The sequence below is a fragment of the Miscanthus floridulus genome, chromosome 16, assembly GCF_019320115.1.
Source record: "Miscanthus floridulus cultivar M001 chromosome 16, ASM1932011v1, whole genome shotgun sequence".
Lineage (NCBI taxonomy): Eukaryota > Viridiplantae > Streptophyta > Magnoliopsida > Poales > Poaceae > Miscanthus > Miscanthus floridulus.
The window spans coordinates 109,600,798-109,711,720 of record NC_089595.1 but is presented as its reverse complement, the minus strand read 5'-3'; the positions used below and the strand labels follow the sequence as shown (position 1 = coordinate 109,711,720).

The window sequence follows — 110,923 nt, the reverse complement described above, 5'->3', positions numbered from 1 at the left end:
TCCTCCTCCCGAATAGTAGTGCCGAAGTCACATCTCATATACTCAGTTTTAGTTCTACTGAGTCTAAAACCTTTGGACTCCAAAGTCTCCGCCATAACTCTAGTTTCTGATTCACTCATGTTCGGCTTTCATCAACTAGCACTACATCGTCCGCGAAAAGCATACACCAAGGGATGCCCTATGAATTATTTTTAGGTTAACTATAATGGTATATTTGAAGATATTTTCTTTCATATTTGGCTACTTAAATAAGATGCTCATGTATTAGTCAAACAAGCTAGACAATTTGCTCCCCAATCATGTGCTTTTGTATTATGAAAGAAAAGTAGTCATTCTGGTATGTGTATCATGAATTCATGATTGGAGCAGTCAAAAAAATTAAGTTAATTTTATGCCTTGGCTTAATGTTGTGCTCCCGTTACAACGCACAGGCATACATATACATATCACCGGCATATGGCCAATGAGCGTGTGCGTGTCGTACCCTATAATAGCTGACTCAAACTGAGACGGCAACGCCTCTAGCTAGTCAGTCTACACCCCACCATGCACGCTCTCTCTTGCTATATAATCCTTGGTAAATGAAATACCAGCCTTCAAAACACACACATCAATCTCCTCGCTACACACGTCTTGACGAGACAACATGGGCAACAGCCTGCCGCTGCCATGCGTGTGCCACTGCTGCTGCCACGATGAGGTCAACAAGGTTGAAGGCACCGCCGTGGCCGGCGCCAAGAAGAGGAGGAAGCAGCAGCAGAGGCCTGACCACAGCAGGAATGTCTAGGCGGCACGGCCGAGGCACGTGGTGGTGCCGGTCGTGGACGCGCCGGAGGATGGCGACAGCAGCCAGGAGCAGGAGGCCTGGCCCGAGTGCCGCGTGGAGCCGGCCGGCCACGGCGAGGACGGCGCGGTCTGGGTGAGGATGATCGTGATGAAGAGGAAGGACATCGCGCAGCTGGTGGCGAGGCTGGAGCAGCACGGCACCGAGGAGAGGAACGCCGCTGCCGGGATGGATGAGGTCGTCAGTGTTGGAGGTAACAGAGAAATAATCAGCCGGGGCAACTCTCCTAGGCGACTGCATTACAATATATAGAGGATAAGTACTGCATTGATTACATATAGCTCACTAGAGCTTTAACTAGACAGAATAGCTGCCTGGGTACCCGCACAACTCTTGGGCTACCCAAGGACTTAATGACATAGATTGACTAAAAACTTAAATACACTAAATATGCCTGGGAAGCAGGGCTTACAGCTACAGTTCTCCCCCTAAGACCTGCTTCAACCCTTCTTGATCTGCTTGATGCCAATTCTGCTTCTCATATCTTCAAGCTTGGCCTTGCCCAAAGCCTTAGTGAGAATGTCTGCCAATTGATCAGCTGTAGGGATGTACTCAGTCCTGATGCTGCCTTCTTCAATACAATCCCTGATAAAATGTTGCTTAACTTTGATATGTTTGCTCCTATCATGGAAGACAGGGTTCTTAGCAAGTGCAATTGCAGACTTGTTGTCAACCCTCAGTTCCACAGTCTCCACCTTTCTTCCCAACAAATCAGCCAACAATCTTGACAGCCACAGGGCTTGTGTTGCTGCTGAAGTCATAGCCACATATTCAGCCTCATAACTAGACAAAGCCACCACCCTCTGCTTGATAGATTGCCAGCTGACCAAGCTGTTGCCAAAGAAGAACAGACAACCTGTTGTGCTTTTGCTGGAGTCAATATCACCGGCTAGGTCTGAATCATAGTAGCCCACAAACCTAGCAGAATTTGGGGCTCTTTTTAACTGCAGACCATAGTCCAATGTTCCAGCCAAGTACCTCAGCACCCTCTTGACTGCTTGCTGGTGCTCAGTGGTCGGTTTCTCCAAGAATCTGCTCACATAGCCCACTGAGAAAGCCAAATCAGGCCTGGTATGAACCAGGTATCTCAAGCTTCCAACCAGCCTCCTATACCGAGTTGGATCCACCTCCTTGGCAGTGCTATGCTTGCTGAGCTTTAGGCGCTCTTCCATTGGTGTAGCTGCTGGATTGCAATCAGACATGCCTCCCAGTTCTAGGATTTTCTTGGCATAGTGAGTCTACCTCATGGTGGTCCCATTCTTGCCTTGCTGCACTTCAATGCCAAGGTAGAAACTGAGCAAACCCAAGTCACTCATCTCAAAGGTGGATTTCATCCTTTCCTTGAAAGCCTTTACTTCATCTTTGACTGCTCCAGTGATGATCAGATCATCAACATAGACCCCAACCAGCAACACTGAGCCCTCTGAACCTTTCCTATAAATTGCTGCTTCATGTTTGCTCTGTTTGAACCCCATTTCCTTCAGAGTAGAGTCCAACTTAGCGTTCCACGCCCTGGGTGCCTGCTTCAGCCCATACAAAGCTTTGTGCAGGCGATATACCTTGCTTTCTTCCCCAGGAATAGCAAACCCAGGTGGCTGCTGGACATATACTTCTTCCTTGAGCTCTCCATTTAGAAAAGCTGACTTGACATCCATATGATGAACAGTCCATCCTTCCTGGGCAGCTAGAGCAAGCAGCAGTCTCACTGATTCTATGCGCGCAACAGGAGCGAACACATCCTCATAATCAACACCCTCTTGCTGCACAAACCCACGAGCAACAAGCCGAGCCTTGTGCTTGATCACATCTCCTTTCTCATCTTTCTTCAGCTTGTAGACCCATTTTAGAGAAATTGGCCGATGGCCAGCTCGGGGAGACACAAGCTCCCAGGTGCCATTGCGCTCAACAGCGCGCAGCTCCTCTTTCATTGCTGCCTGCCATGCAGGATCATCTTTTGCCTCTGCATAAGAAATGGGTTCCCCAGAGTGGGTGAGGTGGAGCTCTACGAACAAGCGCTGCGCCGGCGATGGAACTTCCTGTTCCCCGCCCAATATGCCATCTATGGTACGATAGCATAGCTGCTCGTCATTGTGATAAGTGTCCAGCCGTTCCTCATCATCTTCCAAGGGAGTCACGTGCTCCACTTGTGGGCTGGCTAGAGCTGGTGGTGGTGAAGGCGTTCTGGATGTCTTAGACACCTCTTCTCCTGCATCAAGCACCGATTCTGCTGCTGGGAAAGCTTTAGGTGAGGCAGAATGGGGCTGAGGAGATGAGTGTGACTGCACTGAACCTCTAGCTCCAGGGACTTCTTCCTCCCAAGGAAATTCCACCACAAAATCACTACCAGCTGCCCCAGATGTACCTGCTGCTGGTGATGTCCAATCCCAACCTCTTCCTTCATCAAAAACCACATCTCGGCTAACACGTACACGCTGAGATGCTGGATCAAAAACTGGATAGGCTTTGGCTCCTTCAGCATAGCCAATAAATACTCCAGCTTCACCACGATCATCAAGTTTCCTGAGCTGAGACAAACGGCAAGTATATGCCACACAACCAAACACCTTCAGATGGCCAACAGTGGGTGCTCGGCCATGCCATGCTTCATAGGGAGTGACATCACCTAGAGCCTTGGTTGGTGACCGATTCAGAATATGCACAGCAGTCATCACTGCCTCGCCCCAAAACTTGGCTGGCATCTGGCGCTGCTTGAGTAAGGCACGTGCCATGGCCACCACGGTTTGATTTCTATGCTCCACCACGCCATTCTGCTGTGGTGAATGAGGAGCACTGTAATGCCTTTTGACTCCTTCATTGGCCCAATAAGCAGCAAATTCTGCAACAGTAAACTCTCCTCCATTATCTGTGCGCAGAACTTTCAGTTTACACCCACTCTCCACCTCTGCAGCAGCCTTCACCTTCTTAATAGCATCTGCTGCAGCATCCTTAGATGACAGCAGCACTGCCCACATGAATCGTGTGGCATCATCTACAAGCAGCAGAATATAGCGATTACCTACCGAAGTTGTTGGTGTAACTGGCCCATAGAGATCACCATGCACCAATTCAAGGTGATCCTGAGCACGATATGTTGCTGCAGCAGGAAATGATCGCCTCCTCTGTTTGGTGGTGACACAAGTGTCACACACTTGCTCACCATGATCGATCTTTGGCATCCCTCTTGCCATTTCCTCCTTGCCAAGCCTCCGCAGGGCCTCAAAATTCAGATGCCCAAAACGCTCATGCCATTGCCACGCCTCCTCATCCCTACGCGCAGCAAGACACACTGGCTGTGCTGTCTTCATATGCAGTACATACAGCCGGTTCGCGCCACGCCTCACCTTGGCCAGTAGGCGACCGCTGCTGTGTTCCCAAATCCGCAGTACTCCATCATCAATCACCACCTTTGAGCCATTCTCATCAAGTTGACCGAGGCTCATGATCGAGTTCAAGTCTTTGCTTCAAAAACAATTGAGCCAACGCCCTTGATTTCCACCTTGGACGCGTCCCCGAACCGAACCGTGCCTCGAACGTCCATGTTCAGGTCTGAAAACAGGTCACGCTGCCCAGTCATGTGGTGTGTTGCGCCTGAATCAAGGTACCAGCTACCAGCCATCTCTTCATCATCTGCTCCCAGATAAGCACGCGCACGTGGCTCAAAGAACTCAACGCGCTGCGCTATATAGTTGAGCTCCGGCGTGCTCTGTTCCATCTCAATGAAGCCGTGAGACAGAAACAGAGCTGCATCTTCCTCACACTCAGCAAACTGGGCACGCCCTTCATGTCCTCCTTGCTGCCCAGCTTGGTTACCGCCGCCACGGCCTCCTCCACGGTTTCCGCCGCCGCGTCCACCATGATTTCCTCCCCTGCCGCCGCGCTCTGTTCCATCACGGTGCGGCTAGGGACATTCACACGCCCAATGCCCTTCCTGATGGCAGTTGAGGCACGTGTTGGGGCCAACACGGCCGACGCCATTGCCTTTTCCACATCTGCCGCCACGGCCAGCACCTCTGCCCCGTCTGCGTCCACCTCCACGGCTGCGTCCTCCGCCACCGCTGCGCTGGTTCTTGAAACCAGAACCGCCAGCTTCTTCTGCGCCTTTCTTCTCCTTCCTCAAACATGCATGCCACTGCTCCTCAGTGTACAGCAGCTTGCCATTGATGGACACTGGCTCTGTCACAGCTTGCGCTTCACGGTCATCCACCGCCTTGAGCCTTCCTGTCACCTCTTCAAGCGTGAGCGCCTCGAAGTCGAGGAACTGCTCAATGGCGACGACGATCTACGCATACTTGGTCGGCACCGTGCATAGAAACTTTTCCACGACACGCGCCTCATCGATGTCCCTGTCTCCATTAAGCACCAGCTGCTGGTGCAGAGTTGACAGCCGTAGGGCAAAATCCTCCACTGGCTCACCAGGCTTGACGTCAATGTTCTCCCACTCCCGACGCAGTCGCTGCAACATCGCTCGGCGGACCCTGTCCACACCAATATGAGTCGCAGCGATGGCATCCCATGCCTCTTTTGCCGCCGCCTTGTCGAGGAGCGGGAGCCCCAACTCCTTGGGCACAGCAGCGATGATCACCTCCAGAGCTCGCCTGTCGTCGCGAAACTGCACTGGGCCTCCTTCGACAGCTTCCCAGAGGTCGTGCGCCTGCATCCTGAGCTTCATCGTCTGGCTCCACTCATAATAATTGGTCTTGTCCAGCATTGGCCATGATGTGCCGCTGCCGGAATCGCGGTAGACCACCCTGCCTTGCGGCGACTCATAGCGACCGCCGCCACGACGCCTTCGGTCACGCAGTGGTGACTGCGAACGGCACCTGTCCCGCGGCGGAGTCCGCGGCCGCCGGTTCCTTCGGTCCTCCTCTTCTTCTTCCTCCTCCTCCTCCTCCTCCTCATCTCCCTTCTCTGCTGCTATCTCCGCCCGCAGCTCCTACGCTGTCCTGGCCGCTGCCTCCGTGGCTGCTGCAGCTTGCTGTGCCACCTTGACAGCCAGCGCCACCGCCTCCTCTGCTGCCTTCAGGCGCGCAGCCCTGCCAGAGGGGTCGCCTAGCTCGCCCTCAGTGGCTCCCTTGGTCTTCCTAGCCTGACGCTCAGAGGAGGTTGACGTCATGGAGAAGATGAGAAGGTGAGAAGGTGTCTAACCTAGTCTCTGATACCAATTGTTGGAGGTAACAGAGAAATAATCAGCCAGGGCAACTCTCCCAGATGACTGCATTGCAATATATAGAGGATAAGTACTGCATTGATTACATACAGCTCACTAGAGCTTTAACTAGACAGAATAGCTGCCTGGGTACCCGCACAACTCTTGGGCTACCCAAGGACTTAATGACATAGATTAACTAAAAACTTAAATACACTAAATGTGCCTGGGAAGCAGGGCTTACAGCTACAGTCAGCACTGAACTCACCGGAGTTCTGCATGCTGCTCTCTCTCCTGCTGTGCCACCACCTCCGTTCCGTCTGCGTGGTTTGTTTTGCGCTAGTTTTACTTATTAGCTGACTAGCTGTACATTTTGGAACGAACAAGGTATTTTAGTTTCTTTTTATTTACTTTCTTTGATTTGATTATCTCCTTTTTTATCTTGGGATTGGGAAGGTGATGGTCGCCCTGCCACGGAGCAGGCATGCGATTATATTGATAGAAGGGTGTAAAGTTTTTGTATCACATCGGGTGTTGTATGGGGTATTCAGATATTAATAAAAAAATAAATTACAGAATCCGTGAGTAATCCGCGAGATGATTTTATTAAGCCTAATTAATCCATCATTAGCATATATGTACTGTAGCACCACATTGTTAAATCATGGACTAATTAAGTTTAAAAGATTCATCTCGCAAATTAGTCGCAAACTGTGCAATTTGTTGTTTTTTAGTCTATATTTAATATTCTATGCATATGTCCAAACATTCAATAGGATATGGAGTAAACTTTAGGAGGGAAAACTAAACAAGGCCTGACTCGGTACGTAAATCTGCTGTTTGGAACATGCGTGCACGTACACTGAATCACTGATGTATATATCAAATCAAAAGCTGTAAAACTCTGCTGTGACATTACATTTAGCCTTTATTTGGATTTATTATCTGCTAATAGTTAGTTCTCTAATAACTCATATATGATATTAGCTAGCTAACTCATGGTAGAGGTTGGAACTTAGTTCCATTATAAAAAAGCTAGCTAACTCATATATAATACTATTAGCTACTCCTATTAGCTAGGTGATTAAATGCAAAGTGTTGTAACACGGTCTCCGAGAGTGGCGGAGACCTACGTGGCCAGCAGTTCACAGAGACGTCTCCAACCACCTACCTAAGCAAAGGTCCAGCTATCACGCCTCCAGACCCAGAAAGATGATGGTTTCTCAGACTGCTTGCAGGACACTGCCGGTGACCCTGGCACAACCTCCGCCCTGTTAGCTCGTAGGCGTCTCCAGGCGGAGGGGGCGGAGGTCGCCCTGCTGCAAGGCTAATCAAGTGTTGTGGGGGTATTAACCCCTATACCCTTACGGCTAAGCTTGGGCTGGCCCGGATCAATGGGTTCAGTCCACCCGAAAAACGACGTGCGGCTCGGTCCACCTGATCGGAGTCCCGCACAAGGAATCAAGACGGATTTGGCGACCAAGCAGGATCCTGGTCAGTTAGAATAGGAATCCTTGTCCGGCCACATATGGCAATTGTAACTGACTAGGATTAGTTTCCAGATCTGTAACCCTGCCCCCGGACTATATAAGGCGAGCAGGGGACCCCTCTAAAAAACATCTCTCATTGACATACAGCAATACAAATCAGACGCAGGACGTAGGTATTACGCCTTTTTGGCGGCCGAACCTGGATAAAACCTCGTGTCTGTCTTGCGTCACCGTCTTGTTTGGGGCTTGCGCATCTGTCTACCGATAATCTACTACCTTGGGCATACCCCTAGGTAGACTGCCGACCATATTTCGTCGACAGTGGCGCGCCAGGTAGGGGGTATGCGTACTGCTCTCCAAGCAAACAAGATGGTCATCATCTTCGGCTCCATGGCTACGCCCAACGGCCTCACGTTCACCGTCGGCCAGATCACTTGGACTACCGGCCCTGGCGTCTCCATCGCCATGACCGCGGAGGAGGCGTGGATTCAACCCGCGTCGACGACTACTTCACCTGCATCGGCTACGGCTCCGACCACGGTGAACACGGCTCCGACCACGGTGAACACGGCTCCGACCACGACGAACACGGCTCCGACCACGATGGATCTGGCTCCGACCACGGTACATCTGGCTCCGACCACGCCCACAGCCACGCCGACAACCCGTCATCCGCTTCCCCGCTATAGAGGAAAGCAGATCGACGACACCAACCTGCACGACTCCATCGATCGGGTCGGCATCAAACTCGCTGAAACCCTAGCTCTGGTAAGTACGATTCAAAGCCAACCTAATGAGCAGGTAACAGCTCCCCACAACAGATCTATCCGACCGGCTCGGGCCAGTCGTCCTGCACGGCTTGGAACAGATCTTGTGGTCGTATCTACTCCTGAGGGGCGCTCCGCTCGTCGCCAGCCAGCCTTCGCGACGGGTCTCTGACTCTGTGAGTACGAAGTCCCGATGGAGAACCACCAGGTCCAGCCCTACGGCCTGCGAAACGCTGCCTCCAGCTACGCGTACAACCTACGACGCCGCTCGGACCTATGTTCTATCCACCGATCTCGGCCAAAGCCATGCAACATCGTAAACATGGTCCGGATTGAAGATTATCAAGAAGGATCCGTCCACATAGTCCGAGAGGGTGACTCTAGCTCCTCATCCGGCGTCTCATCCGGCATCGCATCCAACGCATCTGTCCACACCGAGCTTCAGCGTCACGAAGATGAAGGCGTCAAATACGATCTGGATCTACCAGACCACGCCCCGGGTTTCCCCCAATTTCCGTCTTTCCCGCCAAGACGAGGGGATTTGATCCATGTTGTTAGCAACGACGAGCCGCCAGCAATTGGTGAAACAGAACAAGAAAAGACTGCACGCGAAGCACGCAATATTGACCGGTTTAATCGCCGGCAAATCGAAGCTGAAGCAGACCAGGAGGCACGACGCATAAGACTCCGACCTCGTGACCTCAACAATGCTTTCGACAGGGTGGGGGACAAACAGGTCTTCAAGACCCCAAGCGCCAACGTGGCCGTCGCCATGGCGACAATGCAGCGGTTGCCCAACACTCCCGAGACCCAAGCAGTCCGTGATGACATACAAGCTTATCTGACAGCTGCTATGGCTCAAACCACGGAGATGAATCAAGCCCGGGCCCCATCCGTTTCTGTTGAATCAAGCCACAGCCGCCAATACTCGAGTCACTCACAGCCACTCAACCAACGTGGCTCGTGCAATAACGACCCATCAGACAACCGTCAAGGCGGAAACGGTGGTCATGATGGTGGTCAGGACGACAACCGCCGTCGGGAGGATAACCGCCACGACGTTCGAGACGACAACCGCCGAGATAACCGCGACAATCGCCGTGATAACCACGGTCGCAGGGCTAATCCAGATGGCAATCGAGATCGCCGCGATGGCAATAACGATCTCCGCCATTACCTCGGCGGACGTGATCTGCGTGCTCGCATCAACCAGAGAGCCGACGATCATGCATCCCATGAAAGCTATCGCCGTATGGAGTATGACACCGCCCACAGTCCGCCGGGTCTGAAGCAGTTCACTCCACACCTACGCCAAGTCATATGGCCTAAGAATTTCAAGCTCGAGAAGCTTCAGAAGTACGACGGCAAGGAAAACCCCGAATTATGGGTCACGCTCTATGAAACTGCGTGCCGCTCAGCCATGGCCGACGAGCACGTCATGTCTAACTACTTCCCAGTCGCTGTTGGTCATGCAGGTCACCAATGGCTGGTTAGCTTGCCAGCGAACTATTTTGACTCTTGGCAGGAGCTCAGGCAGGCCTTCATCGACAATTTCATCGCTACTTGTGAACAACCCGGCAACAAGTACGATCTGCAGCGGATCCGAGATCGGAAGGATGAACCACTGCGCGAGTACGTTCGGCGTTTCTCGGAGATGCGCATCAAGGTCCCATCAATCTCCGACAACGAAGCAATCGAGGCTTTCATCACCGGCCTCCGCTTCCACGATGCCCTAAGAGACAAGCTCCTCCGGAAGAGACCCGAATCAGTCACAGCGCTTTTGGCCACCGCCAAGAAATACGCGGACGCTGACGACGCTAAAAAGATAATCGTTGAAGAAGCAGCAAGGGTTCCACGCTCCGACCACCCTCCACGCCGCGACGATTACCGCAGCAATCGTGGTTGGAACGACAATTTTGACCATCGCAACCAGCGCAATGACTCCCGCGACCACCGTGATCAACGTAATCAGCGGCGCAACCGCCGTGACGATTATAGAAGCAAGCGTGCTCGGGAAGACGATGGCGAGGTCAATACCGTGAAAAAGGGCAGCGGATGTCGAAACTACGAGGACGACTACGCCAAAGCATTGAAAGGACCCTGCCAGCTCCATCCCAAGTCGAACCACACCATGGAGAATTGCCACGTCCTCAAGACTATCTACACGCGTCAACAGGCTCTGGATACGTCCGACAAGCTTAACGACGCGGGGGAACAGCGCAACGAGGACAACGATGACGACGATGCAGATCCTCGTCATAAATACGTCAAGCCGACTGATCGCGTGCACACCATCATCGGCGGCAAGGTGTCCATTGAGACCAAACGAGAACGCAAGCTGCTCGCCCGCGCTTGCTTGAACGTGGCAAAGACCGACAACCTTCTCACCGATCCGCGGCTTCCTCCGTGGTCTCACCGTAAAATCTGCTTCAGCAGGAAGGACCAATGAGCCGCCATACCCGAGCCAGGGCGTTTTCCCCTGGTCCTCGATCCTTGTATCAACAAGGTTCAATTCGACAGGGTACTGATCGACGGCGGCAGCTCCATTGACATACTGTTCAAGAACAGCCTGCCCGCTCTGAAAATAGCCCAGGCGGACCTGAAGCCGTACGAGGCACAGTTCTGGGGTGTTCTCCCCGGACAGAGCTCCACACCTCTCGGGCAGATCACGCTACCTGTGCAGTTTGGGACTCCGGACCACTTCCGCACCGACTACGTCAACTTCGTGGTCGCTGATTTCGATGGCACCTACCATGCTATTCTTGGTCGACCGTCGCTCACCAAGTTCATGGCCATACCTCATTACAGGTATCTGGTGCTCAAGATGCCCACTGAGAAAGGAGTTTTAACCCTCAGGGGCAACGTATACGCAGCTTATACCTGCGAGGACGATAGCTTCAAAATAGCAGAGGCCCACGACCTCTCTATTCGCATGGCCGAGACCATGCTCGACGCTAAGAAGACCCCGGCCGACCACTTGGAGATCCCAGAGCTCAAGGCTCCGTGCAACAACATCAGATCCAAGGAGCACAAGATGATCCAGCTGGTCGAAGGCGATCCCAGCAAAACGGCCCTCATCGGGGCCGACCTGGATCCCAAATAGGAAGACACGCTCGTCAGGTTCTTGAGGGGCAACGTGGATGTGTTTGCATGGAAACCTTCCGACATGCCCGGTGTACCTCGGGACTTGATTGAGCACTCCTTAAATGTCAACAGCAAAGCCAAACCAATCAAGCAGAAGCTACGACGGTTCGCTCGCGACAAAAAGGAGGCGATTAGGGTAGAAGTTACACGGCTTTTGGCAGCCGGATTTATCAAAGAAGTGTATCATCCGGAATGGTTAGCCAACCCGGTTCTCGTACGCAAAAAGAATAATGAATGGAGAATGTGCGTTGATTACACTGATCTCAACAAACACTGCCCTAAGGACCCCTTTGGCTTACCTCGCATAGACGAGGTCGTAGATTCAACCGCCGGTTGCGAGCTGCTTTCCTTTCTCGATTGCTACTCTGGTTATCACCAGATCGCTCTCAAAAAGGACGACCAGATCAAGACATCTTTCATCACGCCTTTTGGCGCCTATTGCTACACGACTATGTCGTTCGGGCTCAAAAACGCCGGTGCTACCTACCAACGCGCTATACAGGCCTGCCTCAACGACGAGATAAAAGACGGCCTCGTTGAGGCTTACGTTGACGATGTAGTTGTCAAAACCAAGGAAGCACATACCCTTGTTGACAATCTGGAACGCACCTTCGCAGCCCTTAATACGTTCCAATGGAAATTAAACCCAAAGAAGTGCATCTTTGGTGTCCCTTCTGGCATACTGCTCGGCAACGTCGTTAGTTACGACGGCATACGCCCTAACCCGGAGAAAGTCAAAGCTATCTTAGACATGAAGCCCCCAAAAAAGGTGAAGGATGTCCAGAAGCTCACCGGATGCATGGTTGCTCTAAGCCGTTTCATATCAAGATTAGGAGAAAAAGGACTACCGTTCTTCAAACTGCTCAAATCGTCCGAGAAGTTTGAGTGGTCGGAGGAGGCAGACGCTACCTTCACGCAGTTGAAACAATACCTCACTTCACCTCCGGTACTTACTGCTCCCAGAGAAGACAAAACTCTCCTACTTTACATTGCGGCAACCGATCGGGTGGTTTCCACTACAATAGTGGTCGAGCGCGACGAGCCGGGCCACGCCTACAAGGTACAGCGGCCAATTTATTTCATTAGTGAGGTACTCAACGAATCCAAGACCAGGTACCCGCAGATTCAGAAACTGCTCTACGCCATACTGATAACATCCCGAAAGTTGAGACATTACTTCGATGGATATCGTGTGGTGGTCATGACCGAGTATCCTTTGGGGGACATCATTCGCAATAAGGATGCGAACGGGCGCATCGTCAAATGGGCAATGGAGCTATGCCCCTTTTCCTTGGAATTTGCAAGCCGTACTACAATCAAGTCTCAGGCACTCATCGATTTCATCGTCGAGTGGACAGACTTAAGCACGCCTGCCTCTCTGGGATCCGACGAATATTGGACGATGTACTTCGACGGTTCTCTCAACATTGACGGTGCGGGAGCAGGAGTTCTTTTCATGTCACCATCCAAGGAGCAGCTCCAGTACGTCCTTAGGATTTATTTCCCAGCATCTAATAATGCCGCCGAGTATGAAGCATGCCTGCATGGTCTACGCATTGCGATCGAGCTTGGAGTTAAACGTCTCTATGTCTACGGAGATTCAGCTCTAGTCATCAACCAACTCAACAAGGACTGGGACACGACCAGTGAAAAGATGGACGCATATTGCAAATCGATAAGAAAGCTGGAAGGCAGGTTCTATGGCATCGAGTACATACACGTGGTCCGGGACAAGAACCAAGCAGCAGATGCGCTGTCAAAGTTAGGATCATCCCGAGCCAAAATCCCACATGGCATATTCGTCCAAGACCTGCTCACGCCTTCCATTGAAGACGAAGATTCAACGACCAGCAAAGTTTCAGACCAGCAATTAGTGGCTACGGTTCCGGCGCCAAGCACAATCGAGCCGCTTCCGACCACTCATGAGCCGGACTGGAGAACGCCTTTCATCAAGTACTTGACAGATGGTAGCGGTTATATCGATCGAACAGAAAATGAGCGCCTGATGCGTCGTAGTAAGCAGTATTTGCTCGTCGACGGCAAGTTATAGCGCAAAAACGCTAAGGAGGAAATCTTGATGAAATGTATAACCCAGGAGGAAGGCGAGCACCTCCTAGACCGAATCCACTCTGGCTCCTGCTGCAACCACGCAGCCTCGAGAACACTGGTCGGTAAGGCTTTTCGAGCAGGGTTCTATTGGCCGTCAGCAGTGGCTGACGCAGAGAAGCTAGTCCGCCGCTGTGAGGGTTGTCAGTTCTTCTCCAAGAGAATCCATGTACCAGCACTTGAGATCCAGACGATTCCAGCCTCTTGGCCCTTCGCATGTTGGGGACTAGACATGATCGGGCCTTTCAAACCAGCTCCTGGGAAATTTATGTGCGTCTTCGTGCTAATTGATAAGTTTTCTAAGTGGATAGAATACATGCCTCTGGTACAGGCATCATCAGAGAAAGCTGTCACATTCCTCGACCAGGTCATCCACCATTTCGGCGTGTCCAACAGTATCATTACTGATCTGGGTACTCAGTTCACCGGGAACGCTTTTTGGGACTTCTGCGATGAAAGGAGCATAGTTGTAAAATACGTCTCGATGGCGCATCCTAGAGCTAATGGACAAGTCGAGTGGGCAAATGGCATGATCTTGGATGCATTGAAGAAGAGGATGTACAGAGAAAATGATAAAGCTCCTGGAAGATGGCTCAAGGAGTTACCAGCCGTTGTCTGGGGCCTCCGAACTCAGCCCAGTCGTAACACCGGCGTCTCACCATACTTTATGGTTTACGGCGCTGAGGCAGTCCTTCCACCAGATATAGCTTTCAGATCAGCACGGGTAGAGAACTTCGACGAAGGCAAGGTCGACGAAGTACGGGAGCTAGAAGTCAATAGTGCAGAAGAGAAAAGGCTTGATTCCTACGTACACACGGCCAAATACCTTGCTGTTTTGCGCAGGTACTACAACAAGAACGTTAAAGAGCGTTTCTTCGTGGTCGGGGACTTAGTCCTGAAGTGGAAGACGAACCAGGCTGGTGTCCACAAACTCGCAACCCCATGGGAGGGGCCCTACATGATCAAGGAAGTCACACGTCCAACGTCTTACAGGTTAGCTCATCTAGACGGCACGGACGTACCGAACTCATGGCGCATCGACAAGCTTAGACGATTCTATGCTTAACTACTGAGATATGTACTCTACTTACATTTTCGATTTATTTTAATAAAGCAATTATGATTTCTCCGACCACTCTAATGTGTCACTACGAATTTTATGGATATTCTGACTTAGCCAGTACAAGCCGACCACCACTCCTTCTATGGTTTTCGGAGCAGGTCCTGTCTCCGGTTCCTCCCAACACGTGCACGGGATCCGCTCTCTACGTTGCGGGTGATTGGCAGGTCCCCCTGGTTTGACTTGTCCGTGTCCACGTGTGCACAGGTCATGTGACCTCACACTCCGACCACATGCCAACCAGGGCCGCACAAACCCCTCGGGATGATGTGTCGAGCAAAACGGTACAACTAAACCGAACGTTAACACGTTCCCACTTAGTTACACCAACAAAAAATTTCAAGCTTAAACGCGTTTTGCATAAAGCAAACAAGCTTGTAATGATATACAGTTACGTTATTACAAGCTTGCCTGAAGAGGCTCAAGTTTACAATAACACAACTATGTCCTCCTTCTATAGCTCTAAGCCTATTACATTGGCTGGTCGGCGAGCAGGGCATTTACTGCTCGTCGCCTCTGATACCCTACTCGAGTCTTGAGGACTCTTGAGCTAATCAAGCTGAAGGAGATGGCCCCACCGGTGCCTGGCTGGTCGAGACCACAGGCTTCGTCGGTTGGCTTGCAGCCGACGGCATTTCCAGCTGACTTGTCGATGGCATACCCTGCACAGGTGTTGTCCCACCTCCGCACAGGTTAATATCGCCAATTATCTTTGACGACAAGTCCAGCTGGGCCGTCCGAAGCTCTTCGGCCTTGTCTGGGTCTATCTCCTTCGGGTACCCAGCCTCCAAGCGTTTGAGATCGATCAGGGGGTAGTGAGCACGCACCATGCTTAACACATGGGCACCCGTGTACTCACCCGCCTCCTTCACGAAGTCTTGGAACCATCCCCATGCTTGCTTGCATCTCTCGACCAGTCCGAGCTGAGGCGTCCTTAGCTCTTCCTCTGTGAGCGCCGGGTCGATAAGGTCAAGGACGGGCACAATGCCAGTTGCCATTTCTTGGCACCGCTTGCTCCACGTGTCCCGCTCCTCGGTGGCCTTAAGGCATTGTGCTTTCCAGTCGTCACGCTCCTTGATCACGGCCTCAAGGTGCCTCTTGGCATTGACTTTCAAAACTGAAAACAGTACAAGACATCAAACGTTATGATACGACAAGGCAATGTGGGCAATTGTATGAGAAAGGTGGTCTGGAGTGCTTACTTTTCAGGTCGTCCTTCATCCTGTTAGTGTGGTCTTGGAGTTCCGACTGGCGGCGTGCCAGTTTCTCGTTGTCCTCCTTCAGGCGACCACATTCTGCAAGCGCACGGCTGTTCTCTCCCTGGAGGCGGGTCACTTCAGCTTCTAAATCTGCATTACAGCTATTACTGTCAAAAACAAAACAACACAAGTCCCGCACTTGTTATGATACGGTGAACACTTACCTATTTTCTCCTGTTCTTTGCTTTGGAGCTGGCCGACCAGGTTTTGGTTCTGTGCCTCTTGGTCTGTCCTCTCCTGGTCAGCGGCTTCAAGTTGGCGCCATAGGCGCTCCACTTCAGCCGTCAGCTCCTTGTTGGTCATCACGATTCCTTCTATCTGGTCGAAGCACCTTTTGCGGTATCTTGCAGTTTTCATCAAGTCCTGCACACAGACAAGCTACGTCAGACAGTTCGACTACACAACAGGGTCAAGGACTAAAACCAAATATACCTGGACTTCAGTCACCAGACGCTTGGCCGCCCGTTCGACTCTTAAGGTCTCTTCGACCTCTGGGATTTCCTCGTGCATGACCCATTCGTCGTTCCGATAGCGCGATACATATACATGTTGTCGCCTATCTTGGGGACGGCCCAGGACTTCTTCTACTTCGTCCTCTTCAGCCTCCTGTTCGGGAGGCGGCACTGGTCCGGCGTTTGCAGACTCCACGACCACCACAGCTTTCCCACGAGCCGTCGCGTCGGTAACCATGTTCCGGGCAACTTCTGGCTGCTGCCCCTCGGCTAGATCCAGCTCCCTTGGCGCCGTGGTAACCGCCTCGTCAGGGTTCGTGCTTGGAGCACTTGTATTCTGCTCGGGGACCGGCGTCTGGTCGTCCGCCTGCTGAGACCCAGGCAGAGTCCCTGCCATGGGCTCCTCCACGGCTGATTGCTGAGCAGTTGGTCCTGCCGTTGTTGGTGAGGACGTTCCGCACCCAGCTAGCTGGTCGGGGTTTTCGGTGGACTGAGATCTAATGAATTCAGAGACAAATTTAGACGACAATAGCATCCAGTACAAAATGCAAAGCTTACATCAAAAATATGGATACTTACAGTTTCGATTTGCGGAAGGATGTGGCGAAGGAACGTCTCCTCGACCGTCCCTACTCAGCTTGCTCGGCAGTTCCCACCGGGATTTGATCAACCTCCGGTACGGGCGTCGAAGTATGATGCGGCATGTTCCCTTCGTCGGTCCTCTGTGCAGCAGTGGTCGGTGCTGTGACCACTGCTGGTCCAGAGGAGCCACCCTGCTCTGTCGGTCCCCCCTGCCTTCTCCTCTTTCGGGGGACGAGCCGGAAGATGTCAGCATCCTCTGCTTCGTCGTCTGACAGGGGGAAGATGGCTTAACGCCGTTTGCTGGCAGCCGGACGCTTGCCAGCGGCTCTGGTCGAGGCGTCCTCTACGGTCTCGAGTACCGCCCAGTGAACGTCGTCGGTCCTGGTGCTGGTCTGGGCGGCTGGGCCGGTAGCTTGTGGCCATTCTACACTAGGGGGAGGCGACACGAACACTCCTGCCCGGTCATGGCCATTATACTGTGACACAAAATGAAGGAAAAGACAGTTATTTTCTTGATACAACATGACTCTACAGTTAAAAGGAAGCGTCATTTACCTTTGGGGGAGGTCGAGCCAGCTTGAAGGCGTGCTCGATGGCGTTCAGTGCAACATAATTCGGATCGGCCGGATTGAACAGCTCTCCAATCCTGGCCTTGATCTCCGTCTTGTCGAGCGGCTCTTTCCTGGTCCTTGTCGGATCCGCGCCACCTTGGTATTCGAAGCCGGGATGAATCCTTTTCTGGCATGGCTGAATTCGTCGGCTAATGAAGTTGCCGACCACGCTCGGGCCATCAAGCCTTCCCCACGGGATCATCCCGAGCAGTTTGGCTATCTGTTCCAAGTTCTCGGGCTTCTCCGACCAGCTGTTCTTCTTCTCTGGAATTAGCCCCACGTCGCACAAAGTGATGGTGTTCGGCTCTTCACGGATGTAGAACCATTTCTTGTACCACTCGTCCAATGAGGTGTTCCAGGGACAGTGCAGGTATTGAGCCTTCATGCCGTCACGCAAGTTCAGATAGACGCCTCCGGCGATCTTCGAGCCACCACTTCCCTTTTTCCGAAGGCAAAACAGGTGGCGAAAGAGGTCGAAATGGGGCTGGAAGCCACCATACGCCTCGCAGAGATGGATGAAGGTAGAGACGAGAAGAATCGAGTTGGGATGCAGATTGCAAATCCCAATCTCGTAGTACAAGCAGAGACCCTGAAGGAAAGGGTGCACTGGAATCCCAAAACCCCGTTTGAAGAAATCTTCAAAAACAACAATTTCACCTGGTTGTGGATCGGGGAAGCTTTCTCCTTCGGGTGCACGCCATCCCGCAAATGCCTTGTTGTGGAGCACTCCCATGGCGATGAGGTCCTCGATGGTCTGCTCGTTGCTCCGCGACTTCCACCATTCCTTCGCCATGACCCCGCCTTTCTTCTGGGCGTCTCTCTTCGCCATTAGTTCGTCCTTACTAAGTGGGTGGATGCGGGAGACCGAGGGGATTAGTGATGATTTTTGGGGGAATAGGGTTTGGCAGGAGGAAGAAGAAGGTTGCGGCGGCGGATGACAATGGGGAATGGTGTGGGTAACTTACCAGACCTACATTATATAAAGCAAAAGGGCACCGTCGTTTCGTTCGCCCGAGAATATTGGGAGTCGTGCGCACACGCCGCAGATGGTTGTTCACACAACCTCGAAATCTACGCCAATAAACGCGCTCCTTCGTTAACAGTATACGCGCCTCTTCGTTGATGGTGTAAGAGGGCCCACACCGACGAACCTCAATACAGGTGTCAACCGACTGTTTGCCAAAAAAAAAAAAGAAGACAGAATGACGTACTATACCTATTTACTTTTTCGACCAGACGTGTCAGACTGGTCAGACTGGACTTGGCAAAGAGTAGAGAAAAATAAATACACCAAATAATAGTACAAGCAGCGCACGCGATCGTGGATTTGCCCTGACCACTACTGTGCTCGGGGACTGCCCTGACCACTACTGTGCTCGGGGACTGCCCAGACCACTACCGTGCTCGGGCACTGTCCGGATCACTTTTGTGCTCGGGGACTGCTCCGACCACGGTTGTGCTCGGGGACTGCTCCGACTATTACCGTATTCAGGAGCTGCTATGACAACCGCTGTGCTCGGGGACTCTCCCGACCACTTCTTGGAGTTTTGCTCTCCTCGGCTACATGTGATTTGTACTCACATACAGTTGAGAGACATTTATTTGGACTTTGCTACAAGGCTCATACTTCGCCTTCCAGCAAGCTTGGCGACTACGTCGGTACGATGCACCTGCCGGTGTGTCTTGTTTGGCATGTACGGCAATTGGATTCTTAACTTCAGCGGAGTTTCTTTTTTTAGACCCTGGCACCACGTGCCTGTGTCACCTACTACCAGGCTCGGGGACTAAGTGGGCACACTTCATCTTGCGGTGAATGTGTTTGTTTAAATCGACCCCTGTGCTTTGAATGATTAAAAGGATCATTAATATGCTCGGGGACTGCCCCGACCACTGCTTGAATAATGGTTCTCCTTGGCTACATGTGATTTGTACTCACATACAGTTAAGAGACATTTCTTTAGATCTTGCTACAAGGCTCATACTTTGCCTTCTAGCAAGCTCGGGGACTACGTCGGTACGATGCACCTGCCGGTGCATCATGTTTGCCTGTACGGCAATTCGGTTTTCAACTAAACTATGAATTCTTTTTAGACCCTGGCACCACGTGCCTACGTCACCTCCTACCAGGCTCGGGGACTAAGTGGGCACACTTCACCTTGCGGTGAATGTGTTTGTTTTTCGACCCCTACGCTTCTGATGTTAAAGAATGCTATGCTTCAAGACCACTTACATTTCTTTTTAGAAATACAAGTGGGCACACTTCTCAGGACAGAAATCTTTTCTTTTTTTATAAGAGCACCATACATTCTTCGGACAACCTACTTCTCCGGTGATGACGGTGGTCGGAGGCGTCAAGGTTCCAAGCCTCGCTTGTCGGAGAAGGTGAAAATGGCGTGTCGCAGCATAATACATGATGCTCGGGGACTAGCTGTGGGGGTATTAACCCCTATACCCTTACGGCTAAGCTTGGGCTGGCCCGGATCAATGGGTTCAGTCCACCCGAAAAACGACGTGCGGCTCGGTCCACCTGATCGGAGTCCCGCACAAGGAATCAAGACGGATTTGGCGACCAAGTAGGATCCTGGTCGGTTAGAATAGGAATCCTTGTCCGGCCACATATGGCAATTGTAACTGACTAGGATTAGTTTCCAGATCTGTAACCCTGCCCCCCGGACTATATAAGGCGGGTAGGGGACCCCTCTAAAAGACATCTCTCATTGACATACAGCAATACAAATCAGACGCAGGACGTAGGTATTACGCCTTTTTGGCGGCCGAACCTGGATAAAACCTCGTGTCTGTCTTGCGTCACCGTCTTGTTTGGGGCTTGCGCATCTGTCTGCCGATAATCTACTACCTTAGGCATACCCCTAGGTAGACTGCCGACCATATTTCATCGACAAGTGCCAACGTTACCTACGTGTGTGTGCAGGTAACCAGAGGAAGGCTCTTGTGGACGGTGCGGGCGCGCCGATTCGACCTCCGCTCGTAGGGGCAAAGACCTAAGCAGGAGGAGCGTCCCAGGGGCGAAGACAGATGGCGGAGGCCCAAAGGCCCTTCGCCGGATCCTGAGGCCTGATGGGGCGAAGGCCCAAAGGCCCATCGCCGAATCCTGAGACCTGATGGGCCAGCTGATCGTGCAGACCCAGTACCTGAGGGCGGCATGACAAGATTACCCCCGAGAGGAAAGGCGAGTAGTGGAATATTCTGAGAATGTACTGTAGCAGTTGAATGGTACTATTGTAAACTCTGTAAAAGTGGTAGTTGAGCCCTATTAATAGGGAACACTTGTAACAGTACGAGAGGTGGGGGAATGTATTAATGAAACCACTGCATTGCGTGTCACTCCCTTGCACGCCCACTCACCGTGCCAACCCATCCAAAGCCTCCGCCCGATTACCGCATTCATCGGGGCAGAGGCCCCTACCAATTTCCCACTATCTGAGGCCGCTAGTCTCAACATTGGCGCCACACTGTGGTTTGGCCAAGGCAAACCAACAATGGCAGGGAAAAGAAAAACCACAACCAGAGCAGCAATAACCACGGGTCAGAGAGGAAGGCCTAGGCGCACCACCCGTAGCACCTACGCAACCTCACCAGTGGAGGATGACACCAGAGCAGATGCCCAGGGTCAACCACCGGAACCCCAAGATCCAGAGATTCAAGATCCGGAGGCCCAACCAAACTCAGCCACAACACTCGAGCAAGAACTGCAACAGCTGCAAGCACAGTTACAAAGAGTGCAACAAGAGAGGGACAAAATGGTGGCAGCATTCGCAGCTAATCAGCAAGCTACTCAAGCGTCAGCACAAGCAGCAGAAATAAGACAGTAGTTGGTAGTCCTACATGCTGAGATGCTAAGTATGCAGCATGCAGTACCAGCGTCAACCTCCGCAATCCCAGCCTCCGCAGCAACACCAACTACAACCAGACCACAAGGGCCTCTGCTAGTGATCAGCCCAACCATGATGCCATCTCAAGTGATGCGGAGGCCTATCGATCCCAAGTCCCCACTCTCTGAAGGCATACAAAAGTCGCCATGGCCAACGGCGTACAAGCCAATCACACTACCAAAGTTCAACAGAAAGACAGACCCCCATCAGTTTATTATGAGTTACGAGGCAGCAGTAGCCTCCGCCGATGGAGACGACGTCGTCTTGGCAAAGTCATTTGTCATTGCAGCCGAAGGCGACGCGTTGGCTTGGTATTCAATGCTCAAACCAAGCACAGTCTATTCTTGGGAGAACCTCTGGGACAAGATATTGACAAACTTCAAGGGGCTAGCAGCACAGTCACTGACTTCCACAGATCTGTTCCAATGTAAGCAAATGCAGGGAGAGACGCTACATGACTACTTCTAGAAATTCATGCAACTAAAGGTGAAGGCACCAGACATCCTAGACGAGATTGCCATAGAAGCAGCGATCAAAGGCCTCCGAATTGGGCCATTCGTAGCACACCTAGCAAGAAAGAAACCAACTTCCATACAGCAGTTGTATGACGAGTTCGAGAAATACTGTAGATTAGACAATGACCTCCGGAAAAGGCTGGAGGAGTAGGGTCAAAACAGACAGCAAAATAGCAGCAAAAACTCCCAGAAAACCTATACGAACTAGAATGCATCAAATCAGAAACCAGGCCAGGGGCAAGTGCTTAGCATCGAGGGTCACCCTCACCCCGAGCAAGGGCAACTAGCAGTGCCATCATGACCAGAGACCCAAACCAGGAACCAAGGTCGGCAAGGTTACCAAGGCAAAAATTGGAACAAAAACCACAACCAGAAACAACGCAGGCCATATTGCATTTTTCACGGTGAAAACGCAGGGCACAGCACCAAAGATTGTCTATAGACAAAAGAGACACAGGAAAGGATGAAGAATAAGAAGATTGCCTAACCTCCAACACAACAGAGCGCAAGAGAGGTCAACACCACCTACACAACAAGCCACCAGCAGTACTGCCCAATGTACCTAGCGCTAAACGCAACCCAAATACATCCCTTCACACTGGTCTCTGCCTATTACCCAAACTTCCTACTAGCATGGCGGTCAGAGCCTTCGCAGCAGCCTCCGGCAGGTAACTACAGGTCAGAGGCAAGCCTGACCTACATAAACCCAAAATCTCCCCACATAACCTACCTCGAAACAAACCCACCGCCACAAAACCAAAGAAGGTTCGAGCCTCCGCCGCAACAGCAGCACATGCAGCAACTGCCTCCGCCGCCACCTCACAACCAACCACCAACACCAAAAAATGAGCCAAACCTAGAAAACCAAGTCAACCCCCATGGACCGCTACCCACAATAGGCATGATACTACCAATCGTCGGAGGATCATCAATGGAGTTTCAAATGAAAAAGCAGAAAAAGGATCACCTCCGCCTAGTAAACAACGTAGCAGTCCAAGGCCCAGCAAAATACACAGATTGGTCCAAAGTCCCAATCACCTTCATAGAAGAAGATCTCCAGCTAGAAAGCTACCCTCACATAGACGCAATGGTAATCAAGACCAACATAGCAGCATGGAAGATAAGCAGAGTACTGATTGACACTGGCGGTTCAGCAGATATCATCTTCGCAAATACCTTCGACCAAATGAAGCTCAGTAGACATCAACTACAGCCCTCCGAATCCCCTTTGATAGGATTCGGAGGCAAGCAGATACAAGCATTAGGAAAAATCTCACTCCCAGTGTCGTTTGGAACCCAAGCAAATGCTAGAACCGAGTACATAACCTTTGACGTCGTCGATCTGTATTACCCATACAATGCAATCTTGGGCAGAGGATTCATGACCAAATTCAATGCAGCCCTACATATGGCCTACCTGTGCATGAAAATACCAGCACTCCATGGTATTATCACAGTCCGAGGCAACCAAAAAGAAGCAAGAAACATAGAAAAAGCAATCTGCAGAGCCCAAAGAAACATCAATGCAGTCGAGTCGGCAGACATAGAACTAGAGCCTCCAAATATGCCTAGAGGAAAAACAGATATGGCAGGTCAAGAAGAGACAAAGGTGACCCCTCTAGAAAAGGAGTTACTAGACAGAAAAGTAACAATCAGCTCAGAGTTGAGCAAAGCAGAGGAGGAAGAGCTCATGGAAACTCTAGTAAAAAATAAAGACATCTTTGCCTGGTCAGCCTCCGACCTATAGGGAGTCAGCAGGGACATCATATAGCATGAACTGGATATCAATGAAAACATGAGGCCAAGAAAGCAGAAATAGAGAAAAATGTCGGAGGACAGGATCCTGGCAACAAAGGCGGAGGTGCAAAGGTTGCTAGATGCAAAAGTCATCAGGGAAGTCAAGTATTCAGAATGGCTTGCAAACGTAGTACTAGTACCAAAGAAGAATGGCAAAATGAGAATGTGCATAGATTTCATAGATCTGAATAAAGCTTGCAAAAAAGACCCTTTCCCATTGCCAAGAATAGATGCCTCCATCGATAAGGCAGCTAGATGCCAGAGGTTTTCTCTCCTCGACTGTTTCTCTGGGTATCACCAAATCTGGATGAAAAAAAAGACGAAGACAAGACAAGTTTCACCACTCCATTCGGGACATATTGCTACACTAGAATGCCGGAGGGCCTAAAAAATGCTAGAGCAACCTTTGCCAGAATGACAAAGGAAGTTTTGGGCTCACAACTAGATAGAAACATCATAGCCTACATCGATGACATAGTGGTCATGAGCAAGAACAAGGACGATCACGTCTCCGACTTATAGGAGACCTTCGCCAACCTTAGGACAGCTGGCCTCTGCCTCAACCCAGAAAAATGCATATTTGGAGTTACAAAAGGGAAGATGCTCGGATACATCATAAGCAGCGAAGGCATCAAAGTGAACCCAGACAAAACCAGAGCAATAATGATAATGGTAGAACCCAAAAACAAGAAAGAAGTGCAAAAGCTGACGGGAAGAATAGCAGCGCCCAACAGATTCATCTCAAAATCAGTAGAATGCAACCTCCCTTTCTTCCAAGCCCTGAGGGGTGGAGATAACTTTGAGTGGGGGTCCAAGCAGTCGGAGGCATTTCATAACTTGAAAGAGTATCTGGCAAACTCACTGGTGGTCTCCGTCCCAGAATCAGACAGCCACCTATTGCTATATGTCGTGGCCTCCGACCATGCAGTCAGTGCAGTCTTAGTTCATGAGCTGGAAAAAGAATCAGGCAAAACTCAAAAGCCAGTTTATTTTATCTTAGAAGCACTATTCAGAGCCAAGCTAAACTACACTGAGGTAGAAAAAGTTGCCTATGCAGTGCTGATGGCATCAAGAAAACTAAAGCATTATTTTCAAGCCCACGAAATCTTAGTTCCAACATCGCTGCCACTGCAAGACTTGCTCAGAAACAAAGAAGCCTCCGGCAGAATAGGCAAATGGGCTATAGAGCTATCACAGTTTGGTATCTCGTATGTCCCCAGAACAGCAATCAAATCACAAGCACTAGCCGATTTTATAGCAGATTGGACACCTCCAATAGAGCCCAAGGTACAACCAACCACTCAAGGCTGGATAGCATTCACAGATAGAGCCTAGGGCCAAGCTAGAGCAGGAGCCTCCGCCGTCCTAACAGCACCCTCCAGCGTCAAACTAAAATACGCAGCAAGGCTAGAGTTCAAATCAACAAACAACATAGCAGAATATGAAGGCCTGATCCTAGCGCCCAGTAAAGCAAAGGCCCTAGGGGCAAAAACATTGACAGTCAAAATAGATTCTTAAGTGGTCACTGGCCAAGTAGAGAAAGAATACACAACAAGAGAGACAGAACTCATCAAATACCTATCCGTTGTCAGAAATTTGGAACGGAGATTCGAGGGCTTCACCCTGAAGCACATCCCAAGACCAGAAAATGCAGAGACACATGAATTGGCAAAGGCTGTGGCAAACAACCTGCCACTGCCACCAAACACTTTTTACCAGATCTTGAAGACTCCAGCAACTGCGGAGACATCTAAGGCACCTAAGCCCATACTACACCTGCAAAATGAAGATTGGAGAAAGGCGATAATAGAATTTCTAGAAGGCAAAACCATCAAAGAAGATGAAGCAAAAGCAGCAAGAATACAGGCTAGGGCAAGAAATTACACAATCATAGATGGTGTACTATATAAGAAAGGAGTAGTCCAGCCTCTCCTCAAATGCATATCATAGAGCGAAGGCATAGAGTTGCTTCAAGAAATACACTCAGGAATTTGCAGGTCGCACATTAGCTCTAGAGCATTATCAGCAAAGGCAATAAGGCAAGACTTTTATTGGCCAACACACATACAAGACGCAGAGCAGACAGTCAGAACATGCAAAGCATACCAAACATTCTCTCTAGGGCAGTCAAAACCATCGTCGGAGACCTAGCTTATACCTCTGACATGGCTGCTACAAAGATGGGGTATGGACCTGGTCAGCCCATTACCACCATCCTAAGGAGGAAACATATTCGCAGTAGTGGTAGTAGAATATTTTACAAGATGGATAGAAGCAAAGCCACTGGCGAAGATAACCTCAGAAACTGTTAGAAAATTCTTCTGGCAAAACATCATTTGCAGATTCGGTGTACCTAGGATTTTGCAGTAGACAATGGAAAATAATTCGATTCAGAGAACTTCAAAGAATTCTGCAAAAGCATTGGAACAAAACTAGCCTTCGCCTCAGTATACCACCTAGAGTCCAATGGTGCTGTGGAAAGAGCAAATAGAATAGTGTTTTCAGTAATATCAAAAACATTGCTGGGCCTACGCAAAGGAAAATAGGTAGATGAATTACCCAGAGTGATTTAGTCACACAATACATCTATCTCAAGAACAACAGGATTCACACCATTCAAACTGCTTTATGGAGAAGAGGCCATGATGCCAGAAGAAATCAAGCATGAAAGCCTTCGCACAACAAGACAGCTAATGTTGCAAGATGAAGAATATGCAAAAGAAATAATAGAAGCCATAAGACTAGAAGCAGTCAAAAACATTGCAAAATATCAGTCCCAAACCAAGAAGTGGAGAGACTCTCAGGTGGTAAGGAAAGACATAAAACACGGAGACCTCGTACTCAGAAGAAAACCCAACGCACAACTTGTTGGCAAACTACAACCGAAATGGGAAGGCCCATACACAGCAACGGTAGCAGGCCACCCTGGCTCTTTCCACTTGACCGACAGCGAAGGTGTCACGACAACCCACACCTAGAATATTGACAGCCTCCGCAGATACTACATCTAGGCAATGTACCAAAGGGCAACCTCCGCAAATAATAAGCGGAGGCCCCTCCATTCATTTACCTTTTAGTTTTTTTTCTTCAACCCAAAAAATGAAAAAGAGCCTGTACTCTTTTCCTCACAGGGGAACTCCAAGCAGAGGTGAGGTTTTTAATGAGGCAGGCTCAATGTAAAAATCCTCTACAAGTATAAAGAGGTAATCCCCCAAAAGAACACTTGAAAAGTCCAAAACCGAAAGCGGCCAGCTCTGGCGCTGCAATATTCGGTGAACAAAAATAAGCATAGGTCCTTTCAAAGCGCCGGCCACAGGCATTGGCAATTTGAAACGACCTCTATGGCCAAATAGGCCTTTGACCTTAACAAAGACCTGTCCAGATTCAGGCATCAAGGCAAAAACAACCTTGGCCAAATAGGCCTCCGACCTTGACAAAGACCTATCCAGATTCAGGCATGAAGGCAAAAACAACCTTGGCCAAATAGGCCTCCAACCTTGATAAAGACCTGTCCAAATTCAGGCATCAAGGCAAAAACAACCTTGGCCAAATAGGCCTTCGACCTTGACAAAGACCTGTCCTGATTCAGGCATCAAGGCAAAAATAACCTTGACCAAACAGGCCTACGACCCTTGACGAAGACCTGACCAGATTCAGGCATCAAGGCAAAAAACAACCTCGGCCAAAATAGGCCTCCGACATTAACAAAAAACCAACACAAGCATCAGGGGCAACACCATTATGGCGCTAGAACCAGGAAGAAGGTCTCCGCCATCGAAAACAGCAAAACGAGGAAAAGGTCTGACAAAACCCTGTCACTCAGGCACTAGGTCTATTTACTTCAAAAGATCTCAAAAGACACGAATAATTCAAGCAAGATATAGGCCATTAAAGCCAAGATACGTTCCAACAAACAACGTACCAAAAATTTAATAACCAAAAGCCACCACCCCGCTATAAAACGGGTTCCCCCCATGCCCTTAAAACCTCAGTCAGCACAAGGCTCAAGGGGGGAAGAAGGCAGAGCACAAGCACAAGCCACAGCAACGGCCATGGAGGCAGGGGTCTCCTTAGATATCTAAGTCGGCCATAGATATTGTATGAAAACTCGTAAAGTTGGAGGCACCAGTAGATGGTTGGAGACAGTGAGAAAAGAGATAGGAACTATGGCACGGTGATGAACAGCGTAGGCCTACGAAAGAAGGGGGATATCGCATGAAATCTCGTAACATCCCCCTGACGCCTGAGACCTAACCTACCATCTCCACAAATGAAACATGTCCCACGGGTGTGCAGCGTCGGAGGCCCATACCACCAGACAGCTAAAATACCTAGCCAAAGAAATACCAAAAGTCTCTGCCGTCTGCACAAGCTGCGCCAAACCTCCTATCAGATCACACACCGATTCAGCAAGCCTCGCCAAGCGGACTTCAAGTACGCCTCCACCAGCCAAAAAATTGCCAACATTTCTACCTCGGCCATCAAGCAAGCATAGAGAAGGAGAGAACATGGGGTGAAGGTCCTAGCCACCACCTCTGTATCGTGCACGTTCGCCCAAGCAAAGGACAACGGTGTGCAAGCTCGGGCCTAGACGAGATATGTAAACTAGCACAACAGACATAAGCCCCCGCACAAACAATCAAGAAAATGAACCTATTTTGTATTCCATAAAACGTCAAGTAGCATTCTTACAGGACACAAACTTACAATAAAATCCAAACTATTGTGGCGGAGGTCCACGCCTAGCAAGCGCATGAGTAAACCCAGCGCGCTCGTCGTCTATGTCAAACTTAACTGACTCAAACACGTCGCGCGCAACGCTGCGGGGAAAGGCCGAACGCCAATACTCCCAAAGCTCTCCGCTCACATAAATACCATCATTGTAGAGAGTCAAAGGCGCAACATCTTACGCAGGCTCCCGATTTGGAACCTGCGTAAGGTTAAAATTTCCCACAAAACCATTCAGAACAAAATAAACTTTATTTACAAGAGTCCAACTAGACTACAAAATACAAGTCAAAACAACTAAGTGCTACAAAGAGCCTAGACCTTTGGCACATCGGTCGCAGCAGAAGTCCCTGGAACGGAGCTCGCATCAACTATGGGTGGGCACGGCGCCTGCGGCCTCTGACCATCACCACCGCCGATCGTAGCGCCCACAACAGCGCCAGCGGTGGCGGAGGCACCGCCCGCGGTCACCGAGCACAGAACTGACGGAGGCCTACCCGCAAAACTCTTCTGCGCATCCTGTAGCACAGGCTAAAGTATCAGGGCCACAGGCAACGAAAGCCTTCACAGCTTCGCAAAAAGAAAGGAGACAAAAATAGCGGCTACAAAGACTAGAAATACCTTCGCCCTCTTTTCCTCCGCCAGTTTCTGGGCAGCAGGTCTCCCAAATGGAGCCCAAAAGTACCCAATGAAAATTTTCAAGGTTTTTTCGCAAACCAAGAGAAGTCTCACCAAGCTCCTCTGGACCCGGCAGCGCTCCCTCCAGAATACTTTCAGTATGCGTACACCCGCTGTGCACCAAAAGCTTGGCGTAATTCGCTACTCCCGCTAGTGCCCCATAGTCCGTGCAGCCATTGATCAGACCGGGGAGCTTCGCAAGGTGACGCTTTAGCCAGGAGGTGAGGGCATAGACGCTGTCTTCCTCCGGAGGAGCGGAGGATTCACCTCCAAACTTGGCGATGATGGCCCAGTAATGGCCAACGGTTGAAGCAAGGACCCCCTTGACCGAGTCCAAACGCCTCGTCATCAAAGACAGCTGCTCCACCACCGCAGCCGCGGATTCCTTCTCAGAGGCCAGCTCCCGCCGGAGACCCTCGGCCAACTCATTCGCCCTGCAGGCCTGCTCGATGGACAAAACTTCTACATCTCGGGCCTTGGTGAGATCGGCCCTCAAAGCATCCTTTTCTTGTTCCTTCTCTGCCAGAGAAAGGCGGAGAGCTGCAAGGGAGTTGGACAAACCCCCTTTTTCACCTTCTAGGCGCTCGTTCTCCGCCTTGAGCGCTTCAATCGCAGTATCTTGGTCGGAGACCTCGTGAGTGCAGCGCTCTTCCATAACAACGACCGTGTGATACCCCTATGATCAGAAAGAAGAAAACCAAGGCGATCACCAATAGAAACAAAAACAAGTCTAAAGGCGAACATACACCAAACAAGGCAAACCACCGAAGACGCACCAAGCTCTGGTGTTCTAGATGAACACGGAGAAGTTGGAAGAAATCCATGTCACTCAGACGCTGTTTGAAGCGATCTGTTCAAAGAAGAACAAACAAACACAAAATAATAAGGTGAGAAAAGAAAATCTCACAATAAATACACCAACTGCCAGAGACCACCTCCGACGTCTCCAAGAACCCCAAGATAGCACTCTTCCCAACCTAAGATAGAAGTATCGGAGGAGCCTACGTAGCAAAAAAAACAACAACAACAACTCAGGTCAGAGGGCCGATCAGAAATAGGCAATAACAACAGGCCAAAAGACGAGTAAGATAAAAACACTCTATACTCACTTGGACCCGGCGCCATCAGCCCCGGCTGCCCCAGACCAAACCTGACGCCGGCAGCGGCCGCTCGCTCCTCCGAGGTGAGGAGTCCAGCCATGACATCACCTACAAAGCAATAAGTACACGGTATTAGCACTTGGTACAATACATAAACAAACAAACCGGGCGAAGACAGTAAACACAAAAATATGCACCAAACAAACTTACTCATAAAAAGCCCAGGCTGGGCCGCCTACCGAGCCCCCTAAGCAGAAGTCTCCACCATATCATGCGGCAAAGGCCCAAAGGGCCGGATCTCCTCAGCCAGCGGCCTGGCGGGCGGAGGGCTTGAAGAAGACCGAGCCATCGGGGCCTGCTCAGCAAGCACGGCCTCTGGCTGCCCGACGTCGGCCGCTGGCACAGGCGAAGGCGCAACAATGGTGGGAGACGAAGGAGCATGCTACAAGGCAGCCTCCGTGCCCTCTTCAAAACTTGAATACAGCCCGCCAAAAATGTCGGGCATAGGATTGGCGGCGCTAGCCTCCGGCTATTCAGTGAGACTCGTAGCACCGTGCAAAGTGCACGCTGGAGCAGCACTGGCCTCTGGACACCCAGCACCGCTCACAGCGCCGCTCACAGGGCACACCAGAGCTCCAGGAGAGCCACGATCCTCTCCACTTGCGACCCGCACGTCCACTGACAGGACGGAGGAGCTCTGAACGTCTTCACTGCCGGTGGAGGCAACGCCCGCACTACCGGCCGAAGATACGGCCGGTGCGATCACCAGAGCACCGCTCTTCTTCTTTTTTGCAGGCGCTAGAGCAACAGCGGCGCCCTTCCTCTTCTTGGACTCGGCCTTTGCCATAACATTCTTCACGAAGGCCTTCTTCTTTTTCTTCTCAATCGAAGCCAGGACCTCGACGGGAACCTCGCGCTCTCGGTAGACGATCCCGACCTCCTCAAAAACTCGATTGAGCTGCGGCAAGGTGCTTGCCACAGCTCTCTGAGATGTGTACTCATGCTCAGAAATCTTGCCAACCAACCCGATGGCGGCTTCCTCAACCTCAGAGATGAAACTGTCCTCCGTCACCCCCTCCCCCAAAGACTACCCGAAGCGGGGGAACAGAATCTCGGCCTCTGGCCCAAAAATAGGAACCTTCACCTGTTCTAGCCGAAAGGCTGGGTTGTCTCTGCCCAGGGGCCAGTAGTTGGAGGCCATAATCTCCTCCACCAGGTCGTAGCCCCCGGAGTAGCGGCACGCTATCGCAAAAGCCTGATCGCAAGCCTCCCTCGCCGGAGACATCTCCTTCGGCGGATCCACGCGCGTATGCGGCGCCATCTCCTCCATTCTTGAAGTCAATGGATACTCCGCAACCTCCACACCATCCTCGATAGTGCTGCGGACCCCGTAGGTCTTCACGTAGAACCATTGCTCAAGCCAGCCACGGTCCCGCTTGCCCTTCTGGCAAAAAGAAATCTCCAGGTGGTCTACGCCTTGGTTCCTCTTCGACATAAAGGTGCAACTACCATACTGGTAGGTCACCTCCACCTCCTTGCCCTTCCACATCTCCTTCTTCTTTTCAGCTGCTTCTACAGCTTGTAGTAAGTGCAGAAGGTATCCACATCTGGCTCGGCGCCATAAGAAACACACGCCCGGTAGAATTTGCTGAGCGTGAGGAAGGCAGTAGGAGTCAGATGATGGAGCTGGACATTAAAGGTCTCCAACATCTGGCGAAGGAAGGGGATGTAAGGAAGGCGGAGGCCGTAGGTGAAGAAGTCCCAAAACACCACCGCATATCCCTCCTCCGGTTCCAGAACAGTCTGGCCAGGCAGAGGGATTTTTACCCTCGAAGAAGGAAAATACGATTCCTTCAACATCTCCGCAACCGCCTCTTTAGTAATGGAGGAGGGGCTGAAATCCCATGACTTTATCGCTATGTCTCTAGAATTCGCAGCGATCAGGTCTCCGACGGACGCGGAGACACTCCCCAAATCCTCCACTAGCTTCTCAAATTTCAACGTGGAGGCAGAGGCAAGCATGCACTCCTCAAAGCGTGCACTCCAGCCGGTGGCCCTAACGCTAAGAAGGTGGCGATAGGGTCCGAAGAAGGCAGGCCGACGAGTATGGACGGAGGCGAAAAAGAAAGCCACCGCAGTGGCAGACTAGGTGGAAGACGCAAGCGCAAAGACGGAATGTGCGAAGGCAGATCAGGCAAAAGCGAAGAGAGCAAAGAGCGATTTCTCAGAGGCAAGGAAAGCGAATGAGCAATGTAGGGGGGGACCCCGCCACCAACCCCGCCCTTATATAGGCCGTGGGCGGGCGGTTCAGCTACCACTGTACAACGGTCATCTTTGGAGAATTCGCCTGCCGCCCAACGGTCATCTCCGAAGAAGTCGCAAGATATACAACGGAAAGCAATACGGCATAAATGGCCACGGCGTAGGACAATGGCTAGTTTCACAGCCTAACGGCTACTATGACAAGACCAGCGGCCGCGCCAGAGTGGGCCAGGGGGAACCTGCGGGGATCGATCGAAGACGTGACTACGTGTAGTCTCCGCACCTACGGACGTCCTTGCTTAGGGCGTTTTGAGCTCACGACACGCTCAGGTGGACCGTGGTCTCAAAAGGGGAAACTATTGTAACACGGCCTCCGAGAGTGGCGGAGACCTACGCGGCCAACAGTTCGCAGAGACGTCTCCGACCAACTATCTAAGCAAAGGCCCAGCTACCACGCCTCCTATCGACGAAATATGGTCGGCAATCCACCGAGGGGGGTGCCCGTGGTGGTAGATTGTCGGTAGACGGTGCGTGTAATCAGGAACCAGATGGTGACACAAGGCGCAGAGACAGCGATTTAGACAGGTTCGGGCCGTCTGATCGACGTAATACCCTACGTCCTGTGTCTTTGGTGTATTGTATTGAGATGTATACTGTATGATATCTATGGATCTGTCCTCTAGGGGACCCTTGCCCCTCCTTATATACTCCGAAGGGACAAGGTTACAAGTAAAGTATCATATTTGGTACTATTACAATGTCTTGCGGTGCACGCCAAGCAGCGCCGTGCACGTCTTGATCTCACGGGCCGGGCCACCTCGGATGGTGCGGCCCATGTACCATCTTGTGGTACCCGGGGGTCTATCCCCCACAGCTAGTCCTCGAGCGCCATGTATTCTGATGCGACACACCATTTTAACCTTCTCCGAACAGTGAGGCTTGAGTTCTTGACATCTCCGACCACCGTTGTCGCCAGAGAAGTAGGTTGTCCGAAGAATGTATGGTGCTCTTAAGAAGAAAGAAAAAGATTTCCGTCCCGGGAAGTGTGCCCACTTGTATTTCTGAAAAGAAATGTAAGTGCGTCTTGAAGCGTAGCATCTTTGATCATCAGAGGCGTAGTGGTCGAAAAACAAGCACATTCACCGCAAGGTGAAGTGTGCCCACTTAGTCCCCGAGCCTGGTAGTAGGTGATGTAGGCACGTGGTGCCAGGATCTAAAAAGAATTCCCAGTTAAGTTGAGAACCCAATCGTCGTACAGGCGATACGAGATGCACCGGCAGGTGCATCGTACCGATGTAGTCCCCGAGCTTGCTGGAAGGCGAGGTATGAGCCTTGTAGCAAGGTCCAAGTGAGAAAAAATATCCCAACTGTATGCGAGTTGCCAGTCACATGTAGTCAAGACGCAAAGTCCCCGAGCCGTGGTCGGAGAGTGGTCGAGGCAGTCCCCGAGCACAGGTCGAGGATGAGCGACAAAGTCCTCGAGCCGTGGTCAGAGAGCGGTCGAGGTAGTCCCTGAGCACAGGTCGAGGAGCGAGCGACGAAGTCCCCGAGCCGTGGTCGAAGAGCAGTCGAGGCAGTCCCCGAGCACAGGTCGAGGAGCGAGCGACGAAGTCCCCGAGCCGTGGTCGGAGAGTGATCGAGGCAGTCCCCAAGCACAGGTCGAGGAGCGAGCGACGAAGTCCCCGAGCCGTGGTCGGAGAGTGATCGAGGCAGTCCCCGAGCGTAGGTCGAGGAGCGAGCGACGAAGTCCCCGAGCCGTGGTCGGAGAGTGATCGAGGCAGTCCCCGAGCGTAGGTTGGGAGGCGAGCGACAAAGTCCCCGAGCATAGCTCAAAATTCCTGTAGATAAATACGTAGAATGGTAGTACATGATGTACAAAATAATAAATTATGGAGAAAAAATCAGCGGTGAAGAAAATACGATCAGCAGTCATTTGCAAATGAGCATGATGTGATAAAGCAGTTGGTGCTTTGTGAACATCAGTGTTAATATGAAGTTTGTGTTTATACTTAATATAAACCGCTCGACCAGTTAGTATGTAGCTGAGTCTCCAGCCCTAGTTAGCCCGTGAACCATAACGCGGGGCGCGGAGCCCGTGCACATGTAGGAAGAACAAAGCGTCGCTAAGGAACCGCTGCCGACCACCCATAACGCACAGGGCAGACGCTCATGCACGTGTAGGGAGGAGCCAGAGACAGGGCCGTCTCTGGAGGCATCGAGCGTCAACATGACTGGTCGATGATTTGCATTAAGTATAGATGTATGTTATATTTAAGATGGTATACATGGACAAACGTTATTTGAAGAATAATCATGACGAGGACGTTGTGGAGAAACGTCGTAATGAAAATTATATTGAATATAAATATTAGAAGTGTACTTATCTTTGGATAGAAATCTGGTCGGTGGTGATGAAGTCGTCCGGTCCTCAAGCTTTTCGACCTGTCGTCATGACTGTGGTCGCGATTGTCGTAGCGCCGTTCTTCGCGGCGATCATCATTGCGACGTGGTCTGGTGGTCGAAGCTCGGCGGAGCCGCTCGGAATGTTTTCGACGTGGTCTGGTGGTCGACGTGGTCGGAGCTCGGTGGAGCTGCTCGGGACGTGGTCGACGTGGTCTGGTGGTCGAGGTGGTCGGAGCTCGGCGGAGGCCATCGAGCGGTGACGACGAGTCAACGGCGAGGGACATCGGCGAAGGCCATCGAGCGGTGACGATGAATCGACGGCGAGGGACGTCGGCGAAGGATATCAGCGAAGGCCGCCGAGCGGTGACGACGAGTCGACGGCGAGGGACGTCGGCGAACGATGTCAGCGAAGGCCGCCGAGCGGTGATGACGAGTCGACGGCGAGGGACGTCGGCGAAGGATGTCGGTGAAGGCCGTCGAGCGGTGACGACGAGTCGACGGCGAGGGACGTCGGCGAAGGATGTTGGCGAAGGCCGTCGAGCGGTGACGACGAGTCGACGGCGAGGGACATCGGCGAAGGCCGTCGAGCGATGACGACGAGTCGACGGCGAGGGACATCGGCGAAGGCTGATGAGGGCAGCGACGACGAGTCGTCGGTGAAAACGACCTCGGAGGTGGTTCCGAGATCGGATCTGCTGTCGCAGGGGCTGGTGTAGTAGCGATGAATCGTCGTCGTGGACCGGGATGGATCTCCACGAGATTGACGACGAGAACGCGTTGTTGATTTGAGGTCCATCTGGCTCACCATGGATCAAGCGCACACCCCCTACCTGGCGCGCCAGCTGTCGACGAAATATGGTCGGCAGTCCACCGAGGGGGGTGCCCGTGGTGGTAGATTGTCGGTAGACGGTGCGTGTAATCAGGAACCAGATGGTGACACAAGGCGCAGAGACAGTGATTTAGACAGGTTCGGGCCGTCTGATCGACGTAATACCCTACGTCCTGTGTCTTTGGTGTATTGTATTAAGATGTATACTGTATGATATCTATGGATCTGTCCTCTAGGGGACCCTTGCCCCTCCTTATATACTTCGAAGGGACAAGGTTACAAGTAAAGTATCATATTTGGTACTATTACAATGTCTTGCGGTGCACGCCAAGCAGCACCGTGCACGTCTTGATCTCACGGGCCGGGCCACCTCGGATGGTGCGGCCCATGTACCATCTTGTGGTACCCGGGGGTCTATCCCCCACACCTCCAGACCCAGAAAGATGACGGTTTCTCAGACTGCTTGCAGGACGCTGCCGGTGACCCTGGCGCAGCGTCTGCCCGGTTAGCTCGTAGGCGTCTCCAGGCGGAGGGGGCGGAGGCCGCCCTGCTGCAAGGCTAATCAAGTGCCAACGTTACCTACGTGTGTGTGCATGTAACCAGAGGAAGGCTCTCGTGGATGGCGCGGGCGCGCCGGTTCGGCCTCCGCTCGTAGGGGCAGAGACCCAAGCAGGAGGAGCGTCCCAGGGGCGGAGACCGACGACGGAGGCCCAAAGGCTCTTCGCCAGATCCTAAGGCCTGATGGGGCGGAGACCTACGGCGGAGGCCCAAAGGCCCATCGCCGAATCCTGAGGCCTGATGGGCCAGCTGATCGCGCAGGCCCAGTACCTGAGGGCGGCATGACAAGATTACCCCCGAGAGGAAAGGCGAGTAGTGGAATATTCCAAAAATGTACTGTAGCAGTTGAAGGGTACTATTGTAAACTCTGTAAAAGTAGTAGTTGAGCCCTATAAATAGGGAACACTTGTAACAGTACGAGAGGTGGGGGAATGTATTAATGAAACCACTGCATTGCGTGTCACTCCCTTGCATGCTCACTCACCGTGCCAACCCATCCAAAGCCTCCGCCCGATTACCACATTCATCGGGGCGGAGGCCCCTACCAATTCCCCACTGTCTGAGACCGCTAGTCTCAACATAAAGCTAATAAAAAATGTTACTAAGATAACTATTAGCTGTTGTTATATCATTTGGTCCAACTAGTCCTATAGTTATTATTCAGAGGTCCAGCTAACAATTAGCTATTTTATTAATTGCACCTGTTTGGATCCAAAAGAGACTGACTATTATCAAATAGTTATTATCTATATGCATCTAAAGGTTTCGGCTGGATTGCTCGTATCTGGCTTATAATCCATGCCTTGAACAATATTTTTCTCTCACACCAAACCAGCCAGCAGTACTTTCAGTCATGGCTTATAAGCCAATCCAGCCGAAACGAGCATCCTATTAGTCAGCAGAACATAGTGGAGCAATCCAATATTACGCAGCAATATATGTAGCCTAGTCAAACAAAAGACTGAACTACTTAAAAAAACTCAGACTGCGGGGGATAGCATGCGCCCCCGAGCATTTGCATTAAGGTAGAGGACTCATTACCTAGTCCGAGAAAACCCCCGAACATCATACTCCGCTTATACACGGGAGCTCGTTACCCGTGAGGGGCCGGTGTCATAAACCTGTGCTTTGGGTAATGCGGGCAGACGAGTTTTTTTTTTTTACCTCTGGCACTGTAATTCGACCCGTGAGGGTTCGAACCCAGACTGCGAGGGTGCCACCGGATTGCTTGAAAACTTCTTATGCATTACGATTTCAACATTCATATAATTAATTTAAATTTGATCTGTATACATACTTAATTTAAAATTAAACCAGAGCCGATTTAGGTTTAAATTAAGTATGCGTAGAGGATCAGATCTAGGTTAATTATATCATCAGCGTGCTCGGCAACGGTGGGCGTCGTCTAGCCCAGCACCCCGCGCGCACGTCACCGTTGGATTTCTTTTTTCGCGCATGCGTACGCTCAGCTGCTCCGGGAGTGAAAGAATAATGGAGCAGATCAGAAATCGACGATATAGACTCCACAGTGACAGCAGCAGCAGCTCAGTCCGCGACCGACTTGAATTCCTGGTCGTCGCCAATTTTCCATTCCAGCGCAGCCATCGGAACCATCACTGTTACTGATGAGTGATGACCACTTCAACGACAACGATGCTGAGCTACGATCTTACCAAATTAGAAGAATAAACTATTGATGCACCATCTCGTCTATAATTGAGTGGCCATTCAAACCAAACATTGTGGAAATGTTCGACATCCATTGTGACACAGAGTTCAGACCTGCACATGGGACGAGCTTCAGTGCACGCATCACACAGGTGCGTTATACTAGCAACCTAGCGCTCAATACACGAGAGTTCGTTAGGTTTCTGTAACAAAGATGCATAGAGTAAGGCTTTGGATCACCGTGGAAATCCCCTGAAGCATTATTCCATTCACACACACATACTACGCACACACCAGCGGCGATGGCTCTCTGAATTCGTTACTCTTTGCATTCAGACGAGAAGGCAGCGCTGTGTATTATTTTAATTTTCTGTTATTGTTATTAAACGATAGCGTCAGTGTCCTTTCCTACAAAGTACAGGGGAATGATTAAAAGAAAAGAACAGCGTTCCGGAGTGGTGAAACCTCGAGCCAATGGTTTCTTGCTGAAACTGCGAGCTGATGGAGTCCACGTCGGCGATTTGTGATCATACACTAGTTTTGTCACGACGATGGCGTCACAGGCTGCAAGAAAATCAAACGCCTCCATCCGGAGCGCGTGGCTTGCTACAGCAGAGTACCTCGTGGATGCATGCATACCCACCTAGAAAATATAGCATTGCAACTACGGCCATGTTTGTTTCCCATGACTAAAGTTTAGTGACTAAAACCAATGATCAGGGCCGAAGCCAGGAATTTTTATCGCTAGGGTCGGGTCAAACCCATAATACTAACTTTAAGGTTGCAATAATACGGTACCACACATAACATCGAAAAATATAAAATAGCATTATAACAACCGACAAATTATAGCAAAAGAAGCTTTCACAGAAGTAGTTACCTCCTATAGGTTCCCTCTGTGATTACGGTCCTCCATTTTGTGAAAACGAATGATCACATCATCAAGTGGAATTGTGGCTAGAAATTCTTGTTGCACGAAGCATACGATACAATCATTTATAAATCCATCTCCAATACGATTTTGTAGTATTGTCTTCATAATTTTCATTGCTGAAAGGCACATCTCCACTGATGCAGTGGCAACTGAAAGAACTAGTACTAGCTTGAGAAGCCGATACACCAAAGGAAAACCCACATGCTTGTTTGTACTCACCATCAACTTAGCAAGTTCGGAAATTGTGTTCATGTTGGCAAATCTTTCATCTGCTCGCACATTGTCAATATAAATATTAAGCTCACGACCAAGATCCCTTAGTTGTGTTGAATTGAAATCATCATGATATGATTTAGCCAACTCCATTAGACTCTCAAATTTGAAAGCCTCAAAAGAATTCTTGGGGCTGAAAGCAGCAATCTGAGTGAGCAATTGAGAGTTTACCTCATTGAAACGATCATTGAACTCTGCAAGTTGCAAGTCAATAATTGGATTGAAGCAATCATATCTATAATGTTGATAGTTGGTTCGATTGGTCTTTTTCCTTGGCCTATGACGATCAATATAGTCCTCATCCATATCCAACTTGGGAATGCCATGTTTTTCACAAAATGACTTCACCAATTGATTGGCCAGGTTTCAACAAATTGTCACATCTTTTCATAGCTATGTTATGAAAACTATCACATTTCTTGCCTACATGATCTCTAGGCCTATCAGATTTGTTCCACCCATCCCAACAATTTGTTACAAATGCATCATTGAAAGATCCTAATGGCTAGAGGGGGGTGAATAGCCTATTAAAAAATTCTACAACAACATTAAGACAAGTGGTTAGTAAATAAGATGTCGAAGCGAATTTTGTGCTAGCTCTACACTTGTGTTGCAAGTCACCTAACCGGTGTGGAAATCCAGCAATCATTGTTTGTGGAAACTTAAAACCAGATGGTGGCTTACAAGGACCTCTTGTCAAATACTTTCTCCTTACATCATTTTGTAGCTGGTCACCTATGTAATCTGATATTCTCCTTCTATCAGTTGGATCATAGGGAAGCTCATCAAAATTTACCTCTTGTCGTGATATCCGCGAAGGGCGATGACTAGTATGATTTGTATTTGATGCAGTGCCGTCTCTTCTTGTTCTTGAAATATCTCCATCATTATTCTCGTTATCATTGGGCGGAGGTGATTTCCTTTTCAAGAATCGTTCCGGTGTGCTTTGATTGCCTATCAAATTACAAATTAGTCACATAATTAAACACTAAAGTAGATAGATATTGATGTGCTCATGTGCAAGCAGCCATACATATGATTAAAACAAATACCTGACATAGAGAATGTCCTGTCTCCAAAATTCAGAGTTCAGAGAGAGCTGATCTCCAAAATTCAGAGTTCAGAGAGAGCTGATCGAGAGCATGTCGCGGTGCCTGGCGGTCAGCGAGGGTTGCGGTATCACTATCACCGGCTGCCACCGGTCGCCGGCGCCGGCGTCGGCGCCGTCGAGGCGCGACCTGCCTGTCGAACTGTCGATCGCCAGCCACCGACCGCCGCCCTAGGTGCAGCCTGCAGTTGATTTGCGATAGGAGCTGTAGCGTCGGAGAGGAGAGCGAGTCGGAGGTGTCAATGTTTTGGACTTCAGGTCTGCTGCTGTAGATTCGGACGATGGGCATGGACGATGAAAAATGGGCCTTCAGGGTGGGCTTATTAGCCTGATTGCCTGAACGTGCAAGCTTCAGCTTGAATGTGCGGGATGTTGGACGATGGGCCGGAGCTACGGATGCTGGACTGTGAGGCTGCCGGGGTCGTATGATTTTCTTAATGGGGGTCTTGCACGGTGAAAATTTGTTACGTATAAGAGCTTCGCCGCAAACCATCGGTGTCGGACGACCCCAGCCACTGAACGGTAGCTTCGCCACTGCCAAGGACTAAACTTTAGTCACTCCTATTTGGTTTCAGTGACTAAACTGTATTAAAGCAGTTGAAAAAAGATCAAATTATCCCTACTGATGCACAAATTGCCCCTGGCTGCTACAATTATTGAGGGGCAGCCCCTGGGAAACCAAACAGGCCCTACAAGTTCCATTTGGGCCTGGAAACGCAGCCCAGGAGAATTAGTAGGCCCATACGGAAAGTATTAGTGGCGTGAACCCTAGGCCAGGCCCACTTGACGGACACGGACCCTCTCCACTCGATGCAATCGCAGCCGTCCAATCAATCAGCAGAAACTTTTAAAACCCCCCACTCCCCCACGGACTAGGGTTCATTCGCTACGCCGTCACTTCCCTCCCCTATCCCCAACCTCGTTGTGCGGCACTCCGGCGGCGGCGAGTATGGTGAAGGGACGGCAGGGCCAGCGAGTCAGGTACGCGGCCGCCACACCAGCCTGCTACGTTCCCCCGCATCCCGTCGCCGGGGTAAGCAAGCATCTGATCTGACCCGTCGTCTCCGTTCGTTTTGTTTCCGGCGCATCTGATCCTAGGCTACAAGCGCTCCAAGTCGAACCAGTACGAGCACACGTCGCTGCTGCAGATCGAGGGCGTCAGCACCAAGGAGGACGTGGCGTGGTACGGCGGCAAGCGGATCGCCTACGTGTACAAGGCCAAGACCAAGAGCGACGGCACCGCCGTCCGCTGCATCTGGGGCAAGGTCACGCGCCCGCACGGCAACTCCGGCGTCGTCCGCGCCAAGTTCCGGTCCAACCTCCCGCCCAGCTCCATGGCGAGCCTCTCCACTGCTGGTGTTTTTTTTTTGTTTTTTTGGAGTACTCGGTATTTTTTTTGTCTGCCTTTTTGATGGGTGTTTATAATGGTGTTGCAGGGTAAGAAGGTCCGCGTGTTCATGTACCCCAGCAGTGTTTGACTCTAACCGAGGTAGAATGCCTTCTCACCCCTTAGTCGTTTGAATGTGTGGTGTGTTGCTTGCTGGATATCAGTTTACATATCAGCTTTAATGCTACTCTATGCAAACACTTTAGCTGTCAGATTTAATACAACTCGTATCAGTGTTCCATGATGCATATGCTTAGATGTCAAGTTGAACACTTCTCTATCAGTGCTAATGCAAGCTATTGATTGTGTCTTGTATGTTGGCGATGTAAACCTTCAAAGGCTGTCTAATCAGAATGAGAAGCTGCGGTCTTAGGTTGCCCTGTATTTGATCCTTCTGTTGTTTGTGTCTAATTAAGGGTCCCATGCCACTTGGGGGAAGCTCTCCTTTTAGCTTCGAAATACCCGCAGGTTCTCTGCGGGGTGCTCGGATGTTGGGGCCCTAGAGCAAATGCAGTGGTCTCATAGTACGAGGCTGTACTTTGGTTGATGGGTCTCTCATCAACCGCCACCTCATAGCCTTGCCTCCAATGACCACAACATTCATTATCCATGTCTTTACATTTGTGCTCTCTCGCGTGGCAACATGTTTGGAGTTTGAGATAGTTCTGTTTGATTATTGTGTAATCGAATTGTAGCTCGGCTCTGCATTATATGCCTTTCTATTTAGGTGATTATGTATCTATCTTTCACTAGGCTGTTGAACAGTTTTAGACTATGTTGCAGACTTAAAAAAACTGTTGACGCATTGGTCCGAGCTAGAAAACTGTATTCTATATCCTGCTTGGTTTGACTTTCTTGTCGTAAATTGTGCCTTACTAGGTAGTCAATACACTCATGCTATTGCCTTTAATGGTTATCCAGTCCTACCCTGTCGTTGCTGCCACAGCAGTTAAGGAATCGTTGCCTTGGCACGTCACCGCCTCTGTCCGGCGGAGCCAGCCAATTCTGTCATTTCTTCTGCTTGTGTTTTTATTGCTTGATTTGGATCTGTTTTCTCTTCAGTGTCCTGTATTTTGATTGCCTTCGTGTGTTCATTGCTTGATTTTCGATCTGTTATCTCTTCTGTTGTTCCTCTTTCTTCCTTGTATGCAGAGGAAAGCTAGGTTGTAAGGGCAATGATGATGCAAAGTCATGCACCACTCTGAATGAGGGGATTTTCTCTCTTTGGGCTGACAAACAAACTTTCTACCCATTTTTCGTCTGAGCCTTCTACTTACTAGTGTGCTTTCTTCTATCTCCATTTGTTCGTGCTGCTTAATGTGATACTTATTTGGTTCTGTTTCGTGGAGTTCTTGGGTGATAACTGAGAACTAGATGATGTGGGTCGACAGATCCAACCATGATGCGGACTGAATCTTATTTGAGGTCAAATCTAATTGCCGCTGATGGTTCTCGAGTTTACCTCCCCTCTGTCTGTGCTTGTCCTTATTTTGTTTTGGATTTGTTGCTTTGAATCAGTTTCCATGAATATAATGGTTTAAAAGAGATGAAGCCAATTTGCAGAGCAAAGGGGCCAGATAAGTGGCGATCTTTGCATTGAAGGTTGGCGACAACAAAACTGCAGTTCTCCGTGCCGCTCAGATTTCCATCTGTTCTGTGATGGCCTCGAACAAGCTGCTACATCATCTCTTATCTGTGATCTAAGCTGCTCCCTCTGTCCCTGAATAAATCATTTCCTAGAGCTGTCCTAAGTTTGGTTGATCTCTCCTGAGTTAAATGGTAACTAATCTATAAGCAAATGCAGTGGTCTGATAGTACGAGGCTGTTGTTTGGTTGATGGGTCTCGCATTGATCACTTCCTCACAGCCTTGCCTCCAATGACCATTGGTCACAACATTCATTATTCTTGTCTTCACATTTGTGCTCTCTCGCGGGGCAACGTGTTTGGAGTTTGAGATAGTTCTGTTTGATTATTGTGTGTAATCATATTGTAGCCCGTCCCTGCATTATATTTCTTTCTATTTAGGTGGTTATGTGTCTATCTTTCACTAGGTGGTTGAACAGTGTTAGACTATGACTCAGACTTAAAAAGTGTTGTATTGGTCTGAGCTAGAAAACTTTAGCATATCATTTGAATTTCTCTTTAGTTTACTAGACGTGGGACTCTAAATACAAAATCTTTAGCATGGGCTGGAATTTTGATATATTGAATCTGTTTTAAAATATATGACGTTTATGCCAAGCTAATCACTTCATTGCATTTAAAAAAAAAAGAAGGGGTACTGTTTTTAGAGCGCAATGTTGATCTTTGTATTTTGGGGTTTTTCTACTGCTCAATGCTATACTAGTGTGGAGTGTTACTTAAATCTTTATTTGCGTCCTTTATCCTTTATAGTTGTAAATCAGTGTATAGTTGTAAACTCACAAATTCCTCCATTTTGAATGTAGCAGGTATCTCACTATGATGTCAAGCATTTGCCTTGAAGGAGGTTGATCCGGAAAGCTTCTGACGACGATTTTGAGTAGTTTAGCATAGGAGTTTCCTCTTTTTCTTTCACTTAACAGGTTTGGCTGTGATTTTCAACTGACAGCTTAAATCAAGTGTAACTCTGTTTTGTTGTGTTGAAATGAAGCAAAGCTGGGATGTTTCAACCTGCGAGTTAATGAGTTAATAAAGGGTATTAGGGAAATCAACCAAATGTATAAAGAAGCAATAAAAGGTACGCTGGAATTAATCCTTTGTTGCAACCAAGCAATAAACTTGATTCTGTTGACGTGGGTGTTTGCCCAGTTGCAGAAGATTCATGGTCTGTCCTCAAACTTGACGTGGTGTGTCATTTAGGTTGCTATCAAAATGTTATTTTTGAGTCTCTAAATTTGATTTTGGGTTTTATCTGGGTTCAAACGGATCTTAGCCCACTCCACTTGCCAGGTCTCTCTCCTCTGTTTCTTCTCCCTCCTTCTCTCCTTGTGGGTGAGCAGAGAGAACACGACGAACTGGAGGCACTCCACGACAAGCACCACGCCCACGCCGTCCTTGCTCTGGCGCCCGTGGTTGGAAACCAGGGCCAGAGCCTGCCGCCGCGCCGGTGCGAACAGCGGGACCCGTGAGTCGTGACGGGCCGAGGATGCCGGAGGTGAGGTTCCGCAGCAGCGAGCGCCAGAGCGGGCCGTGTGGTGCGGAGTTGACGGTGCTCTCGGGAATGAAATCCATGCCAGTGTGGTCAAGATGAGCTTGCATGGACCAGTCGACCCGGTTGTGGAGAACGGGGTTCTTGACATGTACTCAAGGTGTGGAAGCATAGAGTATGCATTGAGAGTGTTCAGGGTGATGCCTGTCAGGAACATAGTTGCTTGGAACTCGATGATGGCAGCTCTTCTTGGGAGTAGGCAGGCTGAGGATGCACTGAGGTTGTTTGTTTCCATGGTTTCTTGTGGCGTTGGCGTGGATGGCTTCTTATTCTCCATAGTTGTGGATGCGTGTGGCGAGCTGGCGTTATTGAAGCAGGGGATGCAGGTGCACTCACAGGTTGTTGGTAGTGGATTTGAAGCAGATGTCGTTGTCAGGAACTCCTTAATCGATATGTATGCAAAGTGTGGTGTCGATTCGGCCGAGCTTGTCTTCAAAGCAGTATCATCAAATGATGCTGTTCTTTGGACCACAATGATCTCAGCTTATGGCAAGTTTGGTCGTGTACAGGATGCGGTCAGCATGTTTGACAGGATGGCATACTTGGGAGTAAAACAAGATGGCATAGCATATCTTGCGGTTTTGTCAGCTTGTAGCCATGGTGGACTTGTTAGAGAAGGTTGGTACTACTTCAATTTGATGTCTGATGGTTCAAGCTCAGTTAAGATGCAACCTGAGCACTACGGATGCATGGCAGATCTCCTATGCAGGTGAGGTTACCTAGAAGAAGCTCTTGAATTCATTGAGAATATGCCATTTGACTCGAGCGTTGCTGCTTGGAGTGCGTTACTTAACTCATCTCGAATACATGGGAACGCCAAGTTAAGTCAATTGGCAGCATCCTGTTTGCTCAAGATTGACCCTGAGAACCACAGCAACTGGGTTGCTCTATCAAGCGTGCATGCATCAGGGAATGATTGGCATGAGACCTGGGCAATCAGGGAGAGCATGAGCAGAGAGTGTGTGAAGAAAGAACCTGGGTGTAGCTGGGTTGAATTGTGTGATGGCGTTCATGTTTTTATAATGGCCGACCAATCTCATCCTGAATTATTTCAAATATTGCAGAGTCTTGATTCTTTGAAGGAGGATATATTGGTGATGCCTCGTTAAGTTTCATAGAAAAGCTGTATTTTATATCACAGCTTTGTTGTAGGTGGTTTAAATCTCACTGCACAGTAGGTGATAGTTCTAATCAAAACAATCAGCTATGTAAGGATGCTGCTCCAGATACTGAATGTGATGAGTTGATGACAAATTGTTTTGACCTGCTGTTGATTATTGAAATCAGGGGCTGATATTATTGAATTCTTCTGGTGAAGCATAATCTTCCTTCCACATGTTGCGTGTGTTAGGCTGTCCACATCTCGCAATGCAAAGGCTGGAGTTTCTCCAATTCCTGAGATATTGACAAGCTTATCGATTATATTGTTGTTGGGGGCGACGGGAATGAGGCGAGGCCGCAACTGATCGTGGTAGTTAAATTGTAAAATCAGGTTGCATCCCTGCTGTTTTTTAGTTTGTGGAAGTCCGGTGCTGCAGCTATCATGCTGCTGTTGGGCAAAATAAGCATGGCTATCTGTACAGTTTTCCACTAGTGTGGGGTTTTCCTTCCCCTGACAATCTTTATTTCATTTCGCATCACATTTCATAGTTGTAAACTCAGAAATCATTTCATTTCTGACTTAGCAGGTATCCTTGCCTGTGCAGTCAAGTTTGTCTCTTGGAGGAGATTGAGCCGGAAGGCTGCTTCCAATGGCGGATCTGAATAGTTTAGCATACCCTCGCTTTTTAGTTTGTTTCACTGGATAGACAGTAGAGGCTTGTTATTGGCAACTTGGATGACTTGTGTCAACTGTAACACATTGGCTTTTAAGTGAAGCCAATCATTGATGGTTCTTGCTGGAATGTTATGCATACCGGTATTGTCGGGCCAAGGCCGCCTGACTCTGATGACGGGCCAGAGCTGTGGCTGATGGTCGATGACGGGCCCCGGGTGCCTGGGAGGCCACCGAGTTGGAGATGATGGGAGCACCTCGCGAGGACCCGGTTGGATCGCCTGCACCGGCCACACCGCAGCCGTCCGTGAATGAGGCCACCGTCGTCCAGCCCTCGGCAGCGGCTCAACCTTCACCGCTGCTCCCTCTACAGGAGAGGCTAGAGGAACGGCTGTGCATCACGATGGAGACGCCTATTGTCCAGGGTCCGCCTAGGCTGCGCAAACCGAGGACGCCGGTCTCTATCCTGTCACTGCGCCGCAGCGACCGCCTGGCCGCCAAGCTGCGCGAGGCTAACTCCACCAGGCAGGCGCAGTGCGTGCTCATGCAGAAGCTGGGTGTAGTTGTGGCTTCGCCGAGTGTCGACACGGAAACGGTGCGCAAATACAAGGCGGCCTTTCAGACTCCACTCTCCGCATCCAAGCAGGAAGCCCTCCAGCTGCTATTCGGTGGCGACTTCGACCCGGTGGCCATGAACTTGGACCCATGACCGGGGTGGATGGGGATGTGGCCTAGCCCGCCCGGTTGAATGGACGCGTGCGGCGCGACGTCGTGCGAGAGTTCCTGGTCCAGCACCGGGCCTCGGTCGTTTGTTTGCAGGAGACTAAGCTCTCTGCAGTCTGTAACACTTTAGTCTGTAACACTTTAGCTAATGAAACTCTAGGCAGCTTGTTTGACTACGTCTTTGTCCCGGCTGTAAATGTCTCCGGCGATATTCTACTTGGGTGGCACAGGGAACTCTGGACCGCCTCCCAGGTCATCCAGGGGCGCTTCTCCTTGACGGCCAAGCTCGCCGGGCAACGATCCCAGGACGCCTGGTGGATCACCGTCGTCTATGGCCCGCAGCACGACCAAGAAAAGGTGGAGTTCCTCGCGGAGCTATTGCAGTTCAGGGAGGCCAATGCTGGGGCTTGGCTGGTGTGCGGCGACTTTAACATGATCTACCAGGCTGCGGACAAGAACAACGATCGCCTAGACCGCCGTGCCATGCGAAGATTCCGTTCGTTCATCAGTCGTGCGCACCTCCACGAGATTGATCTGATTGGACGGCGATTCACGTGGTCCAGTGAACGGGACAGGCCGACTCTTGAACGCCTGGACCGCGTGTTTGCTTCGGTGGAATGGTTCGACCTCCATCCAAACCACTGTCTCAAACCGCTGTCATCTGACTGTTCCGACCACTGCCCACTCCTTCTTCTCATGGACGTGGCTCCGAGGGCGAAACGAAGATTCAAGTTTGAGTCGTTCTGGGCGAAAATGCCAGGCTTCTTGGACGTGGTCGCTACCACCTGGCGATGTTGACCCTTTCAGAGTGCTGGACTGCAAACTTCGTAGCGTCGCCAAGGCACTTCAGAGCTAGAGTAGCTCCAAGATTGGCAGTGTCAGGTTCCAGCTTGCACTCGCACGCGAGGTCGTGCTGCGGTTTGACGAGGCCCGGGAGAGCAGGGAATTGACTGCACAGGAAGCAGAGCTGCGTTCGTCGCTGAAACTGAGAATCCTGGGTCTGGCCTCCTTGGCCAGAACCATTGCCAGGCAGCGCTCACGGCTGCTTTTCCTTGCAGAAGGGGACGCCAATACAAAGTTCTTTCGCTGCAGGCGTGTCACAGAGGTCGGAAGAACATGATTCAGTCGCTTTGGGTCGAGGGAAGCGAGCTGGTCACTGATGATAACATGGCGCAGGCGCTCTATGACCACTACAACTCCATCCTCGGCTCCTCTTTTGAACGCACCAGACGAATACACCTCAACGCCATCGGCCTGCCGTCGCTCGATCTTAGTGACCTCGAGGTGCTTTTCAGCGAGGAAGAGGTCCGCGCGGTTGTCATGGACTTGCCAAACGATAAGGCGCCAGGACCTGACGGGTTCACAGGCTTGTTCTACAAGAAGGCCTGGGACATCATCAAGGCTGACATCATGAACGCTTTCTATGCGTTCTGGTCGCAAGACGGGAGAAGCTTCTCTCACCTGTACAACGCCTACATGATCCTGCTCAGGAAGAAGGCACAGCCTACTGAAATCCGTGATTACCGCCCGATCAGCCTCACTCATAGTATTGGCAAGTTGATCACCAAGTGCTTGGCAAACCGCCTGGCAACAAAGCTTGACGCACTGGTTAGCCGCAACCAGAGCGCGTTCATCAAGGACGGTGCATCCAGGATAACTTTCGAGCCGTGCGTCTATCGTGCAAGGCACTGCACGCCGTTCGCAGGCCGTGCGTCCTGCTCAAAATTGACATCGCCAAGGCCTTCGACACCGTGTCTTGGACGTTCCTGCTTGAGGTGCTACAGCGTATGGGCTTTGGCCGTCGTTGGAGGAATTGGCTCTCCATCATTCTTAGCTCGGCGAGCACAAAGATCATGCTCAATGGCCGTGCAGGGAGGAGAATCTGCCATGACAGGGGCTTAAGGCAAGGCGACCCGCTGTCCCCGATGCTCTTCGTCCTTGTAATGGAGGTGATCAACCACACCATCCGATGGATTGACAGCAAGGGCCTCCTTTCCCAGCTCGGGACAGCAGCGATCACCCAGAGAACCAGCATCTACGCCGATGACGTGATCCTGTTTGTGGTGCCCATGGAGAGCGATCTCGTCGCACTGAAGACAGTGCTCCAAATCTTTGGCCATGCGTAGGGCCTCTTTGCCAACCTCGACAAGAGTGTAGCGACACCGTTGCACTGCACACCGGCTGACATTCAACGGGTACAGGACATCCTGTCATGTAGGATTGAGGGATTCCCAAGCCGTTACCTGGGGATTCCTTTGTCCATCTTCCGGTTGAAGAAGGGAGATGAGCAGCCGATCATCGATTCAATTGCCGCCCGCATTCCAAGGTGGAAGGGGAACATGCTTAACGTCGCCGGCAGGACGACGCTCGTCAAGGTTACACTCTCAGCCATCCCAGTGCACACGACCATTGCACTTTGCCTCTCGTCCTGGGCAATCGAATGCATCGACAAGTTGCGGAGAGCGTTCATTTGGGCGGGCGCAGACTCGGTTTCTGGGGGACGTTGCAAGGTCGCCTGGACGACGGTTTGCAGGCCGCGCGACCTAGGTGGCCTCGGCGTAGCGGACCTTCGCCGCGCCGGAGTGGCGCTCCGGGTTCGGTGGCCATGGCTCCGTCGAGTTGGTCCGGAACGTTCTTGGGGGTCCCTACCAGAACGTGAAGAACATATGGTCGCAGCGGTCTTCCAAGCGACCACGGTCTCTGGCTTGGGGAACGGCGAGTCCACGCTCTTCTGGCTGGACAACTGGCTCCAGGGCTCCTGCGTGTGACGCATCGCCCCGTCGGTGTTCGCAGCGGTGCCAAAGAGAAGACGGCGATGCTCTGTTGCCGAGGCGCTCGAAGGAAGGGCCTGGGTGCACCATATCGCCGGGCCAAGGACCATGAGGCTCATCACTGAATTCATCAGCCTATGGAACATGGTCCAGGGGGTGCAGCTGTCGCCCGGCGTGCCCGACACGTTCAGCTGGCGGCTCACGGCGGACAGGCAGTACTCCGCGTCGTCAGCCTATGGCGTGATGTTCGTCAGTTCTTCTACACCGCTTGGGGCGAAGTTGATCCGGAAGACGTCGGCGCCCCCACGCGTCCAAGTTTTTCTTCTGGCTAGTCATGCATCAAGATGGCAACGGGTACGTACCCGATGGGTACTGGCCACCCGTACCCGCACCCGCCAGATCAAAATCTTACCCGTCGGGTTACCCGTACCCGTAGGCGGGTAGAAAATTCATTCCATACCCGCACCCGACGGGTAATTCTTACCCGACAATATACCCGAGTTCACACACCAAAATATAATAGCTTCCAGCAAAACAAATCAACAATAGAGCAGTAAAACAGAAATATGGGCTGGTGGAGTGGAGTGAGGATGAGGATTAGGGTTTGAGGGAGTTCTGGAATATATATACTCATATGCTTATATGGGCCAAATATGGGCTATATGCTTATATGGGCTAAAATTGCAGAGGTTGGATATTATTTATGCGGATTTTTTTTACCCGCGGGTATGCGGGTATGGGTAGTATACACCCACACCCGTACCCGCATATTCGATGGGTACAAGAATTCGTCCAATAACGTACCCGCGGGTGCAAAATGTCTTCCATACCTGCCTCCTTATCGGGTAAAACCCGTCGGGTACTCGGGTTTCGGGTACCTGTTGCCATCTTGAGTCATGCATGGCATCATCTGTAACTAAGCTGCCGAGAGAGGGTTCAAAATTTCGACGAAATTTCGGCGAAATTTCGCGAAATTCGGTAATTTCGGTGGTGGCCGAAAGAAAAATCCGAAATTTTGTAATACACTAATACATGTGTTATATAACTTTAGACTCAATTTTTTATTGTTTATATTGCATATTTTTGTATTCAATAAATGTGTAGTCATAAATCATACTAATATTTATTTAGATTTAAATATTTTTTTTAGAAAAAACATACTTCATGTGCTAGTCTCTAAAAATTTTCGCCGAAATTTCGGCCGAATTTCGCGAAATTCGGTAGTTTCGGTGGTGGCCGAAATTTTTGCAATACCGAAATTGAAAACCCTGGGCCGAGACGATGGATCATCTAATCCTCGGCTGTGTCTTCAGCCGCGAGGTTTGGGATTCATGCCTACGACGTTTCCTCCTGCATGATCTGGTCGTCGTTCACCAGGACAACATCATGCGGTGGTGGTCGACCTCCTGGAAGCGGCTGCCCAAGGGGTGTTGCGCCGTGGGTTTGACTCACTCCTGCTCCTCGTCGGATGGCTTCTGTGGAAGGAAAGAAACGCCAAAACGTTCAACCGTATCGCTTCGTCACCGGCGCAGTTGCTTGAGGCCATTGAGCAGGAGGAGGTTACGCTTTGGTGGGCGGCTGGGTTAGGCAGCTAGGAGCGCTTGATGAGCGGCGCCGTTCCACGTGAATACATAGCTCTTAGAGTCGCAGAATGAGTGCACTGTAATCACAGTCACGTGCGAGATTACAAAGGGATAGGACAAGGGCTTTGATAATCTTAAATTTATCACATCCCACACTTTTATAAGAAGACTTCTTAATCCTGTTTAATAAAAAACGTGCCAATCCACGCTCTCGGAAAAAAAATCTAGGCTTCCGCCATCGTTTATCGCTTGCGAAGAAGCCTAACGATGGCCTGGCTGTTCTGGCCTGTCGATGTCGGTGTCTGTTTGCCTGCATAGCGAACGGGATAGCCTAGAATCCTAGATGCGAGCAAACGGGAAACGGCCAACTGGACAAGGCTCCTATTTCACCGATCAGCAACAGGAGCCGCATCCTAAAAAAATGGACCCAAGAAAACAACAGGTGCCGCGCTGCCACGCCACATGCCACCGGTGAACAGCATAGTGGTCGACTCCGAGAGAGAGAGAGAGAGAGAGAGGGAGAGAGAGGCAAGTCCCGGGACCAAGCCGTTCGGCCTCGCGCGATGCAGCAGCAGCCGCCGCCGGCGTCCGTCCGCGCCGTCACCATCCGATTCGCCGACCTCAGGGTAACTAACCTTCCGCCACCGCCGACGCGACATTGCCAGCTCAGCGGCGTTTCATCTCTCCTTTGGAGGCGGCTTAATTGGCTTGGAGCTGCTGGCTGTGACTGACGGCGGGTACGGTGCGCGCAGGATCGGAGCAAGGACCTGGGCGGCTTCATCGAGGAAGGCTTCGGGCCTCAGGGGCTCGGCATCGTCTCCATCGCCGACGTGAGTGATGCTACTGTGCTATACGTTTGAGGCTGAGATGCAGCATGAGCAGATTTCGATTTCTATTTCTCTCGACTTTGAGCTTACGTGTGGGAGTGCGTTTGCTTTGTGCACGCAGGTACCCGGTTATCCTGAGCTCAGGAAAAGGCTGCTGCGCTTGGCGCCAAGGCATGTTGTCTTGCATTCTCATCTATGTTCAGGGGCTTCAGGCCCAATCAGGGCGATATGCCATGATTTTGTGCCTTTTTTCTTTCGCTAGCTGAACTCTTTGCTGAAAGACTTCTTACGATTTTGTGCCTTTTTCCTTTCGCTAGCTGAACTCTTTGCTGAAAGACTTCTTACGCTCCCTACTGTTTGTGGCACTGTTTGTTAGGATCGTCAACCTTCCTGATGATGTGAAGAAACAACTGGAGGACCCAGATAGCAGGTCATAGTTTACAGAATGCTCTTCACCAGAGAGCTTTTGGTTGGCATGATTGCTTATAGTGTCTACTTAAAGTCTTAAATGCTCCTCCCTCTTCTTTTCGTTCTTCTTACTTCATTTTCTTTCGGAAAAATATGAGCTCCAGAGCTAGGATTTATATATAACTTGCACTTCAGTTCGTACAAAACCTTATGTATTTCGTATGCATTATTATTGGCCTTGCTTGACAGATATCACTTTGGTTGGAGTCGTGTGGAAGAAAAAATCGAGCCTGGAAGATTGGGTAAACAACATCTTTTCACTCTGTGTAATCATGCCTCACATTGTATATAGAGCATCCTCTAAGCCTATCAGTTTGAGGATCAACTTTACAATAATGAAAATGACTTAGTAGGGGGAAATGCAATTGGAAAAAAAAAAGTTAGTTGCAACAGTAGTGTATTCAGGTCAAAATGGTCTTTCAATTTTGCACTCAATGTCTTGGAATGCTTTTAGGCCCATAAGGCAAATTTCATCTGTTTTATGCAGACACAGCCAAAGGCTCCTATTTCGCCAACCCAGTTTTTGATGTCCCAACAACTGATGATGAGCTTCTAACTAGGTATAATGTTCCTAATCCTAAGTTACCTTTCTGTGTACAGTCTACTTTAAGTATACCTGACAACTAGAAACTTGATGATGTTATTATTGTTTTTGAAACAATAATGTTATTATTTGTTCCAACCCTGTTTTATGTACTGAAGCATCTTTTAGTGAATGGTAACTTCACTGTCTCACTGCAGCTCAAGCTTGCTGGCTGTATCATTTTAAATCTGTAATGTTTGCTACTTATCTGAACAGTTTGTAGCATTTATGCAAACGAAATTATTACTCCAATTTTTAGGTGTGGCATATTACATATGTTGAAAACCTCTTAGATTTCATTTTTAGATGTTCATATTGATATTTGTTCCTGTTTTCTTTCTGATGATATAACATTTAGATACCCATCGTACTGCCGACCAAACATATGGCCAACTGATCATCTTCCTGAGCTTGAAATAGGTATGTGTTTTACAGGCCATATAAGGTATTCATGTACATTCAAGAAATCTTATTGCAAATCACAAGTTGATAGTAGTTACCTTGAGCAGAAAATTACTGTTAAACTCTAACGTTGTTACGAATTAAAGTAGTGAGACTTGACACTCTGCTTCTCAGGTTTACATACGTTACGTAATGCATATACATGCATTGCACATGACAAAAGTTCATTAGCTAATTCTGTGACAGCGCATATTTCAAGAAATTGCTTTCCAGTTTAAATCAACATGTTTATATTGATAATATGAGTACATGTTTTACATTTTCTTTAATGGGTGAGTGACCTTTTCCCTCGTACCCTCTAAGAGAGGAGGTGACTACCTGTGCCATCTTAGGCTCGAAAGCGGGTGGGCGTACTGGTACTGGCAACAAGCCAGTTTTGCTAACCGAGCTAGGCTCGGTTCTCTGAACAGATGTTGTGCATACTTTACATTATTGGTGTCTCTTGGATCTCAAGAAGGTAAATGCAAAAGGCATTAAAGAGTTACAGTGATGCATCACATTGCCCATTTATTTTCGTCCATCAGAGGATTGTGACCTAATATTAACAGACCTCTCATTCTGTCAATGACTTGCTGTCTTTTTCTTAAGTTCTGAAGTCTCTATGCGCTATAGAAATGTCTATTTAAGTGTATGTGAGTTCTTTTTGTAAAAGATGATTTTGTCAACAAGAATCAAGCCCATATGTATAACATTTATTTCAATTGTAGCATTCAAAGATCTTGGAAAATTGATGTTGGAAGTTGGCTTGATGTTGGCTCATCATTGTGATCGCTATGGTATGTACTACTGAACCATGGCTATGTTTAGTAAGGTTTATCTGTAAGACATCAACTCCACTTGGTTCAAAAATTAATGAGTGAGCCATGGAATCTTTTATCCTCTTTTAATGAAATATGTGCACTGCACTTTTTTTGGAGATTTTTTTTTAACTCATAGGACATAGTAATATCATAATAGTAGTATATGCATTTGTGTAAATGTAAAAGTTAATGATCTTTTGAGCATCTTATTATTCATTATGTATTATGAGTTCAGAGAACAGTTGCATACTTTGTTATTATTGATATATGGTGAAATCCAATGCAACACCCAATAGTAGTGTATCTTGTACAAAGTGCACCCCTTTTTCAGATATATGTGCTGCAGGCATGTCCTGGACAGCCAGCTTTCAGGGTCTTTTCTCGACCCTGCAATTTGAGGAAATTTCTTCCTTCTGTGATATACCTCAAGGGGGAGGTCAATCCCCCAGGGGTCGAGTTTTGTTTTTTTTTTTTGTCAGATATCCATTTATTTAGCTTAGTAGCCAAATTGTTACTAAGGAGCTGTTTTAAGTTTTTGATATGGAAGCAATTCGGGGTGGTAGGAAACCATTGAATTTTTCTGGTAACCACAAATTTTATGATATATGTAAAATATGACATACATGCTAACTGAATCTTTCTCCGAACTTTAATATTTTATTTCAGTTACCATTTAATCAAATAGCCTACCCCCAACTTGTTTGGGACTTAAAGGCTTTGTTGTTGTTGTTGTTGTTGTTGTTGTTGTACCATTTAATCAAATGAATCATCGTCTCTGTGATTTTCAGTAATGCAGAAAGGAGTGGGACAGTACATTGGTGAAAGCCTTGAGAAGACACTTGCTAACTCAAGGTGTCCCAAGGGTCGTCTGCTGTACTACTTTCCCAAATCATTTAGGTACACTCAGCAAGCATATGTATAGTCATAAACTCATGAAAATCAAATGGCTCTAATTAGCACATAACCTTTAGGCAAACTTAGAGTTACACAGGTTCAGTATATTTTACAGGAGGACAACATTAATACACTGCATGTTTTCACATAGTACATCCTTTGCCCATGTGGATCAAAACTTTGCCCTTATTTTGGTATCCAAGATTTTTAATCAGATCTAAGATTTCCAATGTCTTCTCTAAAAGTTTATGGTTGTTTGTTATTGCAGCAAACAGGATGGAGTTCAATCTGTTTCGTCATGGTGTGGATGGCATACTGACTATGGATTTTTGACAGGTGACCCATGGTACCCCTATGGGTTGGGTCTGTGTGATAACATGTGATCAAACAAGTGATACAAATATTTATTACCAAATTTATACTCACAACCTAACGTATTAATGGAATTCTTGGTCTCAATGCTCTTATTGTCTTCACATTCATTGTTCTCAGATAGTTTTATGCATACATGCAGGACTTACGTGTGGCTTGTTCACGAGAAAATCAGAGGAGGTTCCCTGTCCTGATATTGGAACTGGGCTATATGTTCGGACTCGTGATAATCAAGTTGTTAAGGTTACTTTCTTTCAATGTAGGATTCGCCTTGAGATAGATGACATGCAAATGTAACTTACTGAGGTCGTCACTTCACTAAGCATCAAGTAAAAATGATATGCACGTTTGCAGCACTGGGAAATATAGTGTTATAGACAACCTTCGACCGATCATTGCTCATTGTTGTTTAACCAATTGCATGGAGCCATGGACCATGTTTACATTGTATTCAGTTCAGAGAGCTAGGTGTTATGTGCTTATTTGTTTTTGAATGGACACTTTAGGTCACATTTGAGGACGATGAATTGGTTTACCAAATTGGGGAAAGTGCTGAAATACTATCAAGAGGTCATCTCTGTGCAACCCCACATTGTGTGAAGGTATTTTCTAATCAACATTCACCTTTCTAATTGGCCTAAATGTGTCATTTGGTTGCCTGCATGAACGCATGGGCAGTTATGCCTGATCCAAATGGCATAAAAGCAACTTCTGAGCCTGGCTCCAAGGAAACAAAGTCTGGCTTTTCTTGCTGGTCTATCTTGTACTGGCATGTTTGTGTCTCAGCCAGTGGCTCTATCACCCCATATGCAACCAACCAAAGCATGACTTAAATCTTAAGGACAATCGATCTTAATGGATACAACTAACTAAGCCTGCTTCTTTTTGTTTAGATGAAACCAAAACATGTCCACTTTGTAATTGATGGTCCCATGGTTGTAAGTTCTTATGGTTGCCAATGTTTATAGGCTCCCAGCAGCGAAAATGCTTCTGATGTTGATCGGTCAACTTTTGTTCTGTTTATTCAGCCAGATTGGTAAGTGCAGTTTTGTCTTCCCATTTGGCATCTGGTAGAAATGATAGCTCACTTGTACTTTTGCTCTTTCTGTACCAAAGATTGTGCCACCTATATTGCCAAGATTTCTTTGGTTATGTTGTTAGGGTTTCTTCCTCCATCTCAATTGTGAAATGTAATGCACAAACACCAGGATATACAGTTGCATACTTCCCAGTTTACTCTTTAAACTTAACCCATTTATGTTAGTCTAGTTCAGCCTGATTGTGCCAAAAACAAAACAAAAACTGATGGCAAAGCTAGGGCCAGGTCTAATAGGCTATTTGTGACTTCTCAATGTTATCCGCACGCATGTTTCCAAAGTGAAATCATCATTTGAAAATTTTGGCAGGGATGAGCTGCTGAAGCTTCCAAGTGAAATACGCTATTACAAGGAGGTTTGTCTAAACAGAGTCTTCACTTTTTTGCTTCATCACGGTTTGGTTCTGCTCCCGCCAAATGAGAAATGACCACTCTGTTTTTGACTCGACAGTTGATTCCACCAAACGGGACACTTACATACGGCGAGTACTCTGAAAGGGTCTTGGCGAGTGTTATCGGCAAGAGCGTGGAGCACACCTTGACGCCACAATAAGAAACTCTAGATACATATGTTGCATGTATATTGATATAGCCAATCGGCGAAACTCACACAAAGTGACAGAAGCATGCTGGTGTGGGATGAATCACAGCTCAGATTAATGCACCAACAAAAGTATGCCATGTTATGTTATTTTACCCAGTGAGATCTGATGTGATTATCATTCTTTATTGGGGATGAAGAAAGTGTTGGTCGATGGTCTCGTGCACAAATGTCATTCGCAGGTTCTTTTGATGTTGTATTGCTTTGAGAACACCTATTGTGGTCTGAGACTCTGAGGTGACCAAACTACTATGTAATGTAATTTAAGGTCTGGATAACTAGTACTTGTGGGATTTAAGACTCTTAGTTTGTTTACAAGCAATGTGTTCTTCTGCTTTGCATGCTGGTGAAATGAACAATATATCAAGACATGCTATTTGTGGTCTAGATGAACATTCATTCATTTATTTGCCTACACATACATAGACCTCTACTTCATGATAATTGCATACAGAGCAAGGAAGATGCAAACACAGACCAGTTTCTCAATCAATCTAAGATGCTGGATTGCCTCTACTCTATTCTCTACACCTGCAACAGCCTGGTAAGCTTCCTGGATGATGGCCAGAGGCGGTGTTGTAGGAACAATAGCAGATGCTGCCACTGCCTGAAGAACAGGCGCCATTGATGCAGCAGGTGCTGGCACTGTCTGTACAGCAGGCGCCATTGATGCAGCAGGTGCTGGCACTGTCTGTACAGCAGGTGCCATTGATGTACCTCCTTCCACAGCTGGAAGACCCATCAAATCCTGACAACCTCCAACCTGAGAACCAAAACAATCACAGATTAACAACCCAACAACAGCGAGTAAAAAAAAAAAGGAGCTAAGGAGCAACACAAAGTGCAAAATATGGGCACTTGTGGAAGACACAGCGATAGTTTTCTTCATCATCGATGTGAACTGGTTGGCAAGCACACCACAGTTCGGGCAATAGACCCGCCTTCCCCTCCTTCCATATCTGCTTGAAGCTTGAGACACATGGCACAAGAGAGGTTGAAGGAGGGAGAGCAATGGAGAGGGAACCTACCTATTATATAGGAGCTGGCAGGGAGGTGTATTGGCGCCAACGCCAAAGAGTTTGGCGCCAAAACACTGAGCTAGGGAGTGGCACAGGAGGAAAACGCAACTTCAACTAGCTTCTCTAGCCTGAGGGCATTTCTGTCTTTTCGTAGCTCCATTTGACACTGTTAGCAAGGAATGTGGACGGAACAGCGTGGAGGACAAAAAAAGTTCGGACCACTGGCACCTGTTATCGCTCAACTTTTTTAATGGTAGGTATGGAATTGCAAACTTTTTTAATGTCACACAGAGAAAAGACTCGAACTTTTTGTGCTCAAGGGCTTGGCAAACTAGTCTCATTATACTCTTCATCGGTGAGAATTTTGATCAACTATGGAAGCTAATAAAATTGAGTGTTTGTGAGAAGTTCATTGAGGGGAACATGAGAGTTAACAGATTTGAACTAGCAGCAAAATTACCTTTGAAACATCTACCTCTGACTGATGCTTTATATGGTTCATTACATTGTCTTGTATTAACGATTCCACGTGCTCCTGTCATCAGATTCATCAAATCAATGGTAGCAAGGAGTTCCATGTGAAAACCATAAAAAGTTACCAGGCAGCACAATTTTCTTTTAAGTTTCTACCTCAATCTTTGGCTCCTCAATGTTGTCCAGAGTGCTTCCTTCTACACAATTCTCCTTTGAACACTATTCAATGGGTTAGTAAGGATACCCACAAAAGAAACAGAGATGTCATTGGTTTATCATAGTTAATTGCATATTTGTAAGGGAGTTCCACAGCAAAACATAGCTAGCAGCCCAAATTTCTGTGAATTATCTACCTTCTGTTGATTTGTCTTTTCTGTTTCCTGCATGTTGTTGTTTTGTGCTAGTTCATTCTCAGAACAATTCTTATCATTAGATTCACCAAATACCAAATTGCTCACATTGCTGCCCCTAATTTAGAGCAAAACAATACATCATTATGCTTTGCACCAAAGAAAACAGACACTGTATAGAACGTCATACATGCAATGATAATCAACAATATTTGTGCAATAAGAACAATATGTTATTGTGCAGATCATACATTGCAGACTCTTCTGCAGCAGAACATTCATTGGATATTCTCGTCATTGTTTCCAAGGAAAAATCCCGATGAGTCACGATCTCGAAAAAAATTTCATCATAGTTATCATCCTTGTAATGACCCTGATTCCTTAGTAAGTCAATGATGAAGTTGGTGCCTTTTGTTGCGGCCTATAGAAATTAGTTTGCAAGCAACACAAAAAAAAGCTAATAAATATCGAAGAGTTAGCACTACAGATTAAGTAGGTTACAGTTTGATTTGGCGAAGCAAAAATGTACAATCATGGTGGCAGAAGCAGCAATATGTGCAGGCGCTTTGTATGTCATAAAGCTTAAAGCATACTGCCGGAATCTACCACAGATACTCCAAGTGGAGCCATAAATGGAGCTGTGACAGCCACTTATCAAAGACTGGCACATCAGATCAGCCTCCTCCCTAATACACTTGAAACCGTGTTTTACAATTGGCACAAGAGAAAAATAGAAAAAACTTCAATAAAAAATGGATCCAAATTAAGGTCTAGCTTGACTTATTAGAAGCAGGGATGGACACACCTTCAAAGCGATAGCAGCAGCAGGAAACTCGCAACATTTCATTTTGCCTATTTCATTTGCACATTTGGTGACCTTATGGCTCTGGCTGATCTCATCACTGAATTTTTTAGGACAACACTTCATCATAGTCACAAGTTCATGCTCCATCTTGATGCACTTGAAACATTTCACAAATAGACTAATCAGATCTACAGACACAAGAAGCTAAGTAAGCTGGACAAACAAGATATAAGCACATGGTTTATTGAGGGAGAAGAAGAAACCGATACTGCTAGTTTTGCAATTCCATTCCCATCCTCTCCATCATTGGTTCCATTGCAGATATTGTTTTCGTAGTACACCTCGAGATATTTCTTATATTCGCCCCAACGATTTGAAGACAAGCATGGCACTAACCAGTCCCATCCCCATGCTCTCTCCAAAAGATCTGAAGTACAGCAACCAAGAGCTCATGTGTTGACAAATTAATTACCAAGGAGATACAAAAGCTAACATATTAGCAATAGTAAATAACGAAATCCAACGGCGACCTAGTGGTGAAGTGCGAAGCCCACCTAGCCGACCTACCTACCTGGGAACTTGAAGATCTCAAACGGCGGCATGTCTGGGCGATGGCCATACTTCCTCTTGGCTTCCCCACGTTCAGCGAAGACAGTCATCCTCTCCCTGGCGGTTCTTCGCTGCTCATCAAAATAGTCCTGGAAACGGACCTCCCTCTCCTTTTCCTCGTCCGACATTGCGGCGGCGGCGGCCACGTAGGTGGGGTCTGCTCTCGGGTTTGGGAAGCGAAAAAGTCTACTTAACCCCCACCTTTCATACATGGTCTACTTTATCCCCAACTATGAAACCGTCTGTTTTACCCCCTAAATTTTCTAAAACCGTCTATTTTACCCCAGGTGGTTTTTTGACAGCGGGTTGCTACAGTAACGGTGGGGTGCTACAGTAACGGTGGGGTTGAATTTTCCCTTTTTATTTTTGATGAATCTTTAAAAAATCATAGTAAATCATAGAAAAATTATAAAATAAAAAATCTAATTTTGTTGGACTCCACATGAGTAGATCTACATAGTGAATATATAATACGGTATGCTTTAGTACAAAATTTTTACTGTGACCTTAGATTAATTAAAAAATCTAATTTTGTCTGTAATTAATTGGAATAATTCATAGCTGCAGCTTCTATGGTCCAATTGTGGTGAAATTTTTATGGTACGCTAATTATTGTATGCTTGAACTATAGTAAAAATTTCGTACTCATTGAACTATGTATAACTTAGTTATAGATAAATTCTAATTAATTACAGACAAAATTAGATTTTTCAATTAATCTAAAGCTACAAAAAAAAAATTATACTAAAGCATACCGTATTATATATTCACCGTGTAAATCTACTCATGTGGAGTCCAATAAAATTAGATTTTTCATTTTATGATTTTTCTATGATTTTTCAAAAATTCACCGAAAATAAATTTAAAAAAAAGGAAATTCAAAACCACCGTTACTGTAGAAAACCCAACGTTACTGTAGCAAACCGCTGCTGAAAACCGCCCAGGGGTAAAATAGACAATTTTAGAAAATTCAGGAGTAAAACAGACGGTTTCATAGTTTGGGGGTGAAGTAGACTAAGTATAAAAGGTGGGAGTTAAGTAGACTTTTTCCTTTTCGAAGCGGAGGTAGCGCGGTGTGGCCCCTTCATACATACTCATTTACGCTAGTCCACTCCAACCTGATTTTGCTGCCAAAAAAGAAAGGAAACATACAGAAAGGGCTAGGTCTAAATGTTATGGGAAGGCCATCTATGAATTCTCACGAGGAAAAAGTCTACTTAACTCTCAACTATCTAGGTTAGACTATTTCACCTCTTAAATTATAAAATCAAATTTTTTATCCTCTAAACTTTCCATATAACCTCCTAGACGGTTTTGGACGGCGGTTTTGCTACAGTGACAATGATTTTATCTTTTTCTTTTTTATTTATTTTCGTTGAATCTTTGAAAAATCATACTAAATCACAGAAAGATCATAAAATAAAAAATCTAATTTTGTTGGACTCCACATGAGTAGGTCTACACGGTGAATATATAATATAGCATTCTTTAGTATAAAGTTTTTGTTGTAATTTTAGATCTATGTTTTTCTGTAATTAATTGAAATAATTCATAACTGCAGCTTATATAATCCAATTGTGGTGAAATTTTTATGGTGGACTAACTATTGTATGCTTGAACTATAATAAAAATTTTATACTCATTGGATCATGTATAACTTAGTTATATACTAAATAAATGTATAACTAAGTTATACATGATCCATGAGTAAGAAATTTTTACTATAACTCAAGCATATAATAATTAGCCCACCATAAAAATTTCACCATAATTGTACCATAGAAGCCGCAGCTATGAATTATTCCAATTAATTACATAAAAGCATAGATCTAAAGCTACAACAAAAACTTTGTACTAAATCATACTATATTATATGTTCACTGTGTAGATCTACTCATGTGGAGTCCAGTAAAATTAGATTTTTTACTTTTTAATTTTTCTATAATTTACTATGATTTTTTAAAGATTCAGCGGAAATAGATAAAAAAAGAAAAGAACAAAATCACCATCACTGTAGCAGAATTACTGTCCAAAATCGCCTGGATGGTTATTTGACCGATTTTAGAAAATTCAATGATAGAAATTCATGTTTTATAGTTTGAGGGTGAAGTAGTCTATCCTAAATAGTTGAGAGAGTTATGTAGACTTTTTTTCATTCTCAAAAGCTATCTACATGCAATGCATGTTTGTAAAGCTAATCATTCTTTGAAACATTCGGCAGGGACGAGAAGTTGAAACTTCCAAGTGAAACAAGCTATCACCTCGAGGTTTGTCGTGAAGCACACCTTGATTCCATGATCGGTAACGCTGCTTATTGGTCGTGCATCTGTCCGGATGGACCCGTATAAGTCGTCTGCTTGCTTTGCGTCTGGCCCGTGCCGCCCAGGCGTGCATCGTCTTCTCGCTTAGCGCGGGGTGCCTCGGGGACGGACCCCGCCCGCGCTCCCGCCACCCACCCGCGCCTCGTGCTCCCGCTCGGACTCGCGCCTCTTGTCGTAGCCACACTCCATCCACCTATCCCGGGCCGGTCCTGTTAATTTAAGGGCCTAGAGCAAAGCTAGAAAGATAGGCCCCTTAATACAACTTAATATAAGTGTAATGCAAACAATCAATCATTCTTATCAAACAAATTATATATCTTATCTTAAAAAAAATCTAACATTTACTGATGTGGAGTTCACTGTAAATTTAAAAATTAATAAGTAATATACGAAAATTATTTTTTTAAACAAAGGTAGGAGCTCTGCCACTACATTAAAACGAAAGAAATTTATGTACAAGATGTATGAAAATTATTTCATACTAGATTCAATTCAACACTATAATAAAAAGAAGTGCTAGTAAATTACGAACCTAAGAACTAGAGAAAATGATTATTTGTTGCCCTAGTTACACCTAAATCCCTGTATTCCGAAGAAAAAGATTGGAGACAAAAGCAAATTAAATCTTTTTACGAGGTTTGGATGTCTGCGACTGCCCTAGTGTCGTGTCTCTCGAAAGGCCTGAACGGACTGACGAAGAGTAGTCTGGGTGCTCCCGGCCGCTCGCTGGTTGCTGCCACGACGCGCATGCTCTTGCTCGCAAGTCGCAGCGGGAAAGAAACAGCGGTCGCGCGGCGGGAGGGCGAAACGCGCCACGCCGACGCGAAAGCCAAATCGACGGAAGCTTTCACGTACACGTGCCTCTCCGAGTCTCTGTGGCTCCTATACCTGCAGCTTACATATATGGGGCTGGCCTCTTGACGTTGAAGGCCCAGTATGGTGGCACAGCTCGAAACCCCCCTAGGGCTGCCCGGTCTGCCCCCTGCCCTGCCGAGGTTCGTACCGTCGACCAGCTAAACACCGGCGACCTCCGCGACATCGAGCTCCACGTCGACGAGCCTCCACTCGTCCAAGTAGCAAGCAGATGCTACGCTAAAAGCGCATGTTGAAATAGTATGTTTTAAGTGTTTCAGATGTTTTAGACGAATGTTGCAAGTGTTTTATCTAGATGTTGCATATACATTCATGTTGCAAGCATATGTTTCAAGTATTTTTAGGTGTTTCATACGTATGTTTGCGAGCGTTTATCTGGATGTTGCATATGTTTGCAATGGTTTTCAAATATTTTTCAAACGTTTTCGCAAGTATTTCAGACGCTTGTTTTAAGTGTTTCATTTTGTCTTCTTTTCTATGTTGCAACTGGATGTTTCAAAAATAGATAGGGTGTTGCATATGCGATGCACGTGGAAAGAGGGCGGGCGGCGCGGACGATGTTCGGGGCGGCATGGGCGATATCTAGGCCAGCGTGGGCCCACTACTATTGCGCTCCCTCGCAAGTCCGATGCGCTATACGCTCGTTTGCTCCCTGTGCGTGGCAGCGTCCGAGCGCTAGTAAGTCCGTTCCACAATAACAAGCTACAAATACATATGCATATATATCATACTAGAAAGTGTGAAAAGTGTTTGATGGTGTTATGATATATTTTTGGTGGAACCGTTTGGAAGGAATGGAATAGAATGGCTTTTCAGAATACGGCGCTGCAACCAAGGCAAGTTGCACTTCTGTGCAAAGAGGATATAGAACAAAGTCAGTTGGCGACAAGACCAAATGCATCGATCGTTTAGGGCTATCGGAGTTAGCTCTTGATTCCTTTTCTGTTTGTCTCGGGTTGTGCCCTATTTTTGGTTGGTTTCTACAGTCGAGGTTGAGCCGTTGAGGGGGAAGCGAGTCTTTCCTTTTTTTTCAGTTTTGTTGCTTTCAGTAGGGTGGCCAGCGGTGCTTTTAGTTTGCTAGTAGTCGCTTGTAAATGTCTTGTTTCTCTTTTCTTTTTTGCAAAACTCTTGCCGTCCCAAAAAGTGTGATGTAAAATTGTGCAGATATATAGCCAATCGACTGATACCGAAACTCACGTAAAAGCTATGCTGGGCTAAATCACACACATGTCAGGGGTCGTTTGGGAGCGTTCCATGAAGCAAATTCTCGAAGAGAATCACTTCCCGACTGCCAAACGCCAAAAAATGACTTAGCTTCTTCAGGAAATCCAAGTGAATCACTCCTCTATTTTGTATACAAGCGAGGGAACTGAAAAAACATGCTTCCCCGGATTCTTCCTAGCTCCGTGTTATATTTTGGTGGAGATCAGTAGATCTGCTGATCCTCACCCTGTTTTCTCCTAGGAATCTAGTGGAATTACTCAATCGGAGAATCAAGAAGCAGAGCTGAAGAATCAGGGGGCGAAGCTCTCCCAAACAGGCACTCAATGCCACATAATGCACCGATAAATGTGTATGTCAGTTGTGAGATCTGATTTGTTGTGATCAGCATTCAGAGGGATCAAGAAGTGCTGGTAGATGGTCTCGTGCACAAATCGGATGTTGTTTGCCCCTGTAGCTGAATTCATCGTTGGTTCAACGTATCATGTTGCGGCGCGTGCATCCATCCATCCAAAATCAGTTTGCTCCGGCATTCTATCGGAGTATCCGGATCGCAGGGATCTCGCCCCCTATGCCGGGTCGAGCGACCGTGGAGAGTCTTGCCGTAGCCGTCACGTGCACGTCGGCTTCATTGCCAGCGGCCGGCCACGCGACGCCACCCTCCTGGTCCCCAGTTCCCGTCAACCATGCATGGAACCAGGAAGGTTGCGCCGAGCCACTGCACCTTGCTGGTTATCTGTAAGCTTCTTGGTTTATTTGAGAATGGATATACTATTTTAGTGTTTGTTTGGCGGGGCTCCTCTCCAGTTTTAGCTCCTTCGGAGGAGCACTGCCAAACATTTTCCAAACAGAGGAGCTAGAGTCGTTTTGAAGAGCCACAAACTAAGTTTCTCCAGAACAGCTCTCCTCCGAAGAAGCCTCTCTGGAGGAGCCGTGCCAAACACCTTGGAAGATTCTTGTTGAGCTAGAAATGAGTGTACGATGTTGAGTTCCTCCACTTGAATAATTAATTGTGCCTCAATTCTTCATGATAACTCATGGCATTTGGATCTTGACACACAATTTGTTAAATTATTTTTTTCCAGTTTTTAATAGATTCTTTATGCTAGGCAAGAAATAGGGTAGCACTTTTTATTTTGACTGTCAGTACAGTTCATGGTTTTTTAGCTGCATATTGATGCTAAAACTAAACTTGTAAAATGTTTATTAGATGCAGCAAAGCAAATGTAGGGATCACAAAGAGAGCTCGATGGAATTGTTTCTCATTGGTCCTGTTTGCTTACGCTTAAATTTGATTTGTACTGATGTTTATGCTGAAATATTAGGAGAGAATTATCTGTCGCTGAATCACCGAACGGCCGAACCAATCACAACGGCGGCCAGGCCAGCGCCACCCAGCGCCGTGCCCGTGCTGGCTGGGGCTCTCTCCCTCATTCCACGCCACTACGCTACACCAGCGCCAAGTCTGCCACTGCGTGCGGGCTCCCCCGCTCCCGTCACCACACACCACGTCACCAGGGTCAGGACTCAGGAGACGCGCCGCGCCACGCCGCGCCACCGGGGCAGCGTGCACGTCACGGCCCAACCTATCGGGATTATTAACTTTTTACCATTATAATTATAATTAAATAACACTTTAACAGTTGTCACTACAGTTTTACCAGTAAATAGAGAAAACTAATATAAATTTACTGCTCGCATGGCACACTAGCCACGCACGTCAGAGTGGATCCGAGTCTACAGGTTACGCAAAATGTCCCTCTTGCTTCCTGCCTTCTTCCTGCACACATCGCTGACTGGCAGGCTGTTTGTTAGACCGCATAATTGACCCTGGTTGATTGCGATCTGAGTCATCCATCAAGCATTCAATGCCCATGGATGACTTCTTCTTCCTCTGTTGTCCAGAAAGCTCCCCACGCAAGCCGCCATGGCCTCTACCTTGAACCGGGACAGGCCGTCTAGGCGTGGACCACGAGCGTAGCTTCCGCAACGGCCTCATTACGCTCCCGGGCGGCGACGGCCCGGACGTGGTTTCGTGGACGGGCATGGTGACCGAGCACGTGAGGGCCTCGCACGCGACGCCATGGCGCTGTTCTTCGCGATGCTGGAGTTGGACGACCACGGTGGCTCCGTTGACGCGATGGTCGCCACCGCGGGTTCGCCTCCTACGCTTTTAGCTACTGCCTCACTAGCCACGGCGGCTCCGGCGCTGCCAACGCTGGGTCGCTGGTGCTCGGGCGAAGCGAGGCAGTGCCGGGGGGCCCGTGTGGGTGCCGCTTGTTCTAGCTGACCGAGGACAGCGGCGGTGGCATGGTGATGGACACGGGCACGCCCGTGACGCGGCTGCCGCAGGAGGCGTATGCAGCGCTGCGCGACGCGTTCGTCGGCGTCGTAGAGGCGTACGCGGCGTAGAGGAGGACGCAGATCGAAACGAACGGGGAGCTCTGACCATCTCCTTCTCGTGCTTTTTCACCAAGCCGCCTCGTCGTCCCGGCCGCCGTGGCGGTTTCTGCCTAGATGCATGACGCCACGACGCGGAGCCGAGCGAAGCGCCGCGGCATCGTCACCAAGCTCGCGAACCCGGTGGACATCACGAACGGACGCCGCGCCGCGACCCTTCGCGAACTTGTTCCGGCTTGCTCGGCACCGAGCCAGCCCCACGTTACGCACCCTGTCTTCGACCACCGTCAGTGAGCCTTCCTCAGCCCAAGACGGCGAGGCACAGAGCACCGGCACACCTCCACACCGACCGGCGCAGCCCGAGTCCGTGCTCCCTCTCGACGTCCGCCGTCGTGACCACGCGAGTGCGCACACGCACAGCACGGTCGCTGCCTTGCCCTTTACCTGCGCCGCCCAAACACCGCCGCACCCCCACCGCTCGCCAACACAGTAGCAGCACACGTGAGGGTGCCGCACCGGTCGGAACACCGTCCCTTCGTGCCTCGCCGTGAACCGGCGTCCACCGAATGCCGGGCACGTGCAGCGCGTTTTGGTCACCGACGAGTTCACATGCACCGACCCTAGGCCTACCTTGCCATCGCGGCCTCCTCCCACCGTAGTCTTAACCGGGCTCCACACTCGGCGCGCCTAGGCAGGCTCTTTGTCGAGCACCTAACTGCAGTGACCCTGCTCCCTCCCTTTCCCTTTTCCGTGCAGCCGAGAGACCAACCGAGTAGGACGAGAGCAGGAGAGACATTTTACGTGACTCAGAGACTCAGACCCATGCTGGTTTGCGTGGCTGGCGTGCCACACGAGCAATTATAGTAAATTTATATAAGTTTTCTCTGTCTATCGATGAAAATGCACTGGCAATCGTTAAAGTGCTATCTGATGTGCCGATGAGGTGCCGCCAAAACCAAGGTCGCCCCAACCCAACCGAGTCCAACGGGACACGGCAGTGACCGACGTCCTGGTGGAGGTGGGCACCGCCGTGGGAACACGAACCACCTCCACTTTGCCTGCAGGTCCAGCCGCGCGGCGCAGATCACGGGACCAGGTCGTCTCCTTCACCTTCGCCCTCGCCCTCGCCCCCGGGTCGTCCCGCCGGGTCCGTGTCCGTTGCCGCGCGATGCAGCAGCAGGAGCGGCTACCGACCGTCCGCGCGGTCACCATCCCCTTCGCCGACCTCAGGGTAATCTTCCCCGGTGTTGAGTGCTGTCATCTCGGGAGTGCGTGTGTGTGTGACTTCTCGTGATTCTGACCACGTGCCGTTCGGCGGCGGGTGGGCGTGCGCAGGAGACGGACAAGGACCTCGGCGGCAAGATCGAGGAAGGCCTGGGTCCCCATGGGCTCGGCATCATCACCATTGCCGATGTGAGTAGCAAGCGTTGTGGACTGACTGCATGCGTGAATCGTGATTTCGAGTCATGGGTTGAGTCCGTTCCTGAACCGAGTGTCATAGTACCTCAGTTATGGATTTCGAGTTATATGACTGTCTTGATCTTGGTCCACGCAGGTACCTGAGTTTCCAAAGCTAAGAAAAAGGCTACTGCGGTTGGCACCAAGGCATGTCGTTTATGCTGATGACATGTTATATATACCCCTCGTTCTTCCTGTACCGGGTGGTTTATTCTGCCCTGCAAGAAAGGAGTCAGAGTTGTTTGTTTACTGACGATGAAAGGTTTTTTTGTTCTTTGTTCTTGCTTTCTTGTTTGTCAGGATCGCAAACCTTCCTGAACAGGTGAAGAAACAGCTTGAAGATCCAGATAGCAGGTCGTGCTGTTTGTCAAGAATTTCATTATGATGCACCCTCTGGAAAACTCCTGCTACTAGTTAGTAATGTTACTTGTGGGTAGCAACCACTGGCTTATATTGACTTGTCAATTGCAGATATAACTTCGGGTGGAGTCATGGGAAGGAGAAACTCGAGTCCGGGAAACTTGGTAAACAGTTGTCCATTCCGGGAGTTATCATGTAGTATCCTGTTGTGTGTGGGGTAGGCGTAATGTGCATCCTTGAAAAGATATCGCAAAGAAAACAGGTTTTTTGGGACACGAATCTCATTCCTACCATGAGGCTGTCTGTTGACCTCTGCTCCGCTCCATTAATCTTATACTGCTAGGCTCCCATGAAGGTTGTGCATGAACTTCCTTTGAAGATAAACTTCGATTATTGCATGCAGACACATTTAAAGGTTCCTTTTATGCGAACCCTGTTTTGGATGTCCCTACTACTGATGATGTGCTTGTAAGTAGGTAAAATGTTTCTAGCATGGAACTGTCGTCTTGATTTCCGTCATGGTCCAATACTGTGATCCAACATTTTAAACCTCTGATGATGTTTAACCTGCAGGTATCCATCATACTGCCGACCAAATATATGGCCAAATGAGAATCTTCCTGAACTTGAGATAGGTATGACTGAATGCATTCGATAAGCTGTCAAAGTGACTTCAATCTGTTTCTTTTTCCTTTACATTTTCACATTCATACTTGGAAACTAGACTGTGTTTACAGAATTTCTTCTTTCCTTTTTTTTGTAGCATTTAAAGCTCTTGGGAAGCTGATGATGGAAGTTGGTTTGATGTTGGCTCATCATTGTGATCGCTATGGTATGTGTTGCAGAACCATAAGGTCCATTACTGTAACTCGGTGTGATTTCCACTGAAAACATCAACTTCGCCAGAAAGGAAAATTAACTCATTTGGCTTGGGCAAAGCATGACCTCTATGCTTGATTCTTCAGTCAGAATAGTCTCTCTTTTTTCTTCCATCGTGATATGTTTATCAATTAGTAAAATGGATCAACCTTTGCCGCTTTTCAGTAATGGGGCAAGGATTGGGATCATATGGTGGTGACAGTCTTGAGCAGACAATTGCCCGTTCAAGGTGTCACAAGGGTCGTCTGTTGTACTATTTCCCACGACAGTTTAGGTAAACTTTATAATCATATATGCAGACCTGAATGAATAATCATGCATAAAGAGTTACATTTATGAAGGTGATAAAACATCATTCAAGTGTGTTGTAGTTAGAGTGTACAAAAATAAATTCAGCATAGTTCTTTTTGTTGAACACACAGGAGAGACGTGTATCATTATATTAAGACGAAGAGGGAAAAGAGCCCCTCTTGCAATGCAACTTCAACTTTTTTTGATGCATCATAATGTTAATGATATATTTTAGATGCAGGATTTTCAGTTAGTTTGAGAATTGATGTATTTGTCTCTTATGCCAGCAAGCAGACAGACGTGGAGTCTGTTTCATCATGGTGTGGATGGCACACTGATCATGGATCTCTAACAGGTGACTCATTTTACCATTATGGTTGAATTAAATATTTAATTAGTTTTGTGGCATAATATGTAAAAAAGTGATTGTGAGTTATCATCAAACAAGTGACATTTCTTATAGTTAATGTGTGGTAATCTGATTAATGCAGGGCTCACATGTGGCTTGTTTACGAAGAATTCTGTGGAGGTACCATGTCCAGATAGTGCAGCTGGACTATACATTCGGACTCGTGGTAACCAAGTTGTTAAGGTAACTTCCTGCAGAGTGTAAATTTCTCATCGATTTCTTTAGATGAGAGTTCTCTATCAGTTATAGATGATAAATCATGTGGGAGATCGTCGCTATTGTAGCACATGATTCATGCTGCACTGAAACTATTGATGCCCTTGACACAATAATTGCTCGTTGTCATTAAAAATCGCGTGTAAATTATACTGTTTTGTGCTGATTTTGTTTGTCTGGATGGCATAGGTTGTGTTTGACGAGGATCAGCTGGCTTACCAAATTGGGGAAACTACTGAAATACTGTCAAGAGGTTATCTATGTGCAACCCCACACTGTGTGCAGGTATTGTTGAAACCAAAATTCATCTCGATAACTAAGCATGTGTTTTTCGCATACATTTTACTGTACTTTTGTGGCAACTAATGTACTAAGGTTTTTTTTTGGTTTAATTCTGTTGTTTCTAGGCACCCAGCAGTGAAAATGCTTCAAATGTTGACCGCTCTACCTTTGCCTTGTTCATGCAACCGGATTGGTACATCCAAAGCTTTCTTCTTATATCGTATATATAAGTTGCATTAGTCCACTTTTGCTTTCGTTTTGTGTACCAAATAATTTGCTGGCTTTATTGTATTGAGTATGTTATTTCCAACTGGGAACCAATGAGGCTAGCTGGTCCGTTGTTCTGCAAATATTGCTGATAATGGGCTTTCAAATTCTTTTTTTTTTTTTTGTTCTCTTCAACCGTTTGGCAGGAATGAGAAGCTGAAGTTTCCAAGCGAAATCCCCTATCACCAAGAGGTTTGTGTGAACTCTACGCATACTCTTGCATTTGGAACTCGTAATTCCCTCCTCCCAAATGATTCAGTTTGTGTTTTGACCTTGACTAGTTGATTCCACCAAACGGAACGCTGACTTTCGGCGAGTACTCAGAAAGGCTAGTAAACAAGTATTACCAGACAACGACGTAGAGCATACCTCAAGAAAAGCTACCGTTGTACATACATTCGTGTCATCAAGTGTGTTCTTGTGTATTCATATTAGCTTTGATCCAAACTTTCTGTACAAATATAGTCGATCAGCGAATACCAGAACAAACTGCAGAATCGATCAACTGTATCACACCCACAGCTTACAATAATGTACCACCTGCTTAAACTCGCTCCGTGATATCTTATGTTACTTGGATTTATCTTCTTTCTTTAACGAAGAATTTTCGCCTATTAGGACTGATGTCTTTCTTTAACGATGATTTTGCATCTATTAGGACGACTACGAAGTGAATGGTTAGATGTTAATCTAATATACATCCTGCACAAAAGTCGTTTGCTGGAGACCGGAGTTGACAGAGGTTCCTAGCTTCCTGCGCACTCCAAACAATCAGGCGAGCAGCACGATTGGCTGCAATCGTGGCTATGCAGTAGCTGTGGTAATGTTGGTCAGATTCCGCAGCATCACCCAACACTTAAAATTCACCAGGCCAGAAGGCCGTTGAACACTTTGCAGATACATATATACCCAGCTGTTTGATGGATAAGTCTCATGTGTGGCTGGTCTTTGTGGGGCTATGATGCTCACATGGTCATGGTCCTTGTGGCTGTTATTCTGTTTTTAGGACAGCATCTTAGACTAGAGGACAGTATCTTAGCTAGGACAGCATATTAGCATCTTAGACTAGCATCTTAGACTAACATCTTGGCATATGCTTGGCTGGCTAGCAGCCTATAAATATGTAACCCCAACCCCTCAGGTTGGTATGGCATTTGTGCGAGCTTGTGTGAGAAATAGACAAGAAAATTGCCCCAACTCCTAGTGTCATCCTCTCTCAATGAGAGTAAGAATTCTCCTACTACCAAGAGTGAGAATTCAGCGACTAACAACTGGTATCAGAGCCGTATTATCCTGTAGCCTAAGCATCTCTTGCTCATCTTCTCTCCCAGCCCCACAACAGCCCCAGCTGTTGGCAGCAGCAGCTCCTCCGGCCGCTCCTGTTCACTCCTCTCCTAGCTCGTCTGAAGCAGCCCTCTCCCCACGCAGCAGCCCCCCGGTAGCGCGTCATGTCCGCAGGGCAGTCTCAGCGCTCGGTCTCCTCGAGCACGCAGCGTCGGCAGGAGGCCGAACTTGCCGCGGCAGAGGAACGCGAGCGAGCGGCGGCGGCAAGGGCGTCGAGGCTGGCAGCGGCGGAGCTGGCAGCAGCCAGAGCGGAGGCGGAGGCAGCGGCGGTGGCGAATGCAGCGCGTGCGGCGGCAGCGGAGGTCGAGGCTCTGCACGGCAGCATCGGCAGCTCCATTTCCGCTGACGACACCGCCGACGCGGACCTCGAGCTGCTAGGAAGGGAGGCAGCGCGAGCGCGGGCGGCGCAGTGGGCAGCCGCGCACGTCCACGAGCGTGGCGGTAGCCCAGACAAGCGCGGACGCGCCGGCGGCGCTCCTGGAGGAGGCGCGCACGGCGGTGGCGCTCCTGGGGCAGCCGCGCACGCCCATGAGCGCGGCGGCAGCCCAGACAGGCGCGGACGCGCCGGTGGCGCTCCTGGAGGAGGCGCGCACGGCGGCGGTGCTCCTGGAGGAGGCGCGCACGGCGGCGGCGCTCCTGGAGGAGGCGCGCACGGCAACGGTGGCGGACGGGTCGATGGAGAGCGCGGCCTTCACAGGCAGCGTGGCTCTCTCTCCCCGGATCGGTACCGACGGATCGATGGAGAGCGCGGCCTTCACAAGCAGCGTGGCTCTCCCCGGATCGGTACCGTGGTTACCACGGGCTCCAGGCTGTTGTCAGGGACGTCGGTCCCGGCGATGGGTGGCCTACCCTCACCAAGACCAACTACGTCGAGTGGGCTGCGGTGATGAGGGTAAAGCTCCAGGTGCGGCACATGTGGGAGGTAGTCCGGTACGGCGACGTCGACTACGACCTAGATCGACGGGCGCTGGATGCTCTCATCGCTGCAGTCCCGCCCGAGATGCAGTTCTCGCTTACCAGCAAGCGGACTGCCAAGGAGGCTTGGGACGCCATCGCTGCGGCACGCATCGGCAGCGACCGCGCCCGCAAGTCCACACTGCAGGCACTTCGCAAGGTGTGGGAGAACCTGGCCTTCAAGCCAGGTGAGGACGTTGATGACTTTGCTGTCCGTCTCAACACTCTGTTGCAGAAGATGGTGCAGTTCGGCGACGACACTTACGGCGAGGAGAGAGCTGTCGAAAAGCTCTTCCGCTGCGTCCCCGAGAAGTACAAGCAGATGGCTCGCTCGATCGAGTCTCTGCTGAATCTCTCCACGATGTCGATCGAGGAGGCGATAGGTCGCCTCAAGGTCGTCGACAGCGATGAGCCACAGTCCCTCTCGGGGCCCATCACCACTGGCGGGAAGCTCCTTCTCACTAGGGAGCAGTGGCTTGCCAGCCAAGGTGACCGGAGGAAGGGGGAGCCAGGCCGGGGCGCGAGGACGTGCCGAGGGTGATGCCCGCGGAGGCGTCCAGGGCGGCGCCGTCGGCAGGCACAAGCCGGCACGAGACGACGCCTGCCGCAACTGCGTCCAGCTTGGCCATTGGGCCAAGGACTGTTGACAGCCACGACGCGGCCAGGCCCACGTCGCACAGGCGGAGGAGGAGGAGCCAGCTCTGTTCATGGCACATGCCAACATCGAGCTACCTCCAACGGCACCGGCCGCAGCGGCTCTCCTCCACCTTGACGAGCCAAAAGCACACGCCCTCCTCGGCGACAGCTTTGGCAACGACAAGACTGACGGGTGGTGCCTCGACACCGGCGCCACCCATCACATGACCGGTCGACGGGAGTTCTTCACCGAACTTGACTCTAGCGTCCGAGGCTCCGTCAAGTTTGGGGATGCCTCCGGCGTGGAGATCAAGGGTGTCGGCTCCATCATCTTCACCGCCGTGTCTGGTGAGCACAGGCTGCTCACCGAAGTCTACTACATCCCCGCGTTAAGGAACTCCATCATCAGCTTGGGACAGCTGGATGAGAACGGTTCGTGCGTGGTGGTTGAGGACGGAGTCATGAGGATTTGGGATCGTCGTCGTCGCCTTCTTGCCAAGGTATCCAGAAGCGCAAATCGACTCTACGTCCTTAACGTGCAGGTGGCACAACCCCTCTGTCTCGCTGCTCGTCGGGACGACGAGGCGTGGCAGTGGCACGAGCGTTTCGGGCACCTTCACTTTGAGGCCCTGAAGCGGCTCAGTGCCACAGAGATGGTGCGAGGCTTGCCGTGCCTCGACCATGTGGAGCAGCTCTGCGACGTCTACGTGTTGACGAAGCAGAGGCGACTCCCCTTTCCCCAGCGGGCGAGCTTTCGAGCCAAGGAGAGGCTCGAGCTCGTGCACGGGGACTTGTGTAGCCCGGTGACACCGGCCACACCGGGAGGATGACGCTACTTCCTGCTGCTCGTCGACGACCTCTCCCGCTACATGTGGGTGATGGTCCTTGGCAGCAAGGGAGAGGCTGCGGACGCCATCAGACGCGCGCAGGCTGCTGCGGAGGCGGAGTGCAGCCGCAAGCTGCGCGTGCTGCGCACCGACAACGGCGGTGAATTCACGGCGGCTGAATTCGCGTCGTACTGCGCTGACGAGGGCATTCAGCGCCACTACTCAGCGCCGTACAGCCCGCAGCAGAACATCGTCGTCGAGCGGCGCAACCAGACGGTTGTGGGGATGGCTCGGGCCCTCCTCAAGCAGAGGGGGATGCCGGCTGTCTTCTGGGGAGAGGCGGTGGTGATGGCCGTCTACATCCTCAACCGCTCGCCTACCAAGGCGCTCGACGACAGGACGCCGTACGAGGCTTGGCATGGGCGCAAGCCGGCGGTCTCCCACTTGCGGGTCTTCGGCTGCCTCGCGTTCGCCAAGGAGCTTGGCCACATCAGCAAGCTCGACGACAGGAGCACTCCGGGAGTGTTCATCGGCTACGCGGAGGGCTCGAAGGCCTACCGCATCCTCGACCCGAAGACACAGCGTGTGCGCACGGCGCGCGACGTTGTATTCGACGAAGGGCGAGGATGGGCGTGGGACAAGGCAGTGGACGACGGCTCGGCTCCGACGTACGACGACTTCACTGTCGAGTGCGTCCACTTCGAGGGAGCTGGGGGAGTAGGCAGTTCTTCTTCGGCGAGCGCGTCTACCCCAGTCTCCGAGCCTCCACCGACCCCAGCACCTGCTACTCCGACAGCACCACGCTCTCCAGCCAGGACCTCGGCTGCGATGAGCCCTTCACCGGCTCCACCACAGCCGGCAACGCCACGCACTCCAGCACCGACAGGCACCACTCCGGGCACGTCTACTCCACCACCAGCTCGTGTCGAGCATGGCCCGGTTGAGCTCGCTACTCCGCTCTCTCACGACGAGGAGCGCGTCGACGCGTACCACGACGGCGAGCCGTTGCGGTACCGTACGGTGGAGAACCTTCTCGGCGACCAGCCGGTGCCGGGACCGGTGCCTCACGACCTAGAGGCGCAGTTGCACCTTGCGTGTGACGACGGCGAGCCTCGGTCGTTTGCAGAGGCCGAGAGACACGCAGCATGGCGCACCGCGATGCAGTTGGAGATGGATGCGGTTGAGAAGAACCGCACCTGGGAGCTTGCTGACCTTCCTCATGGTCACCGCGCGATCACCCTTAAGTGGGTGTACAAGTTGAAGAGGGATAAAGCCGGCGCCATCATCAAGCACAAGGCTCGCTTGGTGGCACGAGGTTTCGTGCAGCAGGAGGGGGTCGACTTCGACGACGCCTTTGCTCCCGTGGCACGGATGGAGTCCGTGCGACTCCTCCTTGCGCTAGCTGCCCAGGAGGGCTGGCGTGTTCATCACATGGACGTCAAGTCGGCGTTCCTTAACGGCGACTTGAAGGAGGTCTACGTGCACCAGCCGCCGGGATTTGCGATCCCCGGCAAGGAGGGCAAGGTGCTCCGCCTGCGCAAGGCCCTCTATGGCTTGCGGCAGGCACCGAGGGCGTGGAATGCCAAGCTGGATTCCACGCTAAAGGGGATGGGCTTCGAGCAAAGCCCGCACGAGGCGGCCATCTACCGACGGGGCAATGGAGGTAATGCCCTGCTGGTGGGTGTCTACGTCGACGACTTGGTGATCACCGGCACCAAGGATGCGGAGGTGGCGGCATTCAAGGAAGAGATGAAGGCCACCTTCCAGATGAGTGACCTGGGGCCTCTCTCCTTCTACCTGGGAATCGAGGTACACCAGGATGACTCTAGGATCACGCTTCGACAGACCGCCTACGCCAAGCGCGTCATTGAGCTAGCTGGGCTCACCGACTGCAACCCAGCTCTCACTCCGATGGAGGAGAGGCTGAAGCTGAGCTGCGACAGCACGACGGAGGAGGTGGACGCTACGCAGTACCGACGTCTTGTGGGGAGCCTTCGCTACCTCGCCCACACACGGCCGGACCTGGCATTCTCCGTCGGCTACGTTAGTCGGTTCATGCAGCGACCGACGACGGAGCACTAGCAGGCTATGAAGAGGATCATCCGCTACGTTGCGGGGACTCTCGACCACGGCCTCTACTACCCGAGGTGCCCTGGGGCGGCACACTTCGTCGGGTACAGCGACAGTGACCACGCCGGCGACATCGACACCAGCAAGAGCACGAGCGGGATCCTCTTCTTCCTCGGCAAGTGCCTCGTTAGCTGGCAGTCGGTCAAGCAGCAGGTGGTGGCCCTATCCAGCTGCGAGGCCGAGTACATAGCGGCCTCCACCGCTTCGACTCAGGCGCTCTGGCTCGCTCGACTGCTTGGTGATCTCCTCGGCAGAGACACTAGAGTGGTGGAGCTCAGGGTGGACAGCAAGTCCGCTCTGGCCTTGGCAAAGAACCCCGTGTTCCACGAACGCAGCAAGCACATCCGGGTGAGGTACCACTTCATCCGAGGCTGTTTGGAGGAAGGGAGCATCAAGGCGAGCTACATCAACACCAAGCACCAGCTTGCGGACCTGCTCACCAAGCCCCTTGGGAGGATCAAGTTCCTTGAGCTCTGCTCCAGGACCGGGATGGTTCAACTCTCCCACAAGACGACGCACAAGACTTAGAGGAAGAACGATGGATAAGTCTCATGTGTGGCTGGTCTTTGTGGGGCTATGATGCTCACATGGTCATGGTCCTTGTGGCTGTTATTCTGTTTTTAGGACAGCATCTTAGACTATAGGACAGCATCTTAGCTAGGACAGCATATTAGCATCTTAGACTAACATCTTAGACTAGCATCTTAGCATATGCTTGGCTGGCTAGCAGCCTATAAATATGTAACCCCAACCCCTCAGGTTGGTATGGCATTTGTGCGAGCTTGTGTGAGAAATAGACAAGAAAATTGCCTCAACTCGTGTGTCATCCTCTCTCAATGAGAGTAAGAATTCCCCTACTACCAAGAGTGAGAATTCAGCGACTAACACTGTTAGTGTTTTAATGGGAGTAACTTCTAGCAAGATTTTGAACAGCGTGACAGGGAAACATGCTTTCATGTAGCTGCACATAGATGGAACAAAAGAATGCATGGTAACAAAAGCACAATATATGAACTCGTTCGTGATACAAGAGTACAGCAGCCAGGTGTCCCCTAGATCCTCAAGCACAAGGAACAAAAGCACAACCAAACGACACCGTACAGCTGCGGTGATCTATAAAATGACCTGACCTACAACAGGAAAAATCAGCTATATATGCCCCGGAATAGGAGAGAAAATCGCCAGACAAGGGGTAAAGAACATGTGTAAGAACAGATATCCTGACCATCATGACTATTTGGACCATGCAACTGCATCAATTTCCGATTGGGCACTCCGGTACAGCTCCAGCCTCTTTGCAAGGTTAGTTCTGCGTTCCATGACTGCTGGATCTTCGTCGAGAAGTTTGGAAAGTTGCTTCATCTGCATACCAAATGGTAGAATTATAAGATACGACAGTTGCATTATACCTCATAAGGCATTCCTTCAACAAGGGATTGATGGCTTCCAGTGCTTGCACACAAGTAAGGACCAACAAGCTAAAAATATGTTGAATGAACAAATAAACAAGGTGAAAATTGCAATATAATGAAATTATGAAATCTATGGTAATACAAAAACATAACCAAGAATTCCTTTCAAATGATGACAAATCTCACCTCTCTTGCTCCCAGTTCAGTGAAGAAGTGATCGAGCAGCGAGCGCTTGGCCTCTCGCACTTGGCAATAAACAATAGATTTTGGGATGGAGTTCCTCAAGGTCGAACACACCATATTAACATATGACAGAACAGTTTGTCCTGTTTATTGTTTAGTACAGTGAGAAGTTAAGCAGTAAATAAAAAAAAGGGTAGACCCAGTGCCGGAGGCTCCCACATGAGTGGGGTCTGGGGAAGGGAAAAACCGAGGCAAGCCTTCCCCCCGCAAAATCTGCGGCGAGGCTGCTTCGAACCTGCGACCTGGTGACTCAGTGAAATAGCCCTCACCACTGCACCAGGCCTGCCCTTCTAAGTTAAGCAGTAAATAACTACATAATAAACTATCGAGCAAAAGTGAAGAGATCATATAGGTCTTACCAATTCGTCTAAGATAAGAGTCATTATATCTATCAAAAATAGAGTGGCTTGGATTTCCACCCTTCTCAACATCCTGAGGAAGCTTCCTGAAGAAATCTACTGTCAAGTAGCTGCATTCCATGTCAACTAGCTTTAATGTATTTTTCTTGCTTTCATCCCTCATTCTATCCAATGACTCAAAAGCTGCATTGCCTACTTCCACACGAAGGGTGGGAAACTGCTTCAGCTCCTGCAAAAAGGTAATCGAACAGATTAGGTGAGTTGACAGTTTGTAGGGTGGGGTGTGGGGGGAGGGATTTGCATGGTATAATATAATATACTAGTAGAAAAGAGGAAAACTTACATGTGTTTCATTGATAGCCTTGCGGACAAGGTCCTTCAGAATTGCATGAACCTGCCAATGTGACATGCCAATACATAATAAGCAACTACATGGATAGTGCAGACAAATGCCACGTAATTAATAATAATGATGAAGGAACCATGCAATATACACTTTGCTCAATGACTACAAATCAAAGGTCTCATGCCAATAATTTGGTCCAATGTTTGATCCATGAATGGACATGACTTTTTAAAAGAGGCTAGCTGAGGTCATAGTGCATATTTGTGCAAAGAATGATCTCCACAAAATCCTCATTTGGTGTAACATGTCATATATGACTAGTCAGTGCTCATCTATGAGTGAAATAGCACCTAATTAATCAATGCGTAGTTCAGCAAATTGTTTGATATGTTGTGTGGGTAAATTCAGCCTAATAACACAACAGCCCTTCTTTATTCTCAAATGTATTGGCACCTCAGTTTAAATAAATATAAATGCACACAGCAACACCCCAAGAACCCAACAAAATCATACAGAATAAACAGAACGCGCTGTCTTAATAAACTGTTTGAAATAATGGGCAAAACTATCAAGTATAGGCCCAGCTGATTCAGCAGCACAGCAACATCAAAAGTTTTGGCACAGTTCCAAGTGACAAAAAATTAAGGCCTTGGAGCTCATGATGAATTTCGAAGGGGCATGTTCATAGGTATAATTGGCATACCGCATCAACAGCTGCCTCAGCAGGACCTCTGATGCTAATAAGACATGACTCTATAAGGCGTCGATATCCTTGTTCTGGAGCTATCAAGTGAGGCTGGTATCCATCAGCTTCTGTTATAAGCTTCCTCACATTTTCCATAGAGAGTTGTTTATCAAACTGCAATCGTTTAATAGCAACAGGAAATTGATTGTCGAAGACGTGGTAAACTTTCTCTCCACCAGGACGCCTGGACAGCAGAAAACACTGGGTTAAAATTCATAAAACAAGCCGCATGCATACCTCTGCTACAAGTTGAACCCATCGGAAATCGCACAGAATAGCAGAAAAATGGTTTTGTTATTCATTAACACTCTTTATAAGGTTCTCCTGGACAAGACATCAGTACTTTCAATATTACAATGTGACTAAAAATAAAGAGGGTCAACACGAATGATTCAATGACAAGCAACAAAAATGTTTTTTACACCAGAAGATTAAACTCAGGGGTCGTCTCTCCCCCTGCATGAGTTTTAAAAAAAATCTAGAGGATTTGTTTCTGTTATCGAGATTCCTAGCCTTGTCAGCCCTTTCATGGTACAAGTTATACTGTGACAAAACTGACTAAACAAAAGCTTAAGCAGCATGTCCACATGCATTACAATATATAACTTCACATAAAATATCATAAAAAAGAGGATAAATGTTACTATGATTTGAGGATTTTTACAGGAACCTAAAAAGATCATCGAATCATGATCCACAAAGGTGTAGGCATGGCAAATAAAACTCTGAAAAGGTGACTATGAAAAATATTGTTTGGAACATACACTCCGTCCAGATGCTCTTTGTAGATACTGTCAAACATACGGCATATTTCCATGATCGTGTACAGCTTCCCCTGCATTTACCAATAAAATGTGGTCAACTAATTGAAGGTTAGTAGTAACACTACACTACATGTGGAATTTATTCAGGGAAAGGCAGGTGACACATGGCAAACCCTGATACTATGACAGAATATAATTATACATGCTAGTACCCAAAAAAAAACAAGTATCAACCACACATGGCTAGTGCGAGAAAGGGGAAGCATCACAAGTCAAATATTATTACTGTGCCTGCAGCAGGAAAAAAACACCTAGGAGAATATATAACATGATAACATGTAACAGAATCAAGTCATTGAGCAGGTTGATCAATAGAAATGCGCAGGAATTGAAGGGCATAACTAGTTATGCTAGCAGATAACACCGCCAAATAAACGCTGATGAGGACCGTATGAAAAACAATACGCACACAGCATTGAACTGCTAGTAGGAAAATGTGGGCTGTCTTACCCCAGCATCATTAGCAATGGGTTTTCCAAGTCGATTAAGTTCAGTTTCCAGCTCTGCAATTGTCTTTGTTATAAGAGATTGGAGCCCTGGGATCCTTGATTTGATCACTTGTTCCAGATGCTGCATAAACACCAAAGGTTATAAGTCAAAGAAGTCAAACTAGCATTACCTGCATCTACATTCAAGAGAAAAGGCATATACCTTTGAAAGCATCTTTCCTAAATATTCAGATCCCATCCTAGAAGCCATGTGCTTATATTCTGGTGTAGTTGCAAAATACTCTCGCTCTCTACGCCTAGCAGCAATCATGTCCACATTCTTGTTGATATCTTGTTGGGATCGATTAACAACACCAACCCACGGTGTTTGGAGACGGTAAGATCTTCCTTCCAGTATCTGCAGGGAAAAAATTAATACAAAATCAAATTCAAGCAATTATTCAGATAACCTTTGTTGATACAATTGATGCCCCATATATTTAATCCTTGTGTTCTCTTTACATTTAGGACTATGAGCGCAACCTAGAGATTTGATGTTGCTAAGGCAAAATACAGTATAGAATAGAAGTCAACAGACATTGACAACAGTTAGTTGCTTGGTTGGTCCAAAGATTACCGATAAAGTTAAGGAACATCTAAGCAAAGACTATTCTAATAAGATAATGCTACAGCAAGCTATTAAGTATCTAGTAAATGCTTTAAAAACATACAGACTTACATCAACAGCATCGGTACCCTTGTCCATCAGATCAATTTTTGTAAGCACACCAAAGGTCCTTTCACCTGAATCAACAACCATGCACTTCTATAAAACATGCACATGACTTAAGATAAACAATGTAACAAAATTACACGAATGCAGTAAAAGTACATCTTTCATCAACGAAATTAACTTGAGAACAATGGCAGCAATTGTCTGAGTACTGTAAATTAACTTTCAACAGAGATGGACAAATCGACATTGGTGTATGAAAATCACAAGACTGTCAGCCCATACCAATATTCATCATATCAAACTAACTCAAGATAATATATTATTATGAAGGTTCCTGGCATGCCAAAAGTTAAAGCATATGTAACAATAGTCATTAAAGACATGTATAGTCTTATATTGTATATGCAGAGCATGATTTAGGAAGATATGGAGGATCAAAGCCAACTTGAAATCCCATGGATGAAATGTGGTTTTGATTGTCATCCTAAAACAAAACCTTATACTCAATAGGCATTAGGAACAATTTGACAGTGCTTGCGGCACTGCTTCCATTTTATGAATGCTTCCTGGTTTTAAAACTAATTTTCCTATTTTGATAAATTAACCGAAGTGTGTTGTGTGCGCGCATTGACTAGTATAAGAAAATATGTGCTACTAACCACATTGTATATCATCTTTCTTTGAACTGACAAAAGAGGCATACCTTTGGGATCAACTTCCCGCGAAATCTTGATTGCATCAGAAGTAGCAAGGTCCTGATTGGCTGGGGAAACAGCCAGAATGATACAATTTGGCTGAGAAAAGCAAAAAAAAAAAAAAAAACTAGTTATATAAGCTTTTTATACATAAAACACAAGTCAATAGCTCAAAGATGCTATAATATGACTAGGAAGAAAAGCATGCAAATCTAGTTAAAGGGTGAAGAAGTGATTGCCAGTGTGGAATGATAAGCATAAATGGTCATCTTATCCAGTTAAATTAAGCATGATCAGCAATGAAATGTCAACATATAAAACGAAGGCAGTTGCAGTTAACCATACCTTTTCAATAAATGAGCGAACCATGTTTTCAATGTCCTGAACAATACTCTCCGGTTGGCCCTCTGCCAAGAGTAAAGACAATAGCAAATTAAGACAAGAATATCTAAATAAAAAACAAAAAAAAAATTGATAATCACTTACCAACTGCTACTTTAGTAAGCCCAGGAAGATCAATAAGAGTAAGATTCACAACTGCAAAGAATCAGACAAAACAAAAAAATAAGGGGAATGGAACCATATCAGATAAACCACATAACACGATTCAAACACGTTATGGCTGTCCAACTTATGACAGAGTCAACAAGCTAAAGGAAAACCATAAATCCTTTGCAACAAACAACAATCTCTAGGAAGCGAACAGTTGAGATGTGATAATGTAACAGCAACAATATACCCTGCTAGTGTTTGCATCTTACCATGTGGAGAAAATATGCTTAAATGGATAGGGACAGACGATATTTGCTTTGAACGGCCTGTTTCTCTGTCAGTTTCATCAGCTATCTCCTTCCTCACAGCAGCTGCAAGAATACAACTATAATTATGTACCAAGTACCATTTGGATAAACTGAATTTACAGTTTAAAAATAAGTCTGGTTTAGCATTGAAGACCATTTCCCACAAGACAAGTGCGAGTGCTTGTTCATGTTTAAGGAAAAAATACAGCAAACCAGAAGCTAGTACGATAGCATAATTAATATAATATCAAAAAAGGATGTTCCAATGAGCATCACGAAATTCAACTATAGAGCGGTCCTCAACCATAAGTGACAATATAATTTGATATAATCATATCCCGTCAGTCATGGATCATGCAGCGCGAAAGGAAAAAGGAGCAGATGAATTACCAAAATCTGTAAATCTCTTTCTCGGAAGGTGCATAAACTCAGCATATTCCCTGTCACCATCAATTCTGTGGAGCTGCAGCACCAGCGGCCGCCGGGTTACAATGCCTGCAGATACCATTCCAACCACAACACTAACATATCAGAACACCTAAACTAGAAGATAGCACTGGACTTCATAGCAAATACTTCTTACTACAACAATACCTGAACCCCTCGGTAGGAAATCCTTCCCAACCACGCTCTCCAACACAGAGGATTTACCAGAGCTCTGTCAACAAAATTCAAACGTCAAACTGCGGCATTATTTGAATTATGCATGTAGAAATCCAAACGTCATGAAAGCACAAATCAGTTTGAGGAATAGCATCGAACTATGACTATCATCACGGAAACATCACATGAACATACTCGCATCCCTACTTGATCTCATTAGTGACTAGCTTCCTAACCCTTTGGGAGTCGAAAACTCAGCAATTAAGCAATCACGCGGGCACTTGGGCGCATCAAAACTGCTCCAGATTCAAACATGTAAGCGACCCAAATCTAGCTTCCTGCACTCCGAGTGATTGCGGATCCAAGCAAAGCCAAGCCGCATCCACAACAAACCCTCGCGGTTCCACCAGCAACCCGCGAGATCCACCCCCACGAAGCTGGGTGACAGCACCAGATCCGACCAGAACCAACACAAAAGAGCGTGCCAGGGAAGGGAAGAAGGGCACCTGTCCTCCGACGACGGCGATGGCCGGCAGCGAGTCCCAGAGCGTCGGGAGGGCGCTCTCCTCTCCGTGGTCTCCGAGAGCCGTGCAGGCCCTCTGCAGCTTGTTGACGAGGGTGATCAAGTTATCCATGGCCGCGGCGCAGGGTGGGCGAGATCTGGCCGGGTCGCGCGACGCGGCGGGGAGGCGAGATTGGAGCAGGAATAAGGGAGGGGGGGAGACGAGGTGAGGCCGACCGCCCAGCCGCGTCTAGGCGTCGGTCGTTGGGCTCGAGCTGTGTGGCCTGGAGATGCTGTGCAGGCAAGCGACGGTGGTCCGGTGTTTGGACTTTGGAGGCGTCTGCGGGAGTTGATTTGGGTTTTGAAAGGCTTCGTGGAGAAGAAATGAGCGTGGCGTCTGGCGTAATGGCTTGCCATCTGATCTATCTCTATGTTGGTATATAGGGATTGCCCTCTTTGGTTAGTTTGGTAAAGTTTCTGAATTTAATTTCCTGAATTTAGGGCTCGTTCGGTTCATCTCTCCTAAACTTTAGTTAGTTTTAGTCACTAAAACACCAAATACCTTCACTAAAGTTTAGAGACTACTAAAGTTTAGTGGTTTTTAGTCACCAAGGGGTAGTTAAAAGTGACTAAAATATACATGGGACAGTTGTTTTAGTGGTCTTTAACGAGGATAACCAAACAGGGAGTCACTAAAGGGCCACTAAACTTTAGGGGTGAAACCAAACAGACCCTTAGTTTGAAGATGTGCTTAATTCAGTCTGCTTATAACGACCTAAAAGTCGTCATCACGTGGAGCACCGAATTAGCTGTCAAGTTGGGGCAAACTTTGTGCTAAAATTTATACAATTGAAGTAAACAATAAGAATAAGTTGCTATAAGAATTTAACCATCAAGCTCTAAGGTGGCAAAATCAATCAATGTTGTGAAAGTATAGGACTATGACAATTTTGAATGTCTTCACTCAAATACCCCAGAGATTTTTTTTTTTGAAAGGATACCCAAGAGATTTGCGCGTATTGAAAAAATGAGTGCAAATTACATATCACAACGTGTATGACCGTAGTCTTCATCCTGCTTTAGAGAAAATAAGTATGCCCACTTTGTTTTAAATTGTAAATAGTTTTGATTTTGTCCTAAGTCAAAACTTTGACCGTGTTTATAGAAGATTATACTAACATCTACAATATCAGATATATTTCATGGTGTGTCTAATAAATCTTGTTAGATGTTCTAATGTTTGTGCAATTTTGTATAAACTTAATCAATGCTATTTTTCTACATAAAGTGCTCAAAGCTCGATAAAATTAACTTAGAACAAATTTAAAAAGATTACAACTTGATCAATGGTACTACAAGAAATTGGATTGTTAGTTTAGGGGCTGATTGGTAGGCCGAACAGGGCCGTCTCCGTACCGTTTAGTTGTATGACCTCATTCATGCAGCGTATTTGGTTGCTCTCCTCGCACCTTTCGCCTGTATCCTTTTATTCATCTGCCATCTTCCATCCCGCACGACTTTGTCTTTTCAATTTTCACTTCCCTCTCCATGTAGGATGGCTTGATTCAGGCATGGCGCAGGGACTCATGTGTCATACACTCAAAACTCACATCCATACATGCAACCAAACAAGATGTCATCTCATACTGGACCAACAAAGAAGACAACCCAACACGATTGAGTGCACGGTTTAAGCATGCATCTCACCATTCTGGACCGGCTCTCCATCCCAGCTCACCCTCACCAAAGCAACAAATCACACCCTTACTGATCTTGTCTCAATATATCCTTAAGAGTTCTAAATTGCCTTTTCACCATGCTAAAATGTAGGTAAAAACTATTGTTTGCAAAAACAGCATATACTTACTTTGCATATAATAAGGTGACATCTGAATATCCATAGTATCTGGTATTATCTAGCGTGAGGTGGATTATAAGATTTTAAGACTTTGGGCTGTACGATTTTGAGAATACGCCGCTTTATCTCCCTTTACTTGGATGTGGTGAAGATTTTTCTATTAGAATCTCGTACTCTTGAACCCATCCAAACATTTGAACCCAAATCTTGTCGCTGAAAATGGCATGATTGCATTTATCTGTTTTTTTTTAAATTGTCACGGCTGCATATCGTACTGGGAAAAGTGAAAAACACAGTAATGACAATGACAAAGTGACAGTGGCCTGTTCGCTTCGCTGAAAAAATAAACTGAAATATTGTTCTTGCTAATTTATTATGAGAGAAAAATATTATTCTAGCTGAAAAATATGGATTATAAGAGAAACAGAAGCCAACAGATCCACGGTATATATATGAGTAGAATGGTGCGTCGAGACGACCATCCGGTAGACCAGCTGCGTAGCGCGTGCAAAGCACAACGCAGTGGTCTGTCAGGGCCCAGGGACTCACGGCGGCGGCGGCGGTGCCCAGAAATGCACTCCGAACGAGCCAGACGTGAAGGATCGCACAGCACGGTCCCCGTGCACGGGACCCACAGTTCGACCCGGGGACGTCTGCTCGCTGCGTTCGCCTTGCTGGTACGCCTGCGGTTGGGGACGCTGTGGCCACCGTCGAGTCAGGGTGGACGTTCGGTTTTGGTTCGGTTCACTCGCTTATTGATGAAATTCGGTTCCTAGAAAATAGAAATTGATCAGTTCCAAAAATTTTTAGGAACCGAACATTTCGGTTCTCGGTCATTTCGGTTTGACTCCGGTTCTAACCGAACTAACCGAAATTTTTCAGAAGACCTCAAGGCAATAATAAATATCTTGTTCTAAGGCAAATTTATGCAACACTATATTCATTTTTAATAATAATAATATATAAGAAAACAATAGCAATATAGTAACACAAGTTCAAATATAAAACACTACACATAAACCAAACATAATTCTACAAAATATAAGTAAGTGAAGTATAATTGTAATTCGGTTCTTTCGGTTAATTCGGTTAACCGAGAGTAGGAACCGAATTTTCTTCGGTTATTTTGGTTCCTCAATATCAGGAACCGAATAAGGAACCAAATTTTTTGGTTCTGGTTCTTTCGGTTTCGGTTCGGTTCTCGCTTAAATTTGTCCGGGGCTACCGTCGAGGAGAACAACCGCGGCGGCCGACCGGCCGTGGGGTCGTCGCTCCCTGGACCCTGGTTCCCAGCCAACCGCTGCTCCACCTCCGCTCCGCGTTCAAAATTTGAAAACTGGCTTTGCTTCTTCCTAGCCGTTTGATGGGGTGATCGATCCATGGCAGTGGCCCATGGTAGCTTCCCAGCGTACGAGTAGCTTTAACCTTTTGTTCCCTTGGAGCGTAGTTACGCTCTGGCTCGTTCCACGTGCCGAGTCAGAGTCAGAATGTTTCGGGCAGCCCGTAGCCCCGTAGCACGGGGCCTCACTGTGTTCTGTTGTGTACTACTCGTACTCCTATACGCGCAGACTGCAGAGAGAGAATGAGAGGAGCGCACTGTTGTGCAGCCTTGATTTTGGACTGCATTGCATCTGCCCCGGTTAGGTATGCCGGGCCTATTTCGCACGTAGTATAGTATAGCGCACTTTTGGAAATGTTGGGCCAGTATCCGAAAGCAAGACAGCTGGGCCTGAGATCGAGCCCAGACTTCCTGGCCGGGGACAAATGTCTTCATTCTTCAACAAGGACCAGTTCATTGAGCATCCTCAACTAGGCCCAAGGGCATGCATGTTCAGATGACATGTCCAAGTCGCCAACTTGCCATGTCTGTCATGCGAGTTTTGAACTGAGACGCAACTGTTGACAAGCCAATCCATTCTGAGACGGCACTCGACAATGCTCCAGAATTAATGCGGATCGGCGGCCGTCGTCGTTTCCAGCTTTGAAGGAGGAAACGGCAACAATAGCCTCGCATTGCATTTTCCATCTTCCGCCGTGTTTAGTTTGCGAATTTTGAGAATTTGGTTACTGTAGCACTTTCATTTTTATTTGACAATTATTATTTAATTATGGACTAATTATGCTTAAAACGTTTGTCTCGTAATTTCTAACCAAACTGTGCAATTAGTTTTTTTCGTCTATATTTAATGCTTCATGCACATATCACAAGATTCGATATGATAACTACTATAGCATTTTTTAGAAAAGTTTTTGAGAACTAAACAAACACTTCACGCCTTATTCGAAAGTTTCAAGTCACGGCTACTGGCCACTGCCACAACTTCAACGCCAGCCCACACCATAAGTAGCCAACGATTAATTAATCATCCAGTGGTCAGGTCAGTCCGTCAGTGGCTAGCTGGCCCAACGGCCCTCTCCAACCGCGAGACGGCAACACCTAACCATGCCGACCTTATTAAAAAAACACACGTACGTGTCAGTCTCCGAACATAAATGTCTCACCCAAAATAACAATAACTAAAAAAAATCTCCAGACATAGATGATGGCTCAAAGCAAACAAACACATAACATTTCCTTTTATAGGCTAAAAAGAATTGGCCATATGAAAATCAGATAATGGAGACAAAGAGGATGTCATAATAACAATTGAAAAGAGTAATAGATCTATCTATTTTATACCATGTTCCATGTATATATTTATCTTGTTCTCCGCAGCTAAATTTTAGGCTATTCTAAAATGAAAACTTCTTGGATGAAATCTCTATTCCTTTATCCCCTCCTCCCTTTTGTCTTTTTTTTGAAACGGAACCGGCAGGAGAGTTGTCACCCTTTTTTCTTCTATATGTTCATCTGCACTATCCACGATCATTTCTGTGCTACTCTCCTTGCTGCATCCACAGGGCTAGTTTGGATGGAACCCTGGAGCTGTTGCCTCAGAAAAATGACTGCCTGGATGTTGCCTGTTGAGTCATCGTGGTTTGCATGCTCAGGCTATATCACATATACATTGTTTGGTTTGAAGTATCTGCTGGCAATTTGATCTTCGTTAACTGTGAAGGAATCTAAGCAGGCAACGTTGCCTGTGGCCAGACGGTCGTTTTTGTGTGCCTAGACCAGGCAAGGGTCGCTCGCCATCTCGTGTTTCGTTATCGCCAGTACATTCACTCTAGAAAATCTAAACATTAAAGTTTGCAGGAGTTATAAAAAAGTAGTAGAGATGAAAATAGCAAATTCACATGTGGGGTGAGCTAAAATACTCATAGCTCAGCGTAAAAAGACTTATAGCTCTCTTTGAAAAGAAAACTAGTCAAAATTTTGAGAAGAAAATTATACTCTCTCTGCAAAAAAAATGCAATTTTGTTTTTTTTTTCATGCCAATCAGTTATCTCTGACCAAATTGATAAAAACACCGATATTTATGATACTAAATAAGTATATTAGATTATTAATTATGAAATACATTTTTGCTCTCCCCACTTCGCTCTACCTCACGAATCGGCATATTGGACCTTGGAAACTTTGATTTGATCCATAGATCTTCGAGAGCAAGATATCCTCGTCCTCCTCCTAGTTTTTTCGCATCGATTCGGTATATATTAGTTGGATTTTTCAACCTAAGAATCGTCATTACTTAGGGTTTCATATAATTTTTAATATTTATATTATACAACTGTAGGATGCCAAGGTGTGGAAAAACTAGCAAACCAAGGTAACCCCAGCGCATGTTGTTATATTATGGGTTAATTATTGTGGATCAAATGGAAAACCCTAGGTTTAGGGTTTCATGTTAATTGCTTTCGGTTTTTAGAACGAACCACATGACCGGAAATGCCTTCGACCCATTGCCTCTGCCTAGTGGTGTTCCAGTGCCCATGTGCTTTTACGGCGATCCTTGCAAGGTAGCCAAGTCCGATGAAGAGGACACGTATAGGCAGAGGTATTGGATGTGTTCTAATTTTGCGTTTGAGCTTACACTTCGTCAGCGCCGCATTAACAATATGGGCCCCGTTCGGCTTACCCCATATTCGGCTTGTTTTTCATCCAGAACAATGTTTTTCTCTCACAATAATTCACTCAGAACAGTGTTTTCAGCCAGTTTCAGCCAAGTTTTAGACCAGCGAACGGGGCCATGGTGAGAAATTGATATTGTGTAATAATTATTTTGTGTCATATGAAATCTTGTATGATTTTTTTATTTTATAATAATTGCATTTGTTGCAGACCTCTCCACCGCTCTGTGATTTTTAGCAGTGGATCGACACTGAGATCAAGCCTGAAGACAAGAAATGGATGTAGAATCTGTTGCGGTGGGAGATAGAGGACAAGAAGATAATAGAGAAAAGACGCAGAGAGGGGGTGCGGAAAAGGAGCACAAGAGGAGGAAAGAAGGCGTGTTACTGTCTATAGGGAGGAGAGAGAGAAGAAGCTTGAGCATGCACGACGAGCAAAAGTAGCGATGGAGGAGAATCCCGATGCCCTGAGTAAGAGAAAGTGGCCTTATTGTACTCAGTAGTCTTCATGACTTGCTAGTTCTATAGTTTATTCATGAACAATGTTGTCTACTGTTGGACTTTTCATTGTGTTGTCATGTAATGCACTTTAAGTATGGACATACTTAGGTCATGTACTGTGTTATTTAGTTTATCGGAATGCACTTCTAGTATTATTGTGTTGTTTAATATGTCATAGTATTGGACTTTTATTGTGTTGTTGTATTCATTATCTGTGATCATAATATTTAGTTTAATATTGCGAACGTAGTGAAATAAGATCACATACTTTAAATAAAACCTAACAAAGTAGGACATTATATAATTCAACACGCACAATACATGAAATGACATATGAGAACATGTACCAAACTAGGGTACAGAGGTCCTAAACTAAACATAACATGCCTTAAGTAATTGAAGCGAACAACAAGCACACGAAATGGCATGTGAGAACATGTACCAAACAAGGGTACATAGTCCCTTTGTAGATCGACGATACGGTCCTGCATGTAATATATGTACTGCTGATGCGGATAAATTGGTCAAGGATCGACCCACCTAGTGAACCCATAATTTTTTTCAGACTTGGAAGACTATAATAAATATGTCCTATGAGTTATAAGAGTATTCGAGAAACATATTTAACAAATGAAATATAATAGCAATTGCCCATGCTCTCAGGCATTTGAAGAAGCGATGACCTCCATCGATCCCCTCAGTGAACATCTACACTAAGCAGTCTTCACCATGCATGCATTTTTGTCAATCTTCCTTCCGGTTATCGTATTCTCTGAGAAGGCACTCTTTAGTGAAATCACTTACTCTCGAAGAAAATTGATACACTAGTTCCTAAAAAAAATCAGGACCAAGATACCCCTCCCACACAATAGGAGTTCCCTTCGTCCCCCTTTCCTCTTCCACTCCCAAAACCCTTTCCTCTAGATGACCGGATACTAGTTTGGTTTTGTTTTTGGTTAGCAATGCATCCTGTAACGCATATATAGGCGGAGGTAGGTTGCTAGCCATTGTATTGTGTCGTAAATGCTCATGGAAAGTCTATTCAGAATCACTGAAAAGCCTACATCGATGAACACTGAAGAGCCTAGATTCTATGATAAAAAAGCCTATTCGAATTTAGATTTCAATCACTATTTCAAAGGACACTGAAAAGTCTATTCGACGATGACATGATAAATCATTGTTAAGGCTAGATGTTATAGGTGTACTGCACAAATATACTTTAGGTAGAAAATTTTGGCATAATTTTCTCTATTTTTTAATGCAACCCATACACAAATATGACATGAATATTTAACCTCAATATAATATGTTCAAACATACAAATATATGCCACATTCATCTCAAACCTTATACATAAGCATATTAATATTCCATACAGTCCATAATTATAGTCCATAGTAGTTGATAGTCCATAATAATAGTTCATATAGTCCATACAGTCCATAATAATTTATAATGAAAGTCCACAAAATCCATAACAGTACATAATAACATCTACCACAAACTCTACCATAAACCCTCACTGTCTCCTAGTCTTACCCTTACCCTTGTGACCAAGAGCATCGATGCCTGGAGTATAAGGGTCAGGTGGATGGCGTCACCTAGTGGGAGACTGTGTAGGCTGTCGAAGGAGCATCCTATAGCTGAGACGGTCCAAGCTTCTCGTGCCTCTTGTCCACCTCCTCGTCGTCCTTGTTCTCGTACGCAATGCCTATGAACCCTGTACGTTCTTGGCTAGATGAACCTAAGCCTCCTCCTCCTACAGAAGGATGTGCACGTCTTTGCGTCATGGCTGTCTTGCAACTACAACGAGCTACCGGATGGCGTAGCCGACGTGACTGTCTTTGTTGTACAAAATTATGTTAACTGAAAGAATTTAATGTATTAATATTATACTTGAAAGAATTTTAGGAATCTTACGTCTATGGTGGGTGTTGTGGCCTTGCAGCCGGACACCAGCCCCTCCACTCGTCCCTTTCCAAGGTCTGCCCTCGGCAATTCGAGGGCCAGCAGCAGCAATGGAACTGTAACACCCCTGGTGTTATGAGCTCGTTTAGCACCACGATTAGGCCTAAGAAAAATTTTCGAAACAAGTTTCTCGGATTTTAAAATTTTTAATATTTGAGCTTATGTTTAAAATACCATTTTTAGCAAACTATATTGAGCAAAGTAATTACATAGCACTTAAATATTTTGTCTCTATGAGTTAGTGCGAAGTATAAACTTTTGCGTGAAATAATTATTGGTGGAAGTTAATCGTGTTAAAACTTAAAATAAAATAAATAGGAATGATAGTGTTATGTGGAGAAAACATTTTTGTACGTACGGTGGTGCGTCCCCCCTGTTGTGAATCAGTCATTTTGTTTATGGCGTCGTGTCGTGTTGCTCTGTGTCTGATTGTCATCGTTTGTCGCTGCTGTCTGTCTCTGTACCGTTGAAAGGTTCTTATGTGGTTTTGGTAATTGAGTGACAACCTAGGTGGACTAATTGTGTTTATATAAGATACATATGTGATTAGTCCATAGGTACATATGTATGAGCAACATATGCCATGAAGGTAAAAATGGCTTGGAGATGTTGCAAAGCTCACACATGTGATGATGAAGGAGCTCATTGCACATGAGACATGACATTGAGTCTTGTGATCAAGGTGGAGAAGATCAAGACAAGACTTGGCTTGATGGACCGGTTGCAAGCGTGAAGGGCAAGTCGGAGGCTTTGGAGCGATAGACCACGTGGTGGTGAAGCTTGAGCAAGACTTGGTGCCGATGGACGAAGGCAACGGTGAAAAGCAAATAATGTCAAGATCGATGAACCAATATGATCACATGATGATATGAAGTGGATCATATCATTGTTGATCATATTGGTGCATGTGTTGCATCAACATTAGAGGAGATGGAATGGAATGCACAAAGCAAAGGTATAACCTAGGGCATTTTATTCCACCGGTCATAGGTGTGTAGAGAAGTTTGTGACCGGGTTTAGGATAGATGGCCGTACTATCAAGAGGGGCAAACTTGTTTGCATATCAGTTATTTAGTGCCACTCGAGTGATCTAACTTTGCATTATCGCTAGGATTGAGTGGCGTGGCAAGTTGAGTGGCTAATCCTTTGAAAAATGATTGTGAAAATGCTAACACACATACATATAGTGGTGTACACTTGGTGGTGTTGGCACATTTACAAAGGAGATGAAGTTGGAGTTAATGTGGATCAACTTGGCAATGGAACGGAGGTGAGAAGGGTTTGTAACTCCACCGGTGGAGTGTCCACCCATAGAGTGTGGACAGTTCGACAGTGCCACTGACGTCCTATATAGAAAAGATAGGGTCTCACAGAGTGCACCGGACGCTGGTCATGCAGTGACTAGACGCTGGGGTCCTGCGTCCGATCAGTGGCTGCAAAGAGCGTGTAGGCATTGGTCTTCGACCGGACGCTGACGCTGGAAGTAACCGAACGCTGACAGGGTGCGTCCGATCATGGTGACATGTGATGACGTAGGCAGAGCAGAGAAGCTGGAAGTGATCGGACACTCGTGCTGCATCCGATCGCGACCGACCGGACGCGTCCGGTCATGTTGAAAGGATCAAGATGCCCAAGAGGGGAGGTGAATTGGGCTAATTCTAAATTTTCTTGCAATAATCAAATCCTAAGGATAGCCTAATTAACCCCTTGTGCCTAGAAAAGTGTTTATATCAAACTAATGCACAACAACCTCTCAACCTAAGTTCCAAACTTACTCTAGCAAGCAATTCTTATGGAAGTAAAAACAAGTATTGAATTGCTCAAAGTAAATGCTCAAAGTAAGTGCTCAAAGTAAATAGAGAGAGAAAGGAACGCGGCGATATTTTGTCGAGGTATCGGAGAGTCGCCACTCCCCACTAGTCCTCGTTGGAGCACCCCGCAAGGGTGTAGCTCCCCCTTGATCCGCGCAAGGATCAAGTGCTCTCTACGGGTTGATTCTTCGACACTCCGTCGCGGCGAATCACCCAAAGCCACTCACACCTTGAGTTGGGTCACCCACAAGCTCCGCCGGGTGAACACCAAACTCCCAATCACCACCAAGCCGTCTAGGTGATGGCGATCACCAAGAGTAACAAGCACGAACTCTCACTTGACCACGCGAAGCCTAATGAGAAGATGGATGCACACTTTGCTACTCTTGATTTGCTAGTGAGGCTACTCTCTTGGATTCTCAAATCACAAATACCTCACTAGGACCTTGCTCTTCTTAGCACTCACAAACGTGTTTCTCAGCTGTTGGAATGAGCAAAAGATGCTCCACTCACGAGTGGAGCTTCTATTTATAAGCCAGCCTAAAAAACGAACCATTATGAGCCTCTGCAGGATGACCGGACGCTCCGGTCGTGATGACCGGACGCTCCGGTCAGTTCAACCCGTGAACCAGTTTTCAAGTGATGACCGGACGCTGTTAGGGTCCGGTCAGTACCGACCGGACATGTCCGGTCGCTCTTGGATGCTTACTGTAAACGACCGGACGCTGGATACTCAGGGTCCGGTCATACTGACCGGACGCGTCCGGTCACTCTTTCCCAAGTCTGGACCCTTACTGGAGTCGACCGGACGCTGGCCCTCAGCGTCCGGTCACATGACCTCCCAGCGTCCGGTCACACCAGACTTGATCTTCACGGTCAAATGAACTGACCGGACCCTGCGGCCAGCGTCCGGTCGCACCGGAGCCAGCGTCCGGTCAGTGTTTGACCCTCCATTCACTTCCAACTTCCGAACATATGTGAATGAAGTTTGCTCTAAAAGATCTTAGGCATTCATAGGAGCTACCTAGAGCTAGTTTTAACAAGTGTGCACCACACCTAACTCACTAGACTTAACTAGGTCAAGCTACCCATTCATACCCCCCTTCATAGTACGGCCAAAGGAAAAACAAAGTCCTAAACTACTCTAAGTGTCTCTCCAACTCCAATTGACACTTAGAACTAGTTATCCTTAACCTTATCGTCCAACCTTTGAAAACCGAAACGATTTCCATCGTAGGGGCATGACAACCTCGATTGCCCAATCGATCTCCATTACCATGACCTAACTTAATTGTCTCTGCAAAACACACGTTAGTCATAGTAATCTTGTATTGACATTAATCACCAAAATCCAAATAGGGGCCTAGATGCTTTCAATCTCCCCCTTTTTGGTGATTGATGACAATACCACCTCGAGTATGTTATGGAGTGAGGTTTTTGATGGGCTTGGTTCATATAAGCTTTTGTCAATAAGAACAAAAGAGTTAGTCACGCTTATATGACCCAAGCCAACACAATGTACTCAAAGAATATGAATTAAGCATGAGTACAAATAACAAAGCTCATTTGCTTCGAAGTGTAAACACGGAAGCAAAAACAAATGAGCATTACACAGGTGATATGATATATAGATAAAGCAAAGTAGAAGTCACACATGTCAAATATCACAACCACGTAGATAGCACTATCACATATAAATAAAAGTATGCATGAAAGTAAACACACGAATGCATAAGTAATAGTGTATCACACAAATAAAACTCCAAATGTATATAATAAGCTAATACTAGATAACTAGCTCCCCCTAAAACTCTCTCCCCCTAAGTCTACATACTCAAACCCTCTCCCCCTTTGGCGTCAAACACCAAAACCTAGGGGTCAGACGGCGGGGCTGCAGTGGATGAGTCGGGCGCTAAAGTACGTGGAGCAAGATGGAACTGGGCGCCATCATCATCTGACCCTGAGCTCTGAACTGACTGACCCTCTGAAGCAGGAAGTGTCGCTGAAGCGGTCTGGGTCTGAGCTGGTGCTGCCTATGAAGCTGCAAGAATGTCTGTCGTAGGATCTGACGAGGCGACAGACGAGGGGAGCCTCTGAGTAGTCATGATAGCTGGAGCGGCTGTAGACGGACCGGTAGTATGCATGTGAGGCGGAGTAGGCATGCCAGTCAACTCACTGAATGATGCTCCAAGACTCCTGGAGACTGACGACTCAGGCACGAATAGTGAGGACGTCTGCTCTGGTGAGAAACCCGTGTGATAAGGAGTGAACTACGGGGCTACACCAGGTGAGGCTAACCACTGGGACACCTGTATAGGAGGTGAAGGAAACTGAGCTGGAGGCTGTCCCTGACTCTAAAGCCCGATGGGCTGTACTGCTGGAGTCGTCGAAGTGGTAGGAGGCTGTGCAAGCTGGGGCGAAGTCTATGGCAGTGGTATCCCAATGGTTGTCACTACATGCTGCATGAATCCCATGAGCTGCTGCTGCATAAGTAACTATTGGTGCTGAAGGAGCTGCTGCTGTCGCTAAAACTCGTCCTGACGAGCCTAAAACTGTGCGAAGTTTGTAGCTGTCTCCTGTGCCTATCGTGTCTGATCCTGCTGCATCCGCTCAAGAATAGCAATGAGAGCGGGGTCTGTCTGTGGAGCAGGTGGAGCAGAACTAGAGCTACCTGCCTCTGCATCGTGTCTGCGTGGAGGCATCTGAGGTATAGGCTGGTAGTCGTCGTCGGAGCTATCACTGTACTCACTCACCTCCTGCTGTGCCTCTAGCTCCTCCTCCTCAATGGCTGCAATCCCTCTGATGATCTTGTCCTGCTGAGCTACAGACTCTAGCACGTCGGGACGACGGCTAGGCTGTCTGGGTGCCGGAGGAGTGGCGTATCTGATCCTCTGTGATAGGTTGTAAGCTAGGAACTCTGTAGTGGCACCTGTATACTCATCCATCATGCCAGGTGGCTTGTCAATCACAACTCTGCGGATGAGGAACATGATCTAGTGAGCATAGGGAAGCTGCCTGCGACCCTTGAATCCCTCAGCTATAGTATCCTCCATCTCTGAAAGAAGGAGGTCCCAGATGTCAAACACTGTCATCTGCATGATGGCATTGAGAAGCCAGAGCTGTAAGCGAGTCAGGCCCTCCCTGTATCCCAACCTGGGAAGTAGTGTCCTCCTGATGATGGCCTCTAGTATCCTCGCTGTAGGAGTCAAGTCACTAGGGTTCCTGCTTGACCCCTCACCAAAAGGCTCCTTGAAGCAATGCCGCACTAAATCTGTAAGGGGCACCTGCCCTCCATGAGGACGCCTGGGAGGCCCCTGTTGTCCATAGCAAACCTCATGCATCTTTACAGGCTGCTCCTATAGTCTCAGTATCTCCCTGGCTCTGCCACTAGTTACTCTGTAGTCTTTGCCGTTGAAGGCAAAGTGAATGAATCTGTGATGAGGATCGATGTAGAGCGAGGCATAAAACTGACAGACCCAAGAAGGTACATATATCCCTATCCGTCCAATCAGATCTGACAGTCCTAGCAAATATGACAAGTATTGCCGAATGCCCTCTTCGGCTGCTGCCACAATGGACTCTATCTGACAGACCCTCTGTGATCTGAACACTGCCCCACTGTTAAGATATGCATTGTAGAAATCCTCCTGCAGTGGCGTGTAGAACCCCTTAGCTACTTTCTCATCCCTCCTCGGGGGAAACCAGACCTCAAACTCAACAAACCACAGCTGCTGAACCTACCTGGCTGTAGCGGCCCTCAGGTCGAGGTGAACTACTGGAGGTGGACCCTATGGTCTGGGCGGAGGGCGTGAACCCCTGCGCTGTGTAGCTAGCCGCGGTGGAACTGCAGCACTGGTACGACTCGAGCGGCGAAGCTGAGGTGTCGGCTCGGTCTCCTGACTCTCCTGAGTCTCCTGGGCTGGCTGAGGCTCTGCTGATGGGGGCTGCTGCTGTGCTGACGGACCCTCCTCAATGGCAACCCGTCATCCTACAAGCGTGGCAGTCCTAGCTGGACTATCGTGACGACGCTCAACCTCCTCAATCGCAGCTCTGACTGCGGGTGAAACTGGCTGATCTGTAATGACAACTCCGTTGCGGGTGCCACCTCTCTCGGCACGCTTTGCGGCCTCTGCAACAGCTGCTGCTCTCGCTGTCTCTGCGTCGGGGTACTTCTGCTTCTTGGATGTTACCTGCTTGGTTGACTTGCCTTTAGATCCGGCTGGCTGGCGAGGCAGGGGCCTCCGATCATCATCACCTGGGCCACCACCAACATTCTTGGTGTGAGCCATCTGAACTGACAAGATGGTGAACTGTCGCTGATGAAGATCAACTGTCAAACTGCCGCTTTCGAGGCTTGGCCTCGATCCTTACTCGCGAGCTTGGCTCCGAGTTAACTGCCAACTGCCAGACGAAACACAACGGAACCGACTCACTGCACGAAAGAATAGATGGATATACAAATAAATACCATATATCTAATAGATGCGAAATCCTAATAGAGAAAGCAATGTAGATGCGAAATTGAATCGAGTGGCTTTCTACCTGACGATCAGCGAACCGAGAAGAGATAAGATATCACGCGGGGGATCCTCGGAACCGGGCTAGGGTTAGGTCAAATGCCCTGAATGCAATTGGGAATTAGTGCGTTTAGAATTTGATCTAGGTCACAATTGGAGATCAAGATTGAAACGCAAAAACTCGCCTTACCAAACAATGGGAGGATAGGGCAAGAGCACTTGGCAAAGATTTGCAGCCTTGGCAACGGTGGAACGATGAGCTTGGGCGTGAGGAGGCCAGCGAGGAGCGGAGCAGGCGTGGTGGCGCGCGGGACGGCGGTGCTCCGAGATGACTAGCGCAGGGCTCGGTGGCGTGCTAGGCCGGGGCGCGAGGCTCGGCTGTGGGCTCGGGGAGGCTGCGGCGGCGCGGCTAGGCAGGGGCACGGAGGCGCGGGCGCGAGGTGAGGCGCGAGAAGGCGGCGGCGCAACCGTGTGGCGGCTACTTGGGCTAGGGCACGGCGGCGGCTTGGGTTAGGTCAAGGAAGAAGAAAGGTTTGGATAAATAACCCCCTAAACGCGACAGAAAAGGAAATGGGAAAAGAGTCCTTAAGACGCGCGAGATCCACTGACCGGACGCTCCGGTGGTAGCGACCGGACGCTACCACCCAACGTCCGGTCGATTCCAGAGAGGTCCAAATCCTCTGGAATCGGGACCGGACGCGTCCGGTGGTCCATGACCGGACGCAGGCAGGGTCCGGTCAGTACAATTTGATCTTCCTCCGATCGACCGGACGCTGAACCCTTTCTGACCGGACGCACAGACACAGCGTCCGGTCACTCCTTCAACAGCAGTTCACCTCCTGTGAACTGACCAGACGCTGAACAGCAGCGTCCGGTGTAGCGTCCGGTGCACCTTTTCCAGCAAACCTTCAACCTTCCTTCGCGCTGCCTGTTCCCAATCAAGTCCCAACTTAAATAAGATCCAAATAAACACCAATTGGGACTGATGTGAGTGACCTCTCTCAAACCCTCATATTTTTCAAAGTATTTTGCCTTAGGCTATAATTCTTTTTAAGAAAATAGGCAACAAGAGGGCAAATGGAGCAAAACGACAAAACAACATTCATGCATATGTAATGCTTGTAAGTAAATCTAGTTGCTTGTCAAGTTTGATCCAAGGTTAAGCTTCTTCACACGCTTTTCGGCGGTTATCTTAACCATGTTAGACAAGCCCTATATGCATTTCCACAAATTAAACATGTTGTATATTACAATGAATGCAAGGGACAACACAAGCTTAATTTTTTGTGAAGTTACTAAAATCAAGTACATTGAGCTCGTTTCGCAATCTACAAAATGTAGCCTCATCTAGCGGTTTAGTGAAGATATCCGCTAATTGATCTTCGGATCTTACACCTTCTAGTGATATATCATTTTTAGCTACATGATCTCTTAGAAAGTGATGGCGGATATCTATATGCTTGGTGCGAGAGTGTTGAACCGGATTATTTGCAAGTTTTACCGCACTTTCATTGTCACACAAAAGATGTACTTTCTCTAGAACTACTCCATAGTCTAGTAAAGTTTGTTTCATGTATAATATTTGTGCACAACAAGCACCCGCGGCAATGTATTCTACTTCGGCGGTGGACAAAGCCACACTATTTTGTTTCTTGGAGGACCAAGATACAAGTGATCTACCAAGCAAATGGCACCCTCCGGATGTGCTCTTTCTATTAACTTTGCATCCGGCGTAATCCGAATCAGAATAGCCAATTAATTCAAATAAAGCTCCTTTGGGATACCAAAGGCCAATGCTTGGCGTGTGCTTAAAATACCTAAGGATTCTTTTTACGGCAATTAAATGTGTTTCCTTAGGACTAGCTTGAAACCTAACACACATACACACACTAAACATGATGTCGGACCTAAATGCGGTTAAATATAACAAGCTACCAATCATAGAACGGTAGAGAGTTTGATCAACTGAGTTACCTCCCTCATCTAGGTCGAGATGTCCATTGGTAGGCATTGGGGTCTTGATTGGCTTACATTTATCCATCTTGAATCTCTTGAGAAGGTCTTTTGTGTATTTCTCTTGAGAGATGAAGATGTCTTCTTTCATTTGCTTGACTTGAAAACCAAGAAAGAATGTAAGCTCACCAATCATTGACATCTCAAACTCCTTAGACATCAATTCACCAAATTCTTTGCATGAGTCTTCATTTGATGATCCAAAGATAATATCATCAACATATACTTGACAAATGAAGATATGCCCATCAAGCTTCTTGGTGAATAGTGTGGTGTTGACCTTCCCAATGGTGAAGCCCTTCTCAATAAGGAAATCCTGAAGGCGCTCATACCAAGCTCTTGGGGCTTGCTTAAGCCCATAAAGTGCCTTGGACAACCTATAAACATGATTAGGATATCTAGGGTCTTCAAACCCGGGAGGTTGATCAACATAGACTAGTTCATTAATAAAGCCATTTAAGAATGCACTTTTCACATCCATTTGATATAGTTTTATTTCATGATGTGATGCATATGCAAGAAGGATACGGATGGCTTCTAATCTTGCAACCGGTGCAAAGGTTTCTCCAAAATCTAAACCTTCAACTTGAGAGAACCCCTTTGCCACTAGTCTTGCCTTGTTCCTCACAACAACACCTTGATCATCTTGCTTGTTGCAGAACACCCACTTTGTTCCAATCACTCTTGCACCTTTTGGTCGCTCTTCAAGATTTCATACTTCATTGCGAGTGAAGTTGTTCAACTCTTCATGCATGGCATTGATCCAATCCGGATCTTTTAGAGCTTCTTCTACCTTGGTAGGCTCATAGCAAGAGACAAAAGAGTGATGAGCAATAAATGAGGTAAGTTTTTGAGATCTAGTCATCACCCCCTTTGTTGGACTCCCTATGATAAGATCTTGTGGATGATCTTATAGGAGAGGTGTATTTCTTCTATTGACCACTTGAGGAGGAGGTTGTGGAGCATCAACATCTTGTGCTTGTACCACCATTTGCTCATGGGAGATATGGGTATCTTCATTTTCTACTCTCCCAACTTTTTCACCATCTTGTGGTACATTTGATGAAGAAGGTTGGTTAATGACTTGTACATCATCTTCATCATCTTTTGGCTTGATGTCTCCCACCAGAATATTCTTCATAGCCTCCCTCAATGGTTCATCACCTACATCATCAAGATTCTCATGTGCTCCTTAGGAGCCGTTAGATTCATCAAATTCCACATCATATGTTTCTTCAACCAAGCCGGTGGCATGATTAAATACTCTATATGCTTTGGACTTCAATGAGTAACCAATAAGAAAACCTATATCACAACACCTTTGAAACTTCCCTAGGTGTTGCCGCTTCTTGTAGATGTAGCACTTGCAACCAAACACCCTAAAGAAGGAGACGTCCGGCTTCTTCCCATTGAGCAACTTATATGGTGTCTTGACAAGGAACTTTTAAAGAAATAGGCGATTGGATGCATAACATGCGGTGTTGATTGCTTCCGCCCATAGAGCTTCGGGGGTGTTGTACTCATCTAGCATTGTCCTTGCAAGAGTGATCAAAGTCCGGTTCTTTCTCTCAACTACACCATTTTGTTGAGGAGTATAGGTTGCGGAGACTTCATGTTTGATTCCAACTTCATCGCAATAAGCTTCTATGTTTGTGTTGTCAAACTCTTTGCCATTGTCACTTCTTATCTTCTTGAGCTTCACTTCAAATTCATTTTGAGCTCTCTTGGCAAACTTCTTGAAACAAGATGCAACTTCGGATTTGTCATGAAGGAAGAACACCCATGTATATCTTGAATAGTCATCCACAATCACAAGACAATAGAGATTTCCTCCCAAACTCTTGTATGTTGTTGGTCCAAATAAATCCATGTGTAGGAGTTCTAGCACTCTTGTGGTTGACATGAAAGCTTTGGTTGGATGAGTGTTTGCAACTTGCTTGCCGGCTTGACATGCACTACAAAGCTTGTCCTTCTCAAACTTCACATCCTTCAACCCTATCACCAAATCATTTTTCATAAGCTTCTTGAGTGAGCTCATTCCAACATGAGCAAGTCTTCTATGCCATAGCTACCCAAGTGTTGTTTTGGTGAATAGGCAAGTCTTCAAGTTTGCATCTTCGAAGGTGAAGTCAACTAGATATAAGTTGTTGTATCTAAATCCATTGAATATCACTTGATTGTCATCTACCTTGGATACAACAACCTCCTTCTCGGTGAATAAGCATTGAAAGCCAAGATCACACAATTGCCCAACGGATAGCAAGTTGAAGCTCAATGAAGCAACATAGAGCACATTTGAGATGGAATGATCATTTGATATTGCCACTTTACCCAATCCTTTAACCTTGCCCTTTGAATTATCTCCAAATGTTATTTTCTCTTGTCCATCTACCTCTTCATCTAGTGAGGTGAACATACGAGGATCACCGGTCATATGTTGAGTGCAACCACTATCAATAACCCAATGACTTCCACCGGTCTTGTAGTTCACCTACACATAAGAGATTCAAGCTTTAGGGATCCAAGCTTGTTGAGGGCCCTTCACCTTCTCAACAAGTGACTTAGCCACCCAAATTTTCTTAGGCCTACTCTTGTTGGGGGGACCTAAGAACATGACTTTCATCTTTCCACTTGAATCTTTTCTAAGCATGTAGTGAGCATTGAAAGCAAAGGGTCTAGCATGCTTGGGTAAGGGTTGTGGTGGTGGAGTTTGACACTCATGAGCAAAGTGGCCTTCTTGTCCACACTCAAAACATCTCTTTGGCTTTAGCTTTGGCTTTGATTGTTGGTGTTGAGCTTGAGCCTTCTTCTTCTCTACACTTGTCATATATCCAATGCCACTTCTATCCATCTTCATGACGATATTCATGAGTAGCTCACTTTGAAGATGCTTGCCTCTAGCAAACTTGCTCAATCCCACCTTGAGATGCTCTTTCTCTATTTTGAGCTTCTTGTTCTCTTCCTTGAGAATGTCATTGTTCTTCTCCTCCTTGAGTTTCTTGATTTCTTCTTTTAACTTCCCATTCTCAAGGATCACCTCTTTGTCATGATCAAGAGTTTCTAGCACAATGGTGTTGTGACTTTTCATTTCTTCAAGATCTTTCATGAGCTTCTTATTTTCACTCTTGAGCTTGACATACTCATCATAGTCATTGCACTCAACCACTTGCTTGCCCTTGCTACTAGATCCATGCTCAATGCTTTCATCAATTAGATCATCACATGAGGTAGCTATATCAATCTTAACAACATGGTTAGTAGCATCATGTGGCTCATTTGGTAAGAATTCTTGAGCAATGATAAGGGTATCATAATTGATCTTTAGAGTTGCATATTCATCTTTTAGCTTATTGTGACTAGTGATAAGCTCATTATGCACCCACTCAAGTTTATCATTTTTATCTTTAAGCTCTTTCTTAGAAGATTTGAGCTCCTTGAGTTTGGATGATATAGAATCATTTGTTTCCTTGAGCTCATCATTAGCCTTTTCTAATGTATCACACTTAGCTAAGAGAGAATCATTTTTAGCATCAAGTTTTTCATTTGTAGCTCTACTTTTTCTAATGATCTTAGTATATTTTCTTAGTATTTTGACAAGATCATCATATGTAGGTGAGTCATCATCATCGCTATCACTATCATCATCACTAGCATGTTCATCATCACTACTATCATCACTCTTAGTTACCTTGCGTTCACCTTTGGCCATAAGGCATAGGTGTGTAGAGGATGATGGCGATGGTGCCGATGAAAATGCAAGATCAATAGCAACGGCGGCCACCTTTTCATCGTCACTATCATCATCGGATGATCCACTTGATGAATCAATGTCCATGAGCCAATCACCGATAATATAGGCCTTGTCACTCTTCTTCTTCTTGTAGAACTCCCTCTTTTTGCCATCTCTCTTCTTGTATGGCTTGTTCTTCTTCTTTTCATCTTCATCACTTGAATCATCTTTCTTGCCCTTGTTCTTGAACTTGTCTTTCTTGGGCTTTGTGCATTGATGAGCTAGATGATCAAGTTCGCCACAATTGTAGCAATCCATCTCGGAGATTGGCTTTCTTCTTGAGCTAGTGAAGAACTTCTTCTTTTTGCCATCAAACTTGATGCCACTCTTGTTTAGCCTTTTTAGCATCTTGGTGGTCTTTTTCACCATGAGGGCAAGGCTTTCTTCATCATCTTCATCACTTGAGCTCTCATACTCAAGTCTTGCTTTGCCCTTGTCTTGGCTAGCTTTGAATGCTAAGTCTTTCTCTTTCTTCTTTGTAGAGGATGAGCCATCTTGTGGTGTGATGTGCATGTACATCTCATGAGCATTGATCTTTCCCAAGATTTGTGTCGGTGTAGCGGCGGAAAGATCACCTTGATGTAGCACGGTCACAATGTGCCCATATTTGTCAATGGGGAGGACACTCAAGATTTTTCTCACAACGTCGGATGGTGACATTTGAGTGAGTCCAAGCCCATTGACTTCCTCTACAAGAACATTTAATCGAGAATACATCTCATTAGCACTTTCTTTGGGAAACATCTCAAAAGAATTTAGCTTTTTAATCACAAGATGATAGCGTTCCTCACACTCACTCTTGGTTCCCTCATGGAGTGCACAAACATCCGACCATAGTGCATGGGCATCTTTGTGGTTCCTTACACGATTAAACACATCTTTGCAAAGGCCTCTAAAGATGGTGTTGCAAGCCTTTGCATTCCATTTTTCAAAATTCACTTCATCGCCTTGAAGTTGTGCAGCATTCCTAGGTGCTGGGAACCCTTGAGAGGCGGCTCTAAGAATTCCAACATCTTAAGCTTCTAAGTAAGCCTCCATGTGGATTTTCCAATATGGAAAATCATCTCCCTCAAAGATAGGAGGAGGACCATCCCCGTGAGACATCTTGCTCTAAGCGATTAAGCTTAAAAACGTGAGCACGAGGCTCCGATACCAATTAAAAGGATCAAGATGCCCAAGAGGGGGGGGGTGAATTGGGCTAATTCTAAATTTTCTTGCAATAATCAAATCCTAAGGATAGCCCAATTAACCCCTTGTGCCTAGAAAAGTGTTTATATCAAACTAATGCACAACAACCTCTCAACCTAAGTTCCAAACTTACTCTAGCAAGCAATTCTTATGGAAGTAAAAATAAGTATTGAAGTGCTCAAAGTAAATGCTCAAAGTAAGTGCTCAAAGTAAATAGAGAGAGAAAGGAATGCGGCGATGTTTTGCTGAGGTATCAGAGAGTCGCCACTCCCCACTAGTCCTCGTTGGAGCACCCACGCAAGGGTGTAGCTCCCCCTTGATCCGCGCAAGGATCAAGTGCTCTCTATGGGTTGATTCTTCGACACTCTGTCGCGGCGAATCACCCAAAGCCGCTCACACCTTGAGTTGGGTCACGCACAAGCTCCGCCGGGTGAACACCAAACTCTCAATCACCACCAAGCCGTCTAGGTGATGGCAATCACCAAGAGTAACAAGCACGAACTCTCACTTGACCACACGAAGCCTAATGAGAAGATGGATGCACACTTTGCTACTCTTGATTTGCTAGTGAGGCTACTCTCTTGGATTCTCAAATCACAAATACCTCACTAGGACCTTGCTCTTCTTGGCACTCACAAACGTGTTTCTTAGCTGTTGGAATGAGCAAAAGATGCTCCACTCACGAGTGGAGCTTCTATTTATAAGCCAGCCTGAAAAATGAACCGTTATGAGCCTCTACGGGATGACCGGACGCTCCGGTCATGATGACCGAACGCTCCGGTCAGTTCAACCCACGAACCAGTTTTCAAGTGATGACCGGACGCTGTCAGGGTCCGGTCAGTACCGACTGGACGCGTCCGGTCGCTCTTGGATGCTTACTGTAAACGACTGGACGCTGGATACTCAGGGTCCGGTCATACTGACCGGACGCGTCCGGTCACTCTTTCCCAAGTCTGGACCCTTACTGGAGTCGACCGGACGCTGGCCCTCAGCGTCCGGTCACATGACCTCCTAGCGTCCGGTCACACCAGACTTGATCTTCACGGTCAAATGAACTGACCGGACCCTGCGGCCAGCGTCCGGTCGCACCGAAGCCAGTGTCCGGTCAGTGTTTGACCCTCCATTCACTTCCAACTTCTGAACTTATGTGAATGAAGTTTGCTCCAAAAGATCTTAGGCATTCATAGGAGCTACCTAGAGCTAGTTTTAACAAGTGTGCACCACACCTAACTCACTAGACTTAACTAGGTCAAGCTACCCGTTTATACCCCCCTTCATAGTACGGCCAAAGGAAAAACAAAGTCCTAAACTACTCTAAGTGTCTCTCCAACTCCAATTGACACTTAGAACTAGTTATCCTTAACCTTGTCGTCCAACCTTTGAAAACCGAAACGATTTCCATCGTAGGGGCATGACAACCTCGATTGCCCAATCGATCTCCATTACCATGACCTAACTTAATTGTCTCTGCAAAACACACGTTAGTCATAGTAATCTTGTATTGACATTAATCACCGAAATCCAAATAGGGGCCTAGATGCTTTCATATGTCTAGTACCTTACTAGAAACGACCGGACGCTGGGGTTGCTGCGTCCGGTTAGTTCAAGCTAGCGTGTCTGGTCGTTAGACGATCGTTGAGATCAGATGAATAGCGTTTGAAGAAGGGGACATGTGGCATGCATCGCACGACCGGACGCTGAGGTCTAGCGTCCGATCAATCGGACTGGAGCGTCCGGTCATCCCGACTTTTACCCAGTGAAGGGGTAACGGCTCTATTTGTTCGTGGGGTTATAAATAGAAGCCATGGTCGGCCTTGGGCCAAGAACTGAGCACACTAGAGCCTTGGTGGCTTGTGTAGTAGTGCTTGGGAGCCCTCCATCTCACATACACTTGATAGTGATCATTCGATTGTGTGAGAGAGCGATTCTAGTGCGATTACATTGTGAGGTTGCATCGAGTGGCACTAGGTGATCGAGTTATAAGTCGGTGGTGCTTATTACTCTTGGAGGTTGCCACCTCCTAGATGGTTTGGTGGTGGTCTTCGTCGAAGCCCGCAAGAAGCTTGTGCGATGCTCCGGAGAAGAGCTTTGTGAGGGGCATTGTGCTCGCCCCGCGGGAGCCATGAAGATTAACTCTAGTTGAGCGTGTCATTGAGCTACCCTCACTTTTGGGGTAGGTTCTTGTGGTGCCCGACGTGCGGGCTTAGCGGGTGATGCCAATTAGTCGCCGAACCACCAAGTGAGCGATCGACACAACAGAGACGTAGCGTGTTGGCAAACATGTGAACCTCAGGAGAAAAATCATCGTGTCAACCTTGTTCTTCCTATTGGTTTGCATCCTCGTTACACAAGCTTGTATTTACTTTCATATACATTATGCTTGTGTAGTTGCTCTTATAACTAATTAGCTTGTGTAGCTTACTAGTTATCTTCTTGCTTGTGTAGCATAGAAGTAGCTCCCTTACGTGGCTAATTAGGTTTATGTAACCTTGTTAGTCACTTGGCTTAGTTTGTGTAGCTAAGTAATTGCGCTCTATAATTTGGCATTTGTTGCCTTGTTATTGAGCATTGCTAGTAAGCTTAGGTGGCTTTGTGCTTTTGCTTACTAACTTGTGTAGGAGCTCCCTCATTGCTTGAAATACTAGTGGCATAGGTTTGTGTGATCGTTGCTCCTAGAATTGGTTAGGTGAGCTCTAGCTAGCCCGACATCTTTGTTGCTTAATTAGTATCTTTGGAATGTGCTAGAGAACATAGATAGAGGGGTGTAGTCTTGGCTAGACCGATAGTCTTAATTCCGCACTTATTTCGGTTAGTCGACGCAATTAATTTTAGAAAGGACTATTCACCCCCCTCTAGTCCACCATCTCGACCCTTCAACCGTGCCATAACATGTGGAGCATGCGTCGTCCTTGTTGCTGCCGCCATCTCCTGCACTAATGAGAGTTGGCCAAATCGCGCTGTTTTTCTCCTCTCTGTTCTATTTCCACTGCCGAACCCCTGCCATGCCGTGTCTTCTCACCTTCCTGTGCATGCGCAGGCACGCCACTACTAGTCACGTGGTGCCATGCTGCCCTGCCCCACCCTTGTCCCTCTTTGGTCACCCAAGTAGTAGAGTACTGTCTCATCTCATGTAGCTAGCACTGCAATCCACCGTGGGCGCGCTGCAATGCAAGCATCGCATCAGAAGCAGAGAGAGCTCCATAGCTGGAAGCAGGGACCACCTTTGCTCCTCCACTGATGACTGGGATATTTTTGCCCACACCCTGTGGCCCCACCGTGTGCAGTGCAAAAAGGCACCACACCGGTGGCCCTCATCACTAGTCTTGCGGCTGTGGCCTCACTGTGTGGCCCTCAACCCGACCACCTTTATGAACGAACGCAACACAGTGCACTGCAGTGGCTTGTGTGTGTGTTCGGTAGGTGCAAGAGAGATGCCATTGTGTCTTCTCTTAGGCAATAATAGGAACAAATCAGAGGCAATTCTTATCCAGTCATTCAGTCGCTCTCTCCCTCTCCATCCGTCAGCACATCCTTCTTAGGTGCCTCCACTCGATGTTGTCTGTTGCTATTTCTGCTTGGATCCAAGCTGGCTGCAGCGAGGTCCCTCGTCACCTATGCTAGCTCGGTGATCCCATGGGCTACTTCT

At 47.7% G+C, this 110,923-nt stretch overlaps 7 protein-coding genes, 2 non-coding genes and 1 pseudogene across 11 annotated transcripts; 6 read left to right on the top strand and 4 right to left on the bottom strand.

Annotated features, from left to right (window-relative positions):
• Window positions 1-1,284: 1,284 nt before the first annotated feature.
• On the bottom strand, window positions 1,285-2,046 carry LOC136511256 (secreted RxLR effector protein 161-like). The gene has a single exon (XM_066505393.1). The coding sequence runs from the start codon at window positions 2,044-2,046 to the stop codon at window positions 1,285-1,287; it is 762 nt and encodes a 253-aa protein (XP_066361490.1).
• A 2,246-nt stretch (window positions 2,047-4,292) lies between these two features.
• On the bottom strand, window positions 4,293-5,513 carry LOC136511255 (uncharacterized). The gene is made up of 3 exons (XM_066505392.1): window positions 5,134-5,513; window positions 4,601-4,952; window positions 4,293-4,547 (listed from the first exon to the last, which is right to left on the bottom strand). The coding sequence occupies exons 1-3, from the start codon at window positions 5,511-5,513 to the stop codon at window positions 4,293-4,295; spliced, it is 987 nt and encodes a 328-aa protein (XP_066361489.1).
• A 35,123-nt stretch (window positions 5,514-40,636) lies between these two features.
• Window positions 40,637-44,308, top strand: LOC136511254 (large ribosomal subunit protein eL33w-like). Its single transcript, XM_066505391.1, has 4 exons — window positions 40,637-40,673; window positions 41,366-41,604; window positions 41,704-41,756; window positions 44,106-44,308. Exons 1-3 carry the CDS (start codon window positions 40,637-40,639, stop codon window positions 41,743-41,745), a joined length of 318 nt encoding a protein of 105 aa, XP_066361488.1. The 3' UTR covers window positions 41,746-41,756; window positions 44,106-44,308.
• On the top strand, window positions 42,825-42,922 carry LOC136514630 (small nucleolar RNA Z221/R21b). Its single transcript, XR_010773777.1, has one exon. It is a non-coding gene; the product is annotated as a small nucleolar RNA Z221/R21b (small nucleolar RNA).
• LOC136511253 (putative pentatricopeptide repeat-containing protein At1g68930) lies at window positions 43,054-45,954 on the top strand (annotated as a pseudogene).
• On the top strand, window positions 43,217-43,338 carry LOC136514632 (small nucleolar RNA snoR86). Its single transcript, XR_010773779.1, has one exon. It is a non-coding gene; the product is annotated as a small nucleolar RNA snoR86 (small nucleolar RNA).
• A 6,201-nt stretch (window positions 45,955-52,155) lies between the features above and the next one.
• On the top strand, window positions 52,156-57,969 carry LOC136512496 (uncharacterized). The gene is made up of 15 exons (XM_066506460.1): window positions 52,156-52,322; window positions 52,449-52,526; window positions 52,645-52,694; window positions 52,900-52,953; window positions 53,181-53,233; window positions 53,479-53,551; window positions 53,933-53,994; window positions 54,744-54,812; window positions 55,625-55,733; window positions 55,999-56,066; window positions 56,245-56,345; window positions 56,609-56,704; window positions 57,071-57,138; window positions 57,509-57,554; window positions 57,650-57,969. The coding sequence occupies exons 1-15, from the start codon at window positions 52,260-52,262 to the stop codon at window positions 57,749-57,751; spliced, it is 1,092 nt and encodes a 363-aa protein (XP_066362557.1). The 5' UTR covers window positions 52,156-52,259; the 3' UTR covers window positions 57,752-57,969.
• Window positions 57,970-58,125: 156 nt separating this feature from the next.
• Window positions 58,126-61,187, bottom strand: LOC136512493 (uncharacterized). 3 transcript variants are annotated; one of them, XM_066506456.1, is made up of 8 exons: window positions 61,019-61,187; window positions 60,684-60,874; window positions 60,448-60,603; window positions 59,894-60,063; window positions 59,646-59,760; window positions 59,449-59,511; window positions 59,279-59,353; window positions 58,126-58,562 (listed from the first exon to the last, which is right to left on the bottom strand). In XM_066506456.1, exons 1-8 carry the CDS (start codon window positions 61,182-61,184, stop codon window positions 58,230-58,232), a joined length of 1,269 nt encoding a protein of 422 aa, XP_066362553.1. In that variant the 5' UTR covers window positions 61,185-61,187; the 3' UTR covers window positions 58,126-58,229. The 3 variants fall into 3 exon arrangements, with proteins under 3 accessions (XP_066362553.1, XP_066362554.1, XP_066362555.1); XM_066506457.1 differs by having other exon boundaries at window positions 60,711-60,874; XM_066506458.1 differs by having other exon boundaries at window positions 60,717-60,874.
• Window positions 61,188-68,812: 7,625 nt separating this feature from the next.
• Window positions 68,813-72,585, top strand: LOC136512494 (uncharacterized). The gene is made up of 15 exons (XM_066506459.1): window positions 68,813-69,102; window positions 69,207-69,284; window positions 69,427-69,476; window positions 69,630-69,683; window positions 69,801-69,853; window positions 70,093-70,165; window positions 70,263-70,324; window positions 70,453-70,521; window positions 70,734-70,842; window positions 71,147-71,214; window positions 71,351-71,451; window positions 71,674-71,769; window positions 71,892-71,959; window positions 72,180-72,225; window positions 72,315-72,585. Exons 1-15 carry the CDS (start codon window positions 69,040-69,042, stop codon window positions 72,393-72,395), a joined length of 1,071 nt encoding a protein of 356 aa, XP_066362556.1. The 5' UTR covers window positions 68,813-69,039; the 3' UTR covers window positions 72,396-72,585.
• Window positions 72,586-78,909: 6,324 nt separating this feature from the next.
• Window positions 78,910-85,937, bottom strand: LOC136512492 (dynamin-related protein 5A). Its single transcript, XM_066506455.1, has 16 exons — window positions 85,622-85,937; window positions 85,107-85,170; window positions 84,903-85,007; window positions 84,474-84,575; window positions 84,199-84,249; window positions 84,058-84,119; window positions 83,721-83,811; window positions 83,021-83,085; window positions 82,505-82,699; window positions 82,304-82,423; window positions 81,794-81,864; window positions 80,988-81,213; window positions 80,282-80,332; window positions 79,939-80,167; window positions 79,523-79,662; window positions 78,910-79,286 (listed from the first exon to the last, which is right to left on the bottom strand). The coding sequence occupies exons 1-16, from the start codon at window positions 85,748-85,750 to the stop codon at window positions 79,158-79,160; spliced, it is 1,830 nt and encodes a 609-aa protein (XP_066362552.1). The 5' UTR covers window positions 85,751-85,937; the 3' UTR covers window positions 78,910-79,157.
• Window positions 85,938-110,923: the final 24,986 nt, after the last annotated feature.

Bases quoted from the DNA above. Each gene is read 5' to 3' on its own strand.
- LOC136512493 (XM_066506456.1), bottom strand. From the start codon at position 61,184: ATGTCGGACGAGGAAAAGGAGAGGGAGGTCCGTTTCCAGGACTATTTT. The intron at 60,604-60,683 runs GTGCTTATATCT...AAATGTTTCAAG, and splicing joins CTTCTCCCTCAATAAACCAT to TGCATCAAGATGGAGCATGA. The intron at 59,354-59,448 runs GTAGAAACTTAA...ATCTGATGACAG, and splicing joins TTGAGGAGCCAAAGATTGAG to GAGCACGTGGAATCGTTAAT.
- LOC136511255 (XM_066505392.1), bottom strand. From the start codon at position 5,513: ATGAAGCTCAGGATGCAGGCGCACGACCTCTGGGAAGCTGTCGAAGGA. The intron at 4,953-5,133 runs GTATGCGTAGAT...TGTTTGAGGAAG, and splicing joins CTATGCACGGTGCCGACCAA to GAGAAGAAAGGCGCAGAAGA. The intron at 4,548-4,600 runs GTGAGGAAGATG...GAGATGGAACAG, and splicing joins GCGTGCCCAGTTTGCTGAGT to AGCACGCCGGAGCTCAACTA.
- LOC136512492 (XM_066506455.1), bottom strand. From the start codon at position 85,750: ATGGATAACTTGATCACCCTCGTCAACAAGCTGCAGAGGGCCTGCACG. The intron at 81,865-82,303 runs GTAAGACAGCCC...TGGTAAATGCAG, and splicing joins CCATTGCTAATGATGCTGGG to GGGAAGCTGTACACGATCAT. The intron at 79,663-79,938 runs GTAAGACCTATA...AACAATAAACAG, and splicing joins CTCTTATCTTAGACGAATTG to GACAAACTGTTCTGTCATAT.
- LOC136511254 (XM_066505391.1), top strand. From the start codon at position 40,637: ATGTTGGACGATGGGCCGGAGCTACGGATGCTGGACT. The intron at 40,674-41,365 runs GTGAGGCTGCCG...ATCTGATCCTAG, and splicing joins GGAGCTACGGATGCTGGACT to GCTACAAGCGCTCCAAGTCG. The intron at 41,605-41,703 runs GCGAGCCTCTCC...ATGGTGTTGCAG, and splicing joins ACCTCCCGCCCAGCTCCATG to GGTAAGAAGGTCCGCGTGTT.
- LOC136511256 (XM_066505393.1), bottom strand. From the start codon at position 2,046: ATGTCTGATTGCAATCCAGCAGCTACACCAATGGAAGAGCGCCTAAAG.
- LOC136512496 (XM_066506460.1), top strand. From the start codon at position 52,260: ATGCAGCAGCAGCCGCCGCCGGCGTCCGTCCGCGCCGTCACCATCCGA. The intron at 56,705-57,070 runs GTATTTTCTAAT...CAATGTTTATAG, and splicing joins CAACCCCACATTGTGTGAAG to GCTCCCAGCAGCGAAAATGC. The intron at 57,555-57,649 runs GTTTGTCTAAAC...TTGACTCGACAG, and splicing joins AAATACGCTATTACAAGGAG to TTGATTCCACCAAACGGGAC.
- LOC136512494 (XM_066506459.1), top strand. From the start codon at position 69,040: ATGCAGCAGCAGGAGCGGCTACCGACCGTCCGCGCGGTCACCATCCCC. The intron at 69,103-69,206 runs GTAATCTTCCCC...GGGCGTGCGCAG, and splicing joins TCCCCTTCGCCGACCTCAGG to GAGACGGACAAGGACCTCGG. The intron at 69,477-69,629 runs GCATGTCGTTTA...CTTGTTTGTCAG, and splicing joins CTACTGCGGTTGGCACCAAG to GATCGCAAACCTTCCTGAAC.